This window comes from Balaenoptera borealis, assembly GCF_965194805.1.
Source record: "Balaenoptera borealis genome assembly, chromosome: 4".
NCBI classification, from domain to species: domain Eukaryota; kingdom Metazoa; phylum Chordata; class Mammalia; order Artiodactyla; family Balaenopteridae; genus Balaenoptera; species Balaenoptera borealis.
This window is the reverse complement of record NC_138861.1, coordinates 78,120,962-78,242,857: the sequence shown is the minus strand read 5'-3', so window position 1 is coordinate 78,242,857 and position 121,896 is coordinate 78,120,962. Positions and strand designations below refer to the sequence as shown.

The following is a 121,896-nucleotide window of genomic DNA, read 5'->3' as shown; positions in this document are numbered from 1 at the left end:
TGAATGTTTCTTAGATGAAAATATGCTATTATGGAATTGTTAGGCTGATAAAAAATTGAGTTACTCTGCTAAAGAAATGCAAAAAGACTTATCTTAATGAAAAGTGTGATGTTTTAAAGGTCATTTGTGTAAAAATAGAACTAGAGACATAATCCAAATAAGTGAAACTAAAACAGAGGGGGAAATTGGGGTAAAGGAGATCTATGGAACTTAGGTAGTTTAAAGTTTGAGTCAATTTGGGGGCAGACCCCGAAGGTGAGACATTTTGGAAATCTGGAAGTAGCAGGCCTTAAATCTCACTCACATCAAGCAGTGTTAGCCAAGCCTACAGCAAGGCGTATTGAGAGGGGTTTTAAAGTTTTGTTTTTATGAGTGCTTGCTGAGACACAGAGCTACTAAACTGCAATGCCTGTGATGTTTATGCCACATTACCAGAAGCTTTTTTTTTGGAAGTGTGAACAAAAACAAACAAAAATAGTCAAAACTGTATATACTTTTTTCTCAGTGCTGCTGAAATAGAAAGTAATTTTTCACTTTATAAAGTAACTGCTAACTCTGAGATGATTTTTCGGCTTCATAGACTCTATGCTGGCACTGAACTTCATCCAGAAGTTGGATGTTGGCCCATAAAAGAGTCTCTAGTAGATCTCAATCAAACCATGTGAAACCTTGTTTTCTCCATAATGCACAGCGGTGCAGTGGGGGCAGACGGAAGGAAGGAAGTGGTCTGTTCTACTTGGGTGGAATGAGCCAAGAAAGGCTCATGGAGGAGGTGACCTTAAACAGTGTCTCGAAAACAGCAGAGATATTTGCCAGGCAGATGAGGCAGGGCTTAGTGGAGAGGCCAGATGTGCTCCCAGATGTGGGGAGCAGGTGGGCAAGGCGTGGTGGGGTGACAGTCTGGTGTGTCTGTAACTGTGGCTTTCAGGAAGGAGGTAGGGCACAGAGAGATAAATGCCACATGGAAAGTTGGATGGAAAGCTGGGCCAGGTCACCGACATCCTTGTGTATCACACTAAAGAGTTTGTTTTCATTCATTTATTTAATAAATCCATATGTCGAGAACCTATTAAATGCCAGGCCTTTAGGAGACAAGACACATTTTTGTTGTTGTTGCTCTCACGGAGGTAGGGGTACAGAAGGGGCAGACAGACATTAAATCAATAATCACACAAGCAATTATTTAACTTTGCTTGTGATAAGCTCTCCTCTGAGAAGGACAATGCCTGTGTAAGGAAAGAGTTTGCAACAGGGAAGTCTAACTTAGTCTAGGGGTCTGGGAAGGTTTCCATGAGGAAGCGACAGTTAAGGCTGGGACCCAGGTAGGATCTACTGAACTAAAGGGGGGCTTGTTTGGGTGGGCTTGTTGGGTGGGTTTGTTAAGAGCATTTCAGGCAGATGTGAAGTGGGCAAAGGTCTGGAGACAGGGAGTTATGCGGTGCTTTAGAAAAACCGAAAAACCTGCAGCCATGTAGACGCTACTCAGGGGGGCCACGTGATCATACTTGGGTTTCAGGAACCACCCCCTGGCTGTAGCGTGGGGATAATAAAGGCACGTAGGACTGGAGGTAAAGAAACCAGTTGGTGTGTTGTCGTCACAGATCTGGGGGGAGTGTCAAGGTGAGAGCTGAAGCTGGGACTGTGTGGACCGAGGGGATGGAATGGACTTGACAGATGTTGAGGGGCTAGAAGTGGCTGAACTCAGTGGCCAATAATTAGATGTGGGCAGTGAAGAGAGGAAGACTCCTGGGTTTCTGGATGGAGCAACGGAGCAGATAGTGAAATGGAACTTGGAGGATCAGACTGGGTGGTTGGAGAGGATTAGGGGCTGTTACTGAGTTTCACTGTAGGCATAGGCATGGCTTAGTTAGAAGTGCCTATGCGGATATCCAACAGGCAGCTGGATGTGAGTGTAAAGTTCCAGAAAGATGTCAGAGCTGGAGATACAGAAGCAGGAAATATCAGCAATTAGGTGATGGTGGAAGCCATGACAAGCGACACCTCACATGGGGAAAGGAAACTGAGTGAGAAGACAAGGAGGTCTGGGACCAAACCCTGGGAAACATAGATATTTACCAGGCAAACATAGAAAGAGGAGGTAGGAGGAGCCTGAGAGTGACCAGAATTGTAGAAGAATCAAAAGGAAGTACGTGCTGTATGGTCCCTATTTGGCCAAATCTATTCTCCAAATTGACTTTCTTCCCCTCTCTGTCCTGCTCTGTGGCCTGGAAGGCTGACCTCTGTGGACTGCATCAACAGGCTCTCTTGCCCTCTGGCTTCCAGAGTCAGCCACTGGGAGGTTGAGGGTGAGAAGAGAGAGAGTTCAGGTGGCTATTCTCTTGGCTTCCTCCTGCTGGACAATGGATTCTTGGTGGCTGTGTTCCTCTACCAAAGGCCACAGCTCCTGCTGGGCACCCGTAGCTGCAATTCCCCTTGTCTCTTCAGGCCTAAGTGTGGGAAAGGCTTTCCCCTATTTATTACTAGCCTTTAGGTCCTTCACCTTCCCTTACTAATTTCCCTTCATCCTGTCCAGTTCTTTCCAAATGGTTCTTTCACTCAACTCTCTCTAGTCATCCCTGTTTCTTGCCGTCTGGGTCCCTGCTGGGATCCTCACCTTTACAGAGTTGTGTCACAAAACTACAGAGAAAGAATGTCAAGTTGGGAGTGGCTGACAGTGTCCAAAGCTGCAGAGGTTTTACCTGATGAGACTGAAGAGTTCATGCATGTCCCATCGGAGGTTGTTGGTGACCTTTACTGGCATGGGTTAAAGGAATGGTGAGCTGAAACCTGACCATGGTGCGCTGGTGTATCAACAGACAGTTGCTGACCATTCCTTGGAGGAGCCTAGCTATAAAGGAGAAAAGAAGGTGGTATTTTGAGGGAGCAGCGGGGCGGTGTTTCCGTTCTTCAATGTGAATGTTGAAGGGACTTGAGCATGCTTATTGCCCGTGAGTAAAAGCCATTAGACAGGGAAAGCTTGGACGTGCAGGAAGGGGAAACATGAGTGGACCCACACCCCAGGACCACAGCAAGAGCAGAGGGATTGACATTGACCAAAAGAATGCAGACTTGTTAGATGGAGGAAAGGCGTGAGTGTAGATATGGTTATAAAAATGTTTACTGCATGGGGTAGGGGCGTGAAGGAGTTTCCTCCTGATAGCCTAAATTTCCTCAGTGAAAATACAAGGACAAGGAAATTTCAAAATAGCAATTATGAACATGGACAAGGAGGGAGAAATTGATCAGGGACCAGTGAAGACCTCAAAAGTTTGCTGACATAAATGAATAAATTATTGATGTAAATATATAAACCAGAATGTAGAATGCGTGATGAAGTGATAATGTTGTGAGATGAAGCTGGAAAGGTAGGATGTGTCTGGATTATGGAGTTTGGTCTTTATATAGACAATGGAGAGCTATCAAAGGTTTTTGCGTAGTGGACAGATGGATACGATATAAGATTATTTGGGGGTGAGTGGAGTCAAGGAGAGATACTAAAGGTCACAAAGAGGCCTCAAAATAATCTAGGTGATAGATAAGGGATGTGCCTTATTTGGGCGTTGAGAGTTGAGATCACAAAGTTAAGAGATCCTGAGGAGTTGGATCCTACAAGACTAGTGGTGATGCCCACAGTTGGATTGGGAGGTCCTTAAGGTCATTCCCCCCAAACTCCATCACGTTCCATCTTAGTCTACCCTAAATATTCACTCTAAGTAAAAAGAGGGTGCTTTCTATGCAAGCACTGGTTCAACATACATAGCCTAGCCCCCATCCAGATTTTCAAGCCTGAATGTCTCCTTGCAGAGACAAATTTCCACTGTATAGAGCTTAGAGGCTACTCAGATTTAGGAAATGAGAGAGGAGTCAGAAACTTTAACTGGCTTTACTGGGTGAGTGTCATGATGCTATTGACTAAGGAAGAGGATGTGGGAGGTCATGATCATGAGGGAAAATGATAGATTTTGGCCCCCCGAGGATCTACTTGGATTTGGGCAATTGGGGTGGAGAATGGGAGTCTGGAGCTTGGGAGGAAGGTTGGGTCTTGTCGTGCAGACCTGGGCGTCACCTGTATAGAGCTGGTCGTGAAGCAGTGGGGTCCAAGGAGAGTGGCCAAGACTGGGAACAGACCCTTGAGGAATGCTCTTCAAGAAGACAAAGCAGAGGAGGAGTGTCAGGGAGGAAAAGGAGAAACTGTCAGAGAAGTAGGAAGATAAACAGAAGAACACAGCTCCTGAGATCCCCAACTGGAGAGTCACTCCGAGGAAGGCCTACTCAAGGGTAATGGTGGAGTACCTTTTTCTTTTACAAGAAACGTCACTTCTCTTCTTGAAAATTGATTTTTAATTTACACTTTGTCCTACAAAATGGTCCCTCCTTTAACATTGTTTTTAACAAATACTTAGAATTACTCTGAATCCCTCCAATTTTTTAGTTTCCTCATCAAACTCCAAAAGGCTGTGCTGGTCTTTGTGCAGAACTTGTTAAAATCTCTTCAGGAGTTCCCTGTAAATGTTTCAATATGCACTAAAAATGTTACTTGAATTCCCTTTGATTTTCAAGGTGAACGTCCTTGTCTTTGTCATAGTAGATCTGGTCCTCACATAGACAGCCAACAACTATCAGGTTTCTCTGAGTCTGCATTTGAGTATAAAAATTAGAATCATCTTTTCCTAACTGCAACATCATCCATGTTCAGTTTTAATGTAAAATTTATTAATTGGAACCTTTGATGTTCAAATATCTCAGTGCTTTCCTACCTAAATGATCTATGTCTTGTGAATGGTAGTTTTATATTATAATTAACTAAACACAGGGGAGAATTTAGAGAATCAAATTCATTGATTCGGCTCTGGATGTTGACCCCAGTCTCTGTCACTGAAGTGCTCCCGTGTTCTTGGTGAACTGGTTTCATTTGGAAGCATCTGTGATAGTGGTACCTGGCTCTTGACACCATCTTCAAAATACCCCTCCCACCACCCCACCCCCTCTCACACTGAAGATCTGGTTCATCACCACAGGAGTGTAACAATTGTGTTTGGCTTATAACCTTTCTGGAATCACTGTCCTCAAGAGGACATACAAACCCCTCATCAGTGTCCATTCATGTTGTCCTCTTCAGAATCTTGTCGTGAGGGTTTTAAGTTTTTCCCCACAGCGATCTTGGAAGGAATGTTGCTTTGAGCTGTGTCTACTCCCTGAACGTAAGGTTCATATTTACAAATGTCTGCATCTCCTTCACCACAGGCACTCTCATCAGGATCCGAGGGAACTTCAGCAGAACGTGTTGGTGTTTGTGGTAAAACATCCACAACTGAAAACTCCAAGTCTCTAAGTGAGCATTGCCACTCTGCTGCCTTGGATTGAAGAGCTGTGACACAGTCATCAATGGACATGCCCGGGATCGCATCACTGCAAGGACTGTTGCCCAGTGACCTGGGCAAGGTCAGGGGATCCTCAAACTTATTGGTGTTAGAGCGACTTTCTGGATGAGCCTCGTACAAACCGTAGTCTGGATCAGAAATGAGAGTTTTTCCAGAACGATCTTCCTGATTCTCACATTTCCCCAGAATCTCCTGGAAGGCGATGCTGTCCTCAAGACTCTCTAATGACACGACATTGTCCCTCCTCTCCCCGGAGTCCTCGTCCCCCCGGGGCTCGTTGGCTCTGCAGCTCTCCTCGCCACGTGCCTCTGCTTCAGCCACATTTCTCCAGTCTTCTGAACTTGTTGAACTTAGAGTAAATAAAGACCCTTCGTCAGAATCGGTGTCCAACTCGTACTGAGCGTCAGGAGTGTCCTTTTGTGCTAGCTCCTGGTTAGCAGGAGTCACATGCAGGTCATGACCCCAGCCCGGAGCGAAGACGGGTGGGGACGGGTCCGTGGCTCCTGGGTCACTGAGCGTGGCCGCTCCGCGGTGGGCGAGGGGCTCCTCCTCGTCACCGGCGCCCTCGAGCCTTTGCTGCTGTGCGCTCATCACATTCTCCTTAGAAAACTCCGAAGGGCAGTGTGGAGTGGCCCCTCTCCCCTCCTTCTCTCCCGTCCTCAGCGCTTTTGCGCGCGCCACCATTTGGGAGACAGGCGTGGCCATTTCCCTGGGGAGGGGTGGGCCTAATTCGTTGGAATCCTTACGGATCGAGCCAGGGCTTGTCTGTAATCCGGCAGCCACGGCAGGGATGCCCACTGAACGCTCACCGAGGGAATCGTCCCCGGCCACGGTGTCATAATTTACTTCTCCAGGAACATCATACCTGTAGCTGCAGTCCTGTCCCGCCGGCATTAGTTGGGTAGCCTCAGCATTCGGCCGTCCGCGGAGAACGGGCCGGGCTGCACCGTGATTTGGGAGCGCGTTATCCTTCCCGCTTCCTGCCCCAGTGTGGTCCCCGCATCGTTCTCCGCCCTGCCGGCGGCCAGCCTCCTTGCTACTGGGTGCCCGCGTCCTCGCAGGAGTGACAGCCGCGTGTGGCGCTTGGTTCTCACAGAGGTTTGGACCGTGGAAAGTTTGGCGCAGATCCATCCTTGGCTGCTGCGTGTTCCCTACAGCTACGATTTCATCGTAGAAGCCCTCGTTTGAATACTCGTTCCCTGAACCTGGACTTTTTTTCCGGCATCTCTGTTGCCACAGTCTGTCCACATAAGGCCTCGCCAAAGCCCCCAGGCAGAAAGCCACGAAGAACGTGATGAACACTGACAGGCAGACGGCCAGGGCCAGGTCCTGGGAAGCGTCCTCCCTTCTGCCAGCGGCTTGCACATCCCCGGCGCTCCTAACCCTTCTTGGCAGCCGTCTCTGCCCCTCACTGGTATCAGAGCCCGCAGGGTCCTTCTTGAGCAGAGTGGAAAAGCGCACTTCCCAGGGCCTCTCAGCTTTGCTCGTCGCCGTGAGGCTTTTCGTATGATTCAGATTAGTGCGAGGAAGGTGGGTCTCTCTGGACGCTCGCCTTGTGGGCGTCCACCAGTATGCCTCCTCCTTCCCTGAGAGTGGGGGTAAAAGCACACGCTGAGTTGACACGGGAATGAGATTCCAGTGGTTTAAAAAGCATCTGTGAGTCCTCAGTCCTCGTCTAGCTAGATTTAAAGTGGGTATTACACGATTAGCAACTTTACTGGCTGATTGCTTGATTGGTTGTCGATGCCGACAGCACGTGTCAGGCTCTGTACACACTTACACGAGGCTCTCAGGCTCGGGTCTGCTGCTCCCAGGCCCGGGAGACTGTGTGTCTTAGGCTTCCTGACTGACTGCTGCCCACGGGAGAAAGGAAGCCAGTCTGTAGGGACAGCCACATCGTTCCTCCTTTCTCCACAGCCTTCCCTACTTACTGCACATGTACGAGAACATTCCACCAACCCTCTGCAGAATCTGCCTTGGCCACACCTGTGTTTGCTGTATCATTTCCTCACCATTCCTCAGTGCTGGCAAACAGCGTAAATATTCAGGTTTCTCTGCTGGTTCCTGACATTCTGCCCTCCACACTCAGAATACCATTGTGGCTCGTACGGGGCAGTGAAACAAGTGTGGCTGTCACCATTAAGACTTCTCTCTAATCTTCATGGATTTCTCCTAAACCCGGCAAGCATGGCCATGTCTCTACTTAATAGCAGTCCTGAATAGAACAGAGGCCAGGACTCATTTAAAAAAAAAATGACTCTTTTTTTTTCCCCCCCCCAGTTAGGAGTTTGAGAATTAGCCAAGATAGTTAATAGTGGGGGGAGAAAAAAAAAAAAGCTTTCCAAAATATTCAACTGCAGTAACATATTCTAGCACTTTGGGAGAGTGGCAGGGAACAAATCAAAGAAAAATAGACTTCTGAAATATGTGTGTTTTGTATATGTATAGGATTATACTTCCAGAGGGTTAGCCAGCACTTTAAATAATTATGTTTCAAGTTTTAGAAGTGCTTTCTTTGATCAATTATTTTGTTAATATTTGGGATAAAAATATGACATTTTGGGGCTTTAGGGAAAAATCCTCTCTTTGTGAAATTTCTGGTTTTGACCAAATCCAGTGGTTTCTGAGCTAGCTGAAGTAGGTTTCTCTGACCACGTGAAGAAACTCGTTCATGAACTGAGGAGAACAGTCAGGTACCAATGATTTTTACAGCTCAAGCATGACTAATGCCATAGACCAGCACTCTTGCTTCTGGGGGGACTGTCACTGTTTCAAATGAGACTAAATTTTTCATGTGCTCTTTTCTGTTTAAATGGAACCATTTCTGAGAGAAGAGGCACTACTGACTTACCAATAGACTTGTTGCAAATTGCATTCCACTTTCTTCTCCAGGATTCAGAAATAACATTTTGGAAGACTGCCACGCCATAGTCACACTGCCACTGGTTACCAGCCAAGTCAGCCTCCAGGTGGGGAAGTTCTAGAGCCACCATCATCATCGGCAGGATGGCGGTCAGGGCATTGTTGCTGAGGTCTACAACCTGATTGAGAAGAAACAAATTTAGGACAGTCTGTGAATAAAGACATTTGGAGACAAAATAAACTAGTTACAGATACTGTCTATATCTCTATGGAAGCAATATGAATTTAGCACTGATCTCAGAGTCAGAATACTGGGTTTAATTCCCTGCTCTGTCCCTAAGAACTCTGTGAGACTCGGCAAATTGTTGACTCTCAATGAGCCTACCTCCCAGGGTTGTTCTGAGGATTAAATGTATGTGAAAGCTTTAAGTATGGTGCCTGTATTAGATGCCCAATCATTTTCCCTTCCTTCTTTCCTATGAACTGTGATTTGTACTGTTCGATATAACCTGGACTCCCAGTTGTTATCAAGGTCTGGAATTAGATATCAGGTCTAGAATGTCCAGAAGCACTGTGATCTTCAAAGTGGCAGGAGATACTGGACGATGAGGACATAGAGCCCAGAAGAACTGCGGTTGACTAAAAGTAGCAAAGAGAGTTCTTTTGCCTCAAGTATTATCTTAAAGGTAATAGTACATTTCTCTGCATCCATGGCTACTCAGTATAAACAAAATGACTAATTTTCCTAGTCTCATCAGAAATGAAGGGGAAACCGGGGAACAAAAAGGATTCAGTGACTCTAAAAACACAGAGTAGGATCTGTGAAGCTGGATATGGCAGTGGTGTGATGTGGCCAGGACAGCATAGTTAGGTGTAGCTCTAGCTACCATTTGCAGAGCATCGCTGGGTACCAGGCATTCTACTGGGTGCTTTACATGCATTATCTCTATTCCTCCCAACAGCTTTGTCATTTCCCCCTTTTTACAGAGGAGGAAACTGGGCTAGGTCACCGCATATCCCATATAATCCCTACGCCTAAGGCTTGGTACCCAGGTGCTCAGAAAATAAGGGAGGAATGAACAAATGAATGAATGAATGAGTGAATGGCAGAGTTGAGACCTGATCTGGCTCCGTAGCTGTGTGCCTTCCACTCCAGAACACAGCCTCTCGGAGCCTGAGCTCCCACTGCACTGGAGTGAAGGGATGCGCAGAGCCAGGTCATGGGGTTTGGGAGAAAATCATAAATGCAAACCTTGCTGAAAAGTAAAAAAGAGGGCCATGGATGAAAACCATGGAGGCTGAATGTAATTCAGGTCAGTTGTTTAATAAACATCAGGGAAAAAGCAGCATTGGCATCTTGGGTTATATAAATTCCTGAGAAGAGCTTACTCAGACAAACACTCAAACAGCACCATAACCAAGACTCAGTAGTGAGGGGGACCTTTGCACTGTTGAGTAACCAAGCACTCTTGACTCCCAAGGGAAGGCTGTCAAAAATAGGAAGTAGGAGACTGGGACCAGGAAGGAAAAACAAAACAAAACAAAACTTTGCTTTGGCCTGGCCTTGACTAGGATCAATAGTTTTCTATGTACCCCCTCCTCAACAACAGGGTGAAATATTCTAATGTTTTTGGGGGTATTTTCTTCTTAGTGCATGTCTGCATTTTTTTTTTTTTTTTCATCCTAGCAGCTATTATACTATAAATCACGAAACTAAAAGCAAAACAGAAGAGAGGACAGAAAGCTAATCAAATGATTCAGGAGGAATAATTTCTGAGAAAAGATTAAAACAGAATAGTCCAATTTGGCTAAAGAAGTGGCCAGCCACTGTCATTTGAAAGGAGCGTACGTTATAGAAAGATCGGGAGAAGCATATAATGTTGCTAACAAGTCACTGCTCTAAGAAGAATGGCAGAAGAAAAGGAATGCTTATTTGAAATGCCAACGAAACATTTCATTCTACCGCCACATGATGATGAATTTATGCTTTGAAAAATCTATCTGGTTTCTGAAAAGATCCCCACGTGGGAAGACACGTACTATATAATGCAAGTATTAAATACGTCTCCTGGGAAAAAACGCAACTACATCCATTTTAATATTCGACCTTCTGGTACCAAATATGCTCATCATGTTCCCAAAGACGTTTTCAGAGTTATTGCTGAACAGGCAGAAGGGTTAATAGAGAAAGAGAAATTGTATGATTCTGGGCAGCTCAGGTAATTTAGAATTACAGATGATTCAGAACGTTCTTGGGCTTGTTTTTTAGTTTGCCTGTGGCATCCATTACCTGTGAGCTGCAGAAGACTTATAAAGCACAATAAAAATGCACAGGAAATAAAACAGGCATAGGGAAATTACACATACAAATATAATCAGTACACAATATACTAAATGAGGTTCCCAGGCAATCCGACAGCCTGTTTGTGGTGAACCGGGAGCACTGCCAAGTTAAGTGGACTTTCTCGTCTGCTCTGATAACTACGACGGCAGACAGGTCCCCAGTAACCTGCCCCCGTAGTCACACCGTCTGGATAATCTCCTCCCCTTGAGTACAGGCGAGACCTGTGCCTCTCTTCTAACCGACAGACCGGGGCAAAGGCAATGGATGTCCCTTCCACGGTTACATTCCATAAGACTGTAATGCTCTTGCTAGCAGCCTCTCTCCTTCGGGCTCTGACGCGAGCTGCCATGCTGTGAACTGCCCTGTGGGGAGGGCCACACGGCACAGAACTGAGGGCAGGCTTAGGCTGGCAGCCAGTAAGGAACGGCGCCCGAAGCCCAGTAGCCCACGTGGAACTGAATCCTGCCAACGACCACGTGGGCTTGGAAGTGGATCCTTCTTCCCCTGGGCCTTCAGGTGAGACTCCAGCCCTGGCCAACACCTTGATTGCAGCCTTTATTTCCCCCCTTTTATTATTATTTTATTAATAAACGTAAGAACAGCTCTAACATCTCCCTTCCCCCCAGAGCAACTAAACCCAGCTAAAAGGGGGTGTGGCCTGGGGGGCAGAGGGCACTAGGAGTCATAATCCTCTTCATCCTCTGCCTCAGGTGCTGAGGGGCCCAGGTGGTGGGGTGCTGGGGGCAGAGGCAGAGTCGAGGTGAAGGGCATGAAGGGTGTCAGTGGGGGGGGGGTGCTCTGGAAGCGGGCAGGGGGGTGGCTGGCCTGGGATGGGGCCAGGGGTGTCTCTTCTTCCCCGTCAGTATCTGTATCCTCAGACATCCTCCTGCTCTGAGCCTGTCCCTGACAGCTTCTTGTCCTTGCCTTTGCTTCGCATCCCACCGTTCTTCCGGCCCCTGCGGGGACCCTTGTTCCCGTCCACGTGGTTGTCTTCCCCGTCCCCCTACACGTCAGGCATGGACGCCACCAAAGCCTTCAAGAAGTCAAGCTGCTGCTCCAGCACGATGCACTGCTTCCGGGGGGATGTGGTCACGGTCTTGGCGTTTCAGGACTGGGTCACTGGCAGGCCTTCCTCCACAGTGACTCCGGGAAAAGCTCGAGCGCCCGACAGAGGATGACAGGCACGGCCGCCGCCACCTTCCCAATCTCTTCGTCCGTCTACACGATCTTCTTGATCGGGCCGGTGGGAGCCGCACGTTGTACCTCCTCTTGCTCGGCATCTCGGGGCCTCTCTTGCTGCGCCGGGCCCAGCGCCACTGCCCACAGCCTCCCGGCCCCTGGGCCTGCTCACCGCCCACCTGCCCTCCGTGGTTTTACTGCAGCCTCTTGAGACACCCTCAGCAGAGGCCCCAGCCAAGCCTTGCCTGGATTGCTGACCTCAGCAATAGATAACTAATACACCTATCCGTGATCACCATCCAGCCATTCATTCCTTTGTTTATTCAACAAGTGTTTGTAAATACATGGTATGTACTGGACATATGTTAAGCATTAGAAAACAAAATAGGCATGATGTATGTCCTCAAAGAGCTCACCGTCTGGTAGAAGGGTTATGGGGATATAGGCATTAATGGCTAAACCATACCTAAAACGAAATAATTTCAGTTTTCATACGTGCAATATGGAAAAAGCACAGTCTACTATACCTGTGTATAAAGGGAAACTAATTCAATCTGGAGACCCGGGGAAGGCTTCCTTGAGGACTAGTAAGAGTTAGCTCTTCCAGGCAAAAGGATCAGCAAGAGGGGAGGGCTTGGGGTGAAAACCAGGCAGGAATGCAGTCAGCAAGGGGAGGGTGGCTTGAAATGAGGCTGGAGGGGCAAGCAGGGGCCAGGCCCTTGTCGTGAAAGCTTACAATCAGATTTGTAGGTTAAAAGAGTAGGGCATCGCAGCCACTTTAGAATTTCTATATGTAGTCTACATTTATAAAGGGCTTACTGTATTCCAACTACTGTTCAAAGCACAGTCTATGGATTAAAACACTTAATTCTCACAAAACTCTATGAGAAAGGAAGCAACTTACGTCCATTTTACAGACGAGAAAACTGAGGCACAGAGTGATTCGGTAACTTACCCAAGATCGTGTGGCTGGTGAGCAGCAGAGCCTAGGGTTAAACTCAGGCAGCTGGCTGCAGAGTGGACCTCCCTCACCACTGCGTCACTAGTCTCCCTTTGAGAGAGGACGGGCTTGGAGGGCCATTCCAGTTGAAAGGGGCGGGGGCGAGGTTGGGCATTTGTCTTGCAGCTATGCTCGAAGAGCACCTTACATAAAACTGGGAAAACGCCAGCTGTCTGCATTGATGTGCTCTAAGGTGACAGCCATTGGCCACATATGGCTATCGATCATTGACATATGGCTAGTCCAAACTGGGATGTGCAGTAAGGGTAAGATACGGTCTGCCCTCCATATCTGTGGTTTCTGCATTCTCGGATTCAACCAACCACGGACAGAAAATAGTTTAAAAAAAAAAAAAAATTCTGAGTGTTCCAAAAAGCAAAACTTGAATTTGTCCTGCACAGGCAACTATTTACATAGCACTTACATTGTATTTACATAGCATTTACATTGTATTATTATAAGTAATCTAGAGATGATTTAAAGTATATGGGAGGATGTGTTTAGGTTTTACGCAAGTACTATGCCATTTTACATGAAGGACTTGAGCATCCACGGATTTTGGTATCCATGGGGGTCCTGGAACCAATCCCCTTGGATACCAAGCATCAGCTATACACACAGGGCTTTGAAGACTTAGTATGAAAAAAGAGAATGGAAAATATCTCATTAATAATTTTTATATTGACTACATGTGTAAAAGATAATATTTGGATATATTGGGTTACAAAATATATTAGTAAAATTAAATTCACCTGCTTATTTTTACTTCTTAAATCTAGTTACCGAGAACATCTGAAGTTACATATGTGGCCCACATTATGCTTTATTGGATGATACTGGCCTATATAAAGAATGGGGGTGTGTGGTGCAGGTTACGGGGACGGGGGATTCAAGCTTCTCCTAAGCCATCTCTAGGTCCTGGTGTTTCTAAAGGAGCACTGAGGGGAGATTTTACAATATCTCCCCAAAGAGGAGGAGAGAGGAGGAAGGGGCTAGGAGGAGAAGGGGCTGAAGCTGCCAAAGCTAGAGCAGGGCTCTGGGGCTTACTCACACTCCCAGCTGTCAGGACCTCGGTGAGATTCACTGCAAGGTGCCCGAGAGACAGGCACCATGGCTCCAAAATGTGACGTCGATCCCCCCAACATGGCTCTGATGTTTAGAACTGCACGTGGCACGTGGTAAGTGTGGATGAGTTGATATCATTATGATTTGTATTATTCTGTGCCCAATTTTGGTGTGGAAGCACCAGGGTCACTGGCCTTCAGAGGCCCATGTGGTCCTGGGCTATATGGGGTGTAGAGCCCATTTAGGCCCATATAGTCCCATATTGCATAAAACCCCAGGGACCTTTGACTGACCTTGTAGCTCAGGGAGTGAGCCTTGCTAATAAACGAGATTTAATTTCTTGCCAACTGGTAAGTGGCAGCTTGGAGTTGGGTTTAAGTAGATTCAGGAAAAATAATGTACCAATTCTTGCTGCTGAGCATACGTGTTCAAATAAAATGTCCACATTCATGTCCACTACTGAGGCCTTGGATTTTTGAGGCAAGAGAGAGACTTCGGCTCTTTTAGGGGAATCTTAAAATAGACATATTTTTCGATTGGTAGCCAGTACTATTGGGCATGAAGAAACTCTTCAATGGAAATCTTCTTCTAATATAATTGCCTATAGTTCTGCATATTTGAAATATTATAAACACTATTTTCTAACCTGTAATTTTTTTAGGTCCTTGAAGGCTTCTGGATGAATTCTGAATATCTTGTTGCTCTTTAAATGGAGGTTTTCTAGTTGCAGGCAGTTATGAAAATCAGACAAACCAATTTGCGTTATCCCATTGAATGACAGATCCAAACTCTGTAATGACTTCAGTTTCCATAGCCCTGTTAAAATTAAAAAGCAAATTGAAATATTAATTGGTGGTATTTACTGCAGCATTGTTTGTAATGGTGGAAAATTGGACACAACTTAAATGGTTCACGACAGAGAATGGGCAAAGGATGGCATATCAATACTACAAAATACTGTGTAGTCTTAAAAGAGAATGGGATAGATCAACATGAAATAACTGAACAGGAAGGAAAAGTTAAGTTGCAGGAAAGTAGAGTATAATTCTAATGTTCTTGGAAAAAAAGGCCACATGCAAACATACACATATGTTTCAAGAGAGCAGAGAAAGAGGCCTGGAAGGAGATGAACTAAGCTACCAGTGGTAGCTACACTTAGAAGTAGGATGGTGGAGGGAGGTGAAACTATGCTTCTATTTTATACACTTTTGAATTCTTCCTTTGAATGAACATGTGCTAATTTTATAATAAAAGCATCAATCAAAAATTTAACCTTGATTGAATGAAACGGTAAATATGATACTTGCTTATTTGATTGAACCATGGGTAAAACTGGATGATCTTGCTATGGTTATAGAGGAAAAAGTTGTTTTGATGCTTTATTTACATGGATGAATTCTTCCCCTTTTAAGATGTTCTTATTCTATTTTGTAGATGTATCCTTTAACTACTTATTGTTGATATTATAACTATTTTTTGTATTTTTCAAAGGTAGTATGTTATAGCTAGAGGTTTTATTTTCTGGCAAAATAATATAATTGAGTTTTGGTCTCTGCCTTTGTATTTCACTTGATTCCAGAAGTAACCATGAGGCCCATTTGGCACTGAAGATAAAGGTTGAGAATGATGTGCCAGCCATAGCAGTCTTCCAAATTTGAGTTCCCATATGAGTCTCACATGGAAGCCCTGCATTTTTACGTTTCCTTCTGCTCTGTTCTCACACATAGTCTGTGTCTTTAACAAACTACTACATAGCAGATCAGGTTGGTTCAATTCCAGAAGGGTTTATTCCTTGTCTACTATCTGCACTACTATCTATTATCAGTACTTACTGTAAGACTAATTATGCAGACAGATGATGACCTAAATGAAATGGCTGCACATCTATGTTCTCATTTGCTCATTTCAGCTGCACAGACTAAGCAAGAGACCACAAGGATGACAACTCAGTCAAAATATTATGAGCATGGCACTTCGTGCTGAGGACAAAGACAGCAGAGAAACTTTGTGTCTGGTTGCGTGATAAGACACACACACAAGAAAAAGTTATTAGTTATATAAAGCAGTTTTACCCCCACTATTGACTGTAAAATAATTGTTGTTTGTCAGCCTCTCCATCAGATGATTAGTCCTTTCAGGGCAGAATTCACACCTTTGTGAACACTTGTAATGCCCAATATATAATATACATTCAATAGGCTAGAAGTCACAGTGTTTGACCTGCGCAGAGATTTAAAAGTTGTTGAGCCAACATCAAAGATTCAATACAAACATGTACATTTCTAGCTTCTCTTGAAAAATAAGTCTCAACTGGCACAAGACATTTGGCTGGAGCTGAATGAGGGCTGCCTGCTTTGGATGGGGCATGCACTTATAGAAGAATATGATGTCTCTAGCAAAAATAGGAAGACAAAGGATAGGCCAAGAAGCCTGTATGTTTAAAAAAATGAGAGAGAGAGCCAAGGCTGAGATTCAGCTGGCATATTCTGATGACAAATACTTCCATATTGGTTCATAAATAGACACTGCTGAGCCACTGTGTGTTGCCCCGCTGCCCCGGGCACTTTAGTCTATTCTCCCTTCCACCTCCCACCCCCAGCAGGATTCTGCTTCATCATTACAGGCAGGAGGCATCCAACTTGGGAACCCAGCTCTGGAGAAAATACATTTCTTTCTGGAGTGAAGAATATCCCTATGTGTTTTAATATGCAAATGTATGGGTCTTGAGAAAAAAATGCAACACAGAAGCTGATATGAAAGAAGTTTCTTAACATTTTCATGATAATTGCCTGACCTGTACAGGGATGTGAGCTCATGGTCCATATCATATCTAGTACTTAACTGAATTGAATAAGTACCCCAGGAGTTCAGTGGAGAGGGAGACCATGTCTAGTTTGGTCTCTATCAATGGATAGGGGGGTGTTGAAATCTCCAACTGTAACAGTGGATTTGAAATGGAGCTGGACCTTGCAGGGCCTTCTCAGGGACAGACCCCTGTGTCCCTGGCCTCTCATTTGTAGAAAAGCTTTAGCCTCCTAGGGCTTCCCCAAGTTCCAAAGAGCAAATTCAATCACAGAAGTGACAAAATGTAGAAACAAAGGAAAACAGTCAAGCAAGACAAAATAATAATAGTTTATAAAAATAGAATGACCATATGGTCTAGCAATCCCACTCCTGAGAATATACCCAGACAAAACTATAATTCAAAAAGATACATGCCTCCCTATGTTCACAGCAGCACTGTTCACAAGAGCCAAAACATGGAAACAACCTAAATGTCCATGGACAGATGAATGGATAAAGAAGATGTGGTACATATATACAATGGAATACCACTCAGCCATAAAAAAGAATGAAATAATGCCATTTGCAGCAACATGGATGCAACTAGAGATTATCATACTAAGTGAAGTAAGTCAGAAAGAGAAAGACAAATACCATGTGATATCACTTATATGTGGAATCTAAAATACGGCACAAGTGAACCTATCTACAAAACAGAAACAGACTTGTGGTTGCCAAGGGAGAGCGGGGGAGGGAGAGGGACGGACTGGGGGAGTTTGGGGTTGGCAGATGCAAACTATTACCTTTAGAATGGATAAACAACAAGGTCCTACTGTATTGCACAGGGAACTATATTCAGTATCCTGTGATAAACCATAATGGAAAAGAATATAAAAAAAGAATGTATATGTGTGTATAACTGAGTCACTTTGCTGTACAGTAGAGATTGGAACAACATTGTAAATCAACTATACTTCAGTTAAAAAAAATAATAGTTTAGCTATAAAAAAAAGTCAATGACCTTTAGTTCCTCCTCAAGGGTATAGATAACATCCTGAGTCATAGCCTCGAGCTGTTTTGCAGATACTAAGACCCCCACCAGGTGGAGGAAGTTAACTGCATGCTGACCCCATGAGCACATAGATAGACCCCATGGTTGGAACCAGAAGGTTGATGATTCCTGAAACATCACCCTGTTTCTTTGCCATCAACCAATCAGAGAATTGTGCATGAGCGGATCACACACCCTATGACCCTCTCCCTCACCCTGTCTTTAAAAACTCTTCTCTGAAAACCATCAAGGAGTTCAGGCCATGTGAGCATGAGCTGCCTGTTCTCCTTCCTCGGCACCCTGAGGTAAATGCTGTCTGTGCTCTCCTTCACCACAACCCGGTGCCAGTAGATCGGCTTTGTTGCACATCGGGCCAGCAGACGCAAGTTAGGTTTGGTAACAGATTTGCTCACTTCTCATTACAGTTCTGTCAGGTTTTTCCTCACATATTTTGACAATCTATTGTTAGGTGTATTCACATTAGAATTATTATATCCCCTTCAAGAACTCTTCCCTTTATCATTAAGTAGTGCTTTCTTTATCCCTGAAGTCTCCTTTGTCTGAAATTAATATGGCTACTCCACCTTTCCTTAGATTAGTGTTTCTCTAATGGCGTATCTTTCTCCATCCCTTTAGCTAGCAGTTTTATTTGTAATACCAAAAAAGACAGCCCAAGTGTCTGCTGACAGGTAAATGAGAGTATCCACACAATGAAATTCTACTCAGAAATAAAAAGGAATGCAATTTTAATACATACAACAACATGGATGAATCTCAAAATAATTATACTGAATGAAAGAAGATACATCAAAAATAAAAGAATGTGTTGAACGATTGCATTTATATAAAATTATAGAAAATGCAAATGAATCGATAGTGACAGAAAGAATATCAGTGGCTACTTGGGCAGGGGACAGATGATGGGTGGGAAAGATAGATTGCAGAGAGGCATGAGGAAATTTTGGGGGGTGATGGATAGTTATCTTGATAGTGGTGATGGTCTCACAGGTCAGCGTGGTTCATAGAGCCAGAGGACAGACCAGAGCACTCAGAACATGGAGAATCAGCGGCCTCCAACATTATACAGGCCTACAGAAGTATGAACTGTAGTGCAAGATTGTTGGTGAGTACTCTGAACTTTATACAAACTCTGAACAGTTGTAGAAAGAGAATGAAAATCACCTTCAGTTACTCATTGTACCAGAAATCAAGGAGGTGATGACTATTATAGCAAAGACTGAGATGGGAAACAGAATTAGATACTCAGGCTGATCAAATGGCCCTAAAGGAGAACTAACACTTTTTGAGCACCTGTTATGTACGAGGTACAATGAGAGATGTTTTACATATATCATCACTCTGTGTGTTATAGTTTTTACAAATGCTACCTCTAACCCTCACATCAACCCTGTATATATCACTATCTCCAGTTAAAGATAAGGACCAGGATGCTTTTATAGGTTAAGTGACTTGCTTAAGGTCAATAAACAAGCAAATAGAGTAATACAAGGAGTATAAAAGTATAAAAGATAAAGTAAAAGAGTAAATAGGAAGAGTGGGACCAGAACATGCCCAAGCATGGGGGTGATTTTGAACATGGAGAGTTATAAGAATATCCTCTTATTTGACTCCCTTCTTAATATCAAGCTAAGATCCCCAAGAAGAAGGGAAACTTCTGCACATAGGAATTAAGACTGTGAAGTTCAGTTACTCCTCCCACATGAAGATTTTCCTTTTACTTCCAATTTTAGAGAATTAAGGTTCAATGTTATTAAGAGAACTGGTGGAGTCCTGCAAATGACCTTTTTGTTTGGGGGTCTCTCAAGATGGAGTTGGAAAATTTGGGTAAACTCTTCTATGACACTTGGCTGTGTTTCTCAATAAGGGAATATGTTCTTTTACATATTTTGCATGGCAAATCAACGTTGAGGAGTATTCAGGTGAGTGAAAGAGGTTGTGAGGTGCATTCAGAGCTGGGGCTTGGACATCAGAGAGTACATTTTATGTTTTAAGAGAGTAAAATGTTGGGAGAGGCATATGGAGGCACTTTTGTGGAGATGGGATTATTTATTGAACTGCTTTCTGATGATCACATAGGCAGGAATTTGATAAGCCTTTGCATTTAAAACGCCAGAGGCAGTTCCATTATTTCCAAGAAATTATCTCAGTGTCTATGAGAAAAAAGGCCACAGAGGGCACGCCCAGACATTACACCATCTTAGAAATATTCCTTTGGACTCTGAACTTCTTAAGTGGTCTCCCAAATGTGATAATCTGATAACATAAAATGATGATATTCAAGGGTTATGGCTTCAAGTTCAAAGAGTATTAGGAATTGGAATAGAGTCTGGAATGATGCTGGATAAGATATTTGAGTCATAAAATCAGGCCCTTAATGTGGTCAAATTTATATAGGTGAGCCAAAGACCTTGACCTCTTAGCTTAATGATATACATTCATTTTGTTACTTTAGAACCTGAATTGGTTTTAAGAGCATTGGTTATTGGTATTTCCATAATCCAAATAGTAATCAGGATGAAAGGTTCAATTCCCTACAAATGAAAAGAATATACTTTTTGTTTCAACAATACACTGGTTATGTTTTTCTCTCCTCCATCAGTTTCAAAAATCAGGTATTATTTCATCTCATTGATAACATATTTATCTCTTGGATTCTGGAATTTAGTATGTTAATGTGAGGCTGTCACATCTGGTCTTTCAACCTAACCTAACTCAGTAAGATGTTGGTGCTGAGTGCATTTTCAGGCACTTTGTGGGCACTCCAGAAATACTGCTTGATGAAAGTGGGATAGTTTAAGTGGAGACCAATCCCCTTGTTCTCAATTTTTTTAAACTGATTTTTCCATTATTAATGCTGTACTCCAAGAATATGGGAGGAAGGTGGAATGATCATGAAGGTTAAATTCATGGCTGGCTTCTGTTTTGTGAATTGCATTGGCCGGTACCTCCTCTGGGTGTTTTCCCAACATGAAGCTTATTGGTAACATCACAGATGATCAGCATCAAGAAAGGAAATCAGCTGACACTGGGCTGGTTAGTCAATGTGATCTTTCACCCTTACAAAAATGGGCTTTCCACAGTCAAAGCAACTTTTCACTGGCTCTATAAACTGTCACCATATTAAGACATGTGAAACATGATTTAGAAAGGTGCTATAGGCCAATTGCTTGATTGCTGCTTTCTGAGAAATCTCTAATTAATTATCTTTAGATGAGTGCAAACACCTATGTAAATAGTTAGATACAAATGATTCTCTGCTTATGAATTATAGTGGGCTAGGAGTCACATCTACTGCAATAATTATTTAACATTTTAAAAGATAACTTGAGATTCAGACAAAAACAAATTTATCATTTGTTTCTAAAAGACTGTTATTCTCAATCTGTTCCGAGAGTAATAATAACTAATATTTGCAAAGTACTTTAGAAGTTTATGAAGTACTTTTCACATTTTAATAGCTACTGTTTATGATGCCAAATACTGTGTTAAGTTAGGTTCTTAAGATACATCTTTCCTTTAATCCTCACAGTTCTGAGTAAATATTACATTATCTAGACATTTCCTTTAAAAAGGCGTAGGATAAAGGAATCAAAAAAGAACAAAGGTCAGGAATAGGATGGCACTTCAGGGGGCACCTCTCTTACCAGCTTTTTCCCTCGAAAATGGGATTTCAACGTCAGAGTTACCCAGCCATAGTCACAGAATCATAAAATGGGACGGGACGCCAGAGGGGACTCTAGTCCCTAATAAGAACTGAAAGTGTATGATGATTACAGGAAAACACTTCAAACCGCAAAATGCTATGGAGAAAAGAACTCTGAATTACATCCAATTAGATTCAGGGCTTACAGTGGACCTCCATCATCAATCTGTTTCATTCATCTCTCCATGGTTTTATTTGCTAGAATTCCATTAGAATTTCAGATAAAGGATTTGCTCATTTCACATCTTTTTATCCCCTCCTTGGCAAGCTTAACATATTTCCTGATATTCTGGGAGGCAGAAGTTTAACTTGGGAAAGGAGGATGGGACTGTATCTGCATTTTATAGGGATATTTGGTCCTTAAATGAAATGTATTCATCCTAACCTCCAGTTAGCTCTGGAGAATTCATCTGCCTTAAGGAGATATAGTCAGCGTTTCTCGATCTACTGTTATGGTGGGATAATATTTTGACATATTAAGCTTTTACCTGTCTCTGTTTTCCTTGTGTCCTTTCTCTCTGTTCAAGCAGAAAGTAAAAGCTCTGTGTTAATTGTTCCAGGGGAGGCACATCGCAAGGCAGAAAGCAGAGGCAAGCAGAGGCGACTACAAGTCTTTTTGGCTTTTGTTTTCCAAAGGCCTGAATCTTTACAGGAAAGGAATTTCTAGATCTAGATAGAGAGTTTTGAAGAAACAAAAGCAGGTAAGAATTTTCTCCAAACTGAAAGACTGAAAAGAAACATTCTCTGGCTAGAGGGGGTAAGGGACACACACACACACACACACACACACACACACACACACACACACACACACACACACACATACTTTGATGCCTTGTCAGGGTATAAGATTCTACAGCTGCGGTATAAATCTAGGAAAAGATAAAGGAAAGCCCATGAAAAACTGATGTTAAGTGTAAGTACCCCTACATCCCACCACAACTGACGCTAGCAAAATGGGGGCTCAGAATCAGAAACTGTGCTGAGTTATAAACAGTAGAAGGTTATATCTCCAGTACACTTGAATTTGTGGGTTGAGATTCACATCTACCATACTAGTTAGAAAACACAGTTATATCATGTGGATATGTGTAGCTTTAATGATGTTTGTCAGAGTTATAGCAAACAAAATGGAAATAATCTAAATGTTGTTTGATTGAACAGATTATAATATATGTATATATTAAAATTATTCAACTATTTAAAATATTATTTATGAGATTGCTTAATTATGTAAAGATGTTCAAAATATTCTGTGATATAAAATTATGTTATGAAATATTATGGACAGTAAATCCAATTTTGAAAGAAAAATATATATGTAGGCATAAAGAATAAACTTGAAGAATACATATTACATGAGGGACTTTAATGTTTCCCTTTTGATTTTTCTTTAATTCCTAATGTTTTACAAAAAATAGGCATTCCTTTTGTAATAAGAACAATATGATAAAAATCATAAAATAAAACGCAATTAGTTTACACTTTGCACTGAAAATACTATACACTGCTTTTATGGAAAAGTTCAGGGAGAGAAGACTCCTGTCCTTCTCACACAATTCTGCTGATGTGGTGACTGAAATAGTAGTCCCTTCACCTGCCAGGCTATTATAGTCAAAATTATGCTTAAAACAAGATACTGGAGAAAGAGCAAAAAATAAACGAATAAATAAAAAAATAAAAGCATGAAATGAAAGAACTGAAAATGAGAAAAACTAAATATGCATAATTTGAGATGGAGAAAAATGACAATATCCTTACACTTTCTTTTTTTAGCATAAGGTCTTTCTTATATAAAGTAAGTACTTAGCAAATAGTGACCAAGACTGAAAATAGACAGGGAAAGGAAACTGTCTAGCACTCCTGAATATAAAAAGGAAGCTCTGGCTTATGAATCTGATACATTTTCTAAATAAAACATTGGTGGATTAGTTAAGGAACTCCAAAATGTAGGTTATTGAGTGTTGGAATGGATGAGAATTTATTATAATAGGAGGGTATGTGGATTTCTGCTAAGGAGTTCTACTTTGATTTGATAATAAGGAAGTTTATATATAATATTAGCATATATGTAGTCTACATTTGGAGGAAAACTAGGTAAGAAGATGTAAAATGTATTCTGTAAAAATAAAAGTTATAAATACGGCAACACTTAATTTGCATTGTTACATATTAAAAGCATCTGAACTAGTTATTTCTCAGTGCTTTTCTGTAATTAGTAATAAAAAATACATAAATCAAAGTAGGTAATTTAAAATCACACATTATTATTTAGTACTTAAATACTTCCTAGTATCTCTTGACAAATCCATATAAGATTAATGTAAGTTATAGCAATGGGAGATTAAATTACATTGACTTTAAATTCCACATATTATAACTTAAAATTCCACTAAGAAACTCCTTTTATTATATTTGCTCTGATCCAATTGCTTTGCTTTCAGCTGTTTCCTTGAAACTGAAAACAAACCTGGAATTCTTATTGACATAAAACATTAGCTCTCCACATACTCATTGTTTCGTGGTCTAGTCCATCTTTTAAAGTTGTACTTACCCTTGGGAATGTGACTGAGTTTATTTCTTTGAAGAATGAGCAACTTTAGAAACGGAAGTCCATTTCTTAAGCTGCCTCTGTGGCGTTTCACCCACAAGGACTTGAAACTGAGTAGATCCAATGACACGAAGTGAATGGCGTTGTTGCTGAGGTTTAATATTTCCAAAGCATGAAAATGTGCAAGAGAGCTTAAGGTTATTTTCGATATGCGATTGTTACTGAGGTCCAGGTGTTTTATATTCCATTCTTCTTTTTTCATGTGAGTTTGTAAGAGAACCCTAAAGAAACTGGAACTTATATCCACTGTGGCTGCTATCTGTGATATGTCCACAGGTATTTCATGCTTTCCAGCAAAAGAACAATTTGTCAGAAGATATCCATTCCACTGGCACTCGGAATTGAATAAAATACTGCTTTTTCTTGATGGGTTTGTCATTGTGCCAGTAAAATAAAGACCTATAACCAAGGTAATGACACTGAAACGTAGGTTTTTCATAATGCCTGGAGAAAGAAAAATTGACTTATTCAAAATAACTTATGTAAAAACTAATAGCAAATAAGCAGAAATTTTAATTTTCAATTTAAGATTTAGGAGAGTTATCTTGCCTTGACTGCCAATTTACACGGATGTTTGATTTCTTAGAAAGTGGGGCAAAATGTAGCTACCAAAATGGTAACCAGCTATAGTGTAAAATTACATTTATGCCACATTTTTAAAGAAAGAACCCCTCCTGATTTGTCAGAAAATATGTATTCACTTGGGCCTCACCTCTGTGTCTGCTTTTCCAGGATTACTCACCCTGCAGTCTGCTTTGGAATGAGGGAAACCTACCAAGATTAAAAAGTTGTGACCGCTTGGAGGGGTGGGACGGGGGAGGTGGGAGGGAGGGAGATGCGGGAGGGAGGAGATGTAGGAACATATGTCTATGTGTGGCTGATTCACTTTGTTGTAGAGCAGAAACTAACACACCATTGTAAAGCAATTATATTCCAATAAAGATGTTAAAAAAAATAAAAATAAAAAAATAAAAATAAAAAATATTATGTAGTGCCTATTTTCAGGATAAAGCTTTGAACAAAACAGAAAACTAAAAAAAAAAAAAAAAAAAAAAAAAAATTCTCTGCTTCCTTCCTGGTCTTTAGTACCGAGCAAAGTCTATTATCCTTATTTTACAGCACGGTAATCAGCCATGTGCTTTATCACATGAGTGACAAGCCATACAGTTACACCAAACCGTGGAACTGCATCGGTGGAAAGTTCAACTCACGAAAGAGACTCTTGATTTTTTTAATGACTAGAAGAACTACAAGCTTTGTCTTTGCGGCTTTTGTGACTTTTCAAATCCACTTGAAACCATTTAGATATCTACGTTAAAAAAAAATGGGTTATAAAAAGGATGCTCTCCCTAGGACCCATGAAGATATAATCACCAAAGATTCTTGAGAAGCAACTGAAAGCTTTAAAACAAGTAACTACAAATCACAATGCCTGAATGTATACACAAAAAACAATTTTAAGAGTAGATGAATAACTTTTTTGTGATTTGTTTTAATTACTAAATTCCATTAAAAAATCAGTGTGTGTACAAATAACCCCATTACTCGGCACGTAGGTTTACAACAAATTGTCCCTTCCGTTCTGTTCCAATGGCAAATGGCACCACTCTAGTTCTCATCACTAATCTGCAATACTAGAATGGGCTAACTGGTTTTCCTGTCACTGCCTTTCAATTTTCCTTCTTGATTCATCCAATGAAATTCCAAAGGGTTACTTCCCCATAGTACTGTTTTCCCATATCGTATCCTCATTCAGAATCGTTAAAGGGCTCCGCAGTGCCTACAGTCCAAATCCCTCAGGTTGGCATCTCAGGCTTTGTATTATTTACTTTACTTTATGAACTAGTTTTAAAAGTACATGTGGAGCAACTGCAAGATGGGGCTTGTGCACCTTGGTATATATGTAGACCTCATGCAAAAATTAGCTTTTAGTTCACTCCAATTCCAAGCCCAATGCCTTTTCCTCTCCTCAGTCCAAATCCTACATATGTCCTTCCAGATCCATCACAAATCCTATGACCTGAAGACCCTTCTTCCTGCTTTGGCCTCTATTTTGTTCAGAAATCTTTCAGTAAATATTTATTGAATGAATGAATGCATGTTAGTAACATTCAGTTTGACAGAATATCAGTACTGTCCTGTATTGCTATTGCTTTGCATTGCGTCTGTTTTAAACAGCCCAAAAGACTATAAGCTCCCAGATGGTAAGGGCCATGTTGTCATACATACATACATATATATATAACTTCCCCCCATGTTTTACATGTTTCATAGTCTTTAGTCTGTCATAGGACTATGCTATCTATATATCTATATATAGGGCTATATCTGTATCATCTACCTATCATCTATTTATCTCATCTATGTATCTATATATTTTCCCCATGTTTTATATTTTTAATAGTCTGCAGTCTGTCATAGGGCTATGCTCTGCTTGGATAAATGAATGCATGCAATGGATGAAATTTACCATGTAACTTTCTAAACTTTGGTTTCATACAAGGTCAAATCTGCCATATTTTGAAAGGCATCTAAGTTCCGGTACACGTGGCTGTGAACTGCAAAGGTGCCCTACAGCATGGAGGAGTGATTTATTTTTAAAGTGTGCCTCTTATGCAATACCAGAAACTGAATTAATTTGTAGAGTCAGAAAGATATTTGTTACCATATTCAAAGCTGCAATCATTACATATGTAATTATATAGCAAGGTAATGTAACAACATCAACAATGAAAAAAGATTCATCCTTCACAGGCACACCACAATACTGAAGAGAAACATGTGGCTGAGAAAAACTTCTTCTTAAGGGGACTTAAGTAAGATTTTCACTGACCTGATTCTTTCTAAGTTGAAGAGATTTATCTATAACTAACAGTTTTGAGTTCAAAACAGCTAGATAAAGATAATCTTATATCATAAAGTGAAAGGTATTCATTTGTAAATTTTAAAAAATATTAGATATATATATAAAACAAACTTATATGTATTAGCTAAGGAACACCTGAGAACTCCAGAAAAATTTTCTGAGGATATTGGAGACAATTACGTGGAATGTAAATCTTTAAATGGACATATTCAAGCTGAAGTATGAGGAAGCAGAAATACTGGGTGTGTCAGACAGTGAGACAGGGAGAAGGCAGTAGAAAAAACAAAGTAGAAAGGAAATGAAGAGTTCATTCCTATAAAAAGAAAGAGAAGTTACAACAGTTCAAGAAAAAAAGCAGGAGAGGCTAGTTTTGCTAAGATGTAGAAAGAACAAAACAGTAACACCGTTTCTAAGGCATACCTTTGATCCTTAGGGATTTTTCAAATGGATCTCTCTCTGAATCAAGCCAGGTGGGGATTTTAGACTTGAGCCTTTGAGGCTCCACCCATTTGCCCTGGAGCCTGCCCTGTGGCAAACCTTCAACCCTTTCATCTCCAAGCTCTGGCCTCTTGCAGAGGTGACAGCGACAGACAGCGTGGTGCACATTCCCCTGGGATACTGGGGGAAAAGCAACAGAGAGAGGCCTTCTGCAATGCAGAGGGTAGGACTTTCCAGACGGGGTCTGTACAACTTCTAACTTTGAGCTCCAGGATTCCAGAGAGATTACATAAATACTGGCAGCGTCCAATTCTCAAGCTGTATTTACATTCAGCACGTTTATATGAGTAAGTAGAAACCTGCTAATATTTTAACAATTAAAACATTAACAGCAAACAATTTTACAGAATCTTTATTGTAAACAGAGGTCATTAATAGTTATTACAAACTGAATCAACTGAAAGTCAAATTGGTAACTCGACACATTTATAGGTTTATTTTTGTATGGCATAACTTGTAATCTTTGCCCCCCTCAATGCTTTAAAAAAGATTATTAAAATTATCAGCATTTCAATGTTCTCTTTTTCTTTTTTGTCAAGTTTAGCACCGTAACATTCTCATGATCTTTAAAAAAACTCACTCAAAAACTAGGTAGAACTTCCACTTTTCATTCAAAACTATCACACACAATTTGTTTTTTCAATGCAAAAAGAATACAAATAAGTATATTTTAAAATATTACAGAGCACACATACAGTCCCTACTGTGTATAGTTTTGCATTCTTCCTACCTGCCCATTAGAGAGCCCCTAAAATACCTTGCTTTCATTTCATTTGTCCCCCATGTCATTAAAATCCACCTCTAAAGGACTGTAGTTATTTAAACAAGCATGTGTCTGCCCCATCTCCTGGGATCCTGTCTTTGTCCTCTACCTCCCCCAAGTCTGTTGCTTGTCATATCAGCGCTTGATGGAGGGGAGGAATGACAGCAGAAGAGGCAAAATTAACAATTCAGTTTATAGAAAAATAGCATCTGATGGTGAGAATGAGTAGCTGAGGCTTTACTGTTAAGCTAAACAGGTCACAGGTAAAATGGACAGTTTGTTCTTGTTCTGCTTCCCAGGGAATTTCCCAGGTCTACATTTCAATGAAAAAGCAAAAGCTACCTGTAAAGTGTCCTAAATTACTATACCTGTTACCTTAACAATCAGTTCTGTGAAAACATCAAAATATTCTCTCATGTCCAAAGCACTTAATGGAGATGTATCAAAAACAAGTATTTCTCAAAGAGAAGTAAAAATATTATTTCATGAATTACATTCAATAAATAATACTTTGTAACATAGTGTTCTGTGGTTTTTGTAAAAATATTTACCTAAACAAACTTTCAAAACAAATCTAAATAGAGCAGACAAGTAATGAATGTAAAATTTACAAATACACTGAGCATCTGAACGAATATTCCAATGGATTTTTTCTGAACATTATTCAGATATTAAATGATACTGAATATATTCATATGGGTTCTGAATATCACGACAACAAATAACACCCAGAGGTCATAAATTTCACTCTCTTTTTTTCTTCACTTAAAAAAAAACTTCACTCAGTAGTAGGTAGTAAGTCAATCTCTACTTTAGTATACTTTAATGACTATTCATAATCTCTAAAGTATTTGGTTTTTCTATCAGAGAGAACTGTGACAATATTGAATGCAAATTATTTTTTGTATTGATTTTCTTATCTATATAGTTCAAACTGGCAAGGACAGAATATTTTACTTGAATGCAGAATGGGGCCTATGATTTATCTCTTCTGCCTATTTTACAGCACACTACTTTGAGGTCTCTCTTCCTGATGTTATGTGTATCTTAATAATACCAGAGAGTTCCTTTCAAGTCAAATATAAAACACCTTAAAAATCAACTGGATTGAGGGTTGTAATACATTATAACGGGTAGTGATGTTAGGAGCAGAGATCAATCTCATACTTACGTAAAAATTACTTATATTATTTCCTGCATTAGTACCCGTTAGTCCAGTGCTTCCTGACTTTTTACAAGGTATGGTACATATTAAAAAGGGTAATATTTGTCTGGCTTGCTGGGGTAAATCCACCAGCCATTCTGGGCCAGCAGGACTCGTCTGGGGCATGGCCTCCCCATTTCCCACTGTGCTGCCCCGAGGGCTGAGGGTATACATATCTTGGCAACCCTTTTACCCATTCAGGTACCCCAGTTGGGAAACGGGGGTAACCCACAACTAGGCCAATTTGATCTCTCTATAGTATATTTTGGAATTGGCTGAAGAAAATTTAAAATCTGACAGTGATTGGTCAGTTTTTTGACTGAGGTTGATTTATTTTCTTTTAATTAGAGTAAGCATACCTGCTTTGTTTGATTCTTATCTGCCTAGGTAAGTCTGAATTAGTCCTTGTTCATCTTTGCAGAGTTTTAAATAATTAAAACTCCAGCGCAGATAGTGAAAAGAATGCGGTATTTAGAAACAGGTCCATCTAGGTTTGAATCAATCACACCCGAATTCCAATCCCAACTCTGCTATTTCCTCTGTAACATTCGGCAAGTGTCTTAACTTCTCTGAACCTCAGTTTCCTAATGGGTAAACGGGGATAGCAGCACCTGCTTATAGAGTTGTGGTGAGAATCAGAGACATTCTATGTGCAATGCCTAGGACAGTACCTAGCACTGTAAGGTGCTCAATACATGACAGCTATCAGCATTTAACAGTTAAAGCTGGGATGGTGCTTTAACTTCTACCACATTGCGAGCGCAACACTTACCAATATTTAATGAGTATACATTCTATTAGAGTATTTTCTTCCTAGTGCAAAACTAAGGAACCATAGTTTCTTACTAACTCCCATATGTGAAGTTCTTTAATGACCTCACTTGCATGTGAGAATATGGCTGAAAGTCAATGCACTAAAAATCTGTCTTTCCTCTTAGAAGCCAAAAGACAGAGCATGTAACATTTACTGATGGTGTACCTTTAAACATCTTAAGTGGGTCTATCCCCATTAGTTACCAAAAGCTTACTTATAGTGAGTCTGAACAGTTTGCTTCAGCCCTTTAGCCTTTAGACAAGGAACAGTGGCATTTTAAAAACACTTCCTTAAAGATTAATATTGATTGTAATCACTTCTCTTAATTGTTTTAGAGAACTGTAAACTGCAGATCAGTGCAACTTAATGAAATGTATTAGAATTTAGGGTCTCTGAGACTATTTTAAACATGGAGACTATATAATAGATACAGTAGTGCTCTGCAGATAAAATAATTACGAGTTATCACAAACTCTGTAAAAACATGATTTGCATGCCTACTCTGAAAAAAAAAAAAAAGTCAAGTCACGATATGAACCTACTGACGCCCTCTCGGGTTCTTCTAATGAGTGTCTCCACAGGGGTTGTCTGAGGTCTGGCAGCCCATGTTCTGGCCCGTCACCTGTACTTTGAAGAGGGTTCCGTCAGCGCACATACAGAGCTTGTAGCGTACCCAGTCACCGCCCCCAAACTGGTCTCCGCTGGAGGAACTAGGGAGGCGAGTTGTGCTGACCACCACAGTTCCATTCAGGATGATGCTGTTTTCCTATCAGGAGAAAACTCATATGGCTTGTTTGCATCCACAAGTAGGGGGAGAACAAAATTAATAAACAAAACTCACTGAAATCTTAACAAGAATAGAGGGCAGCAAGAAAAAGTCATGACCCAAACAACAACAACAGAAAACCAAAACCAATCAAAATTCACCTAGTGACCTCTTAGTAATTGTTCACAATTTATATCAGTACACTTGTTAACACAATTTATTTCTTAATTAGTTAAAAATTATATCAAAATTCCTAAGTGCACAATAAGACTAATACTGATAAGGTCTCAGATCATTTTCATTTATTACTTCCTAAGAGAGTTTTAACCAAGCTACTGATTGATAAATTTCTGACGATAAGAAGAAAAAGACTGTTTTTCTCCTAGAGGAAAGTAATTTTAATTTCCAATGTTTTTTTGTAACACCATAAATGAAGTGAATTCAAACCATACAATTTTGAAGCCCAGGCACTCAAAGAAAACCGCCTGGAGGTTCTCTTCTTCCAGCCCGCTATCCCAGGAACATTCTAGTATTGCAGACCCTCTCTTTTTCGGAACTCCTAACCCTCTCTCTCCCCTCTTCCCTTTTCTTCTTTTCATTCATTCAACAAATAATTATTAAAGGTCTCCTATGCGTCAGATACTATTCTAGGTGCTGGGGATGCAGCAGTCAACAGACAGGCAAAGTCCAAGTCCCCATTTACTGGGGAGGGGCAGACAACAAACACCTGAAGAGGTAAAACAAACAGGACATCATCTGAGAAAAGCAAGTCAGGATAAGTAGAGAGAGAGTGACCAGAGGATGGTCAGGGAAGGCCTCTCTGATAAGGTCACAGTCTGATGGAAACCGGATGACATGAGGGAGTAGGGCATGTGGGTAACTGGGCAGAGGAAAGCACATACGCAAAGGCCCCAAGGTGAGGACGTGCCTTGTGTTCTAGGAACAGAGAGGAGGCCAGAGTGGTTGAAGGACAGAGAGAGGGAGTCGACTGGTAGGTAGGAGATGAGTCAAAGAAATAACTAGGGGCCAGACACATAAGGCCAGGGAATGGACTTTGGATTTTATTCTGAATCAGATGGGAAGCCATTTGGAAGGTTCTGAATAGAGAAGTGACGATCTTTTAAAAAGGATCGCTCTGGCTGCTGTACAGAGAACTGAATACAGGGGTGAAAGACGAAGCAGGGAGACCACTTAGGAGGCTATTCTAGCAGTGCAGGCAGGAAACGATGCTGGTTTACACCATGGTGGTGGTGGTGAGAATCAGCCAGACTCTGTACATCTTCTGAAGGTAGAACCCAAAGGCTTTGCTGATGAACTAATGGGTACCATTTAACAAGATGGGAACACTGAAAGAAATCCATGTTTGGGGAAGGAAGGAGGATATGAAGACTTTAGACTTCTTGAGTTTGAGATGCCTATTAGATATTGAAGTGGAGAGGTAAGAAGGCAGCTGGATATGTGAATCTTAGTTCAGAGGAGAAAGAAGGAGTTCCAAGTTGAGAGCCATCAGCTTATAGAGGGTATTTAAAGCAACGAAAGTTGATTATGAAGTAATGGAAATGGCTAATTGACTATGTAGTGATAGTATATGGAATTTTCAAATTTTGTTCCAACGCTGCCATCTTGTGGTTATGTAATTTTACTTTCTTTAAATTGCTAAAGTATTTTTTTTTTTTAATTGAAGTATAGTTAATTTACAATACTGTGTTAGTTTCAGGTGTACATCAAGGTGATTCAGTCATATATATATTTTTTCAGGTTATTTTCCATTATAGGTTATTAAATTCTTGTGGCTTATCTGTTTTATATATAGTAGTTTGTATCTGTTAATCCCATTCTCCTAATTTATCCCTCCCTGCCTTCCTTTCCCCTTTGGTAACCATAAATTTGTTTTTAATGTCTGTTTCTATTTTGTATATAGATTCATTTGTACTGTTTCTTAGAGTCCACATGTAAGTGATATAATATTTGTCTTAGCAGTTTTTTTAAAAAAGCAGTTTGATTGATAAAATTCTTTCTAATGACTAGCCATACACTTAAAAACTAACCTCTGATATTAACTGAATTATAAAGCTAATTATCTTTTCAATACTGGCTTATTTTTTTTAACTGTGGAGAAACTGATATGTGTGTATATGTATTTCAAAGTATGTCATATTAACAACAGGTAGAATTTTCAGGTAGAAAAAAATAAAAGATTTAGGTGACTTGCTAATGGCTATAAACAAATCAATCCCATCTCTTGCTGCTTTTGAGTTTCTGATGCAGAGAACAACAGCCCCACTGTGACCATTCTTCAACACTATTATTCTCTCAGAGGAATGGCTTCTTTCTACAATGTATGTAAACAATACTCAGCATTACTATTGAGTTTCTGGCAAGAATCACGTTTTATGTTCATATTTATTATTTAGAGATTGGAACATATTCTTCATGGGGAAAAGATATTTATGAAATTGAAAGAACTTAATTTTTTAAAGTTTTTTCCTTCAAGAACTATGATTAAATTTTTTAAAAGGAAAGAACTATTTTATAAGTCCTTAGGTTTAACTTTTGTCATTTAATGCTTAGTAAAACAAATTTAATTAGCTTTAATTAGGTAGCATAGAGCAGGTGCCCAAAGACATTTTGAATAAATATACTTTGACCAGAATTGTGAGCAGGTAAAATGTTTTCGAACTTATCGCTCCCTTATATGAAAAATGTTACTTATTAAAGTTCAGATATAATCTGTGAGGCACAAAGAAAATTTTACTTTTCAACAGGTAGAATAAAGGCAAAATCTTTTTCCTTTACAATTAATAATAGATGTATAAATAAAAATACATTTAATATATTTGCTAATTGATTTTCACATCACTAGACACAAAACCCATGAAGAGATGTGAAAAATCTTTAACTGAAAAAAACCCTGTCAACTTCAGGGCGTGCATACTGAGAATTCTCCTTTGGAAGCTTTTTGCTTGCTTGTTTGTTTGCCTTTTAAAATAACACAGGCATCATTATGCAAAAAAAATAAAATTTAGAAAATAACAGGCAAGCAGAAATAAAATGAAAATCATCTGTTACCCTGCTACGCATAACTAACCGTTGTTGACATTTTGGCATACCCTTCTAGGTTGTTATAAACATACACATAATCTGAAAAATAAAAATGAGATATTTCACAGATTGTTTTATAACTTTCTTTCACTTCATAATCCATTTTGAACATCTTTCCATGTCCAAAAAATACAACTACGTTATCATTTTTCATAACCATTTTTCCACATAAGGACTTATGTACCCAGGAATCTAATAATTCTCTTAAAATCAAAAAATACTCACAGCCTTTAACTCCATATTACCACCCATGTGAAATTCAATGGTTTTGCCCATAATGAACACTCCTTCATTTCCACGCACAATAGCACGCCCATCAACTTTTATATTTAAATCACTAGTAGCATTGCTGGTAATCTGAAGATTAAAAAAAAAAAGTAGTGATGAAGAGTTTCTACATTAAAGTGAGGATTGTTATTACAGATAGAGGAGGAGGCGTTTCAATGACAACATATGAAAGGCAAGTGTTTTAACTCACATTTTACACATGTAGAGATAAAGAGAGATGATTGGATAACGGTCACATACACTAGTTGATGACAAATCTAGAACGAATCCTTTCCGCTGCTCTGGAGTCACTTGTTTCATAGCATTTTATCAGTAAAGCTGCCCCTGCCCCCCCCACCTCACACACTTTGTAACTTTAGATAATAATTCTCTTCCATTAATAAAGCAAGGAAAATAAATCATACCCTTTCAGTAGATGCTTTCTGAACATTCAAACTCTTCACTCCACTTGGCAAACGAAACTCATGAGTTTCATAGTCTGTGCTGAATAAGATATTTTGAGTCCTTGGGTCGAAAAACTGCACACCAATGTCACTTATAATAGAAGTTTTGTTCTTTTCTACACTGAGCTTTGTTGTCCCTTGCTGAAAAACAATCTTCAGAAAAACACTTTATCATGAATATGTTTTCGAACAAGACTGCATCCAAAATTCATCAAGAACATTATAAGAAAACTCTACAATAGCAGGCTTAACTCCTAATAATTTTAACTGCCTCTCTCTGACTCCCTCCACCCACTTGGGAGAAGAGTCCTTTAAAACGAGGCCTTAACATGCTTATTTGCTGTAATGCTTGGCAGACACAGATGGTCGCAGAGCACAGGGGCCCAGAGCTAAGATGGGCAGGGGCAGTAAGGATGCCTCCTTGAGGTTCTGGTCAGTTGAAAACCTACGTTATAGTAGCCACTTGACAGGGGCTGCCACTGACTAGACTGGCATATTCTCTTCCAGACTCCCAGAGAGTAGAGGGTATTCTAACCTGGGAAGGTGTTTTTTTAAATGGTTTCCTCATATGGAGGAGAAAAGAGTAAACTACGTATTCTTACAGTAATTATATCTATCCCAGAAAATGCTACCATGGGACAAAATCTAGAATATTAAGAAAGTATCTAACATTAATAGATGAGAAGACCAACAATATTATTAAATATATTATGAATTTTCTCTAAAGGAAAGTATCCATTTCCAGTAATCAACTCTAGGTTTTTACGAAGAATTTTTCTCTAATGTTCCTCAATTAATGTGGTTACTTACAGGCTGGTTGTTGCCAGTGATGACTAAATTTTCATTTCGCCTTCCTCCTACTGTGCTCTTATAAAGAGGATGTATAACTCCCATGTCAGATACTTGCTTAAATCGAAGCAGACCACTTTCATGAAACTCCATGCTGTCACAGCCATTTGGTCCAATGCGAATCACAGCCCAGATAACAAGCGTTACCTAAAAAAGAAATCAAGCCCACTGTTAATAGGTAGCATACATTTAACATAATCAGTAAACAAATAAGAAAGATAGTTGCCAAAGGATTAAACTTCTTAAAAGTGTTTCATCAATGAGATGAACACATCAATTGGGTTTCCACTTACAAACAAAACCAATTTTATTTTTATCAAGGTATTACATACCAATAACTAAAAGTCAAAAAGTGCTAAAGGTTCTATAATTAAAAAAAAAAAAGAGCAGTTTATTTCTTCTACCTCCCCTATACCTCGTCCAGGAACAACCACTTTTCAACAATCTTAGCTATTTCGTCTAGAATTTATCTCCATATTTCTAAATATAAGTATATGTTATTTCTTCACTGATCAATTTTAGGTTGTATCTATCAATTTCCTATTTTAGCAGATGAGAATTTTAGCTCATTTATATTTCTTCTCCTCCAACTCCAATCTCAAGTTTTGGTTAAATCCACGTTCAGTATTTTCAGTATTACAACAATATAAATATTGTTCACTGCTAAGCCAAATACTGTACTATGATGGCAGTTCCCTTCTTGTACTTTGTGTCTTTCAGAGTTTAATATTTGTCCTTCTTTCATTTGCTTAGTTTCTTTGAAAATCAGACTAAGTTTTTTCAAACTCTCCAACATTTCCATAAAATGTCTCTTAATAAAATGTTCTAAAAGTCCAAACCTCCCAGAAAATGTATTTAGTTATATTTTCCTCTCCCAGGAAATCTTTCTGGAATGAATCCTCATCTTCTTGCTCCAGTCTGAGCTCCTGCCCTCTGGGTCTGTTGTATGGTTGTAATCATGAGCTTTCCCTTCACTTTCATGCTGGAACTTCCTTTTGTCTTTCTCCCATGCAGGGTACCCAGTTTCCGGTATCCTTGTCTTCAACATTCTCGGTTTTGTACCTTCTTTTGGTAGAGCACATTGTCCCGTGGCTTCCTTAGAAAGAATGTACGTGAAGTAAATATTTTTTGAGAGTGTGCGTGGCTAAAACAATGTCTCTATAATTCCTCACATTTGACTGATAGTTTAGCTTGGCATGCATTTCTAGATTTGAAATTATTTTCTCTCTGAATTTTGAAGGTCCTTGCTTTCTTGCCTTCTAGTTTCCAGCACTGCTTTTGACAGGTCCGATGCCACTCTGATTTTGTGTTCTTTATACAAAACCTGTTTTTTTAATTCTCTGGAAGATTTTAGAATCATCTCTTTATTCCTGGTCTTCCTAAATTTCACAGTAATAGCCTTGGTGTGAGTCTTTTTTTAATGCATATGCTGGATCCAGAATGGTAGTTTTCAACCTGTCCTAGGAATCTTTCTTTCTTTCTTTATTTGATAACTTTCTTCCCACTGTGTTTTTTCTTCTCTCTTTCTAAAACTCCTATTAACAGAATGTTCCTGGATTGATTCTTTAATTTAGTTGAATTTTGTGGAAGATTTTCTTTTATCTTCCAATGTCTATCTATCTATCTATATCTATCCATCCATCCATCCATGTATGTGTATTTCTATGAGTTCTTCCATATTCTTTAACTGCTTCTGTTTAATGGCATGGTATCCTTGTTTAATGGATGCAATATCCTCTGACTTCTCTGAAGCTATTGATTGTGTGTTTTAATTTTTTTAAGTTTCCTGTCATTTGTTGCCTTCTCTCCACTTCCCTGAATTCCCACTTTCCCCATGGTTTGGGTGCTTTTGATCTCAATCATTTCTCAATTCTGGGAGCTTTCCATAAAAATCTACTGACCCCTGGTGGCTCTGTGTTCATAGTTAACGGAGCGGTTATAAAAAGCTCAAGGAAAGTTCTCTGGGTGGGGTGGCACTTGTGACTGACAGGCTTCACAGTAGGGAGGTTAGGTGGCTTTTTCACAGGGACCTGCCAAGTGTATCTTCAGGTCTTTTCTCTATGTTCTTCAGTTTCTCCAGGGCAGGCTACTTTATCTCTTGCTGGGGGATGTAAGCCTGGTACAGGGAGCTGGAGGTGGAGGATGAGGATAAGGGAGCCTCAGTGCTCAGGATACAGGCTTTCCTGCCTTCAGTGTGGAAACCCATCCCTACTCTCCTCTTGGCAATATCCTCAGGCAAAAAGCATCCCCTCTGGTCCAGTGTGGGGTTAGGAGGGCTGGCTGCCTAACCGCTGCCTGGAAGGAGAGGGAGGCTGGGGATCGCATGCCTCCTTCCATGGACTTTTCAAACAAGCTCTCTGTTTTCAGTTCCCCCTTCACTCCTGCTTTTCAAGGCACTTGTACTCCCAGTTCCTGAGGCTTTTCAGGATTCTGCAAGGCACTTCCACCAATGCCCCCTGCAACCCTCTCTCCCAACATGCAGTTTCTCTTCTCTGGTAAGGTATTTGCCACTCCTCCTTTTTGTCTTCATATATTACGGTTTAGGATTTCGGTTGCCTCCCGCTTTCTTCCAAGATATTTCTGGTTCTTGACATTGTCATCTTAGGATGAGCTTTTAAAGCAGAAGGGGATGAAAATGTCTTTTTTTTTTTTTTGCCATCTTAACCATAACTTTCCAAAAAAATAAATTTCTAAAATAAAATAAATTCAGAACATGTGCTCCTAGTAAAGCTATTTACAGTATCAGCTCTTTTTGATTTAAGTGAAGAATTAGACACAAATGTTTTGGATGTACATAAAATACAATGAACTGGTTTGAGAGTATTAGAAGTAAAAAAATACAGTAGTAAGTGAAATTATGTTAGAACTGCTGCATCCATGTTCATGATTGGTCTCAGGGATACCAATAATCACTCTCTGAAAATATCTATCCACACACATGCCAGAGGGGTTCAGATTTAACCCCCAGGTAGTTACAACCTTGGATTAAAAGTCTTCTTCTTTAAGAAAGCAAATATCTTTGGAAAAGGCAACACACCAGCTCCTCACACCTTAGTGTAAACCAGTCTACCTCAGATCCTTTCATTCTTTTATAACAGAGATTTAGGACTACAAAATATAACCCTTTACTGCCATCCAAGGTTTACAATTTTAAAATCTAGCTGAGGAGGCAAGAGCAAATTTTGGAAAAGTTGAATGAAAACAGGAAGGAGTATATTTTTAGGAGAGATGAAGGCAGTAAAATCATCTTGACAAAGGTCTCTTCTATTGAGTTGACTCTAACCTTTTAAAAGTTGTCTTTTATTTTTAAAAATTAATTAATTATTTTTGGTTGCGTTGGGTCTTTGTTGCTGGCGAGTGGGGGCTACTCTTCGTTGCAGTGTGCGGGTTTCTCATTGCGGTGGCTTCTCTTGTGGAGCATGGGCTCTAGAGCACAGGCTCAGTAGTTGTGGCGCACGGGCTTAGTTGCTCCGCGGCATGTGGGATCTTCCCGGACCAGGGCTTGAACCCGTGTCCCCTGCATTGGGGGAAGCCCTAAAAGTTAAGTCTTTTAAAGGAAAGAGTCCATGAACATTTTTTTCTAAATAAAATTAGTGCATGGCAATATTAACATACTAGGTTTTCATATAGAAAATATTCATTAAAATTCAATAAGAAATAAAACATATACAGGCATACTTCAGAGAAATTGTGGGTTTGGTTCCAGATAACAGCAATAAAGCGAATATTGCAATAAAGCAAGTCCACACAAACTTTTTTGGTTTCCAAGTGCACATAAAACTTATGGCTACACTATACTGTAGTCTATTACGTGTGCAACAGGATTATGTCTAAAAAAACCGTGTATAGGGAATTCCCTGGCAGTCCAGTGGTTAGGACTCGGTGCTCTCACTGCCGGGGTCCTGGGGTTCGATCCCTGGTTCGGGAACTAAGGTCCTGTATAAGCCACGCGATGCGGCTGAAAAAACCAAAAAACCAAAACCCAAAAAAACCAATGTGCATACCTTAATTAGAAAATACTTTTTTGCTAAAAAATGCTAACCATCACCTGAGCGTTTAGCAAGTTGTAATCTCTTTGCTGGTGGAGGGTCTTCCCTTGACGCTGACGGCTGCTGACTAACCAGGGTGGTGGTCACTGAAGGCTGGGGTGGCTGGGGCCATTTCTTCAAGTAAGACCACAATGAAGTTGGCTGCACTGACTCTTCCTTCCATGAACGATTTCTCTGTAGCATGTGATGCTGTTTGCTAGCGTTTCAGCCACAGTAGAACTTCTCTCAAAATTGGAGTCAATCCTCTCAAATCCTGCCACTGCTTTATTTCTTTCTTTTTGTTGCGGGTTTCTCACAGGTATGTCTATTCGTGCTTGAGGACAGTGGCACTGCTACAAGTGTGCATGATGTCCCACATTCCCACAACACAGCCAGACCGACGTCCCATCCAAGTAAAGCTGGTTAATGATGACCACGAGCAGGCGTAGGACTGGAAGCTTTCAAGGCTTTACTTCTTTTATCAGCACTCCTGATTTTATAAACGATGAAGCCCGTCAACCCCACTCCGACCCAAATCTCCTGGTAAACTTAGGTACAGCAGGGCTTCACAGAGATGCAAACATTCTTAAGGCTTGGAAGCAGCTCAGGCAGCCCCTGCTACTGCCTTATCAACTAAGTTTATGGAATAGTCTAAATCCTTTATTGTCATTTCAATAATCTTCACGGCATCTCCACCAGGAGTAGATTCCATCTCAAGAAAACACTTTCTTTGCTCATCCATAAGAAGCAACTCCTTATCCTTTAAAGTTTTATCATGAGATTGTAGCAATTCAGTCACATCTTCAGGCTCCACTTCTAATTCTAATTATCTTGCTATTTCTATCACATCTGCAGTTACCTGCTCCACTGAAGGCTTAAACCCCTCAAAGTCATCCATAGGGCTGGAATCAACTTCTTCCAAACTCCTGTTAACTTTGATATTTTGACCTCTTCCCATGAACTGCTAATGTTCTTAATGGCATCTAGAATGATGAATCCTTTCCAGAGGCTTTTCAACTTACTTCACCTAGATCCATCAGAGGAATCATTATCTATGGCAGCTATAGCCTTAAAAAATGTATTTCTTAAATAATAGGACCTGAAAGTCAAAATTATTGCTTGATCCGTGGGCTGCAGAATGGATGTTGTGTTAGCAAGCATGAAAACAACACTAATCTCATTGTACATCTCCATCAGAGCTCTTGGGTGGCCAATGCATTGTCCATGAGGTGTAATATTTTGAAAGAAATCTTTTTTTTCTGAGCAGTAGATCTTAACAGTGGGCTTAAAATATTCAGTAAACTATGTTGTAAACAGGTGTGCAGTTATCCAGATTTTGTTGTTCCGTTTATAGAGCCCAGGCAGAAGTAGATTTAGCATAATTCTTAAGGGCCCTAGGATTTTCCAAATGGCAAATGAGCACTGGGTTCAACTTAAAGTCACTGCCTGCCTTAGCCCCTAACGGAGAGTCACCCTGTCCTTTGAAGCTTTGAAGCCAGGCACCGACTTCTCGTCTCTAGCTATGAAAGTCCAAGATGGCATCTTCTTCTAATAGAAGGCTCTTTTGTTTGCATGGAAAATTTGTTGTTTAGTGTAGCCACCTTCATTACTTATCTTAGCAAGATCTTCTGGATAAGTTGCTGCAGCTTCTACATCAGCACTTGCTGCTTCGCCTTGTACTTTTATGTTATGGAGACGGCTTCTTTCTTTAAACCTCATGAACCAACCTCTGTTAGCTTTGAACTTCTTCTGCAGCTTCCTCACCTCTCGCAGCCTTCAGAGAATTGAAGAGAGTTAGGGCCTTGCTCTGGGTTTGTCTTTGACTTGAGGGAATATTGTCGTTGGTTTGATCTTCTACCCAGACCAGTAAACCTTTCTCCATATCAGCAATAAGACTGTTTTGCTTTCTTATCATTCCTATGTTCCCTAGAGTAGGACTTCTAATTTCCTTCAAGAACCTTTCCTTTGCATTCACAACTTGGCTAAGTATTTGGCGTAAGAGGCCTAGCTTTCAGCTGATCTCAGCTTTTCACGTGCCTTCCTCACTAAGCTTCATCATTTCTAACTTTTGACTTAAAGTGAGGGACACCTGCAACTCCTCCTTTCACTTGAACACTTAGAGGCCATTGTAGGGTTACCTCAGGGAATAGGGAGGTCCGAGAAGAGGGAGAGAAACGGGGAACGGCCAGTGAATGGAGCAGTCAGAACGTACACAACATTTATCAATTAAATTCACCATCTTACATGGATGTGGTTAGTGGCAACCCCCAAAAATTACAATAGTAACATTAACGATCACTGATCACAGATCACCATAACAAATATACTAATATTGAAAAAGCTTGAAATATTGTGAGAATTACCAAACTGTGACATGGAGACTGAAGTGAGCAAATGCGGTTGGGAAAATGGCACCGACTGATGTGCTTGATGCAGGGTTGCCACAAACCTTCAATTTGTAAAAAACGCAGTATCTGCAAAGTGCAATAAAGCTAAGTGCAATAAAACAAGGTATGCCTGTACAGAAAAGCAGAAAGAGGGTCCTGAAAGAAATGATAGGAAGAGAGTCCACGATTTGACTAAAAAACAGAAGAAAAATTCCCCATGGTAATTAAGAAAAGAATATTCTGTACTAAATACTCACAATTAAATTGATGACAGCCAGAATAAACAGGAGGATAATCACACAGATGGCTAAGCTGCCCTTTCTCCCTCTCAGCCCCGTTTTATGCAGGCGATCTTCATCAATTGGAATATACCCGGCTTTAAAGTTACTGTTGTGCTCTTTATTGATGTTCCTTCTTTCAACGGCCTTCTCACGCATGGACTTCTTTACAGGACCATTGGAACTTGGCTAAAAACGAAATACAACACAATGGAGCAGCTATACCCTCTCTTTTTGATGCATTTATTTGTTAGGTGCAAATGCATAACTAAAGAAAGCTGAATTGGTTAGTGATATATTTTCCATCAATAAACCTCAAGTCACGTTGAGTTGCAGGCTCCAAGTAAGGACATGACTGTGCTGAGAAGGGTCAGAGAGAAGAACCTTCAGTGTGACCATCTGATAACATATTTCCACTGTCTGCTTTGAATAGTCCTACCGTCAGTAAACCGAACAGCTAGCTCATTTGGCGGAAGAGTTAACATACACATTCTACAGTGGGTAATCTTCTTTTAATGAATGATTTATAAAGATTTGTTTAATTGTATATAGTTTTTCATTTATATGAAAATAATTTGGAAAGGCTAATACACTTTATCACTCCAATTGGCTAAAGTTAACATTATCCTAGACTAGCAGTTTTCAAAATACGGGCTGGGAAGCCCTGGAGGGGTCCCCTGAACTCTTTCAAGTGTCTGGAGGGTGCAAATTATTTTCAAAATAACAATAAGATGTTATTTTCTTTTTTTACTCTTCTTCTCGCATGAATATGCAGATGACACTTGAACAACATGGATCTGAACTGTGTGGGTCCACCTATACGTGCATTTTTTTCACTAAATATACTGGAAAAAAATTTGGAGATTTGTAACAATTTGAAAAAACTTGCAGATAAACTGTGTAGCCTAGAAATATCAAAAAATTAAGAAAAAGGTGCGTCATGAATGCATAAAATATATGTAGATACATAAGTTTAGTGATATTTAATATAAAATTAATAATGCCAGTTTTCTTACTGTTTTATCACTCTGTTTTCAAAGAATTACATTACTGTACAGTGTCTCTCTCTCTCTAACTGGAGAAATTGTGTATCAGCCTATCATCCCATGTAACTGGTTTTTTAAAAAAGATATTATGAATATGACTGTGATACTCTATGCCATAAAAAATTTTATTACGATCCTTTCATTAGTGTATAGGTTAGGCTACTGTGAAGGAAATGTACTGATTACACGAGGCTACTGTAAAGCAACCATACTGCTGCTTCTTCGTTATCAATGCATGAATCGTTATGCACGTAAATATGAATTTCTTTTCCGTATTATCTTTTCATTTTTGATGTCCAGTGTTAGTAATATGTATAACATCTACAGTGTTTTGTACCATATAAGACAATATTGATGTAGGTGCTGACAGATGATTCATCTTGTAAACAGACGACATAAATTTATGGTATCGATAAAGACAGTACAGTACTGTAAATGTATTTTCTCCTTCCTTATGATTTTCTTAATAACATTTTCTTTCCTCTAGCTTACTTTATTGTAAGAATACAGTATATAACAAATATAACATACAAAATACATGTTAATTGACTGTTTACGTAACCAGTAAGGCTTCCGGTCAACAGCATTCTATTAGTTTAGGTTTTGGGGGAGTCAAAAGTTATACCGGAACTTTTGACTGTGTGGGGATCAGCGTCTCTAACCCCTGCATCATTCCAGGGTCAACTGTACAGTGAAGCTTCCAGAGGCTACATGACCTTATGTAATGACATCATTGCTCTAACAGCTAATGGAATGTGTGTTTGTATATTCCTGTGTTTACAAAATTTCTCAGTTTTAATTTCTAATATGGTAAGTATCAACAGATATAACCCACATAAACAAAGCTCTTTGGGATTCTCAGTCATTTTTAAGAGTATCAAGAGGGGGACTTCCCTGACGGTCCAGTGGTCAGGACTTCGCCTTTCAATGCAGGGGGTGCGGATTTGATCCCTGGTCAGGAAGCTAAGATCCCACATGCCTCACGCCAAAAAACCAAAACATAAAACAGAAGCAATATTGTAACAAATTCAGTAAAGACTTTAAAAATGGTCCACATCTTAAAAAAAAAAAAAAAAATCTTAAAAAAAAAGAGTATAAAGAGAACCTGAGACCAAAGAGTTTGAGAACCTCTGACTTTCAACTATGGTTGAAAGACATTTTAGGTAATAATCTGGTATATCATGAACACAAAAGGAAGGAGTAGAATGGAATACTGCCCAATTTTCATATTTTTCAGAGCTCTGAGAAAATTAATTTATTGAATAGGCATTTATTAAGCACTTTATGCTTAAACACTAGTATTATAAATAGGAATACAAAAGAAATATAGGACAAGAGCCTTATCCTCCAGATATTACAAATGTGATTTGGGTACACAAAACAGTTAGCAATGCAATAAAATGCTCTGTATGTTCAGATGCCAAAATCAATAGTTTAGACAATACATGCTGTGGAGTTCATGGGAGAAGAGACAGGAGGGCTTGGAGTTGTCAGGGAAACCAGAAGGAGTAGGTGGGTCAAATCTGGCAATGAAGGCAGAATCAAGTTGGAAATGGAGGATAGGTTGTGAAACTTTTTGGACATCTGGGTACAAACTCTAGTCTTTATGTCTGCTTATTTGGGAGTCACTGGAAGTCTCTGAAGATGAATGACATATGTTTCAGGATGCTAAATGTGTGGGCATTTGTAGGAGACACAGGAAAGAGGAAAACCAGCAAGTAGGCTGTTGGGATGTTGTAGTAATGGAGGCCTGAAGTATTGAGGGCCTAAACTAAGGTGGGATGAAAAAGGATAGATTTAAAATATACTTCAGGGCTTCCTTGGTGGCGCAGTGGTTGAGAATCTGCCTGCCAATGCAGGGGACACGGGTTCGAGCCCTGGTCTGGGAAGATCCCACATGCCACGGAGCAACTAGGCCCGTGAGCCACAATTACTGAGCCTGCGCGTCTGGAGCCTGTGCTCCGCAACAGGAGAGGCTGCGATGGTGAGAGGCCCGCGCACCGCGATGAAGAGTGGTCCCCACTTGCCGCAACTAGAGAAAGCCCTCACACAGAAACGAAGACTCGACACAGTCATAAATAAATAAAAAAAAAAAAAAAAAAAAGAACGTGAATTTCAAAAAAAATATACTTCAAGAGAAGAGTTAAGTGAATTTGTACCAGGTTAAAAAAAAAGCCCCTCACGTTTACTGAATGGTGACTACTTAAATATGGGGAATGAAGCAGGGAGAAGATTTTACACATGTTGCATTTGAACTGATTGAGAAATAAGCACCTGCTTTAAAGGCAATGGGAAGGATGGGATGGGCTATTAGGTCGGTCAGGACTAGAAATACAGATTTGAGAGTCTTCACCTTCAAGGTAAATTAAATCTATGAGACTACATCCGTTTGCTGTAAAAAACAGTATAGAGGAAGAGAATAAAGAGCCCAGGATGTACCCTTGGAAAACTTTAAATGTGCAGGAACAGTGGAAAATGAGAAATACAAGAAAACTACGGATGTGCAGTGTTGCTGAATTTGTCAAGAAGTGCCTCTGTGACTTTCAAATACGAACTCTTGAGTAGCAAACTGGTAAGTAGGAATAGTCCAGAAAGGATGCCAGCATGTATGCATTTATTTTCGAGTCCAGAAAGACGAAAGTGTTAAGACAGAACACTAACTATAGGATTATGTACTGTTGGAGGAAAATTGTGCTCGTTCTTGTTGTTCTTAGTATCTCTCCATCCTCTCCTCACAACAATTTGCAGAAAGACTTGTATGTTTGATGGCAGAGGGAAAGATGCCAAGAAGGGCAAAGGTCAAAGATCTCAGAGTAGGGCAGAATAATGAGTGAAATAAGATCTTTCAGGAGATAGGAAAGAAAAGTGATAGTACAGGAGAAAACAGTCTTAAAGGGTGGGTTCCCACCTCATTGAAATGGTTCACACCAAGAAGAGAAAAAAAATTCTTCTTTTCCCTGGGGATGTAAAAGGCAAGGTCATCTGCCAAGAAAGAGTGGAGAGGGCAGCTGGAATCTTATTGTGGTGGCAGGGGTAGCAGGCTGGTTGAGGGCTTATGGAAAATGGAAAAAGACAGGAATAATCATTGTGAGTAATGTGGCAGACAAAAATTTTTTAATTCCACAAAGCGGTAAGAAAGGCTCTGTAGAAGATAATTCAATCTACTCAACAGATGTAACACAAAACAAGTTGCTGAATACAGTTGTGTAGGTTGTATATCTGCATGAGGTACAACAGCTATGAGGGTGCATTGACACTCAAACATTTTAGAGTTGAATATGCATTTTGACAGCCGAAAGCAGTAAAATACCTTAGGGGAAGTGTGCTTGCTTCTAATTTTCACAGACACAGTATGGGTTTATGACAGTGCTCACAGGTGGGCAATTTAAAAATCTTAGCCAGAGGTTGAATATAGGTCTACATAATAGAGAGACAGGGCAAAACTTACCCTCCTGAGATGCATTCTTTAATTTTCTCTGCCAATTCATGTACAGTATTATATTTCATTTGATGTACTTACCATTTACTGAGGAGTTACTATATGTCAGATGCTCCAGACTACCAAGATGAGCAAGGCAGAGCAGCTACCCTCAACAAACTTACTTATAGGCCAGCAGAGTAGATAGACAGGGTCACTAGCAATTGCAGTTCAACATGGCAAGTGCTGTCGTACAGCAATGCACACAATACTGAAAGAGTGCAGAAGAGGAATGCCACTCGACTTGGCGAGCAGGGGCATCAGTTGAAGGTTTTTAAGGAAAGTTGGGGCTTCAGTTGAATCTTGAAGGACAAACAGGAGTTAGCCAAGCAAAGTACAGAGAAAGGCATTCCAGGCAGAGGGAACAGCATGGGAACTCTGAGTATAAGTCATCTCTGCAAACTAATTTTGGTAGCTTTATGTGGATGGTGAAGAGGATGAGTATAGGAATGGGACAAAAATTGAGGTGAGATGTGGTTAGGGGCTAGAAAATGAGTGGACATAAGTATCACATCAAGAATGATGAAGTTTATCCTGAAGGCAATGGGGAACTACTGAAGATTTCAAATAGGTCAGTGATATAATCAGATCTGCATTATAGCAAAATCAAACCAAAAAGAGATGAACTGGAATAGAAGAGTTTAGAGATGGAGATTTCAACAGCAGGTTAGATTTCAACAACAGTCCAAATGAAGGCTTGACTGAGCTTTGGCGCTGCAGATGAAGAGAAGATTGGGGAGAAGCCTTAAGAGGTAGAACCGAAAGGACCTGGTGATTGACTGGATGTGAGTGTGACTTAGAGGCATCTAAGATGACTCCCAAGTAGGACCCGCTACATAATTTGTGGGGTCCAGAGCAAAAAGAAAATGTGAGGCCCTTTGCTCAAATATCAAGCTTGGGGCACCAGAGCATTAAACCAAATGCAGGTGTCTTCTGAGTTCCCTTGAGCCCGCCCTGCTCCCAAATTTGTGGCGAGGTGAACCAAGTGAATGGATGGCTGTAACCCTTTTAATGGTGAATATGATGCAATGCAACATTTTTGAGCTTGGGGTGCCCGTGGAAAATTCAGTTAAGTTCAGGCTGGAGACATAAACGCCTAACTCTGAAGTAGAGATTGAGGAATGGATCAGATTGCCCAGTGCAGGTGTAAAGCAAGAACAGAAGTTCGGTGGAACTTCAAGAGCATCAACAGGTGATGCAGATGAAAAAAGAACCATCTAAAACGGGCACTGATGGGAAATCAGGAAAGCCAAGGGACAATTTTAATCTCAACAACTGCAAGAAGCTTTGTCTCCTTTCAATTTCACTCATTCCTTTAGATTTTATTTTATTGTTAGGACCTGTAGCTTGCCTACCATCTTTAGCTGATTTTTCTGCATTTATCTGGCAGTTTGACTTTAAGCTTTGAAGGCAGATGTCATGTCTTTTATTTTTTATGTCCCTCAGAATGACTGTTCCAGTGATATCTATCTACTATGTCTCTAAAAGCTGTTAATTGCCTAAGAAAATCTTTCCAGTTCTGGAAACAGAATGTTGGCTACTTGACTTGTGTATTTTTTCAGCAGTGTTGAAGAATGAGACTTTCCCAAAGAAACTATCATACCACAGTTTCTTTTTAAAAGGAAATAACAGTTAAGGGGAAAAAGTGACTATCAAAATTATTTTTATTATTACAAATCACCCTAGTAACTACAGGTATGTATGTATGTGTGTGTGTATGTAAATGTGCATGTGTGCCTATGTATAGCTTGCTTTTTGTAAGAAAACAGCCTTTTAAACTATTATTCTAAGTTACAATGCAGATCAGGAAATACTTGATAAAGCATTTTAAAAAATGATTTTAAACCAACTGGATAGGAGACAGTTTTATATTGGTGACTGTCTCCAAAAGCCAAAGCGGGAGGAGAAACGTGGATGTCAGCATATGGGGATGGCACACAAGACGGGGCTGCAAGCTGACACCCAGGCAACAGCTGCGTGTTTCTTGGCTGGTGTCAGGGGAGGCTCTTGGATCGCTGGTTGTGGTTATTTTTGCCTGCATCTTCGCTGGCCACCGAGCAGGGCATGTCCCCGGCACGTCCTGGCCCAGGCTCCCGGGTGCCACGGCCGCCTCCCGGGCCCTCAGGACAGCGACCCCTCCTCACCCCGCCGACGGACAGCCAGGCCAGGCCGAGGGCCGGGGCTGGCTCCCCCTTCTCCGCCCCGGGGCCCCTGCCTGGGGTCCCGCCCGGCCTTTGCCAGCATCGCGGACTGCGGACAGCTCCTCCCGCCCCGCCCCACCCCGCGGAGTCATGCCGGCCGGCCCTAGGCGGGCCCCGCCGGCAGCACCCCGGCCTCCTCTGGCCCTCCAGCGCCCGGCCGCGGCGGGGCTCACAGACCTGCTCGGCTGCCGCCACCGCCGAAGCAGCGGCCGCCGCCGCCGCCGCCGCCGCCGATGCCGCCATGTTCCAGCGCTGGCCGCCGCCGCCGCCACTGCCACCGTCCTCCCCGCCGCGGCCGCACCCCGCGCGCCTGCGCCTGCGCCCTGGAGGGGCGGGAGGGGGCCCAGCCCCTCACCGCCTCTCCCCTCCTCCAACCTCGCCCCGCCCCGGCAGGGAGGTTCCGAGCCCGAGGCTGCAGCGGGGGCCCGGCGCCCAGGCGGTGGCCTCCGGGCGCGACTTCCCACGCACCGGGATTCCACGCAACCTCGGGCTGCCTCTGGATTCCTCCAAAAGGGCGCCCTCAAAATACAGAAGACGCCTCTCCCTTTCCCCTCCATTCCCCATCACGAGGGGCTGGTGCCATCCCGAGTCCTCCTTGCTGCACGGGCCGGGATCTCCCTGGAGAGAGGAGAGTACGCGTGGACGAGGAAGGTGGTGATAATGTGGCCAAAGTTAACAAGTTCCCGATTAGGTAACGAAAATCTTGAAAACCGAGACCCCTTAAGAGGACATACAATCACTTCAGGGATGCTTCTTAGCTCTGGAGGGCCTGTGAAGTCTGATGCTTTTTTCTGTAGTATTGGAGGTGGGTTGGAGATAGTGTCGATATATCTCCTGGGGACCCGATTTAACAGATATTTGCTGCACACCAGGAAGCCACTCAGATACACAAGTACACATTCCTTGTTCCCAGTGGAGTCAATATAATCCAATAATCCTCTTACTTAAAAAAAAAAAAAAAAAGAGCAGTGGCAATCAAGGTGCAAAAACCGTTCCAAGAACTGTTCCTCAGGTAGCCGAAACCAGTTCTCCTAAGCACCTTTGGGCCCTAGGCCTGCCTAACTCAGCAGGAAGCACCAAAGAGACCTACCTGCTGACCAAGTTTTCCTTTCTCTGGGAACTATGTCAGTTTCGCTTTTCAATGACTGGAGCCGTTGTTTCGCTCTCTGCCTACTTTACTTCAGAGGATTGCCGTGAAGTTTAAGTTAGACACTTTCTCACGTGGTAAGTCCCTCATAATCTTTTCCCTTTTCTCCTCTGGTTTCGGCTAATGTCAGTACCTACCTGGTCATCAATCTCTGCCTATCCTTTCCCAAATGCTGGAACCAATTGATTTGCATCTCTAGGCTCACTCCTGCCTGGATCTCTAGGACAAACCTCATCTTAGGCAGGAAGACTATAAGTTATAGCCCAATGCTTTGGCAGTCAGCAGTAAGTCTCTTTGAATAGTCTTGACTGTGGTCCCAATTATCCATTCAGATAACAGGGCTTTTGACTGATCTTTATTTCCTGTCTCCAATTCTGGTCCTGTAGTCCTTACTTCCTATGCTTTGCCTTTTTCCCCTCTGCTTGGAAAATCCTCCTCTTTTTTTCTGGCAAGCACACTCTTATACATCCTCCAAAAATCCATTCAAATGTCTCATTCTCTTTAAAACCTCCCCGGGCGTATGTGCAGTTTTAGCTGGTCCGTCCCTTAACTCTGCTCCTAGTCTTCTACACGCACTTTAGAGTGCATTGTATTCTATTTTGTTAACCTGTCTAATTTCATCTAAAAAACAGGGAGCTCTATCTGGAACGCCCGTATCTCACTCACTCTTTTATCTCCAATGCCTAACACAGTAAGGAAACTTAATAAATGTCTTAGAAATATGCCTGATACCCCAGTTTCTAAGACCAGCAGTCCTGCCTTGATTTTGCCAACCTCTCTCGCACTTAGGTGGTGAGATACCTGATTTTCCTAATGCCAAATTCCCCTTAGGCTATCTGAGAAAAAAATTACCTTCTCTTGGATTCCTCCTTGCTGATCTCCAGCTCTGTGAAAGGACACCTCACTATTCTCCTTGATGCCAATTACTGTATAGTCTTTAAATTCACTCATAAGACCACAACTTTAATGTAGGTCAGTTCCAAATGCATTATCTTCAAGCTTTTTTTTTTTCTGAAATAATATTTTAAGTCCAATTCTCCCAGCAGTCTTACGAGATAGGTCATGTTATTCCCATTTTACAAATGAAGAAATCAAGGCTCATAGAGGTTAAACACCTAACCAAGCTTTCAACTACTAAAGAGCCAGGATTGAACCTAAGTCCACTTGACTAAAGTGTTTGCTTTTTCTACCATATCACATAACCTTTAATTCTGCACTTCCTTTTGCCTGTTACATATTATTAGCATTTAGAAGTGCAAAGCAGAGCTCCCCAAGGCTAGAGTACTAGTCAGAACATAGAGACAGTTATCCATTCATTCACATTATAGTGGGTTAAATAGTGTTCCCCCTGCAAAAGATATATCCAAGTCCTAATTTCCAGTACCTGCGAATGTGACATTATTTGGGAATAGGGTCTTTGCAGATGTAATAAAGTTAAGGATCTCAAGATGCGATCACTCTCGATTTAGAGTAGGCTGTAAATGTAATGACTGATGTCCTTATAAGAAGAGGTGAGGACAGAGACACACACATGGGAGAAGATGATGTGAAGACAGAGGCAGAGATTGGAGCCATGTGTCTACAAGGCAAGGGATGCCAAGACTTGTCACCAAAAACTAGGAGAGCAGCCTGAGACAGATTCTCCCTTAGAGGCTCCAGAAGGAACCAACCCTGCTAACTTCTAACTTTCAGAACTGTGAGGGAATCAGTTTCTGTTGTTTGAAGCCACCAAGTTTGTGATAATTTGTTATGGCAGCCCTTAGGAAACCATCCAAAAATTAAACTCAAAAACTTCCCCCCAACCCCAATCTACTTCTCCTGTGTTCTCTTAGTGAATGACACCACCATCCTGTCAGAAACCTCAGAAGTCATTCTATACTATTTCTAGTGTGATCTTTCTGCAGTACAAACCTGATCATGTCTCTCTTCACCCTGATGCTTAAAACCCTCCAATACCTTCCATGATAAAAATCAAACTCTTTATAGTAATACATATATATATATATGTGTGTGTATATATATAGTCCTTTACTTTTTGGTTCCTGTCTACCTCTTTTTAGCCTCCTTTCCTTCCCCTTCCACAAACTCATCCTTCACTCCTGCCGTGTGCAGTATCTGCAGTTCCCAAGTATTTGCCTGAACATATCAAGTTCTTAATGTCTCTGTGCCTTTGCATATGTGGATATTTCTCTTTTTTATCTAGATAGTCTTCAGCTCGTCCACTAAAACTCAGCTCAAGGGATATTTCTTTTGGGAAGACTTCTTTAATCTTCCTCCCCATCATGAATTTCTGATTTCCGAGCCCCTCCCTGTGATCCTCAAGCATGCCTTTATTGTCACGTTTCTTTCACTAAGCTGAAATTTATTTATTTGGCCATCTTTCTGGTCTATGAATTCATACCTCCCCAAATTCCAGTCATCTTTAGGCACCAACCTCAGTTCCACCTCTGCCTGACAATTACAGCCAATCATTATTATGCTCTTTTAAAAAATTAATTAATTAATTAATTAATTAATTAATTTTTGGCTACGTTGGGTCTTCATTGATGTGTACGGGCTTTCTTTAGTAGCGGCGAGTGGGGCTACTCTTCGTTGCGGTGCGCGGGCTTCTCATTGCGGTGACTTCTCTTGCTGCGGAACACAGGCTTTAGGTGCGCGGGCTTCAATAGTTGCAGCACGTGGGCTCAGTAGTTGTGACGCACCGGCTTAGCTTCTCTGTGGCATGTGGGATCTTCCCAAACCAGGGCTCGAACCCATGTCCCCTGCATTGGCAGGCAGATTCTTAACCACTGTGCCACCAGGGGTAGCCCTTACTCTCTATTTTTAACTGTATTGCACCAATTTGCTATGACACCCATTTGATACTTAATAACACATTATCGTATGTTATTTTACTTTTCACGCACATAGATTGTGCTCCCGGGTAGACTGTAAGCTCATTAAAAAGCAGGGATAATGTGTTACTACTTCTGTTTGCCCCAAATCCTGGACACATTAGGAACCAAGTACATCATATGTACTTAGTAACTTTGATGGGTGACTATTGGATTAATTTTTTTCTATTGGGTAAAAAATATTACTAGCACCTAAGTGTTGCTGATATGTGTACATGCATTACAATTTCCTTTCTTCAGGGGGATGGAGGAGGAAGTAGAGGAAGGTCAGTGTTTCCATACAATTTTATATTTACCCTATTGTAACTTGTCACAATGAACTATGGTTGTGTCTCTCTCTCCTGAATAGATTGTGAGATGTTAGGGAGAAGGGACTGAGTCTAATTTTGCCTTAGGATTAAGGCAGTTGTTTCCGTCACACTAGACATTCAGTAAATGTTTATCAAATGTGTTGAAAAGATCTATTTCAACATCCTTCATCCTAGAGACTGTTCTCATGCTGTCCCATGTCCCTCTCCTGAGGTGTTTAAGGGTATCTTATAATGTAGATCATACCCACTGCACCTTTGCATCAGCTTAATGCGTCCTAAGCTCATACCTTCAATGACCATTTTCTCAGAGCCAAGCATTTGCCATGTGTCTAGCGAGCAAAGCTGAAAAGATTGAAGGCAAGGATGCCTTCTTTTTTGAACTAACTAAAATGATGGAATCCTGGGTTGAGATAGGAGGGGTATCTTGTAGTCCTCAAAAATCACACCAAATCTACTTTTCCCCCCCTGCTAATCTGTATTTGCTACAAATGTTCTATAGTATCAATAGTTTATTTACATGCTAAGGCGATACAGCTGTGATATATTAAAATTTTCCTCGTTTTTGTAGTTTAATCAATAGTGGGCATGAAATAATTTTACAGAAAAATTCTGAACTGTTGCACTGAGTAGGGAATGCTTATTGGTATTACACAGAAAACAGAATCCCTGCTTCTGTCCAGTGGGGGGAAGCTTCTTTCCAGTGTGGCAGAGAACAAAAAGATCCAAATGAAGTTGACAGTATGAGAACACAGAGCATTCAGGTTACAGAATGCTGAGTGAATGGACAAATTAGTGTTTTCTACCTACGAGTAGAGACAAAGTGCTTTGGCAATACTACCAATACAAATTGAATTTAAAGGAAACTTCATGCAATTGGGTCAGCAAAGGCTAAAAGATTTTCTTCAAATAGTAATATAGGCCCTGACCCAAAGGACTGAGATTCTGACACGGACAGCTGTAGGATAAGAATAGCATGGCACACACAGAAGAGGACTGGGGTGCCTGAAAAAGAATCCTGGCCAGAGCAGAACAGATTATGCCTTTAGCCACATTGGCTAAGGGTTTGCAACTGTCCCTAGTGAGGGAGCACTGGAAATTATGATGAGGATCCCACTGTATATCCTTGTAGCTTCCTGCATACAGGTTTCTTACATACAAGTGTGAAAAACATGCACAGATCTCACTATACTGAGAGTGGGTTCCGTCAGTCTTTTGTTGGCTTCTTAAAATCCCAAATTAAAAATATCTCCAGCTAACTGATGTAGGTAAAATATGAACCAGACACAATTAAGGACTTTCAGAAAGCCTATTCCACCCAGATGTTTGACTCTTACACTTCTCTAGATCAAGTGGCTCCTTGCTGGATGGTAGAATTATGATGCTCTAAGAACAACCAACTGGCTATTAAATTTGCTTTTCTTCTACCTCAATGGGATTATGACATCAGATATGAAGCAGCCAATCATCTCCTTCCTACCTTCTTTCCTCTTTTCTTTCTTTTACTTCTGTATCTTTTTGTTAACAATTCAGTTTAACGAACGTTTATAGAGGGCTTAGAAAGTGTCACTTGCTGTGCTGAGGATATTAAGCTAAATAAACCTTTGCCCTTTTCTTTAAGAAGCTCACAAGCTTATATAGGATGCAGACAAATAAGTTTAATATAGTATGATAACTTTAACAATATCAACATGTCTAAAGTTAGAGACAGAAAGTATAAAGAAGTGAGTAATGAGCTTTGTGGGGTTGGAGGAGTTAGGAAGATTTTGTCAGTTTGAGCTGGATTTAAATTAATTAAAAGTGCAACTATCGTGAGCCCCTTTGTTTATTTCCTGGAGGTTAGGTATATTAGTTATTCCAGAAAGTCTGCAGATTAAGTTGTATGCAAGGAAGAGGCTCAACTTTTGCTGATTGGCTAATGCTCTCAGAATCAAGGCTTGACCTCAGCTGAACTGTGAACCAAAAACTGAAACAAAGGGCAAGATTTGCTCAATCCAAACCATAACCAATATGTTAAAAAAAAAAAAAAAAGGAAAAATAGCATTAAAGAATGTGAGAACTGTAAGAGACCTTAGAGCTCATCTAGCCCATGTTTTTCATTATACAGAATGGAAAAAACATGAGGCTCAGAATGATTAAAGACTTATGTAAAGTCATGAGAAGCCACTAACTGGCAGAGTGTGAGATAAAGCAAGAGTATCCATGTTCCAAGTTGATTGTTCTTTCAACTTCTCCATGATACCTGATAGTGTACCAAAAAGAAAGATTGATTTTTATCTTTTCTTCCCAAATAATTGCCTACTTGATAATATCCTAAAATAATCTAATTGGAACAAAATTTAGAGCATCAAAAGATTCTCCAAATAGTACCTTTACTTAACTGATATTTTCTTTCATATATACACATAAAATAGACTTTTAAAGCAGAATCTCAAACTTGTTGAGTGCATACTTGTAGTTTGAAGCATATGGATTCTTCTTTAATTAGCAACATCGACTGTTTGCATTCCAGACTCTACCTCTCTCTTAAATTGATTACCATCCTACATCCATAAAAAGCTCTGAGGAGGGGATCATCATTAAGGGCACTTATGAGGATATCCACTTATTCCTACACGTATGGAAATTCTAAGCTTGTATCAAGTAACATCACCAGAGAGCTAAGAAATGGGGTGTCAATCGCTTGGCCCACTCTTTGATGGCATGTGTTCTAGTGTTACCCCCTTGGCATTGATCAAAGGTGACTGCAAGAAACAATCAAATTAAGATTGTTTCTATATTTTCTAAAAAAAAGGGGGGGTTATTAAGGACGGCTTCATCTATGTTCTATACTCTTTGGAAAAGAATAAACATATTTTAGAACTGGTACCAGAAAAATGTGTTTTCATTCAAAAAATTAGTATGTATACTTTTAAAATCAAATAGTACTACTCATACCACCCATTTTCTTTTTTGCCTTGACTACTACAAAGCCCAGAAATAAATGTAAAATAAGGCTCAATCTTAGTACATAAGCTTTAATTGGGGGCATATTTTTTCCATTAAAAAAATTTCTAAATCTAACAATGGTATTTTCTACAAACCTTTTACTGTAAGCCATCTCAGATCCTCTTTTGGAAGTTTTGGCGGGGATAAATAATGAATAAGTATGCATTTCCTTTGTTTTGAGTCCTTAAGAACTATGCTCGTTGTTAGTAAGCATCAAGTTCCTGCTATGGGCAACCATGCTCCAGAATTCTACAGAAACCAAGAAGTGCATGAAATGACTGGAGGCCTGAAGGGTCTTGAATCTAGCTGTGGGGCTCCAGTATTGTAGAGATAAATAACATCAGGTAGCATATTGTAAAGTGATTTCAAAGACCCATTTTATCCTAAGACTCTATAAGTCTATTAAATTAGTAATATGAACATATGGTCAAAGCATATTCTGTTTTGAGTTGGCTTAAATATTGATATTTTGACTAACATTTTTCTGAAGGTGGTAAAGTTTTTGGGTAACTTTGTTTCTGAGTAAGTTTTCATAAAAGCAGTTTGTGTTCATGGTAGAAATTTGGAAAATCAGAAAAGTATAAAGGAACAAATTAAAATCATCCATAATCATGCCTTTGTTTCATGTTGTATAACGTAACACAATATATATAATTTAGTGTCTGGCTTTTTTCACTTAACATTATGTAGTAAGAATTCCTAGATACTAGATATTCTTCAATAACAAGATTTCTAGTGTGAAAATTTCATTGAATGATTTGCTCAATCATTACCCTATCATTGATTTACATTGTTTCCAACCTAGTTTTCTCTGTTTAATATAATACCGTAATCTACATTCGTCTTAAGAGTGATCATAGCATTTAGGAAGCACTTGCTATAATATATGCCAAGCACTGTGCTAAGTATACTTCACATGAATGATCTTATTTAGTCTCTAATATTCCTGTGAAGTAAGAACTATTGTAAGATGATATAAACAAGGATTAGCAGTTAATTAAAGTGCCCATAGCAAGGAAGAGGATTTAACACAATCTGATATAAGCAAATATTCCAACTTGGTTTTTATTAATAAGTAAATCCGACTGTTCAAAGATTCCAATAGCCTATTAAAATGTGCAGTTATTGGCCCTAAATTAAGAAATCTATGAGATTCTTCCCCATTCCCTTCCTCCTTCTTTATAATTTTTTAAAGGAAGAAAGTCTCTAATGAATAGTGTTTTTTTGTAGTTTAGTAATTGTTATTGCACCATGATAAAATGTGTGTTCTTTTTATATTCCTTAGTTTTTCTCTTTTTGTAGAGATATAATCAAAATAATACATTATGTACAATGATTCAGTATTTGTATATTCTGTGAAATGATCACCACAATAAATCTAATTAACATCCATCACCACACATAGTTACAAGTTTGTTTTTTTTTTTCTTGTGATGAGAACTTTTATAGTTCTTATTTTGTGTTCTATAGAAGATAGTAAGAACATAGGCTCCAGAAATGAGCCTTTCATTTTTATTAGAGGACATTAAAATCATTGTAATTAAGAGAAAAAAAGGGGGGGGCAAAAATTCTGAATTTTACGGTAGGTGGACATGTGCAATGTTCATATATTCTCATATACCTGAAAAAAAGGAACTGAATTAAACTAGCTGGCTGAGGCCCTGCTCCACCCGCACTGTTTTAATGAATAGATAAGGATGATTTGCAATCTGCACATCATTTGATGGCATAGAAAATAAGGGTTCTAAAGTGCTTAATGATGGTTGAAATGGTTTCATTTCTTAAGTAGTTCAAACTATCACTGTGGCTTAATACACCCTTTTGAAATAGCGCCAAACCGGCTCTGAACTTGAACAAAGTCTCAATTAGAGAATTCATAATTAAATGAAGCTTTAGAGTGTTAATGATTCTAAAAATAGACCAAATCTTGTTTAAACCTGATTAATTTGTGAACATCCTGGAGCTAACATCTATTTAGCTGGGCACCCACCAAACCCTAGGTGTTAACAGATGAAGAATTAAAGCCTTGAGAAATGAAAGCATAAAGGAAGGACCCAAACAGGTGCTTTCTTCAGAGCCTAGCCAAAGACGCCCAGGGAGAAACGACCTTTGCTTTTCTAGACAAGAGGCCTCCAGCTGCCCCCCATCCTACACTGCGGGCGCGTCTCAGCCCATCAGGGGGTAGGGCAGCCGCCATCCGTAGTCTTAGCGTCTTCCAGACCCCGGCCCAACCCGGAGCCTCACTGGCTTTGGGCACCCTCGCTTTCGACCACCAGCAGCACCACCAGCAGCAGGAGGAAGAGCTTCAGCAGTGGGAGGAACGGCGGCATCGCGCGGGGTCGGAGGGAGGGCGCCTGGGCTGCAGGCGGGCGGAGGGCGCGGCTGGGGCTGGGCGGCGCGCGTACCTAGCAGCCGCGCGCTCACGTCAAGGTTTGTTTCACAATCACCCGGGTGTTTCTGGCCGGGGCTCTGGGCAGCCGCAGGGGAGCCTGGAGACCGCGCGGGGCGGCGAATGAGGTGCGGCGGCTGTGGCCCAGGGCAACCCCCCACCCCCGGCTTCCCGAACCCTGCCCCGTCCGACCGGGGAGGGAGGATGGAAACACCAGCCGCGCTCTGAGCCCCTCCGGAAGATAACACTTTTCCCGCCACACCGCCCCGCGGTCTACGAGCCCATCTCCCAGAGCGGGGCCGAGCGGAAAAGCGAGCAATGGCGGATAACCTGAGGAAACTGGTCTCCAACGAATCTTTAAGATCGATGCAGGACCAGCTAGAGTCCTGGCTGAGGGAGTACAACGTGAGTCAGGGTGGGAGACCCCCGGGGCTCGCCCTTCCCTCTAGTTCCTCGCACGACCCTCGGCGGGGGCTTCTTAGGACTGGTCTCCGGGTGGCCGCTTTGCCAAGTCCCGCGGTTGTGATGCCTAACTGGGGCCCAGCGTCGGACCCGCATCGCCGGGAAGGAAGGACAGTGCGCGTTCCCCTTTCTCCGTGCGGCGCGAGGCGGCGCTTGGGCGGCGCAGCCCGCGGAGCGCGGGACTCGGAGTCTGGGAAGGGAGCGCGCATTTTACCCAGCGGTAGCCAAGGACGCTGGCGGCCCTAGCAACTGAAAGCCCTGCGAGCCGCCGGGGACTGGTCAAGCCTGCCACTCTCCCTCCTATGCCCTCCGCCAGTAGTCTATCCTCATACCCCCGACTCGAATTTTTTTTTTTTTGTTTGTTTTACTACGTCCCTCCTCTTGCCTTTCCTCAAGTCTCCCACTCTGGGGATAACTTGTGGTTGTATCAGAATGGATTTTTATAAAAATACACCCAGGAGTTAGTACCCAGAAATCAGTGAAACGGGCAGTTGTTAACGTTGCGGGTTTCACTTGTGTGCTGGTCAGCATGGCAAGTAAGGCACAGTTTCAACACCAGGGCAGATTTCAGAAGGCCTGTTGCCAAGGCATTTGTAAGCCCATATTCTCTCATCAAACCCAGAAGGGTTCTTCAAATCTCCTTAATCCCCACCCCGACTCCAGCTCCAGTTAATCTCCACCACCCAGAGAGTAGAACTCCAGTGCTGAATTTTGCTTCGGTTGGTCTGTCTTAAAAAGGGGAGTCCTATTTTCACACAGCAAGTAGAACAGGGAGGCAGAATGAGCTAGGGACGCGGAATCAGTCCCCCTAGCTTCTAGGTCTGGCTCTGCATAGAATTAGCTGAATCATTTGGGGCAACTTATTTAACCTCTGGGTCTCAGTACCTCCCCTGCTAAATGGGAGAATTAGATGATAGTAAAGTTCCTTTTTAGATCTCAAATTTTTGAGTCTAGATCAGCTTGTTTCTGAAATTCTACCAGGAAAAATGCAACTGGTTGCTGTCATGAGTCCCTGGGCTTTCCTATCCACCCTCTAACCAGGGCTCCTGGGAGGAGGGGAGCTCAAAGCATAGCTACAGCTTTCTCCTTAGCCTTCCTTCCTAGTGTTTACCCCCTTCGTGCACATTTAAAGAACCAGCACTGATTATTCCTTCTCCACCAAGATTGCAAGAAAACTAAAATTCACCTCTAGCACAAAGACTTGGATTCCCCTCACCACCTACCTTTAAAAGTGGCTACTTGTTACCTAGTCTCAGAAGGTTGAGAATAACAAATCCTATACATGTATTCACCCTTCTTAAAACTCCCTCTTACAAAAAAAAATGTTTTTCTTGCTTGTGGTCTAAATTAACTCGGAATATTAAAAAGTGTATTCAGTTTGTCACTAGACAACATTTAACACAAATGATACTAGTAGTGGCTGGACCGAATTAAATGATTGCTTTGAAAATACCTGTAAGTACTGAGAAATGCCAAAGTTTATTGCACTTTCCCTTCTCACTGACACTGGTGCATCCCATTCCTCTGTTCTCACTGAAACCATTTTAATCTAGGTTCTTCACCTGTCCCACCCCGCCCCCTAAAACACACACACACACACACACACACACACACGAATAGTAGAGACTGCACTCTAAGAGATCAGTGGCTTTCCAAATTTTGTGGCCATTCCCTGGGCAACATCATTTGTCTTCAACTCTTTGGCGTCTCTGTCACATTTGACTCTCGACACCCCTATTCTTCTAAGGCTCTAATAATTTGTCTCCTTGCCTCACCCACTCCCCTCTTGTAACTGTTCTTCAAGGGCCAGACTTTAGAAATCTTCTCTTCTACCTCTGTTCCTGCTTCATCTCTTACTCCTATGCTGATCATCTCACATCTATATTCAGGTCCTATTCTCATCTGAGCTCTCTCTTCTCCAATTGTACGTTGGACATTTTCAGTTGTGCTATTGTCATCTCAAAGTCAAATCAGTCTAAGACTGACCCTAGCCTCTCCCATGCCCCAAACACCAACTTCTTTCCTCACTTAATAGTCTTTATCATGACATACTCTGCTTTCTCCTCACCAGCAGAATCTGTGGGTACCAGTTGTAAATTCGTGCAGAACCGGACCACTTTCCACCACCCCTGCTGCTGCCACCCTTGTCCACCTTTGGTCATCTTTTATTTGGATCATTAAAAAAATAACCCAAAGTGATTCTTCTAAATGTCAAGTCAGATCAAGTTACTCCTCTGGCAAAACTCTCCAAACTTCCTGTCTCAGAAAAAGAGTTCCTACACTGGCCATCAAGCTCCTATACAACTGTGGTCCTTTAAATTCTGTGACATCATCTCTTACCCTCTCCCTTGCTCATCCACTCCAGCAATACTTGCAGCCTTAGAGCAAAGCTGTCCAACAGAACTTTCCATGATGACAGACGTGTTCTGTATCTATATCTATATCCATATCTATACCTATATCTGCACTGTCCAATATGGTGGCCATTGGGCACTTGAAATCTGGCAAGTGCAAACTGAGGAACTGAATTTTTAACTTCACTGAAGTCTAATTAAATTCAAATAGTCACATATGGCCAGTGGCGACTGTATTGGACAGAGCTGTTCTAGAACACACCAGCCATGCTCCAGCTTCAGGGCATTTTACACTCACTGTTCCCCTCTGCCTGGAAAGCTTTTCATCCATCGATATTTCATCCATTCCCATCCCCTCTGCCTTCATCCGGGCATCACCACCATCTCAGGCACAGCCTGTTTCCTTGATATGTTGGCCGAAACAGTAAGTTCTTTAAAAATGTAATTTTCTGCCCCAAAGCCTTTGTATTTTACTTGTTTTTTATCTTAAAACATCTACCAATCTTCTGGGCCTTAGGCAAAACTGCTTCTTGCTTGATTTTTTTTTTTTTTGACAAATCTTGATGATTTCAACATTTAGATTTTTTTTTTTTTAAATTATTTATTTATTTATTTTTGGCTGTGTTGGGTCTTCGTTTCTGTGCGAGGGCTTTCTCTAGTTGCGGCAAGCGGGGGCCACTCTTCATCGCGGTGCGCGGGCCTCTCACTATCGCGGCCTCTCTTGTTGCGGAGCACAGGCTCCAGACGCGCAGGCTCAGTAGTTGTGGCTCACGGGCCTAGTTGCTCTGCGGCACGTGGGATCTTCCCAGACCAGGGCTCGAACCCGTGTCCCCTGCATTAGCAGGCAGATTCTCAACCACTGCGCCACCAGGGAAGCACTTGATTTTTTTTTAAAGTTATATTTATCTTAAAAAGCTTCAAGAAGAAATATTTTTCAACCCCTCCAGTGAGAAACAAATCCTAAAAATAACAGCAAGCATCACCACCTCATTTTCTTTTAGTTATTAAAGAGATGCTGAATTATTGCATTACTTGACCTTTAAAACTTGGATTCCACTGGAGGATGAGGGACAGGTTGGGGTAAACACATAACTCGCAGAGTTGGTTTTCCTCCTTTGTGGTTATAGAGAATTCCTTCTTGTTTAACCGTGAACTCAGCCAATTATTAAGCGTTTAATAATTCATTCAACAAATGGTTACTGGGACTTCCCTGGCAGGTCCAGTGGTTAAGACTCTGCACTTCCAATGCAGGTGGCATGGGTTAGATCCCTGGTCAGGGAACTAAGATCCCACATGCAGCGCGGTGTGGTCAAAAAAAAAAAAAAAAAAACCGAAAAACAAAAGGTTACTTAGCTTCTGGTATGTGTAAAGGGTTTGGGTCAGACACTCTATATAACTGTACACTGCACACTTCTTGCAGTGTACATTTATTCATTCAAAAAATGTTTTTTTTTTTCCCCAGAGTTTACAATGTGTGTGTGTCTGTGCTAGGTGCTGGGAATAGAAATGTCAGCTGCATCTTAATGATGAACTTCCAACCGGAAAAGAGGTTGAAGGATAGGGGAAACAGTGTGTGCAAGAAGCAGGGAGCATGAAAAAGCTAGCATATCTAGGGGGACCGTGAATGCTTCCAGGCAAGGAGCTGACATGAGGCCGAGGAGGTGGGGTGTTGGGGGCCAGAGGATGGGGGGCCTTGGGTAGTGTGTTAAGGAGTTTGGACTTTATCATAAGGGCAATGGGGAGAAACTAAAAGCATTACGCAGGGAGGAGACATGTTTGTATTGTGTTCAGGAAAGGTTGCTCTAGCTGTTCTATGATGGGAAAATTGGAAACCCTAGGGAGAACGGTCGGGGCTGAGCAAGACTTTCGGCAAGAGATTATATAAATCAGCTCCTTGTAAACTACTCTGGCACGTTTAGTAAACAAGGTCAAAGACTCTGAAGATGGTCTTTAAGGTTTATGTAAGAGTGTGCGGCTCCAAATGCCTCCGATTTATCAAGCAACATCTGTATGGTTTTATTGGTTAATTCTTTCAAAGGGTCGAATAACCACCCATGCAGAAATGGATTCTGATTACCTAATTACTCCCTAGAGATGTCAAGATGAGAAGAGAGATTAACCTCCTTATAATGTTAGCAGTACCCGGAGAAGATCAACTCTGGGCTGAAACTCGCCTCCCTCTGAGATGCTTTTGTTTAGACTCAGAGTCCTGTGGACCAAGAAGTTAACTTTGGTCAGATTCTCTGAGATTTATTACTTTTAAAAATGTACTCTATGGAGAAATGGTAAGAGTTTAATACCACTGATAACCCCATCCCTAAGATAGGACACGATTACATTTCTTAAGTAAAATAATAGACACCAGGACACTACACTCTGGACACTTCTGATTATTTGATATATAAGTGGGGATAGTAGGGAGGGCTGATAATGCTTCCTCTTGCATTACTCTCCTCTTGTGCTATAGAAATCTCTACTAACAAGTGAAAACAGTATATTAAATATCAGCACATAAAAAAGAGCTCTTAAAGAGGTGTCTCCTCTGCTTGTTTTAGAATAATCTTTGTGGTTGAAATAGAGGCTGCCTTTATGCCAAAGTATGCCTGCTTCTTGGTACACAAGGTTGTTGTCGTTGCTATGGTGTCTTCAACCAGATTCCCTGCCCTCCTTTACCCCTCCCCTTCTACATTCTTGAGGATTCATTCTAATTAGTAAATTTATAGAGAACATTTTTCTTCTCTTCAGGACCTTTATCTTTTTACTAGCCAGTAATGAATAAATGTCAAACTTTAGTGTCTCAACAAAATTAGATTTATTTCCCATTCATGCAAAGCCTGATGGCAGCTCTCTCATCGGTCACTGGCTCAGATTCAGGTGCCTTCCATCAGGTGGAGCAACCACTCATTACGGGACCTCGAAGGTTCTGCAGGGTAAGAGACAGAGTGGAGAACTTGCACTGCTCGTACATTATACACGTCCCCTGCACTCATTGTCCCGTGGGCAGAATTAGTTATGTGGCTCCCATCTAATTGTAAGGAAGCCTGAGAAATGTGGAAAAGCACGTGGAATATTTAATTGGTGCTACCCCTTCTGCCATAGTTACTAATGATGGGTCCATGGCTACAAAAAAAATTGACAAGTGATTAAGGAAGATTATTTTCTTTTTAACAGAGAGGCTATCAACTTTTTCATTTGACTTTTCTTATTTTCATCTTGGGCAAACTGGTTAATGTAAACTCACTGTTGTTTAATGTTTAAGGAGAAGAAGTAATGAAAAAGTCCAGTAGGAATATTAACTATGGGTCAAGATAATAAAATCCCGTGGAGAAGTCTAAACAGAAGCTTTTCCTAGACCGTTGGGGTGTACATAAGCCTACTTTTTCTTATATCTAAAATTCAGGACTTCAGTTTAAAAACTTTGTTGTGGAGGCAGTGGTGTGTGGCCGGCAAGGTCAGCCATGATGTAGAACAGATGGTTGATTTTGGAATAGGGCTGCTTGAAAGACTGCCCACATATGGGACCGTACTTCCCTAGAGAAGAGGGTATAGCCTGTTATAACCAGAATTTTTGTTTTTACTTTGTAGCGTACTTCATTAAAAAAATTTTTGGGGGGGTATAATTGATGTACAATATTATATAAGTTTCAGGTGTGCAACATAGTGATTCACAATTTTTAGAGGTTATACTCCATTATAATTATAAAATATTGGCTATATTCCCTGTGTTGTACAATATATCCTTGTAGCTTATTTATTTTATACATAGTAGTTTGTACCTCTTCATCCCTATAACCAGCATTTAAAGAGCCCTTGAAAGCCTTCAAAGCACTCTTCATGTATTATTGCCTTTAAACTTTGTAAGAAACTATGAAATATCAGGCTTTATTTTCTGCATTTTACTGATGAGAAAACCAAACCCCAGGAGGGCAGCTTGCTTGCCCAAGGTCACTCCACTAGAAAGGGTGGAACTTGGATTTAAATCTAGGTCTTTTGCTTGTCAAGTCCATTTTCTTATCTCCTACAGAAGGAGGGACGGTATAAGGACATTCCACTTGAAGGATGTCTGTTTCCTGCCATCCTTCCCTTGCCCACTCCCCCAAGAATAAATACCCTGAACAGCGGGGGTGGGGAACAGGGAAAGAAGGTAAAAATTAGGGCTTTGCTTTCCATGTGTGACTTTCCAGGGCCAGCCGCAAGGACCTGCGAAATGCCGCCCCTCGGACTAGACTCCACCTACTTCCTACTGATCATCTCTTTCCCTTGCTCATCTACATATTCCCTAATTGGCAGGTTTGGAGATGGTATCCTTGTTGTATGTAAAATGAGGTTTGTTTTGTTTTTTTTAAAAAAAGAAAAGTATTAAAAAAATTAAAATGTAGGCAAATCATTTAATGTTGTAGTAGCATTCATAGTTTAAAGGAATATTGTGATGAACCCTTTGGCACAATTTAATTCTTATCTAATATAGATGAAGCATATTTTGTGTATATGAGATGAAAATTTCTCAAAGTGGAAATAACTGTGTTTTGTACTAAAATTGATAGATTTGAATAGCTTTTCAAACTGAAGTTGGCAAGTTGATTAAACATATTTAGTGATAAATTTTATTATTTTGGGGTGAAACATCCTCTCTCTTTTTCATGTTGTGGAGGTGATTCGAGTTAGGAATAGAATAGTGGGTGTGAGAGAACCATTGATAGAGGCTGGGATGATCAGGTTCTCATGAGAAGAAATGTTAATAAGGTCAAGATTGCTCAGAAGTAAAGGAAGTGAAAGGGATCAAAGGAATGGTGGTCAACCTGGTGCACAGGTCACATGTACAATGGCAAAGCAGGATGGTGGCTGGATTGGAGAGGGTTGCTGGAGGAATAAGGCTGTGTAAGTGGTGGGGAGGCACATTATGAAGGACCTTGGCAATTAGGCAACACTTAGGCTCAGTGGGTTAGGACCTTTGGGTAAGAGAGTGGTGACACTGAAGGGATGGGAACAAAGCCCCTGTCCCCATGCTCTCCTTCCCCACACTATGAAACTTCTTAAAAGAGTAATCTGTCTTCATTGCCTCTGCTCTTTAACTCCCATTTGTTCCTCAACCTGGAATAATCTGGAACAACACCAAGCACCACTGCCCCTGCATCATTCCGCCATAACTGCTCTCACGATGGTCACTGAAAGCCACCTGATGGTCAGTCACATCCAATCTCTTTTTTTTTTTCTCCACAGTCCTTATCTCCTTGATTTCTCTGCAGCAATTGACACAACTTATCCAATTTTATGGCTTTAGCTCCTTCCCAGATGCTGGCGACTCCCAGATTTATCTCTAGCTTGGGCTTTTCTCCAGAGCTCCTGACCTGAGTGGCCGGCCACCTGCCTTCCAGACAGCTCTACATGGATGTCCACATCCTCTGACCCAACATGAACCAAACGGGACTAGTTACCCTCCCTCTAGTCTTGCGGGTTCTCCACTTGTGGCCTCTGGTTAGGCAACGGCATCACAATCTCCCCTGTGGCCCAACTCAGAAGCCCGGGCGCCCTCCCTCCCCATCACACCTCACCAATGGGTTCATCAAGCCCTGAGGATTCCACCTTTTAAAGGTCTCAGGTATCTCCTCCCTTTCCCCTTTAGCTGCTATTGTTCTTATTCAAACTCCAATCAGTTGGAAAACCAACTTCTAGGATATATTTAAGGCAGATCTCAAGTGAACTTTATAGCAATAATGCCTACAGCTGCAGGGAGAAGATGCACTGGCATAGCAGTTGCTTGCTGTGCAGAGAATTCTGTCCCTAACAACTCACAGTATTTTTATAGCCGTCACGGTTACAAAAGGAGGCTAGTAGCCCATCTCTGTTGCACAGGGGTTTGTAGCTTCAAAAGAACACTTTAAAAAAAAATGTTAATAATGCTGGTGGTTATATTCCGGAATGTTCTACTCCTTTCTCTTACCTCTAGCTTTCCTATTTTCATGAAGCAACTAGAATAAGTTTGAAGTTTACTTGTTTAACTTCCAGACCTGCAACATGGCATATTCCTATTGATTTCCTGCCTTGCTCCATGCCCCTCTCCAATCCAATTTTTATACAGCTGTACAGGGGATCGTTTTGGGGGGCTCCTCATTCCCCATACCAGTGATTCTCAATGCAGGCAAAACCCTATGCCCTGGGACAGTGTTTTTAAAACTTACCCATAGAAATGAATGCATTTTACATCATGACATAGCACACATACACCCTTATATAACTGAAGTAAAGGTTCGTAAATAATTCTTATCTTTAGAGGGCTTCCCTGGTGGCGCAGTGGTTGGGAGTCTGCCTGCCAATGCGGGGGACGCGGGTTCGGGCCCTGGGCTGGGAGGATCCCGCGTGCCGCGGAGCGACTGGGCCCGTGGGCCACAATTGCTGAGCCTGCGCGTCTGGAGCCTGTGCTCCACAACGGGAGAGGCCACGATGGTGAGAGGCCACGATGGTGAGAGGCCCGCGCACCGCGATGAGGAGTGGCCCCCACTTGCCACAGCTGGAGAAAGCCCTCGCAGAGAAATGAAGACCCAACACAGCCATAAATAAAATAAATAAATAAATTAAAAAAAAAATTTAGAATAGCTTTAAAAAAAAAAAATTCTTATCTTTAGTAATTGTGATGTACTCTGTTTTCTTTTTCATTAATTTTTTTAGGGGGAGCTGGATGAGACTCACTAAATCAATATCACTCCCCATTAATGTTGTGGTCTTGGTTACACCTACAAATCATCTAGAAAGCTTTTTAAGCTTTCTAATGCCCAGATCCCACACTAGAGCAATTAGAATTTTTAAGAGTGGGAGCCCACAAGGCTCCTTGGGTGAAGGCTTTCCTGGATCTTCCTGGCTTCTTACCACTTCCTCCTTTGAGCCTCACCTCTGAATTCTGGACCTACCTTTATCATAGCAGGCAGTACTCGATTTTGCATTCATTTACATGTTTATCTGAGACTATAAATTCCTTGGGGGCACGAGACTATCTTGGGTCCCTAGCACCGAGCACACCGTAGCCTCCTCTATAAAGATTTGTTGAGAACATAAACGCATGAGCGAAGCAGAGAATAAACCATCTTCTTTGGCTTCCTCGTTCTTCATCCTTCTTTCTGGCTGTCCTCTTATTTCTTACCACTCTTGCTTTGTTTTTCATTCACTGGCCCCTCTTCCTCAGCCCACTTCCGAAACAGTCAAATTGCCCTCTGCCCCGCCCTCAGCCCCCTCCCCACTCTCCCCTCTGTGCACGTGGCTTCCATTCTTCCTCTGCTGGAGGCTTCCAAAGCCGCACCTCTAACCCTCACCTCTTTTCTGAGATCCAGATGACTTTCCAACGGCTTTTGGTAAGGCCTCATGTTAGAGAGCTCGGCTCCAGTTCCAGAAGCTGCAAGGATGGGTTTAGGTTCCAGATGAACCACCATGTCTTCCAAATTACTTAAGAGCTTTGTATTCCTCATTAGTGAATTCGAGATGATGGATGGTGTCCAATTTGCAGGGTTGTTTTGAGGACTAAATGAAATGTTTAAACATGTATTTAAAGCTCTTAGCGCAGTGCCTGGCTGGCAAAGAGTAGGTGCTCAGTAATGGTTATGTACTCTCACTGGACATCTCTATCTGAAGCTCCTTCAAACCCTTTAAACTGTCTGAAAACAGTATCTTCCCTCTCATACCTCTTACCTGTTTCCAAACATCCTGACTTCCTCCTCAGGTAATGCTAGACTCAGTGGGACCTTGCCTGATACAGATGTAATTTGGGGGCTGGGAAGGACTCTTAGGGGACCCTTGTCATTGCCACAGCTCTCAGCATCTCTCAGCCAGACAGCTACTACCGTCTCACAGGACTCGCTCTCTAATCCAAATTATCTGGTCTGTTCCTGCCAGAGTAATTCTTGTAAAATCAAAGCAAATCTTCCACTTGCCCCATTAAACTTTTCAGTGATGGGATAAAGCCCAAAGCCCTTCACGTGGCAAATAAAGTCCTTCATTACCTGGTCACTGGACCCTGCATTCCCTTCTCCTGTATAGTATGCCTTACTGCTTCTTGCCTTGGTACCTGATGTTTTTCGTTTTGAAGTGTCCTAACCTCTTACCCTCACCCCTCACCAGAGTGTATTTTGCTCCCTCTACAGCTCATTGTCTTCCTAGAGCATTTAATAAACACTAAGGGAATTATTTATCCTCTGTGTGTTTCCCATTCTCCATCCTGCTTCCCCAGCTGGTGAGCTCATTGACAGCAGGCAACTTTTTATTTTTTCATGTAGTTTTGTTTCCTGAGCTGCCAGCCCAAGGCTTACAAATTAAAGGAACTCAGTGATTTATGAATGAATGAGCTTTGGAATTAGGAGACAATATAATTAGTTCATATCCTTGCTCTATTTATCTTGTGGGAGTAATTGTTTGGTGGAGTACTGTGACTCTATTGCAAGTTGAGTGTCTTGTGCAATGCTTTGTGTTAGAAACAGCAGCATGTTATGACATGTCTTGGGATCAGGAACTGTCTGATGTGGTATATTCTCTTCTGTTATTTCAGTCGTGTGTACAAACTCATTTGACAAACATTGAGCCCCTACTTTGTATCAGGCATTGGGCATAGCACGGGAACATATAGTAATAGTATTACAATAATGCTAATTATTACATACCTCCTCTACTCTGCACCTAAGTTAGCTGGTGAGATCAACCACCTTCTAAATACAAGTAAATGGAAGCTCATATTTAAAATATCCTTTCTAAGAGAAAAAGCTAGTAAGTGGAGAACTAGATCTGAACCATGGTCTGCCCTATTACTCAGTTCATTGCTCCATTCAGTTCTGTGTAGTGCCTCGCAGGTACCAACTGTTGAACATCTTTTGCCTTTAAGGTGTGGAACGTGCATTATTTTGATTTAATTCTCTTAACACTCTGCAAGGCTTTATCCCATTTTCCTGGATAGGAAATGGGATCGGAGAGGTTACATAACCTGTGCAGGATCACACAGAACTGTGGCAGGTAGCAGAGCTGAGATACTCAGGTCTGCTTGACTCCCAAGCCCCTTCTCTGTCCACTTAGCACATGGCATGATCTAGCCAGAGGGCAAATGGCTGTAAGTGGGGAACTGAAGTTCACTGTGGTAAATGCAGGAATAAAACAGCAAGGACAAGGAGCTGCTGATTCAACGAGGAAGGAATGGAGAGAGCTGTTCAGGCTGTGGGTTCCATATGTTCTGATCATGTCAATATTATGCTAAGTCACTCACTTGCTCACTCATTCATCAAATATTTTGGGTCCTTCGATTTGCTATGGATACTAGTGATGATTGATACAAACATGAGAAAGACAAAGTCTTTAAAAAAACTCATAGTCAAAACCAAACCAGGAAATTCCCTGGTGGTCCAGTGGTTAGGATTCCGCACTTCCACTACAGGGGGCCCAGGTTCGATCCCTGGTCGGGGAACTAAGATCCCCCAAACCGTGAGGCGCGACCAAACAAAAAACAAAGAACCCCAACCCAAACCAAACCCAAACAAAAAAACTTAGTCTTGGTAGGAGAAGGGGGTAGAAAGATGAGACAGAAGAAGAAATGGCCACAACAGAAATCAATGCTACAACAGAGCTAGTCCCCAGGTACCGTTAACCAGGCATGGAAGGTAAACCAGCAGCTTCCTCTCAGTTACAACGAGTCCATTCCATCTGGACTGCTTACCAGGCCTCCTGGGCCCTCCAGGATCTGTCCTGCCAACCTCTCTGACCACCTGTCCTCTGCCACATGTACCTACTTCTGGTTCAAGTTTGCCAGACTCCTTCCTGCCATTGGGCCTTTGCCCTTGCTGTTCCCACAGCCCGGCCTGCTCTTTCTCTGCCGCTCTGCAACCGGAACTTAGCTCCAGTGTCTCGTCCTCAGAGAGGCCTCCCTGAGTGCCCTCCTCATTCACACTTTGTCACATCATCGAGTCCTTCTCTTCCTCCTCCCGGCACGAATCATGATCCAGAAGTCACTATAGTTTAGTAGTTAAGAGCATGGGCTCTGAAACCAGGTCTCAGTTCTGGCATTTTACTAAAGTAACCTTGGCCATGTTATTTAACCTCTCTGGGTCTCAGTTTTCTCATATGAAAATGGGGATGATGACAAAGGCCCTCTTAATCTCCTAGAGTACTATAGTGCGGTTAACTGAGTTTACGTATGTAAAGCATTAACAGTGCCTGGCACTTAGGGGGGATGTAATAAAGCCAAAGTGAGTGAATCGTCTCATTTTCATTCATCAGCCCAATACACATTGAGTTTGAATATATAGAGACAACAGAATGCAGGGCTGGGAATGCAACAGTGAACAGGCCAGGCATATCCTCTGTCCACAAGAGCTTACTGCCTGTCTGAACCATTTCCCTTGTTGACACAGATCTGCATTTTACTTGTAAACTTTTACCTAGAGGTCATCTGAAACTTTCCTCTTCATTCCAGTTTCTAGCTCCCACTTCCTGTCTCGGGATTCGTAGTGCCCAGAAGGTACCCCCTGCTAGTGCCTTATTATGGCTTGAGGTCACACATAAATCTATGCATTTTTACACCCACACAATTTGTTGCTTGTAGTTGTGTTCATTCCTTTGGAGTTAGAATCAGTAAGAGGTTTGGCTAACGAGGAATTGGTGAAAGGTCACCAAGGAGATGAGAAAAGCAGAAAAAGAGCTGAGAGGTCTACCTCTTGGCTTCTTCTTTCTGGGGACAGACTTTCCCCAAGTCTGCCTAACTTCTTCTCACCTAGATTTCACTTTGTCTTGGGAGCCTTCCCTGACTTTCTAAGACAATGGGCTCTTGAATAGACTTTGTGCTCATCCCTATAGTAAGACTTTATTCCACTGCAGGGTAACTGTCTACTCTCCTTTCTCCCCACCTTGTCTGGCTCACCATATGGCCTGGGCCATCTTTTTGGTCTTATACTCCATTGTATCCTCAAACCAGCAATACCTTCTTATTGTTAGCAAGTAGTGCCCTTTATGCACGTATTGAACTTAGGTAGAGGGTAAGAACCAGTAAAGTGGGTAAATTAGGAGGCAGTGATTTATGTTGTGTTACAAAAGGACTATTTACTTTTAAAAGAAGTTTTTGCAGGGTTCCATTGAATAGGGAGTCAGGGTTATTGCTATAAAAACAACCCCCAAGTTTCAGTGGCTTAATGTCCACCAAACAGTGTCCACTTTCTCAGTGATGTGACAGTTCAGTTCAAGTGTTCAGTTAGCAACCTTCTAAATCCTGTGGCTCCACCATCCCTTATGCCCCTGAGGTCCTCTGCTGGGTCCTCTGCATTTGGCTAGTAGATGGGGGGAGACAGGAAGAAGACAATCATTCAGGACAATCACATTGCTTCCCATCCCTAACAGGAACTGGTTTGCATGGCTGCACCGACCGCTAGGGAAGCTGGGGAAAGCAGTCTAGTGGGTGCCCAGGAGGAGAGGGAAGTGTGTTTTGTGAGCACACAGCAGTCTCTGCCCTGGGAGCATACCAGAGCCACTGGCCCTTGTGTAAAGTGAAGTGCTTGTCCACCTGCAGTGGGTCCCAGAATAAGGAGATTGCACTGATGTCTACTGTTCTGGCGTTGCAGATGAACTCATGTGATCAAAATCTAAATCATTGCCTCGAACTCATTGAACAAGTCGCCGAAGTGCAGAGACAACTCTTTGGGATCTTCACTACAGCAGCCCAAGAGGGTGAGAATGGCCCATGCATCCCCCTCCGGGTCTCCCGTCTTTGCTTTCTTTTCTTTGTCCCTTCTCTGTGCTCTCTGACTGGGTTGGTGTGGTTGGATTTCTCTCACTGACCTGATTTGTGGATTCTTCTAGGAGGACATTATGATGGTGTGGAAACAATCAAATCGCGCCTTTTGCCTTGGCTGGAGGCCTCCTTTACTGCCGCTTCCCTAGGAAAACCTGTCGACAGCAAGGTGTCCTCTCTACAGGTAGGGATGCTAAAGGATCCTCCTAGGTGTTCAGCACCTCATCAGGCTCTGGGGACTCAAACATACGTAAGATATGGTTTTTACCTAGTGAGGGGCTCAACTCTAGTTAGTGAATTGAGACATGGGTCGAAAAGGTGAGTTTCTATATACAGTAATACGTGGCATAATGGATTAAGCTTTCTCCTAAGACAAATCGGCATTAAAATCTCAGCCTTGCCTACTTACTGGTGGTATGGCTTCAGGCAACTCAATAAGCCCCTGCTTCCTCAGCTGTGAAAAGGTCCTGGTGATGATCTGCATCTGGGACATTGCTGGGCCCACACTAGGCACTAAATAGTAACTTTTAAACAACAAGTTAGCCACCCCGACAGGGTACCACCGGGCGGGGTCAGAAGAGAAAGAGATCATTAGATGGGGGAAAGCTCAGTATTCTGAAAGAGTAAAATAAAACTAATTGGAAACTTCCAAGATAAGAAGAAAACTCAATTCTGGTAGACTGATCATGAGTGTCATTATTTGTGGTTGATATTGGTGGTTTCCATGCGACAGTGGCAGTGTTTTAACAGTTGAGGACCAGACTGGAAAGAGAATGCATACTTTGCTTAAGGCGCTGGTATCACTATGTCTGGATAGGCAAAACATTTGTAACCTTGATTTTAAATGTTTATATGGATTTACATAAATTCCTTTCAAAAACTGAACCATTTAGAGCAGGCCGTTCTAAGCAAGAGGGCCTTATGAGGTAGTGGCCAAAGGATTCCTGCTTAGAGATCACTGGACAGAATCCTAGTCTATCTTCTATGGTCCTGGGTAGGTTGTCCAACCTGGTAGGTCTCAGTTTCCTCATCTGTTATATGGAAACAATGCTTTTGCTGACTTAACAGGGTCACTGTGAGAGTTAAACGTGATAAACCTGCGAAACAACTTACATGTAGTAAGGGCTCTGGAGACATCGGTTGTTATTAAACAAATTTTTTTATGTGGGGATTTTCATATGCCTCTTAGATTTTTACCCTCTGTGGATGTTATTTTGGGTATAAAGATGTAGGATGATATTTCACTGTCTTTTTTAAAAATCTGAGGAATCATTTACCTGTAGTGAAAACCATAGGTTGGTGAATTTTGACAAATGGATATATTCTTGTAAGTCACACCACTATCGAGATATAAAACATTTCCATCACTTCAGAGCATTCCCTTGTGCCACTTCCCAGTCCCCTCCTTCCACCCTCTGGGCAACCACTCTTCTGAGTTTTATCATTCTCCATTAATTTCCTGCATGGGAAATTCATGAAGATGGAGCTATACATTACGTGCCCTTTTGTACTTGACTTCTTTTGTCCAGGGTAATGTTTTTGCAATCTGCCCATGCGGTTTCATGTATTCAGACTCTGTTTTGATTTGTGTACCATTCCAGGACACGTTTGATAAGGACGGACATAAAGAGTCTGGCGCTCGGGATCGGGACATACAACAATTAGATGCTGATTTGAATGCAACTCGTCATCAACTCAACCAGGTTCAAGACGAGTAAGAGGAATGCAAGTTATTTGCTTCCAAAAAGAATTGCTTGTTCTTAACTTAATTTTTAAGTTTGAAAGGAGAATACTGGCTCATGTAAAATGTAGACATTCGCAAATAAGTCATATGATGTGTGTGTGTGTGTGTGTGTGTGTGTGTGTATGAGTTGGGAGGCAGTGGCTTTGAATTTGGGGGCAGGATTCCTATATTACATTATGATCCCTAAGACCCTGGTCCCCTTGGCTTCATTCCTGGGGCTCCTCCTTTTCCATAGGCCCACTATCAGTCCATATGTATAAAATAGAAAGATTGTTGCATGAAAATCTAACTTTGGGGAGGAAAATAAGAAAAGAGGAAGAAGAGGAAGGGTTAAAGAGAGTGAAAGATCAGGTAAAGAGAAAAATTAAGAGAAAGAGAGAAAAAGTAAGATGAAGCAGCCTGCATCTATCTGTCAGTTAGGGGTTATTCACGCCTAACTGAGAACCATTCAAGATTTTGGAATAACTTTTAGATATAAAAATGTATTTTTAAAAAGTTAAACAATGTCTGGCAGTAACAGATCTCAGATGTATGCTGTGTGCAAAGCCAGGGTAGCAAGTTCAAAGAATCACTGCAAAGAAAATTGCAAACTTTGGGTTGTACTTGAGGGAGATAGACAAATGTGATGCAACTGCTTTTAACACATCTAATAAAAATCCATCGGTAAGGTGTTTCTCCTACCGCAGCATTGCTCCATGGTTGACATGTAGAGGACGGCAAGGGGTTCTTTTGTCACTAGTTAAGGCTTGTGATGGAATAGGGTATGGCATTCTGCCTTGTTCTCTGATTAGATTTCCTTCTAAGGAAAACATCTCTATCGATTGATTTAATTTTGCCTGATTATAAAAGTAAAACACATTTCCTTTGTCAAAATGCATATAACAAATAAAAGTATAAAGATGAAGATCACCTGTTAGTTCATGCCTGTTAACATTTTGGCATATTTTACTCCAGACATTTTTCCTTTCTCACACAGTTTTCCTTTCCGTGCTCTCCTGGTGATGGAGGAGAGGGGCTTTTGGTCTTGTACTGCCCTCTGGGTTCTTGCTGCCTTGGTTCTACCTGGGCACTGGAGTCTTGTGCTGATGGGCGCTGAGTTGCGGCTCATCTGGTTAAGTTTCCTCAGGCATTCGCTGGCCCCTGCTGCTGCCTCCATTTGCCTCTGGTTGTGAGGCAAAGCTTTGCAACTTTGCTGATTCTTGTCTTCAGTCAGAATCCATAGGAGCCAGGAATTCCTACCTGCCTCTCTTGTCACTATGGCTGTGTAGTTACCCATCAGGGGCATCGTGGACCAAAAACTATGACTGCACGCTTTTTTTAAAAAAACTTTTTATTTGGAAATAATTTCAAATACAGAAAATTTGCAAGAATAGTACTAAGAACATCCATATACCCTTTCATATGCCCCTTGCCCCGTTTACTTTATCATTTTTAAATTAATTAAATTTATTTATTTTTGGCTGCGTTGGGTCTTCGTTGCTGCATTCAGGCTTTCTCCAGTTGCAGCAAGCGGGGGCTACTCTTCGTTGCGGTGTGCGTGCTTTTCATTGCTGTGGCTTCTCTTGTTGAGGAGCACGGGCTCTAGGCATGCGGGCTTCAGTAGTTGTGGGGCACGGGCTCAGTAGTTGTGGTGCATGGGCTTAGTTGCTCCGCGGCATGTGGGATCTTCCCGGACCAGGGCTCGAACCTGTTTCCCCTGCACCGGCAGGCAGATTCTTAACCACTGCGCCATCAGGGAAGTCCCTGCTTTATCATTTGTATGTATACTCTCCCTATCTGTATACACACTGCCCTCCCCCATTTGAAAGTTGCACACAGGAAGGTGCTTTTCCCTATTTTTGTTTTGGTTTGTTTTTTAACCCACGTGTGGTTCATGTTCCACTTTTTAAGGCATCAGAAATGACGGAGGCTGTTCCCCACATTCTACGGTAGCCAGCTCTCTCCTCCACTGCTCTGCCTACCTGTCTCTAAATCCAGGGTGCTACCTAATGTGGAATGAGGGGCCCACCCCAGGAGGTTCCCATGTCTAACCCTGTGGAGACCAGTTTAGCTGTGACTCGGTTCCAAAGGTGCAAATTCCAACAGAGTGCTGAATGGGGACGGGTCTGCTCAGGTTTGACGAGCCCTAGACAAGGGAAGACTGCTGGATTTTATTTTGGGACTCTGGTTAGAAATCTCACCTGTCCTCATTTCCTATATCCAATATATTAGAACATCCAGTGGAATCTACCTCCTAAACGTCTCCCACACATGTTCCTTTCTATTCTACTACCACTGCCCTCATTCAAGTCGCTGTTACCTTTTGCCTCAGCCAGTTGCCTTCCAACTGGCTTCCCTGGGTCCATTCTTGCTCTACTACAACTCATTTTCCACACAGCAAGTATAGATATACTTTTATTGTAGCAAGTTACCCCCTGGCTTAAAAGCTGTTAGTTGCTTCTTTTCGTACTTAGAAAAAAATTCTAAATTCCTTCCCAGGGCTCTCCCAGCCCTGCGTGATCTGAACCTACCTCCTGCTCCACCCTCATCTCATGCCAAGTTCCCCTCACCTTGTCTTCTGTCTATTTCCTCACCTCGAGGCCTTTGCCTGTGCATTTTCAGAGAAATGGAAGTCTTCTGCTGGCTCTTTGCATGGCTGGCTTTTTCTTGTCCTTTAGGTTTCAGCTTAAATGTGACTTTCTCAGAGTCTGTGACCGCTATACATTGAATGGTCTTTCCTCTCCCTCTCTTCTAATTCTCTTTCACAGTCATCTAAGAATAGCACTTATTGCAAGTTGGAACTTTGAAAAATTTGTTTGAATATTTATGATCCACTAGACTGGAAGCTCCAAAGTGTTACTGTCCTGTATCGCTATTCTGACACTTGTATCTCCAGCATCTAGCATCGTACCTGGCACATAGTAAATTCTCAATAACTTGCTCAATGAATGAATAAATCCATAACAAAAAATAAATGTGTTAGCCTGCTTAAAACAATGCTTGTCACATGAAGGTATCTCCTTTCTTCTCTCTGTATATCGTCCAAGGGGGCCAAGTTGGCATATATATTTTCTTGTATATATTTATGTGCTCACACATGTATGCCATGTCTTGAGAGAAAAAAACCCGATTACTGTTCATACTCTTCTTCCTTTCTTGGTCTATTTTCTTCTTTTAATTTTCCACAGTTTTCTCTTGATAAAAATGTTCATTTTCCCATATATACTTTAAAAAATCTATAACATATTCACATTGAAATTAAATCACAGCAATTTCCTTACAATCGCCAGTATCCCTATTGTGAAGTTATTGCTCCTCTGGTTTTATTTTAGACTTCAGACATTTCATTAATTAATTAATTCATTCATTCAGTTTTTCAGTTTTTATAAAAAATCTATATGACAGGTACTGTTTTAGGAGCTGGGGATAAAGAGATGAATAAAATAAAATCTTTGCCTTCAAGTAGTTCACAGTGTGTTTGTAATGAGATTACAGATATGAACAAGTGTTGGAGGGGCTCAGGAGAAGGGAAGACAAGCTTTGCTTGAGAGTCAGGTGTGGCCTTTGGAGAGGCACTCATTGGATGAGTGGGCGTTTGTTAGAGGAGAAGGGGATGAGATGGAATTTGGGGAAACTCACACCACCTCCTGCATTGTCTCATCGGATCTGTGTGAACTTGATAGGGATCCTGCTGTCCCATTATTTCTCAGTCTGCCTCACTGTATAGGGGAGGCCAGTGTTTGACCTTCCATGCTTCCATCCAAGTGTAGGGAGGAAGACTGGTGTGAGTTTGGATAGCAGTTGCAATCTCTTAGCTTCAGAACTACTATGATGAAAAATACTGGGTGTTCCAGGGATGCAAGGTCAGAGAAGTCCAAAAACCTTTGCCAATCCACAGCCTCTCACTGTACTAGGACAACCTCATTGAGAACCATTGGTCTTCATCCAATGGCATCCATCACATTCTCACTTCCTAAAGAAATAGTATGATTTATTATGATTTGTCTACAACGAGGAGAGTCCTTGAAACTAACAAGGGCTAAGCTAGGTTGAAAACTCAGAAAAACTGTGCTCATTTAGTGGTGGAAGTCAGAGGCAGGAAGACACGAAGTACTTGGTAGTCGAGTGTAATAGTGGAGGACTTTTTTATAGGTGGGCAAATAATTTTTCTATATTTAGTAAATCTGGGAAAATTAAGTCAAATGCAGCTCTACAGTGCAAAGTAATAAGAATAGGTATTAATATATTACAGAAAAATGGAGATTTTATAGAGAGAGGCAACCTGGGGATTCGTTGAATTAGAGCAGATGAATTAGGAGGATGAGAAGGAGAAACTGAACAAGTTTGTCTTTTACATTCTAATACCAGTAATTATTACATAGTCTTTTAGAGGTAGTAGCTCTGTAATTTCTTTGTGTTTGACATCGAGGAAAGGTGCTAGCATGTTTTTGCATACTAGTGTGCCATAATATTTGTAATATCATCTAATTGAATGCAGATGTCTTATAATTTGATGTTGTTTATATTGAATTTATATCATATGGCAAAAGTTCCCAAGAGAACCTATGCCTTGATTTAGAAAGTCTGCCAATTTTGGGAAATCTGTCTTTAGTTACTGATTTCTCTTACAGTATGGCTGAAACTGAAAAGACTCTTGAAGAACCCAAGAACAGATCAGCCATATCCCTTCTGACTGCAGAGGAGGAAATAAATCAGCTAAGAAAGCAGTAAGAAAAAATAATGACAGGATTATTGCAGGCTGCTGATTAACCTTTGAATTTAGCTTTTTTTGGTGCTCCATTACAATATGAAAGAATCTGTCCATAAAGAGGAAAGGCAGCAATGTTTTTATTAATGGTTTATATATTTTTCTTACTACAAAACAATACTTATCTACTATAGAAAATCTTCAAAGTACAACATAGTAGAAAGGAACCTTAGCCCTCATAATTCCAGAGCCAGTTACTGTCACCATTTGCTATTTCTTCCAATTAGTACATTAAAAATAAAGTTAAGACAACAAAATGTAAGTATACAATTGTGGACTCCATTGTTTCATTTAACATTTTTCTCTAGTACTAAGAAAAAATAAAGCAGAGCTTAGTCTTAAATAGGTACATCATATTTCCTCATTTGGGTATTTCCTTAACATAGAATATTTACTTTGATGCCAATTTTCAGCATTAGAAATATTTTTTTGTGGCAAATCTTAGTTTAAATTTCAGATTATCCTCTAAAGATAAATTTCTAGAAGGGGAAAATAAACACTGATCCTTTAAGGGCACACTTTTTTCAATCTTAACTTTGATTTTTTTTCCCCCCAAAAAGAGCAAATGGGAGTTGCAGTTAAAAAAAAAAAAAAAAAAAAATATATATATATATATATGTATATATATATATATACATACACACCTTTCTATTGCCTTCATACATGTTCCAATTGTTCTGATTTCTTCAGGAACATCCATAAATTTTAGCTTGGAGCACTAATCTCATTTCCTAGTTGATACAGCTTCTCAAATTCTTTGATCATATTACTCAGCAATTCCTTCAGCACAATTCCTCAGCAATTCTGTTCTTTACTGTTTCCAGGGCAGCTTTTAATTCTGCTATTGCATTTTTAGTTTTTCTACATCCTTCTTTTTTTTTTTTTAATTTATTTATTATTTTTATTTTTGGCTGTGTTGGGTCTTCGTTTCTGTGCAAGGGCTTTCTCTAGTTGTGGCAAGTGGGGGCCACTCTTCATCGCGGTGCGCGGGCCTCTCACTGTCGCGGCCTCTCTTGTTGCGGAACACAGGCTCCAGATGCGCAGGCTCAGTAGTTGTGGCTCACGGGCCCAGCTGCTCCGCGACACGTGGGATCTTCCCAGACCAGGGCTCGAGCCCGTGTCCCCTGCATTGGCAGGCAGATTCTCAACCACTGTGCCACCAGGGAAGCCCTCTACATCCTTCTTAATCTTACCCCTTCCCTTTTCTTCTTACATCACTGTTATTTTCATCACAGCATGTTCTCTTCTTACGGCTTTTGCTCCCTTGTATGATGGTCATACCTCTTTGTATTAATGAGGATGCCAGTTTTATTTCTAAAGCTTTACTCTTTTCCATAGTAGTCCATTATTTTCATAGGTCCACACTTCTGCTTAGTGTTGTGGATGGTATTCAATTTCCACTGCAGTTTCCCCCCACATTCCATCTGTTCAGAGAATAGAAGAGCTAGTGAGAATAGATTATATCTTTGACCAGCTTCTGGACTAGGTTTTGGAGGTCACAGGCTTCCAGAGTTTTGTGCAGTGAAGCCGTCCAACGTAGAATAGTATGTCTCTGCTTTGCTTCTGCAAAGACTTCATAACTCTGCCCACTCTGCTTTGGCTAGAGGATTTGCATGCCTATCTTTTCTTCAGGAGCCTTTTCTCATGCAAGCTGCAGACATGAAGTGGCACCCTGACCCTGGCAATTCTGCTCTTTGTTAATTTGTGTTTGATCCTATGTATTTCCATCTGAGTTTCCCAGGGCAATAGCAGCACACTAAATAGAGCAGCCTCCTTAAGTAGGCCAATTGCTGTTTATTACCTTTCCTCCATCCCTCCCTTTCTCTCTTTTCTTTCAAACTTTTTTTTCTGTTCAGGCTTAAATCTCTTCAAGCCCAGGAGGAATCTCGCCACAGACACTCAGAGCATAGGAGCTCAGAGAAGCGGGGCTCCGAGCGTAGGAGAGAGGAGCTGTGGGGCTCGGAGCAGATGGGCGCGGACGGGTGGAGCGTAGACCAGTGGAAGGCAGAAGCGATACGCGATTATGAGAAGCAGCTCCGAACGCTGAAGGACGAGATAGCTGTTCTGTCCACTGAAAAATCTGTACTCCAAGGAAGGTCTGACAAAGTCTCACAGATCTTTTCATTTAAGCTCCTTTTGTTGAGTTAGTGATAAAAGCCTGGCTTGGAAAAGGAAAAAAGAAAAAGAAAAAAGAAAAATAAAGTGACATCCTGAGTGCGAACCCCAATAATATGGAAAACTTTGAATTGTAGAGGGATTGTTTTCTCTAACTTCACGCTTCCATAGAGAAAATACCTCGTGGACTGACAATACTTGGGCACTAATTAATTTCGGACTGACATTGAAGCTTAAGGAATGAAACTAAGGCGTGCAAAAGGAAGGTTCTTTGTCTTGATACCAGATTTGAGTGCCTATAATGCAAAAGGCGGTACCCATGTTGAAAGACTGTTCCATGATAGGGGAAGGATCCTGTTCTCTGAGTTCTACGAGTTCTCTCGCCAGGATGACCAACTGTCATTTTACTAGAGGGTATTGCCTTTTTACATCTCACTTTGTTTGATGGAATGAGTAGGTAAGGGAATGTGAAATTCCCTTCTACTGATGGACAGAACATTAAGACAGGTCATTCAGACAGTGTTAAGTGAGGACAAAGTAGAGTATTTCTCTCTTAGGAGTTTCTGCATTTTCCTTGTTCTTTCTAACACTTCCCCTCTTCCCCCCCAGCCCCACAGTGTACCCAGATTCAGGCTATCAAAGCCACCCCTAACCCTGTTCTCCATTCCCCTAAATGTCACCTTAGGCTTTCATTTTGGGGAATCACTCCATCAGTGTTGTGCGAGTGCCAGCTTGTACTAGCTCTGGGAACGGATTCTGTGCATTTCTACCTAACTCTGGGTTCAGTGACGTCACATCGATAGTTTGAAATTGGCTATGGTGAGAGTATTTGTTGCACCATGGAAACTGGCAAACACTATAAATGAGGGCTTTTTTGTCCCCTTTCCACCTTCAGAGAGTCTGCTTTGTACTACCTTTTGCCCCACAGTTCCTTCTACAAAACTTCTCTTTTTGGTGGCCCATTCCCTTTGGACTAGCTAGTCTGATCATTTACTTTGTACTTGGTAGCAATATACGTTTCACTGATACAATGCTTTTCGATTCACCAAGTTACTTCCACATGCATTAGCTCACTTGATAACCTCCCCACCATCCCAAAATAGGGCACAAATTTTGTAGGTGAAAATGGAGGACCTGCAGAGGAGAAAATGACTGCAAATGGTTCCATTGCTATGGAAGGAGAACACAGATTTTCTTTCTCATTGTTCAATCAGCGTTCATCTCATTTTATACCAGAAAGCTCAGTGATGTGTTAGTGGCCCAAGGTTGGGGTAAGAAATACTGAAAATCGGACTTTTTATTTAACTCTAGCTCTTGCTAGCTGTGTTACTCTAGGACAGCCCTCTTAGCATTTCTGAGCCTCAACTTCCTCATCTGTAAAAGGGCCAACGATCAATGCTGACCTTACCTGGCTGCTTGAAGGATAAATTGATGCGCTGAGTGAGTGACAGTGTTTTATAAATTCTAATGCACCAGGCAAGTATAGAGTATTGTTTTTTGTTTGTGGTCCTATTTGAGGCCTTATAGAGACACAGTGCCTCTCATAGGGAGCTGCTCTCCCTGCTCCCATGGCTTCTGGTTTACGGGGAGAGAAGCAGCCGAGTCTAGGAACAAGAGAGTGAAGGGAATCAGAGCGCTTCCATGCCTGATTCTTGCTCACCAACAGGTCCGCCAGGAGCCGGTCTCCGAGCCCTGACCCTCGCAGCCACGGCCGCAGCCGCAGTCACGACCGCAGCCGCAGCCGGTCCGCCAGCCCCTCCACCGCGGTCGCGAAGGTCAGGAGCCCGTCCCCGAGTCGCGCCAAACTGTCCAGCGCGGCGCGCAAGGCCGCCCTGCTGTCCCGGTTCAGCGACGCCTATTCCCAGACCCGCCTGGATGCGCAATGCCTGCTGCGGCGCTGCATCGACAAAGCCGAGACGGTGCAGCGGATCATCTACATCGCGGCAGTGGTACGTGAGCCTCGCGCGCGCCGCTGCACTTCCGCGGTCCAAGGGCGCTGCGGCCAGGCAGTGCTTGGGTCAACTGAACAGGACGGCTGAAAAAAGACTGGTAGGGCCTGAGGTCACTGAAGGAGGGTGGGTTTCCATCTGTCTCCTCCCTCCCTCCCCCCCTGCCTTCCTTCCATTACAGATATTTGCCATGAATTATTTTTCACACTCAATAACTATTCATACATGTTAATACCTATTTTGAACAGACATTTGTTGAAGCATCCATAAATGTAGGACTATCTCAGATGGGTATATACCCATCCAAGCTGATTCGCACTGGATCTTCTATTGTAATATGGGTATATGTACGCACAATGGATATATTATTGCTAAGGGCTATCATTTGATAGGTTACCTTCCCTTCTTAGAAAAATCAAAAGGCTGTGATTTTGTTCACTATTCTGTTTATTTAACTAAAGTAGTTACTAGAACTGCTAACTACTTGAGTATGGCAAGATTAAAAAATGCTCATATATAATCTTAAAATCCAAAACAAATGTGTTTATTCTGTGGGTACCATACGGAGATACTAAGAGTCTGTAATGAGAGCAGCTAAATATTAACAAACAAAACAAAATATTGGTGTGAGAGTGGAATTATCAGAATCTACCGGACTTTATCCTATATTTATTCATTTATATCAGGAGTCAGCAAACTATGACCCCTGGGCTGTATCTGGCCCTGATCTGTAATTCTAAGAGAAATACCACCCAAGAGCTAACATATAAGAATGGTTTTACATTTTAAAGGGTTGTAAAAAAAAAAAAAGTGACAGAGACAATTATGTGACCTGCAAAGCCTAAAATATTTACTATCTGGCTTTTTACAGAAAAAATAATTTATATCATTAAGAATTATTTAACTTATATATAATTTATATAATTAAGAATCATGTACTGAGTTGGTTAAAGTTCTGTAATTGTAGAGGCTATATCTTTCATGCATAACTGAGTTTTCCCCGTGCCTGCTATATTACAGGCATTTAATAAATATTTGTTGAATTAATATATGCCAGGAAACATGTCAGACGCTTGATATGTGTCTATGTATGACGTGATCACTAGATTGATAATTTTCTCTTATTTCTTGACCAGTAATATGATATTGCTGTGGAATCAGAGCATCAACTAGCATATTTCAAGTATTTATGTAACCACAGGTGATTTTATTTCCTTGAATGCCTGCATTGTCCTGCTTCTTGCAATCAGGATTACCAGAACAGTGGTCAACTGTCTTGAAATTAGTGAATATGGATAGTCTTATATGTATTTATGTACTTTCCACAATTTAGATATGTATTTTCTCCCAGGTTAAAAGTAGTTTTGACCACTGGGTTTAGTTACCAGAAGTCCAATATGATGTTGAATTTTTGTTGGGCATTCTTTCTTCATTCCTTGCTTTGGACCTCTTTACCTCCCTCCTCCCACAAGATAAATTTGCTGTACTTTTATGTGCAGGAGGCGTTCCATGTAGCTAAAGTGGCATTCAGACACTTCAAGATCCGTGTGAGGAAATCGCTGACACCGTCTTATGCAGGGTCAAATGACTTTGAGGATGCTGTTTTGGATTATATCATTTGTCATCTTGATCTATATGATTCCCAAAGCAGTGTTAATGTAAGTGTTGGGTCTTTTATTGGGACTGGTTTGCTGCTGCCGCTGTTTGTAATGAATACTAATAACTCAGAAATCCATCCAGCTTAGCATCGCATCTATGTAATGGAAGAGCTGGAATGAGCATCCAATGTATTTTGTAGAACCAGTCATTATTGGCTCTTTCTTTCTTAGACATATTATGAGGAAAATATTTTGAGCTTTCTAGTTCAATTCTTCAGACAGGCTCTTAAGATTGGAAGATAGAATACCATAGTGCTTAGGAGCAATGATTTTGGGAAAGATAGTTATGGATTTGCATCCTGGTTCTGCCACTTACTAGCTGTGTGACCTTGCACATTTACCTAACCTCTCTGTGCTTTAGTTTTCTAATCTTAAAATGGGAGCAACAGTGGTCATGACCCTATAGAGTTTGTGAGAGGATTAAATGAAAGGAAGCAGGTAATTTGCTTAGCACAAGAGTTGGCACAGAGTAAACTCTCAATAAGAGCAAGCTATTATAATTGTTATTATTATAGATTATGAACAAGTCAGAGTCCTGTATTGGCGATTATATAACTTGCCCAGAATAGAAAAATAAGGAAATAATAAATGAAAGCTACTAAGGGTTTTTGCTTTAGTTTTTTGTTTTTGGAGACTTTCTTGGCCTTTAGTATATCATTTGTCCTCTGTCATCTTTCCTCCTTCTCTGTTAATGAGTCTTCCTCCTTTCAGCACATGCACTTCTCTTCTAGTTTACCTTGTTTTAACTCACATGCTCTTTTACCCTCCCATCAGTCATAACGTCCTTAGGATTGTCAGTGTGTATTTCACAGGTTGGTAACAAGGTGATGCCATCTTTTTGTTTTTCAGGATGTGATCCGAGCCATGAATGTCAATCCCAAGATTTCATTCCCTCCTGAAGTTGACTTTTGCCTCCTTAGTAACTTCATCCATGAGATATGTTGCATCGCCTTTGCAATGCAGACTTTAGACCCACCCCTCGATATTGCATTTGGGGCCGATGGAGAAATTTTTAATGATTGCAAGTAAGAGACATAGGAGCAGAAGCTAAGGGATTCTTTATAAATAAATGATCTTGTCTGTATTCTCTGGGAACAATTTAGGGAAAAGAACTCTGGATGGGGAAATCAACAGACATTACCTGATTTTCAGGCCCAGCCATATACTTCTCTGTACTACAGGGCAGGGCCCTCTTCTGGGGTCATTTTCCTTCTCAGTCAAATGTGCTTCAGAGGTGATGTTATGATTTCCATTGAACATATTGGTCTTGGGGAGAACTAATGAGTACCTGTAGTCTGTCTGGAACTCTTTAAAAGAAAAGTGCTAGGGAGGAGATATGGGGATATATGTATATGTATAGCTGATTCACTTTGTTATAAAGCAGAAACTAACACACCATTATAAAGCAATTGTACTCCAATAAAGATGTTAAAAAAAAAAGAAAAGTGCTATAGAAATACAGACATGTATTGCTTTTTATTGTTTAAAATTTTTTTTATTGAGGTATAATTGACATATAAGATTGTATTAGTTTCACGTCTACAACATAATGATTCTACATTTGTATATATTGTGAAATGATTATCACCATCAGTCACCATATATAGTTACAAAACTTTTTTTTCTTTCAATGAGAACTTTTAAGATCTATTCTCTAAGCAACTCTCAAATTTGCAATACAGTATTATTAACTATATTGTTAACAATTATACGTCTGCATGACATTTATTTTGTAACTGGAAGTTTGTACCTTTGGACCTCCCTAACCCATTTTGCCCCCATGTCCAGCAACCACTAATCTGTTTTCTGTATCTGTGAGCTTGGTTTTTGTTTGTTTGTTTGCTTTAGATTCCACATATAAGTGAGATTGTGTGGTATTTGTCTTTCTCTGTCTGACTTATTTCATAATGCCCTCAAGGTCCATCCATGTTGTCTCAGTTGACAAGATTTCATTCTCTTTTTTTTAAATAGCAAAATAGTATCCCATTGTGTAGATACCACAACTTTTTAAACCATTAATCCATCAATGAACATTTAGATGTCCATCTTGGCTATTGTAAATAAAGCAGCAATGAACATGGGGGTGTATATATCTTTTCAAATTAGTGTTTAGTTTTCTTTGGATAAATACCTAGAAGTGGAATTGCTGGATCATATGGTAATTCTGTTTTTAATTTTTTTTTAAATAAATCTATTTATTTATTTATTTATTTTTGGCTGCGTTGGGTCTCCGTTGCTACGTGTGGGCTTTCTCTAGTTGCGGCGAGCGGGGGCTACTCTTCGTTGAGGTGTGCAGGCTTCTCATTGCGGTGGCTTCTCTTGTTGCAGAGCACAGGCTCTAGGTGCATGGGCTTCAGTAGTTGCGGCACGTGGGCTCAGTAGTTGTGGCTCGCAGGCTCAGTAATTGTGGCTCGCGGGCTCTAGAGCGCAGGCTCAGCAGTTGTGGCGCACGGGCTTAGCTGCTCCGCGGCATGTGAGATCTTCCCGGACCAGGGCTCAAACCCGTGTCCCCTGCATTGGCAGGCAGATTCTTAACCACTGTGCCATCAGAGAAGTCCCCAGCATGAGAAATCTTATAGGTTGCCTGTGGGACTTAGATGGTCTCTGTCTCTAGCATTTGACTGAATTACAATTCTTGTAATCCTGAGAAGGAACAAGACTAGTCTGGCATGACTTTTTTTTGTCAGTTTAAAAAAATTGAAGTATAATTGATTTACAGTATTGTGTTGGGGTGGCTCCATCGTGCAGTGATAGCACATTGCAGTTCTACAATGCTGTGTTAATTTCTGCTCTACAGCGAAGTGGTTCAGTTACACATATGCATATCTCTATATACATTCTTTCCAAAATATTCTTTTTCATTATGGTTTATCATAGGATATTGAATATAGTTCTCTGTGCTCTGCAGTGGGACCTTGTTGTTTATCCATCTAAATATGCTAGTTTGCATCCACTAACCCCAACCTCCCACTGCATCCCTCCCACAACCCCTCCCCCTCAGCAACCACCAGTCTGTTCTCTATGACATGACTTGTTTTTAGTGAGCCCATGTTGGGTCCTTGTTATCACTGGTTCCTATTCTAGGAGCCCACAACTATCTCTTTAACAATAGAATCAGGATCCATATTTATCTAAATGTGAGCAGAATAAAAGATGAAAATTTACACTGATGTCCCCTTCCCTCCCAGTTAGGTTACATAACTGCTTACCTTCTCTTTCTTGTTCTTTTGGGTGTTTAAAATAGGTACCGTCGAAGCTATGACTCCGATTTCACGGCTCCCTTGGTCTTCTATCACGTGTGGCCTGCTATCATGGAGAATGACTGTATCATTATGAAGGGAGAAGCTGTCACCAGGAGAGGGGCTTTTGTACGGTGGCCTTGCATAGTGACAATTCATCACAAGTGTTTGATTCACAAGTTCGAGAACATTTATAAACCCAGAGATTCTATAAAAGAAGTTCATAAAGGGTTATTTGATAAGATTTCGTACAAAGGAGAGGAAAGGGACCGGCTGGGAAAGAACAGATTCTTTTCTTTGATTCTTCCATGAGTCTTCATCATTTCCTGGCAGTCGTTTCTTTGTTTATTGCTTTATTTACAAGATAGAACTGGTCCTATTTGCCTCCTCTGTCTTAGAAATATTATGCTATTATAAGGGCAAAGCCCTTTGAGCTCAACTTTTGCAGGCCCTCTACAATTCTAAGCATTTAAAAGTGATCAATTAACTGTCAGAAAACAATTGGCCCAATTTTTACTGATAGTTCTGTATTTTGGGATATGATGGATGTGTCCTGTTTTTCTCTCCTTGGTATGATGTGTAGGGAGGGGAGGGATGGAGAAAAAGAGGGCAGAGGAGGTGGGGAGAGAGGAGCCAATCAGTTTTGGAGGGTTGCTTCCTATATACATTGGCTGTAGAATGTTTTGAACATGTTAAATAATTGGACAGCCTTCAGAATGGAGTCTTAGGTATGCAAGTGTGTAAGTGTGTGTGTTAAGGTGGGGAGAGGATGTTGGAACTGGTTGCTACGGGTGCTTGGATATTCTGTATTGTTCCCATTATGGAGTTTTACCCTGCCCTTCCTAGAAGTTAAGTGAATCCTGGAGAGGAGCTCCCAGGTCCAGAGCAAAGCCACCATCTTGGTGGTCTCAGTTCCTGTTCTCTTTGACCTGGAGAATAGGGGAAGTGCTTCATGGCAGCTTTTCACACATGAAGTGGAGAAGCGGAGTAGTGTATTTAAAAGAACTTAAGAACTTAAGCTTAAACATCCCACTGTAGCATAAAGTATCTCAATGAAAATATTCTGTGCTGTAAGAGTTGAGCCCATAGAAACTGGGTTGTGTTGACTTGGCAATCGCACGTGCTCTACAATGAATGAGCTCATAAAACATGCTTCTTGCCCTTACAACAATTACCCTCTATTAAGAAACTCTTGTTGTAGACTGTCTGCAGTGCAATTTGGAAGGGAGGGAGAGGAAATAGCCACTATTCCTATGTTCTCCATCAAATAACAATTGCCTTTTAACTTCCTTCTTCTCTCCCCTCAAGTATGTCACCAATATTTACCCAAGCTTAAACTCCTAAAACAAAGAAAATACCCTTAAAGCAAGAACTTGGGAAAGGGTTGAACGACGGGAATTGATGAGAAGACTTTGACTAGTAAAATCTCATTATAGGAAATAAAATTTTCTTTTTGTTCATTAACTTAGTTGGACAGTAGGTGGGCCACAGTAGTGATTCACTCACTCACTTATTCATTAATTCATTTTATTCAATAGTTATTTACGACCCAAGCTCTGTGTTTAGGTGCTGGGGATTCAGCAATGAACAAAGCAAACACAAATTCCTGACCAGATGGAGCTTACGTTCTCCAACACTTGCAAACCTGAATGTAATTTCTAACAGTTTACTCATCAAAACAAAGTTCCACTAGCATCATGAATTTGAATATCCCAAAGTTCATTGTAATGGGATTTTATTTGAGAAGTACCCTAGAGCTATTGTCAAATATTGGGCAGCTATAGCAAATGAGTGTACTCATACTGACGACCAGTAACGGGCAAGTGTAATCATATCAGAAAAACCTCTTGTTCGTTCTATGGGATATGAGTATTGTTTTAAGCCACCTGGGCTTTCACAAACTATTGACTATTTTTCTCTTTCTCTTTCTCTAGTGGAACTCAGTGCGATCTCTAAGTCGATGTCGAAGCAGGAGCTTAAGTCCCATCTGCCCTCGTAGCCGTATTAGTTTAAGCACAGTACGTATCTGTCTAATCATTTTTACACAAAATCATCTTATGGTTGATGTTTTTTTTGGTCCACAGTCACCTATAAAAGAGGTGATGATAAGTTTGTAGGTAGAAAGAGAACCTACTACAATCACCCCAGATTGATTTTTATACTACCTTGGCTAAGGAATTTATCATTCTAGAAAGAAGGAAGTAGAGGTAGTATTTTTCTTCATTAGTTGAAAGAATAATAGACTTTAGTTATTTCGTGTTTTATTTTTATCTTTAAATGAAAATGGGCTATTAGCTATGAGTCTCCTGAACAGAGAATAGGACATCTTAGTCAACTGGTCTCTGCACACATCAGTCTCTGGTATCTCTAGAACTTCTTGTATGAGTTTGGAGAAATTGCTCAAATGGTCTGGATTTCAATACTGTATAAAGGGCATTGCAGGTCTTAATTTTCCTCCAAACTTCAAAGTAGAAAGAATTAGGATTAGTCTCTGTGTATTCATTCTTAGGATTACTAACACATCTATCAAAAAAAAAAAAAAAAATAACAGCAAAAACATCTCTGAAAACTTTGGAGATAATATCCCTAAAAACTAACATTATTATGATTCACCACTGTTCATTCATTCAACACATAATATTTAGTTAGTGCCTTTTGAATACAGATCTAGACCAAGACATGTTAAGATACCAGATAGGCTAACAATTTGCTGTTCCTTCAAATAAAAATTCTTTAAATATTTGTTCAAACTTGTTTTAGGGAGAGTGGTAGAGAAGGCAACTTCTCTGAAATTATCTCTAGCGATGCAACTCTAGCCCTAAACTTCTAAACCCCTCTCAACAAAACATTATGTTTGATAATGTTCTTTTTTTTTTTTTAAATAAATTTATTTATTTATTTATTTTTGGCTGCATTGGGTCTTCGTTGCTGCGTGCGGACTTTCTCTAGTTGTGGTGAGCGGGGGCTACTCTTCTTTGCAGTGCACGGGCTTCTCATTGTGGTGGCTTCCCTTGTTGTGGAGCACGGGCTCTAGGTGCGCAGGCTTCAGTAGTTGTAGCACATGGGCTCAGTAGTTGTGGCTCGCGGGCTCTAGAGCGCAGGCTCAGTAGTTGTAGCACCCGGGCTTAGTTGCTCCGCGGCATGTGGGATCTTCCTGGACCAGGGCTCGAACCCGTGTCCCCTGCATTGGCAGGCGGATTCTTAACCACTGTGCCACCAGGAGAGCCCTGATAACATTCTTATCAAACGTTTTTTCCGTTATCGGATGGATGCTAGTGTGTATGTGTGTGTGGGCAATACAGAAATGACTAAAACATGGTTTCTTCCCTGAATGAGTTTCAATATAGGAAAATCAGTATGATTTCAACAAAGTAACTGAATGTTACTGAATGACAGCTAAAGCTGTCAGAGGAGGTAGAGATTCCCTCTGGATTTAGTTCACGGGGGAGTTGTTATGTGATCTGGCAGAATTTTTGTGGGCTGGGAAACTGGGGACGACTATCCACATGAAAGAAATGGCCTGAGAATGGAAAGTCATGTGTCAGACACAGTTCTTTAGCTCTTGCTGATTTTAATATAACTTAATTATCCTTATTGCCAAATAGGTATTCACAGTAGGAAAAAGCAAAAGGAGAGTACATTTAACAGGCTGATAAATTAAAAAGACATATTACAAGTTTTATACTGGAAGAATTACAATTCTCATTCTAAGACGAAGTGTTCTATCAGAAGAAAGAGCAATATTAGACACCTGTTGCACTTACAGCCATGGTGAATTTTAACTCTGGACCCTCATTGGAAGGCTTAGCAATGGGCAATGTCCCTCTGTAATAAGTACCTGTATATGTTTGAACCCATCCTCTCTTTTTCCAACTTTGTGCCCAGGGAGAGCAAACTTAAACTTTTGATAGACTAAAGTAGATTCTCAAAGGTGAAACTGCTGCCAAAATCCTGTCCCTTTCCAGCATCATCTCTTTACGACAAGCCCGGTACAAACATTTTTGGTTAATCTTGTTGACTTGTTTGAGACCTCATATCCAGAACAGCTTCCATCTTTGTTAATGTCTATTTATCTAAAGTGCTTGAAAGCTCACAGCAAGAATGATGCTTGCGGTCAGTTATTTCCGAGCCATCGCAGGCTTGTAGGTATGGGGGTAGTTTTCCTCAGTGAAAGCAAAGGTGAGATTTGAAAAATGGCTCTTTTCTGGCTTCCCAGTGACCCTCCTTCATAGGACAGCATTTTGGACACATGATATAATTCATATAAAGGATGTGCCAGAGAGTATTGGATCATTTTAGCTTTAATTAATAATAATAATAAATATTTTCTGGAAAGCATAGACTTCAGTATGGCCAGTGAACATCCCGTCTCAAAGTGTTTAGCAACCACTAAAAACAACCACAGCAACAAAAACCAACAAAAAACTAGGCCACTGAGCTCAGCTTTTAGTTAATAATAAAATTTAAGCTAAGTTGAGTGTCCATTTACTTCAGGAAGTATAAAAGCAATCACAGGGCTCAACCTCAGGGGGAAACCATCATAGTTCTAAACTGCTTCAGATAAACTCCTTAGCAGGTTTTAGGAAAAAAACATCAAAAGGATTCTTTCTTTGAGCTCCATCTACTGTGTAATTCACACTACACTTTTATATTTTCCAGATATCTCGAAGCCGGAGTCCTTCTCCAATAAGATATGGATTGCCAAGTAAGTAGGATGGTCTAGATGGAACAAAGTTTCTGCTTTTTATTGTTGCTTTTAGAACTCAGCATCATGCAGCAAAATGAATGTTTTGCTCCTTGGAGAACATTTCTTACCTCCACTTCACACCTTTTATTTCTGGGCCTTCTCGCGGGATGGTACCACGGCAGGTGCCATGGGTGACACAGGAAGAGGCTCTCATGGAGAGATTTGATTGATGTAAACTTAGATTAACCACCCACCTTTCTTTTAGGTCTTCCCAAAAGAAAGTCTAAGAAATGGACCATAATAATAAACCGTTTACTTTTCTCCCTAGGGTTTTAAAACCACCAGCCATGTTCCTCTGCCCAGGACGTCTGCAACGGCCAACTTACCCAGTGCCTCCGCCTGCCTGCTGTCTGCCTCAGACCTCACTTAAGATAATGTGAAAAGGCAATTCTGTGTATCACTTCACACAGAGAGTTAAATGTTTTGGCTTAGTGCATTTGTAACTTCAGATATATTGCATTTTATTTTATTTTATAGATACAGAGTCCATTAATTTGATAAAAAAACAATTGCCTAGGTATTTAGGATCATATTCATTCGAAGCAAAGTCCATTACACAGGTTCAGGATTCTCATCCTGAAATACGAGGCTCTTTTATAGCAACTACAAGAACTAAAGTGGAAAATCTTTACCATGCTAAGTCCAAAAGACAAGAGGAGTCATTTCAGTTTATAAACTGATCATAAATATTATAATTGCTGGTTTTAGCTTTAACTGGAAAACAATCTGGGGTGTTTTAATTTTCTTTGGGGGTTTGGAAGACAGCCCTAGTCTCAGGTTGGGGAACTTATAGCATAGCAGTGACTTCAGGCTAAATGTAGGTGATGATGATTTAGGAGAATATAGTTCATTGGCTCGCTTCTCTTTTCTTGCTGTGAAGTGCCCAGTGTGGCTGAATTGAGCACTGTTTGTTGAAGCTACTTACTTGAGAGAATTCTCTTGCTTCATAAATGCAGAGCTGTGATTTGGATAGAAGCCAGTTTGGCGATAAATGTTAATTACCTTGTGTTTATCTCCTGGGAATATTTCGGGCAGTTTTAATGTATGTGTGAAATATAAAAGATTCCTGGGACACACCCTTTACCTATTCCACCTGGTTGTTTACAAACTCAGACCGCGTAAGAACTCCATCTGACTAAAAACACTTAGACTCAAGGCTAAAAGCTAAGGGTACCATTTATGGATTTTAAATTGAATGTCTATCCCTTGATTTCTTCACTGTGAAGTACTGTTGAAAAAGTTCACATTCAAGATTATAATGGAATGTTGCTCTCTCAAGATGAATAATGTTCTTTCTGTTTTGTTTTTTTTTAAAATTCTTTTCACTTTAATGCTGGTTTTAAACACAAGCTTTGCAAATGACAGCTTTTGCTGTGTGCCTTTTAGAGAGAAGCGCTGAACTGGTCACAGCTCAGTTTGTGTAAGCTCAGCACCAGAACCAGCACCTGGGGCTTTTTAGGTGAAAACAAACAAACAAAAAACCCCACAAAAAACCAAAAAAATCTTCTGTAAAGCATCTTGCCTCTTGTGCTGGGACACAGGGACGCGGAGAGACCTCCCCAGCCTCCACCCCTTGGGTCTAATGGTCACCAACTCATTCTGAAGCGTGAACTTAATTGTTCTCCCTCTGCATTTATGTAGGCATCACTTTGAGGCAGGGCTGCGTGCTGGAAGGAGAACTCAGTGCCCAGGTAACTCCAGTTCTGACCTGGTCATCAGCTTGCTTGGTGGCCTTAAGCAAGTTACTGCATCTCTCCGAGCCTCAGTTTCACTGCATAGCGACGAGGGTGGATGGGATCAGTGGTTCTCTCAACCCTCCCAGACTCATGCCCTCTTTCATAACAAATATTTTATTTTGGCTATTCTGAAATGATGTTCAAAGTTAATATGATTTATAGGCATATATACTTTTAAACAACGAATATAGTACTTGAACTGTAATATAAATCAGAAAAAAAGAAAGCAGTTTTTAATAAAATAGAATGTATTTCAACAAAAAATCTTGGGTATGACTATCCCGGAAGATAAAGTCATCAGACGCTTACGCCTTTATGTAGAATTACTAGCTACAAATGCAGATCAATGTGCGTTGTACTGGCAATATCATAAACACTAATGTCATGGGTTTTCTGAAATGGTGAACAACTCTTGGTAAAGTTTTGAACAAAAACTTACAGCTGTGCCTTAATTTACATAGTAAATGCATTCCTGGAGAAGCTGGTGTATATTAAAACCATAGAATGTGTTATATGTTAAAAGGTCTTTTCTAAAATCTCATTAAATAATGAGAATGCCTACATATCAGAATTTTTTAGGAGTGAAATATGGGAATGCATCTGATTGGGAAAAAGATGCATTAACATCTTAATGCACCTTAACCTTGGTGACCTTGAAAAATGATAAACTCTTTCTTTGTAACCTGGATAAATGTTAGTTTTTGTATTACCAGTTTAACATCTAATAATAAAATTAAGAAAAAAAGTGCTTCTGTACTTGTAGGTTCTTTGCAATGAAATGCTTTCCTTGCAGATTCCCTTCACCCATCTCCATTTTCTGAGGTCTGAACCAGGGCCACAAATTCCCTCAATAAATATCAATGGTGCCTCTGCTCTGAGGTTGACTCCATGATGTTGTGATTCCACGCTGCAGCTTAATTATCAGCTTCAGCTTATTTTATTCACAATTCATTGTCTTCATATTCAAGACACTCTCTCTGAGTAGTTCTATACTGTTTTCATGTACATTATTTCAGTTTCTCCCCACAAGAAATCCAGGTGTCTTCAGTGTAAAATAGGTTAGGAACCTGTTCATCCAATACACCATGTGGTCTTCTTCCAAGCCTTTTTATTTCAGAATAATATTCTCTCCTGTTTTCTTTTGTTCCTCCATGGCCTATAGCGTCAGTTCTTTTGTTTATTGGTTAGTTCATTCATTCATTCATTCATACATTCACAAGTGCAATGAGCACCTCCTGTGTGCTAGATACAGTATGTCCTGCTAGGGATGTAGTGATGGACAAGGTTCGGGCTCTTCTGGAGCTTACTGTCATGTCCAGTTGCATTCCTTTGTGTTTTTCCTGTCATAGAGAGCATATATGATGGAAAAAAGAAAAAAAAATACAGCCAGTAGAGCAAATTTAAAAGAGAGAGCGCCACATATCAATTGAAGAATTAATTTGGGGGGCAAATACCTATATATAAGAAAATTATGCAAGACAATGGGAGAAATATGGTGAACGTCACAAAAGAATGTAACTCAGTTATATCATTCACAGGTGAATTACTCAGTCTTTTTACAAGTATCTACTGAAACTATAATCCTAGGATCATCATCAGCCATAAAATGAGTGCGGGGAGAGGGGCCCAGAGATCCATCTAATACTTCCAATTACTGCAGCTGTGTCCTCCACCTGCCATATTCCTAAGAAATGGCAAGTTGCAGAGCATTATAATTCACTTTTAGGCACCTGCAAATCCTTTACAAGGCAGATTGCTGCCAATAGTGTTCTATAAAGTTTGGGTTGAATGGGAGACTTCTTAGCAGTATGACTTTGAATAGTATCATACCTATAGTTAAGGGTAATGTGTTAAGGAGATTTTAAGAAGTTAGTATTCCAAACTGCATTAGGTCATTGAACTGTGAGCCCAGGAACCATACGGGTAGGGTAAGTGACATTCAGCATATGCCATTTAAATACCAAAACGGTGAAGGCTGTTGGCCTTAATACACTGAGTGAATAGGGGCATCGAAAATGAAGCAGGAACTAATTTTCTTTCAAATGCAATGTGATGCGATAATTTCACGCTTAAAAAATTGCCCCCTGGGTGCCAGCATGAATATCATACTTTCCACAGTATCACTGGCAATTAGTGTATCAAAACCAGGCAGCCAGCAAACACAGGAAAGGATGCTCAACATCACTAATCATTAGAGAAATGCAAATCAAAACTACAATTAAATATCACCTCACACCAGTCAGAATGGCCATCATCAAAAAAATCTACAAACAATAAATGCTGGAGAGGACGTGGAGAAAAGGGAACCCTCTTGCACTGTTGGTGGGAATGTAAATGGATACAGCCACTATGGAAAACGGTATGGAGGTTCCTTAAAAAACTACAAATAGAACTACCATATGACCCAGCAATCCCACTCCTGGGCATATACCCTGAGAAAACCATAATTCAAAAAGAGTCATGTACCACAATGTTCATTGCAGCTCTGTTTACAATAGCCAGGCCATGGAAGCAACCTAAGTGTCCATTGACAGGTGAATGGATAAAGAAGATGTGGCACATATATACAATGGAATATTAGCCATAAAAAGAAATGAAATTGAGTTATTTGTAGTGAGGTGGATGGACTTAGAGACTGTCATACAGAGTGAAGTAAGTCAGAAAGAGAAAAACAAATACCATATGCTAACACATATATATGGAATCTAAAAAAAAAAAAAAAAGTTCTGAAGAACCTAGGGGCAGAACAGGAATAAAGATGCAGACATAGAGAATGGACTTGAGGACATGGGAAGGGGGAAGGGTAAGCTGAGACGAAGTGAGAGAGTGGCATGGATATATATACACTACCAAATGTGAAATAGATAGCTAGTGGGAAGCAGCCACGTAGCACAGGAAGATCAGCTTGGTGCTTTGTGACCACCTAGAGGGGTGGGATAGGGAGAGTGGGAGGGAGATGCAAGAGGGAGGGGATATGGGGATATGTGTATATGTATAGCTGATTCACTTTGTTATAAAGCAGAAACTAACACACCATTGTAAAGCAATTATACTCCAATAAAGATGTAAAAAAACCCAAAAAACAAACAAAAAAACCAGGCAGCTAACTCTATTTGCTATTGGGTGAACAACAAAAAATATGATAAATGGGTATGTTATAGCTTTATTTCAATATAGTTTAAGCCATAATTTTAGGATACAACCAAAATAATGTCTTGAAATGTGATGTGAAATATATTTTGGAAAAGGTAGTAATTGGATAATTGTCAGAAGCTCTTGAGCGCCATTTGATGAATCGGACCCTTTTGCAATTGATTTCCGGGGTTGGGTTGCTGGGGATGTGGCATTATACGCCCCTCCTACTTGCTTCTATCTTCTTAGACCAGGGGACAAATTTCAGAGTTGTGTCTTTAGAATAACAGACTTTAGGATTGGCCTGGCTCTGCGGGTCACAAAGTTGAAGTGAGAATGGAAACAGTTATTCGTTCATTCATCATTGATTCACTTAGGAAGCATTTGTCTATACTTTTTTTTTTTTTTAATTTATTTATTTTTGGCTGCATTGGGTCTCCGTTGCTGCGCGCGGGCTTTCTCTAGTTGCAGTGAGCGGGGGCTACTCTTCTTTGCGGTGCGCGGGCTTCTCATTGCGGTAGCTTCTCTGGTTGCGGAGCATGGGCTCTAAGCGTGTGGGCTTCAGTAGTTGTGCTTAGTTGCTCCATGGCACGTGGGATCTTCCCAGACTAGGGACTGAACCCATGTCCCCAGCACTGGCAAGCAGATTCTTAACCACTGCGCCACCAGGGAAGTCCCTTGATGCTTGTTAAATGATGTTCCAGTTATGGTGTTAGGAGGTTTTGGAGTCTTTTCAGGAAGTCATATGGATGGAGGGGGAGATGAAGGACTACTAGCGCCTTTAGCATGTGATTAGGGTTGGCAGGATATATAATGGAATTTTACCCTTTGAATGGGATGGTCAAGGGCATGAAAACCAAGTTACACCTATTACACTCTTGTGTTTGGCACCAGTAGAGTTTTACTAGGCAGTGAGAATTCTGTTTCCAGAAGGCAGCTTCATCTTAGAAATGGTTGCTTTAGACTGGATATTTGTGTCCCCCCAAAATCCATATGTTGAAACCTAAACCCCAATGTGATGGTGTTTGGAGATGGGGGCTTTGGGAGGTGATTAGATCATGAGGATGGAGCCTTCATGAATGTAATTAGTGCCTTTATAAAAGAGACCCCCTCGAGCTCCCTCAGCCCTTCTCCCATGTAAGGACACAGCAAGATGACCGTCTATGAACCCAAAAGCGGGTTCTCACCAGACATTGAAGCTGCTGACACCTTGATTTTTGACAACCCAGCCTCCAGAACAGTGAGAAATAAATGTTGAGTAAGCTCCTACTCTATGCTATTTTTGTTGTGGCAGCCCGAACAGACTAAGATAATGGTTATCTTTATCTAAGACCCATTTGTATCCATTCTATCCTGTTGTTTATGACAACTCTCTGCTGCATATCACTGGCCTGGATGTGATGTGACCGATTTCTGACCTTTCTTGGTTTGATTTGAAATTGCCTAACTGAAAATAAAAAGGGTTGGGGGTGGAGGGAGGAAAAATAAAAGAAAAATTTTCGGGTTTTCTTTGATTGGAAAAATAAATTTCTTCTGATGTTAAGAAGAGTGATGGCATAATTTAATACATACGCTTCATATTGATAATTTGACAGAAAGCTTAAGATGTTTCTCAGAATAGCCTTTGCAGAATACAAATAACTAGTACTTAATCCAACATTTTTTATGTGCCAGATGTTATGCTAAGCATTATTAAACCCATTTTACAGATGGAGAAGCTAAGGCTAAGTTATTAAGTAACCTGACCCAGGTCACGAAGCACGTAAACGTTGGAGCAAAAGTTCAACCCAGGTTTTCTGATGCTGAGCCCCACCCTCTTCTCCCTGATTCTACAGAATGTTAGTAAGATGTGAACTGAAAAAAAGTGTCCTGTGGCCAACTAAGTTTGGAAAATAATGAGTTAAAAGTGATTCAAACAAATCTCTATAGGACTTCAGAGCCTTTAATCAATTGTTTGTGGGGAGCTTCAAAGAGAATGTCATGTGCAGACTCTCTAAATTTATTTTGCCATGGAAGCCTTTTTTTTCATGGAGTTCTTGAAGAAGTACTGTTCTAGAAGACCTGTTTCAGGAAATTCTTCCTAAGACCTATTGGTTTTCTAGAATTACAGATGCTGCTCACCACTGGGAGTTAGGTTTTATCAACTTTTACAAGTGAAGGAAGAATTCTGACTCTATCACCTGATAAACAGACTTTTCACTCAATAAATTCGTTATGGGATAAAAGGCTCAAAATGGAAATCTCTTATTTATCCCTATTCTTTATACTTCTGCTTATCTTTCCCTTTTGTCTTATTTTCTTCACCCTTCTATCAAGCGTATCATAAAATAAAATTCCCTTGAACCCAGTATTTATGTCAGTGTTGCTTTTCCAGCATTCATGTTTCTCCTTCAGTCCCTCACATGTTATGCTTTTGCATCTTTACTTCTATTTTCTCTTTCTTGTTCTCTTCTGCTTTATCAGGGTTTTGTTTTCCTAGTTAGTCTCTCTAATGTAAATCTATTTACACTTCTTAAAAACAGGTACCTAACCTTTAATGTAATTATGAATCAATGAAAAAGACAAATGGATATTATTCAAAATTAGAACACACTGAATAGCATTCCCTATAAAGATGAATTTGTATCCTGATTCATATATGCATGCATTTTATGAAATTTTAAGATAATTATTTTCTAAATGTTTGAATATTTGGGTTAATAAAAATGACAATTCTTAACTTATGTGTAACTTCCAATAAGTCTGAGTTGTGATTATACTTACATCTTAAGTCACTTCAATAAAAATGTTGATTAATATTTCCCAAATCTGTTTGATGATGAAAATCACTTGGCATGATTATCAAAGATAGATTCTTGGACTCTACTCCAAGCATACTGAATCAGAATCTCCAGGGGCATCTGTATTTTTAACATTGGCAGACAAGTTTGAAAAGCACTGCTCTCGATCTGGCTTTAATGACTCACAAGCATAATATTGCAGAAATAATTTATTGCATGTCTTATGCTGTCCTTAACTTTCTAAATGGAAAATAAAATGTTAATTTAAAAGCCTCTGAGAATATTATTTGCCATACTCCAGTAATAGGTAAATTACTGAAAATTTAGTATGTGTATTCTTGATCTGTGTACATACATATAAAAATATTGCTATATAATTAGATTTTCAATAAAAGAAAGAGAAGGACAAAAAAGAATAGAAATTTTATTTTTCTTCCCTAGAGGTTAAAAAATGTCCTCTCTTGTGTTTCATATTTGGATAGCTTCTTTGTTGAGCTGTCAGAATGTGTATTTCATGTCATTCCCTTCTACCTGTGTTCACTGTGTATTACTGAGAGTTAGAAACACAGTTAGAATAATGAGTCCCCATCGGCCACAGTTTGCCTACTCGTGGTTGTCTGCCAAATGGAGCTTGTCACCTGGATGATTCAGACTTTGGAACAGCTTTATGATTATTCATATGAATCTCTAGAGAAAATCTAAAATAGAATGAAACTGACATCCAAATATTAGACCTCACAGGTGGCCCACCTCAACTGGAATTTTCCCAAATATTAAATAGAGGAGAGACATTTGGCTTTTTCTGTTTACTCAACAAATGTCCCAAAGAGAAGATTAGAAATGAACCTGTTTCAGTTTCTACTCGTAAAAACTAAAGCACTTTTTCTGTTTTCAGAGCGCAATATAATCTCTCATCACTAGTGTCTTAGTGTTGAAAATTAGGTTCTCAAAATCTCCAAGAAAGAAATATTGATACAGAGGGGCTAAATGTAACTTCAAATTGAATGTGCCAGTATTTGAAATACATGGTTCTTTGGTGGAAATAATGATAGATTTTTTTTTTTTTTTTCTTAATGTTTTCCTTGTTTGGTTCAGCTTTTCTTCATGGAATAGCCAGAAGTGGCCTTGTAAAACAAAACAACATTGATTATTGGAAATAAAAGTTGTAAAATTTGGGGGGGCAGGATAATCCCTTTGTCCTTAACCAATTTGATCTACAATTAAAGGAAATTGTGGGACATAAATCAATTCCAAACTTGAGGTCTCTTTAGTTCACGTAGGCCTGGAAAATGTACAGACAGCCACCAGATGGCAATGTTGCTTAAGAAATAGGCTACGGTCCCTCAGTACTAAGACTCAAACTGGGAAATAGCAATTCCTTAGGTAAAATCTATAACAATTACCAGTTTTACTGCTTTCCATAAATTTAGAGAATAACTTAAATTGATGGAGGATGGCCATGCATAAAATACAAAAAGTGTGATAGAAAATGTGAAGTGTTAAATAACTATCATCATACCTAATAAAGTATTTATGTATTTGATCCCCAAGGCCTGGGAAGAAATTCCTCTGCTAAAACAAAGCTTTCTGTGTGTTAATTTTTAAATTTCCTTATGCAACCTACCACCACCATCTTGTTAACCTGGAGTTCTTAATGAGGCATGATTCAGTTTGTTAATAAATATTTTGAATATAGTTCTTTGCTTTTAAACATGGAATAGGAGAAACTGAACGTTTAATCATCCTTGAAGGTTTCCAAAATTTTTCAGATTGTTAGCTTTTCCCATGGTCCAAGCTCCCCAGGTCCGTCCTGAGCAGGGAGGTCAGTTTCAGAGACCCTTAGGGTTATTCCAAGCAAATATTTCAGTTTTCACCTGGAAGATGGAATAATATTGCTGAGAAACTCTCTTAAGAAATTATAGGGACTCACGAGAATAATATGCAAGCGTTCGAAAAAGGTCACAAATGAAAGGGAGAAAATTCTATAGCATTAATTAAAACTATTTACTTAAAAAAATAAGTCTCTGAAGAAGCAAAAATGTTTCCTGTCAAAAATGTAGATTTCCAGGATGGGGGGTGGGAGGAGATAAATTAGGAGTTTGGGATTAACATATACATACTACTACATATAAAATAAACCAGGACCTACTGTATAGCACAGGGAACTATACTCAATATCTTGTAATAATTTATAGTGGAAAAGAATCCGAAAAAGGATATATCTGTATAACTGAATCACCTTGCTGTATACTTGAAACTAACACAACACTGTAAATTAACTATACTTCAATTAAAAAAATGTAGATTTGCATTTTGGCTTCTCTAGACCTGCTTTGGTATTTTTTTTCTATTTTATTTTTTAACATAATTTTTCTGAGAACATTGATCTTAAAATTTACGTCTTTAAGGTCAGTGAATTTATCAGTTAAATATTCCTTCTGCCAATGACCATACACCTAAGTTTAAGTGAAAATTCTAGTCTCCAAACAAAATTTTACAAAGGATTTTATACATCCCCCTCCCTCACAGAGGCTTTAATCCAGGTCTTTAGGCTCCGTATCACCTGGGTCAGACTTTTGGGTAAGGGGATCAATCCCCAATTTTTCCACTATCCTCAGAGATATAACAGTTTCAGGATATTGTCGCTGATGGCTGGGAAAGGAAACTCTTCCTTGGTGTGTGTTTATTATCAATAACAAGGATGCTGTTAATTGATGTTACAAGCCATCAGGAAGCCAAGAGCTTATTTGTATATAGTTTTAACAATAGAGCATCCATCTACTTAGTATTTAATTTTAATAAATAGACATTGTGCATGGTCCCAGGAGGACAGAAGTCACTGTGGGTAAGGTACCTATCTCTCTTAAACCAGAATAGTGTAATAGTGACTTTGCCCCAGAGTCAATCCAGGAAATGGAAAGGAAAAGTTTTGAGTGTTAAAGATATAAGGAAAAGGGGTTAGGATTAAAGAAGAGGTTGAAGGGGGTCTGTTTTCAAGGACATCTCTTTGTTACTAGTTTTGCTTCTGGAGCTGTGTCTATCAGGAAGTCAAGGAGAGGTGAAAACAGGATGTCCACGTTCAGTTGTGCAGATTTTGCTTTTCCCAACCCCAGGGAGCACCTCTCACTTGGATCACTGCTATTCAAAGTGCCAGTCAATGAGGAGCTGGGACCTGATTGTAAATCAATGAACTTCTTCCTTTGTTGAGAAAGTTTTGCTACAGAAAAAAAAAAAAGCTGCACTAAACAGCATGCTTAGGGATAGAGTTGATTTAAATTCTGATGCAAGCTCCTTATTTAATGGTGGACCTAAAATCAATAGCTTGTGGGCTGATAGCGGTCCTGAGCAGCGCCAATTAGACTATGATGAGAGCAGTGTCCCCGAGAACTGTGCATTGCCCAACAGTGAACCTTATCCAGCAAACCTGCATAAGAGAAGGTGGCTTTAGTATTGGTTTAGTAGCATCTTCAAAGTTCTCGGAAGGCCTCATCTAGAAGAGATTATCAGAACCATTTTTGCTGTTCCCCTGCTGAGGGGAAATAAACCATATTCTTCAAACGGGGCTTCTCCCTTTCTTCTGAGATCCTTTAGGAAGAGAAGTATGCACAGAATCTGGACTAGGGTGAGGCAAGTAATGCAGTTGCATTGGGTACCAAAAACTCAGTAATAAAATAATATTTTAATGCAATATTTAAAAAAAGTCAAAGTTAATGAAAAAAATCCATGACGAACAAAGTACTTGCCCTTTAAATAAAGACAGGGATGATACTGATAATACATTCTTTTGGATTCTGAATGCATGCTTTGAATTGTCTGCAAATTAATTCAATATGGCTAGTATCTCTGGGCTTTGATGAGAGAATCTCATTGTGATCTGTATCTTTTCAATAAATCAGTTTGGAAACAAGACCAAAAGTAACAGGTTTCTTGGATCACATGAAACTGCATTTACGAGCAACTTTTCTCTGTAGCCACAAAAATTAAAAATGCTAGATCTAAGAAATAATGAGGATTTGCCCAATTTCAGTTTCTGATCACATGAACTTTGTTACACAGGTCTGACCAATACACTTCCTTTTAATCCTAGGTGTATTTCAGACCAATATGGACATTGGGATGGAAGTGCCAGTCTGATGTGTGGACATCTGTACTGGTGGACCTAAAAGGCATTTCTAATCAAGGGTACAGTGAATAAAAATTTAAAGACATTTAACAGCATAGAAACTGTTATTTGAGCAAAATATAACTCTGACATTCACACTGCAAGAGAACATCTTGTGTCAGGAAGAGAGACATTTCCTTGGAAAAGTCAAAGATAAGGGGGAGTTGTTAATTACTGGATGTAATCCCATCGTCTGTTCTTTGATGGGGCTTTCTGAAATACGTATCTTGTTTGGCTTTAGTCTCTGTGTACTGGAGAGTTGCCTTCAGAAGAGTTAGCCCTCCATCAATTACAGGATGGTGCAGAGTACACTAGCACTTGAGTGATCTCTGCTTTGAAGAACAATAAGAACTTCATAGAGAAACTTTGGAAAGTCATTCCCTTTGGAGATAATACCAATGTCCCACTAAGCCTCCTCTCTTGGAACACCCTTTTCCCAAGAGCCATAAATAAATTTAAATGAACTTGTTAATTTCTACATATTCTTAATTATGACAATAGAGTCATTGAAAACAGAAGAAAGATTATTCTTTCCTTCTTCTTATGAACCTGCAGATCTATGTTTGCTTATAACCCCGAGGGCCAACAACAATGCTCTGTTTTGATTTTCATACTTGGAAGTAGAGGACCAGGACCAATCCTGGGCTGCTGCTAGTCAGGCTGAACATGAACTAGGGTATCAGCAAAGCAAGGTCACCCCCCAAGTAAAATAACTTGGTGTCTGTTATTTTCAAAAAGTATTATAAGTAGCTTTAAGGAAAAAAAATCAGAATTTTGTTGGACTTCCTTAAGCTTTCAGACTGTGAAAAAAATTGAATTGTAAATGGGTGGAGGGGATGCGTCATAATTTCTTCAAAGTTTAAGGTCTTTGAAGACAAAATAACATGTACGGGGCAAAACATGAAGCCAGTTTGTCCACTGAGGCTTTTCAAGAAGATGGTCAGGGCTTCCCTGGTGGTGCAGTTGAGAATCCGCCTGCCGATGCAGGGGACACGGGTTTGAACCCTGGTCTGGGAAGATCCCACATGCCGCGGAGCAGCTAAGCCCGTGCGCCACAACTACTGAGCCTGCGTGTCTGGAGCCTGTGCTCCGCAACAAGAGAGGCCGCGATAGTGAGAGGCCCGCGCTCCGCAATGAAGAGTGGCCCCCGCTTGCCACAACTAGAGAAAGCCCTCGCACAGAAACGAAGACCCAACACAGCCAAAATAAATAAATAAATAAATACATTAAAAAAAAAAAGAAGATGGTCAGCCTGCACGTTTCCCACAGCTACTGTGCTCGCCTCTCTTCAGAATTTCCCACACGGGAGGGGACTGGTTTTGTTACTGGAAACTCTGGCCAGAAAAGAAGTTCTCCATGTCTGGACAATTCCCTTTGTTCCTGCCCTTTACTGCCCATGTGATGGTGCTGGCTGCCAGCAGAAGCCCTCTCCACAGGACCCCTGGCAGGGAACTCACTTCAGTACCAGCCTCAACTCCATAGCCTTTGTCCGAGGAGGGAATTCTAGCCACAGAGGCAGCTTTGCACGCGGTGTCTCTGAGTCATGAGGGAGCCTCACCAACCAGTGTGGACACTGAATGGGGACTAGTGTGGCGCTGTGTGCATAAATAGAATACTTCTCCAGGTTTTACTGAGAGAAGAGAGCTGGGTTATCCACTCCATCACTTCTCCTCTGGCTCAGCTTTGAGCGCAGCGGACCGCCGTTGCTCTGTGCAAAACGCAGGGCCAGAGTGACCGAGGGAGGCTGGGAGGTGACGTGAGGGCAATGCTTTTTCCCTGGGCTGCTTCCTCTGCTGGTATATGACCAACAGACAGGCATTCCAGAACCAGCCGAGTGAGAGATTCTGTCAACGGCTCACAAACACATGGACACACACTCTGTACTGCATGCAGAGGTGTGCTGATAAAGGCTGGAGACGTGGCTGGGGGCAATGTTACTCTGAATATGTAAAGTCTGCCTGCTGGGACCCTGCTTCAGAGAGGAAGTGTCCAGAGAAAGTCTACCCCAGGCCATGAGTCTTTGAAAAAAAAATTCACTCCTGTCTCATGAAGTAAAATATTTGTTCTTACTGAGAGTAGCATGAGAATTGAGTTGATGCCAGTTTTTAGATAACTGTCAGTCCAGAAACTTCAGAAGTGGGGTGCAATGATTCCTGTAAGAGAAAAAAATCTTCCCAGGAGTTTGCCCTCTCAAAGTCAAATGAAGTGTCTGGGGGTGTTCTAGCTTTCTGAGGCCTGTCTTGGTGGTTCTCTTCCTCCTGGGAGGATGGGAGAAGTGACACTGGGCCTCACACAGCTGCGAGTAGAGGTTTGCTCAGGGACCATTTTGTACTCAGGCAGCCCTGTCCAGAGCTTGGGAGGTTTCTGACAGGTCTCAGGCCAACCCCACATCTCAGGGAGGTGGGAGACTTCACCCCAAGGACCCGAGTCTCCAGCCTGGAGACAGTGGATGGATGAGAGCTTCCACCATTGGCCCCGCAGGGTGTGTTAGAGGAATGGCCTCATCCACAGGTGGTTCCTCCTCCAGTTATGTTGGGGCTGGAGGATGGTCAGTAGGCAGAGCTGTGCAGGGCCTGGCTTCTGTTGAGGAATGCCGGGACTTGTAGGGAGAAGTGTCAGGAACAAGAGAGTACAGAAGGAAGACGAGAAGTGACTCCCTGATGGTGGCCCCTGCTGAGGTACCATCAGTTTGGGTTCCTTATCTTCTCTCCTCTCCTTTCTTCCCTCTTCTCTCTCTCCTTCTTCACCCTAACTAAGAAGAATCCTTGGCTGCAACAAGGCTTTCCTACCAGTAGGTGGGAGTTCCCTTTGGGTGCCAGGAGGAGGGTGAGGGTGATTTGGGTGGATGAAAGAGATGTATTTGAAGCCAGCACAGAGAGAGAGGGCTACGGAGAGAAACTGGTAGGATAAAAGTCATGGATAAAAGGAGTGGCAGATTACTGGGTAGGTCTGGAGGTCTCAGCATTTGCTGCCCCCTCTGAGTTCACAGCCAAACTATCCACTCCCTCTTGTTGCCTCCCCTCACTCCATCCCCCAGAACTGCTGAGCCTTACATAGCTCCATCACTCAATGGGAACCAATTCTTGACCCCCTGGGCAGCATTTTCAGGCTGTTTGGTCTGTGGAACTAGTGCCCAGGGCTTGGCATCAGTTCTTTGGCGGTGAGAATCCCTATGTTGCCTGTGGTTTCCTTTGTGAACTTGGGCAATTCATTTAACTTCCCAGAGACCTACTTTCTTGATGGATAAAATGGGATATTTTAAGAACTAAATTTGAAACAATGCAGAACAGGTACTAGATAAATGTGCTGAGAACCCAAATCTCCATAGAACATTGAAGAAGCAGCTGGAGAAGTTAAGCTGTCTCTTGCTGACGACGCTCGGCATTCCGTCTCTGCACACCCCACTCCAGCCCCGTCCCTTTCTTCCCCAGTGCTGTGGCCCCTTTCTCTTGATTCCCAGGCTCTCAGTTTTCTGGTTTTCAGTTCCCAGGCAGGGTCACTTCTAGGAATCCTGGGATATTACTTGTGAGAAGCTGTCAGTGAAGGCAGGACACTGTTGGCCAAGGAAAACCCGCTGTAGAGTATACATACAGGCGGCCAGGTCAAACCTGGTTCTGCTCTGGGCTTTGGTGAAAAAACATTACCACTGTTTGTTTAGAAAGAATTAATATTTTTGAGAATAGTTAAGGATTGTGCATAAGAGAGAGGACTGAATAGCACATTGTTTTGGCAGGAAAGGATGCAGACATCTTAAAAAACAGGAGCGCCCTGCTGCAATACTATCGTACTGTTTTGAAATATTCTACACCATTAAAATAAAAAAGCAAACAATTTATGAAGCTGGGGAACTTTAAAGCTTTTCTCCTGAGTATAAAGAACTCCGAACATCTAGGACAAGACCTGTGAATCGATTCCTTCTGTAACGAGACCTCTTTGCAAACGCTCTCCCCGTGCCATGTCTGTAGAAGTAACCAGTGTAATTTCTGGTCTGGTCTGGCCTGTAGCTCTGATGACAGGAAAAGAAGCTCCATTTCCTCTTTGCATGGCTAGTTCTTGCAGTGTTTCCCGGAAGAAGTGTTTTGTCTAGTCCTAACGGAATTCGAAAGCTAAAGGCATTATTTCTTCCACTCTGCAGATGCAAAAGCCTAGTAACTTGTGCATGGTCTCAGCTCCAACCCCTTCCTTTCCTATTAAAATACGTGACAACAAAGAGTCCGACACTCATCCTGTCAAGAGTTGGAGAAAGTTTGCCTCTATGTGTTATTTTAATACTGAGCTCACTAAATCCCTTGCCTGGCTCGACTCACTTTTAATAATTAAAAACTCAATTAACTCAAATATATAAACACAGAGACTGTGCAAGCTCATGTTTCATTTGGAGCCCAGCTTCAATGCAGACAGTTTATGGGCTCTTACTTTCTTCATTGTGAACCTGCAGGGGCTGATTACTCAGTCTCTGCATCTCTGACTGCCGTATGCTTTCCTCACTGCTACTTTAATCAAGACCAGACTTTGCTTGATGTGAAATGAGATCTGAAGGCCCTGAGAAGTCATCCTCGTGAAATTTGAGCAGCTGGAGCCCGCAGAGTGAGAGAATCTGATTTAGAAACATCATTTCCATGCTAGATTTCCCGTCCATCTTAAAGGGAACACAGCTCACATCTTTGGACGCTGAAAAAGTTGCATGAGATCTGGGGGTTTCCTGTGAACCTGAACCTGACTATATAACTAGTTTAGGAAGTGAGAAATAAATTTTTGGATGATCACACAGTTGGATCTACAATCTGTTGGGTTCAACGGGTTTAAGTACGTTTTTCCAGTAAATTAACAAAAGAGAACAAGGAATATTGTTATAGGTCAAGTCCTTTGTATGAGTTTTTTCAGGAATTTATTTTAATTAAATCAGATCAACAGAGCTACAGTGAGGCCTTGTGAGAGTTGAGAAAGCTGCAAATAAATTGTCCTTGCCACACAATGAAATAAGTAGGGTCTGGAGCTTTAACAGTGTTGTGGACGCTTAGGGGGAAGAGAACACTGAGACCCAGGGCAGCTGGGTTCTTTCTCCCAGGCCTTGCTTGGTCTGGATGGGGGCATTCTCTGCCCAGAAACTTACTGTTGGGTTGAAGTGAGAAACCTCAGTGTGTCCTGAGAGCAGTGCCCATGATGTGTCCATTGTCCCAGAGAAGCTGTTTGTCCAGTCTTTGGTGGCAAATCTGGAGCTTTTCATACTCATTCACTCAGTGGAAAGAGAACTGCCACTTCCTGGTTATGACTCACATCCTTTACCTTTCATGATTAGTGCAAGGGAGGTAATAATGTCTCCAGACCTACCTCAGGTGAGACTCGCATGAGACAGCAGTTATGGAAGGAAGCAGAACATTTGGACCCTTAGATTATTAAAGTGTTCAGCAGTTCTGGTGAAGTCACAAATGGCCTCTTCCTAGTCTGATATGCAAAGAAAGCTCCTGTGTTTATATGGAAGTGATAAACTCTGAATCACTACATGATCCCTGGAGGGCCTGACTCCAGACTTCTTTTACACAAGAGAATACATTCTTGTGTGATCAATACACTATTTTTTTTCAGGTATCAGTTTACTCACAGCTGAATATAATGTCTAAATGATAATTATGTTTTCTGAAACATAGTATATGGAAATTTATCAATATTCATATCATTCTCATTAAAACGTATAGAGAAATAGTCTTTATTATTTATTTATTTATTTATTTATTTTTAACATCTTTACTGGAGTATAATTGCTTTACAGTGGTGTGTTAGTTTCTGCTTTATAACAAAGTGAATCAGCTATACATATACATATATCCCCATATCCCCTCCCTCTTGCATCTCCCTCCCACCCTCCCTATACCACCCCTCTAGGTGGTCACAAAGCACTGAGCTGATCTCCCTGTGCTATGCAGCTGCTTCCCACTAGCTATCTATTTTACATTTGGTAGTGTGTATATGTCCATGCCACTCTCTCACTTCGTCCCAGCTTACCCTTCTCCCTCCCTGTGTCCTCAAGTCCATTCTCTATGTCTGCGTCTTTATTCCTGTCCTGCTCCTAGGTTCTTCAGAACCATTTTTTTTAGATTCCATATATATGTGTTAACATACGGTATTTGTTTTTCTCTTTCTGGCTTACTTCACTCTGTATGACAGACTCTAGGTGCATCTACCTCACTACAAATAACTCAATTTCATTTCTTTTTATGGTTGAGTAATATTCCATTGTATATATGTGCTACATCTTCTTTATCCATTCATCTGTCGATGGACACTTAGGTTGCTTCCATGTCCTGGCTATTGTAAATAGAGCTGCAATGAACATTGTGGTACATGACTCTTTTTGAATTATGGTTTTCTCAGGGTATATGCCCAGTAGTGGGATTGCTGGGTCATATGGGAGTTCTATTTTTAGTTTTTTAAGGAACCTCCATCCTGTTCTCCATAGTGGCTGTATCAATTTACATTCCCACCAACAGTGCAAGAGGGTTCCCTTTTCTCCACGTCCTCTCTAGCATTTATTGTTTGTAGAGTTTTTGATGATGGCCATTCTGACTGGTGTGAGGTGATACCGCATTGTAGTTTTGATTTGCATTTCTCAAATGGTTAGTGATGTTGAGCATCCTTTCATGTGTTTGTTGGCAATCTGTATGTCTTCTTTGGAGAAATGTCTATTTAGGTCTTCTGCCCATTTCTGGTTTGGGTTGTTTGTTTTTTTGATATTGAGCTGCATGAGCTAATTGTAAATTTTGGAGATTAATCCTTTGTCAGTTGCTTCATTTGCAAATAATTTCTCCCATTCTCAGGGTTGTCTTTTCATCTTGTTTATGGTTTCCTTTGCTGTGCAAAAGCTTTTAAGTTTCACTAGGTCCCATTTGTTTATTTTTGTTTTTATTTCTATTTCTCTAGGAGGTGGGTCAAAAAAGATCTTGCTGTGATTTATGTCAAAGAGTGTTCTGCCTATGTTTTTCTCTAAGAGTTTTATAGCGTCTGGCCTTACATTTAGGTCTTTAATCCATTTGGACTTTATTTTTGTGTATGGTGTTAGGGAGTGTTCTAATTTCATTCTTTTACATGTAGCTGTCCAGTTTTCCCAGCACCACTAATTGAAGAGGCTGTCTTTTCTCCACTGTATACTATCGCCTCCTTTATCAAAAATAAGGTGACCATAGGTGCGTGGGTTTATCTCTGGGCTTTCTATCCTTTTCCATTGATCTATATTTCTGATTCTGTGCCAGTACCATACTGTCTTGATTACTGTAGCTTTGTAGTATAGTCTGAAGTCAGGGAGCCTCATTCCTCCAGCTCCGTTTTTCTTTCTCAAGATTGCTTTGGCTATTCGGGGTCTTTTGTGTTTCCATACAAATTGTGAAATTTTTTGTCCTAGTTCTGTGAAAAATGCCATTGGTAGTTTGACAGGGATTGCATTGAATCTGTAGATTGCTTTGGGTAGTATAGTCATTTTCACAATGTTGATTCTTCCAATCCAAGAACATGGTATATCTCTCCATCTATTTGTATCATCTTTAATTTCTTTCATCAGTGTCTTATAGTTTTCTGCATACAGGTCTTTTGTCTCCTTAGGTAGGTTTATTCCTAGGTATTTTATTCTTCTTGTTTTAGTGGTAAATGGGAGTGTTTCCTTAATTTCTGTTTCAGATTTTTCATCACTAGTGGATAGGAATGCAAGAGATTTCTGTGCATTAATTTTGTATCCTGCTACATTACCAAATTGATTGATTAGCTCTAGTAGTTTTCTGGTAGCATCTTTAGGATTGTCTATGTATAGTATCATGTCATCTGCAAACAGTGACAGCTTTACTTCTCTTTTCCAATTTGGATTCCTTTTATTTCTTTTTCTTCTCTGATTGCTGTGGCTAAAACCTCCAAAACTATGTTGAAAAATAGTGGTGAGAGTGGGCAACCTTGTCTTGTTCCTGATCTTAGTAGAAATGGTTTCAGTTTTTCACCATTGAGAACAATGTTGGCTGTGGGTTTGTCATATATGGCCTTTATTATGTTGAGGTAATTTCCTTCTATGCCTACTTTCTGAAGGGTTTTTTATCATAAATGGGTGTTAAATTTTGTCAAAAGCATTTTCTGCATCTATTGAGAAGATGATATGGTTTTTCTCCTTCAATTTGTTAATATGGTTTATCACATTGATTGATTTGTGTATATTGAAGAATCCTTGCATTCCTGGGTTAAACCCCACTTGATCATGGTGTATGATCCTTTTAATGTGCTGTCGGATTCTGTTTGCTAGTATTTTGTTGAGGATTTTTGCATCTATGTTCATCAGTGATATTGGCCTGTAGAGTTCTTTCTTTGTGACATCTTAGTCTGGTTTTGGTATCAGGGTGATGATGGCCTCATAGAATGAGTTTGGGAGTGTTCCTCCCTCTGCTATATTTTGGAAGAGTTGGAGAAGGATAGGTGTTAGTTTTCTCTAAATGTTTGATAGAATTTTCCTGTGAAGCCATCTGGTCCTGGACTTTTGTTTGTTGGAAGATTTTTAATCACAGTCTCAATTTCAGTGTTTTTGATTGGTCTGTTTATATTTCTTCCTGGTTCAGTCTCAGAACATTGTGCTTTTCTAAGAATTTGTCCATTTCTTCCAGGTTGTCCATTTTATTGGCATATAATTGCTTGTAGTAACCTCTCATGATCCTTTGTATTTCTGCAGTGTCAGTTGTTACTTCTCCTTTTTCATTTCTAATTCTATTGATTTGAGTCTTCTCCCTTTTTTTCTTGATGAGTCTGGCTAATGCTTTATCAATTTTGTTTATCTTCTCAAAGAACCAGCTTTTAGTTTCATTGATTTTTGCTATTGTTTCCTTCATTTCTTTTTCATTTTTTTCCTGATCTGATCTTTATGATTTCTTTCCTTCTGCTAACTTTGGGGGTTTTTGTTCTTCTTTCTCTAATTGCTTCAGTGTAAGGTTAGGTTTTTTATTTGAGATATTTCTTGTTTCTTGAGGTAGGCTTGTATTGTTATAAACTTCCCTCTTAGAACTGCTTTTTCTGCATCCCATAGGTTTTGGGTCGTCGTGTTTTCATTGTCATTTGTTTCTAGGTATTTTTTAATTTCCTCTTTGATTTCTTCAGTGATCTCTTGGTTATTTAGTAGTGGATTGTTTAGCCTCCATGTGTTTGTATTTTTTACAGATTTTTTCCTGTAATTGATATCTAGTCTCATAGCATTGTGGTTGGAAAAGATATTTGATATGGTTTCAATTTTCTTAAATTTACCAAGGCTTGATTTGTGACCCAAGATATGATCTATCCTGGAAAATGTTCCATGAGCAGAAATAGTCTTTAGTATCAAGAGCTTGGGATAAAAATTTCCACCGGGTCAAGATGCCAAAATGTCCTGTACTCTGAAGGCATACTTTTAAAAGTAAAAAACTCAGGGCAATTTAAGGATTTCTATTATTTATAATTCATCTAGAAACCTCAAACACATTCCATCTTCTCTCATACAACTACTTACTCAAATCTTGGATTACAAACTTCTTTAATTGCAGAGGTTGTTGGGAAAATATACTATCAAGGCCCATGCATTCATTCTGTCTGGACACCCTGTTCCCCAACTAGAGTCAAATACCTGTGGTTTGCATTTGCCTGGGGCAAGGCAAATGGAACCAGCTGGGAGATTTCAGTGGGAAATTCTTGATTAAACACAATGGTTGTGTAACTCAGATATCATCTGAAGTCTCCTGAGCCCTAATGATCTAGACAGAAATAGCCTGAACCCACAAATAAAGACCTCAACTAAAGTTCAATGTCCACCCAACATTCTGAAATTCATTGTCACTCCTTCTGATTTCCTGTGTCCTCTGAAGTCTTGTTTTACATTCTGAATCTTAGTGTTATTTCAATTTTCACTGCCCCATATTACTCCAAACTTAGAATCTTCCTCTTGATGTCTCTCCCCCAAACAATTGTGAATACACAGCTGTGGACTGTAGTAGAACTTTCAGTAAAGGTCTATGAATTAGTATGAGGGAGTTTCATAACACCGCACTGCACAGTAATCAGTGTGAAATTGCATATTAAATAGTTTTATTCTTTTTTTTAACTTTATTGGGGTATAATTGATATACAAAAAATTGCACACATTTAATGTATATATCTTGATGAATTTGGACATATGCATACACCTGTGATATCATCACCACAAACAAGGTACTAAATATATGTTTCACCTCCAAAAATTTCCTTTGTTCTTTTGCATTTTATTTTTTCTGGTAGGAATACTTCATGAGATCTATCCTATTAACATATTTTGAAAGTGCACAATACCATGTCATTAGCTATAGATACTGTACTGTACAGCAGATATCTAGAACTTATTCATCTTGCATAACAGAAACTTTATACCTTTTGAGAAACAATTCTCCGTTTCCCTCTCCCCTAGCCCCTGACAACTACTATTCTATTCTTGGTTTCTGTGAGGTTGACTACTTTTTTTTTTTTAATTTCTATTGGAGTATAGTTGATTTACAAGTTTAACTATTTTTAGATACCTCATATAGGTGGTATCATGCACATTTGTCCTATGATTGACTTATTTCACTTAGCGTAATGTCCTCTAGTTTCATCCATGTTGTCACAAATGGTGGGATTTCCTTTGTTTTTTAAGGCTGAATAATATTCCATAATATATATATATATATATATATATATATATATATATATATATATATAAACATTTTCTTTATCCATTCATCTGGCCATTTGGGCTGTCTCTATATCTTGACTATTGTCAATCATGCTGCAGTGAACATGGGGGTATAGATATCTCTTTGAGATCCTGATTTCAATTCTTTTGGATATATACCCAGAAGTGGGATTGCTGGGTCATATGGTAGTTCTATTTTTTAATTTTTGAGAACTTCCATATTGCTTTCTATAGTAACTGCACCATTCTGAGTTCCCACTAAAGTGTGCAAGGGTTTCAATTTCTCCACATCCTTGCCAGCACTTGGTCTTAGATGTTTTAAGACACCTATCACCACCAGCATCTCTCACTAGCTCTGCCACACCATATAATGCCTAGGCTTCATGCCACTTTGCTAGCTCTTCTTCTCTCTCAATTTCCTTTCTTTCTCCTTCACCAGCATATGGCCCGAGGTGCCCATAGGGACTCCATGCTCCTCGAGCTCTGTTCCCCCCTCCAGCTCCTATTCCCAATGTACCCCCAGGCCCATTTTCTCAGGACCAGAATCCATCAAGGTGTTTGGCTGAGTGAAATTGTCATTCTTTAGCCAGACCATCCTCCTTACAAGGAAGAGAGCTCTCACTTCTCAGTCTGCTGGCATCTTGATTGATCTCGGACTTCTGGCCACCAGAACTGGAGGAATAAATGTTGTTTAAACTATCCAGTCCAAGCTGGCTAAGACAACTGCAGTGTGAGAACTCAGGCCTAAAATTGCCACACCCTACAATATTTAAAAGAAAAGCTGAAATTTTCTGGTATTTAAAACAGCAGGTGAGCCAAATGAAACAAAACCATAGGCTGAATGTGGCCTCTGGATCCCACTTTGCAACTTTTCCTGTAATAATTAAGAGTTTAGGCTCTAAAATCAGAAAGGCCGGAGTTTCTGGAGCCCCAGCACTTATTAGCTATGTGTCCTTGGGCCAGTTAACTCATCTTTGAGTTCAGTTCTCTCCTCTGTAAACTAAGCATAATAATAGCACCCTATGGGGTTAAATGAGATCACTTAGGAAAAGTAACACAGTGCAAGACAAATAAAAACTGTTCAAATGAGCCAATCTGAAAAGGCTACATACCGTATGATTCCAGCTACATGACATTCTGGAAAAGACAAACCTATGGAGACAGTAAAAAGGTCAGTGGTTGCCAGCGACTCAGTGGGGGAGGAAAGGAGGAATGAATAGGAGCACAGGGGATTTTCAGGGCAGTGAAACTACCCTGTATGATGCCATAATGGGAAATACATGTCATCATACATTTGTCAAAACATGTAGAAGGTGCAATACAGTGAACCCTAATGTAACTATGGATTTTAGTGAATAATAATGTATTAATATTAGCTCATCATTGTAACAAATGTGCCACACTAATGTCAGATGTTAATAATAAGGGAAACTGGGGATGGGATGAGAAGGTATATGGAAAAAATGTGAAAATGAATGATGGTTATTGATGATGCAGATGATTATGGTGATTATGCTTGTATCAGGTAGTTACTGCTGTATACCAAGCCACGACAAACCTCCATAGTTTAAGACAATAACTACATATTATTGCTCACAAGTCAGTGGGGCACCTGTGTGGTTCTGATGATTTGGGCCAGGGTTGGTTGATGTCAGCTGGGCTTGCTCATGCCTGTACACAGTCAGCTGCAGATCAATAAGCTCGTCTTGGTTGGACTTTGTCACATGGGGCTCTTGGACCCTGTACCATGTGTACCATAGGTACCAGCTGGGAGTACAGTTGGTAAATCAAGTCAGCTGACCATGGACCAAGTGGTCTTTCATTCTCTAGCAGGTTTGCCCAGGTTTGTTCACATGGTGGAGGCAAGGTCAAGGAGAGGGGGAGAGTGCAAGTCCTTGTACGCTGTCACTTCTTCCATATTCTATTGGCCAAAGCAAGTTACAAGGCCAGGCCAGATCCAAGGACTGGGGAAACAGGTTGCATCTTGATGATGACAGGGGCTGCAGCATCCCATTGCAAAGGGCCTGGATGCAGGGAGGGGAATAACTGCAGCTGTTTTGTTTTCCAGACATCCACCAAACCGATGATAAAGAAGATTTTCTTCTTACCCATCCCAGTGACGTCACCCCTCATCCACACTCCTAAGACTCCTTTTCCAGATTTTGTTAGCTGCGTCTCTAGCACATTTTCTTTTATCTAGCTGGAGGTTTGGATTGGAAAGCTGAACTTGACCAGAGCCTAAGATTTTAATGCGGAGAGACCAAGGGAATACAAAAATCACTTAAGCCTGGTACCCAAGTCTACGCTGGAAAAAACGTGGACCTTAAAATATGGGAGATGTTCTGAAAGGGGCCTATTAACCTATTCGAGGCCCTGTGAACATATGTCACAACACTCATTTTTGTGTTATCAAGAGCAGTGATTTTTGTTGCTCAATCACATAGGAAAAAGAAAATTTGACTCCATTCACCACAATTTATGAAGTCCTGAGTCACCCAAACGTGACTCATAATCTTTGCTGGGGGCAATAAGAGTAACGGCTGCTCTGGGAATAAATGTGGCACACATATGGTGCTTAACTTGGCTGTAGAAATTTGGTGACATTTGAGGGGGAAGTGTTCTTACAACTTATGCACCGAAGGCCACGGGTGCTCATCATCTGCCCTTGAGCTGCTGTTTACTTCTGTGGACAAGCAGTGTGCAATTTACTGGAAAAGTACTTTTAAAAAACCCCAAACACTCACATTATGGGGAAATATGGTTGAAAATGTTCCAGTTTTGTAGTTGAATTTATGGTCTTAGTCCTAAGAAAATATTTAGCATCATCTTCATGAACCCAGTACTTCAGATGCTTCAAGGGAAGAACCCTAAACACCATTAGCTGCTGAAGCCCAGTGTTGGGTCTACCGCTGCTCTGGTAAGCACTCCTGAGGAGTGCTTAAGCAGAATGAGCTCTTTGTGTCATTGGAAGTGAGGACTCAGAAGCCAGAAATGGACATCCCATTGCAAGTCGTTCTATTAACCCTCGGTAAGGTTGTAACCAGTTCCTCAGAGAGGTGGAATACTGAATGATGCTAGAACTCACCATCTTTTATACTTATTGTATACATGTGCAATAGTAGTATTCTACTATAGTATCACTCTAGATGGAAATGTCTTAAAAGCAGGCACCATGTTGGGTTGTTTTTTTTTTTCTGACGCTTGCACAACACTTGGCACATAGTAGGTGTTCATTTTACATAAAAGAAAACCTTGCCGGGACTTTCCTGGTGGTGCAGTGGTTAAGAATCCACCTGCCAATGCAGGGGACACGGGTTCGAGCCCTGGTCCAGGAAGATCCCACATGCCATGGAGCAACTAAGCCCGTGTGCCGCAGCTACTGAGCCTGAATTCTAGACCCCTCGAGCCACAACTACTGAAGCCCGCATGTCACAACTACTGAAGACCGAGTGCCCTAGAGCCCGCACGCCACAACAAGAGAAGCCACCGCAATGAGAAGCCCACGCACTGCAATGAAGAGTAGCCCCTGCTCACGGCAACTAGAGAAAGACCGTGCAGCAAAGAAGACCCAACACAGCCAAGAAAAAGAAAACCTTGCCTAAGATTTCACTTTCTATTAAGTGATAAAGCCAGGATTTAAAGCCGGGTCTTAAGGCTATAGCTCATAGCCACCAGGGTAAACTCTTCTCATTGTCTTCACTGGGCATATGTTGGCAATCTTTTTTATCACCTTCAGTCATGTTCCCCCCAATGAGGTATTTATGTTACATCTTCTTTTCTTTTTTGAAAATACTTTTAAGTAAATCCCTTACCACGTGGATGTTTTGGCCTTGAGTTGCCATGTCTCACAAAATGGGACTTCCTTTCTGCTTTCTTTGTTTTTATTCATAGTTGCTGACTGCCAGATTTTATTACCTTCCCTGCCTGAAAAATATTAGTGTCCAGAAGCTGGTTTCCCCATTGCTGACAGAAGGCAAACTAATTACAAGTCGGCTGAAGCAAGTTTTATGGGGCAATACGCATTTTTAGTTCAGCCAAAGAACTGAGTCCATCTTAAATAAGAAGTAAAAAGTAAGAATATCTTCTGGATTAGTAAATATGTGAATTAGGAAGTTAGCCTTAAACACCCCAGGTGCTTTGATGGTAACATGGATGCTCCCAAAAGAATTAGAATGTGATCCTTTGGTCTGTGGATATACTTGCAGGTAGGATACTTCATGGATCAAAGCAATGGGGGCATCCTGTAAATTCTGCTAAACCAAACATCTACAGTATACTGGTTACCCAGATAAAGTCTGAAACTAGGGAAATGGGACATAGAGGCACAAAACAAGATTGGCACTCTGTTATGGAAGCCACGTGCTTCTGAAATGATCTTTAACTGCTCACACTACTTTCAACATAGCAGGCTCTGGAGTCAGGTTGTCTGGGATCTAATTCTGGCCCCTCAATTTGCTGAGTAAGTGATTAATTTCATGAACCTCTGTGTTTCAATTTCTGCATCTGTAAAATGAGGCCAATGATCACACGTACCTTGTAGTGGTTTTCTTAACGCTCAAATTAATTAATACCCATAAAGTTCTTAGAACAGCACCTAATGCTCAATAAATGTCCTCTATTATACTTCATAAGGCCCAGGATACTCTTTCACTAGAACTTTGATGATTGTTTACATGAACCGAGCATGCCTGCTACAAAATTTGGGGGGCCCAGCTCAAGATGAAAATGTGAGGTCCCTTGTTCTAATTATTAAGGGTACTGGGCTTCCCTGGTGGCGCAGTGGTTAAGAATCTGCCTGCCAATGCAGGGGACACGGGTTCGAGCCCTGGTCTGGGAAGATCCCACATGCCGCGGAGCAGCTGGGCCCGTGAGCCACAATTACTGAGCCTGCGTGTCTGGAGCCTGTGCTCCGCGACAAGAGAGGCCGCGATAGTGAGAGGCCTGCGCACTGCGATGAAGAGTGGTCCCCACTTGCCACAATTGGAGAAAGCCCTCGCACAGAAACGAAGACCCAAGACAGCCATAAATAAATAAATAAATAAAAATTAAAAAAAAAAAAAAAGAGTACTAAGATGGCGACAGCAGAGCATTAACTCAAGCATTGGGCCCTTCAGAGTGAGGGGCCCTGTGTTACTGGACAGATCACACACCCATGAAGCTGGCTCTGGAACCAAGTTATAGAAACTAGGTTTCAGAAAAAACCTACATGCAATATAAACTTATACAATTTCCTACATGGGGAAAAGCCAATGACATTTCTTTTCTTAAAAGAAAAAGGGGGACTATATATGAAGTATAAACCCATTTAAGAAAATAAACTCAGAATTGTCCCTTTATAAAACTCAGTGTATTGGCCATCTCTGCTGAAATGTGCAATCTCCACTAGATTCACCGAGAAAATAAAAACATTAAAAAAAAAAAATCATCAGGAGATGATTCCTCCAGAATCCACTTTTTGATTTTCCACTGTAAATGAAATAAGAGAAAGAAATACTCTTTCCTCCAAATACTCTTTAAGGCTTTAACGACCAACAAATTTAGTATTCACTTTTGGTTGTTGATTGCCAGGAAATAATCCTGGTTTAATTTTCTCTACATCACACATGTCTTTCCAATAAAACAGATGTTGAGCCAAAGAAATAAAGAATGAAACAAATAGCAAATAATAACCTTGATGAGTGAATGAAGAGAAAAATCAAACTTTTATTTATTTCTTGCCAAATCCTTTCAGTTTTGGGATATGGTGAAGGTCACAATTACTTGAAACTTATTACACAGATCAAGGCAATCATGAAGAAATTGAATCCCAGATAAAAAATATATCTATGCCACTGGACATTGGGTAACATATAAATATAGATGTATACATTTAAATTGTATTTGGAAAGCTCTTC

The 121,896-nt window shown here is 40.8% G+C and overlaps 3 protein-coding genes and 1 pseudogene across 9 annotated transcripts; 1 reads left to right on the top strand and 3 right to left on the bottom strand.

Moving 5' to 3' along the window:
- Positions 1-4,683: 4,683 nt before the first annotated feature.
- Positions 4,684-27,401, bottom strand: LRRC66 (leucine rich repeat containing 66). Its single transcript, XM_082389910.1, is given in 7 exon segments — positions 4,684-4,964; positions 4,967-5,099; positions 5,101-6,967; positions 8,233-8,422; positions 14,478-14,647; positions 23,945-24,445; positions 27,288-27,401. Coding segments are annotated over 6 exon segments (2,985 nt in total). The 5' UTR covers positions 24,441-24,445; positions 27,288-27,401; the 3' UTR covers positions 4,684-4,835.
- LOC309627744 (dr1-associated corepressor pseudogene) lies at positions 8,431-14,471 on the bottom strand (annotated as a pseudogene). Its single transcript has one exon. The product of its transcript is annotated as a dr1-associated corepressor pseudogene (transcript).
- Positions 27,402-27,701: 300 nt separating the features above from the next.
- Positions 27,702-49,348, bottom strand: SGCB (sarcoglycan beta). The gene is made up of 6 exons (XM_082389911.1): positions 49,190-49,348; positions 42,267-42,476; positions 35,556-35,741; positions 34,707-34,898; positions 34,240-34,371; positions 27,702-30,912 (listed from the first exon to the last, which is right to left on the bottom strand). Exons 1-6 carry the CDS (start codon positions 49,253-49,255, stop codon positions 30,709-30,711), a joined length of 990 nt encoding a protein of 329 aa, XP_082246037.1. The 5' UTR covers positions 49,256-49,348; the 3' UTR covers positions 27,702-30,708.
- A 9,448-nt stretch (positions 49,349-58,796) lies between these two features.
- Positions 58,797-100,214, top strand: SPATA18 (spermatogenesis associated 18). Of its 6 annotated transcripts, none has more exons than XR_014244103.1 (13): positions 58,797-59,143; positions 73,131-73,236; positions 73,369-73,484; positions 74,902-75,014; positions 79,655-79,750; positions 81,648-81,887; positions 83,573-83,855; positions 85,355-85,513; positions 86,363-86,538; positions 88,758-88,931; positions 90,687-90,770; positions 93,412-93,457; positions 93,768-100,214. XR_014244103.1 is itself a non-coding variant. In XM_082390674.1 (13 exons), exons 1-13 carry the CDS (start codon positions 59,057-59,059, stop codon positions 93,773-93,775), a joined length of 1,638 nt encoding a protein of 545 aa, XP_082246800.1. In that variant the 5' UTR covers positions 58,797-59,056; the 3' UTR covers positions 93,776-100,214. The 6 variants fall into 6 exon arrangements, 5 of the variants coding, with proteins under 5 accessions (XP_082246800.1, XP_082246802.1, XP_082246801.1 ...); XM_082390674.1 differs by having other exon boundaries at positions 88,758-88,881; XM_082390676.1 differs by lacking the exon at positions 81,648-81,887 and having other exon boundaries at positions 83,582-83,855; positions 88,758-88,881.
- Positions 100,215-121,896: the final 21,682 nt, after the last annotated feature.

What these genes read in the sequence shown, in the direction of transcription:
- SGCB (XM_082389911.1), bottom strand. Translation starts at nt 49,255, where the DNA reads ATGGCGGCATCGGCGGCGGCGGCGGCGGCGGCGGCCGCTGCTTCGGCG. An exon ending in CGGTGGCGGCAGCCGAGCAG is followed by an intron (nt 42,477 to 49,189) that starts GTCTGTGAGCCC and finishes TTTCGTTTTTAG; the next exon opens with CCAAGTTCCAATGGTCCTGT. An exon ending in TGGCTGTCATCAATTTAATT is followed by an intron (nt 35,742 to 42,266) that starts GTGAGTATTTAG and finishes TTTCTTTTTTAG; the next exon opens with GTAACGCTTGTTATCTGGGC.
- SPATA18 (XM_082390674.1), top strand. Translation starts at nt 59,057, where the DNA reads ATGGCGGATAACCTGAGGAAACTGGTCTCCAACGAATCTTTAAGATCG. An exon ending in GCAAGGTGTCCTCTCTACAG is followed by an intron (nt 73,485 to 74,901) that starts GTAGGGATGCTA and finishes GTACCATTCCAG; the next exon opens with GACACGTTTGATAAGGACGG. An exon ending in GAAATTTTTAATGATTGCAA is followed by an intron (nt 86,539 to 88,757) that starts GTAAGAGACATA and finishes TGTTTAAAATAG; the next exon opens with GTACCGTCGAAGCTATGACT.